General features: G+C 45.3%; 2 protein-coding genes across 5 annotated transcripts; one reads left to right on the top strand and one right to left on the bottom strand.

The window, feature by feature from the left end:
• Positions 1–30,848: 30,848 nt before the first annotated feature.
• Positions 30,849–34,560, top strand: PHC2 (polyhomeotic homolog 2; the record flags this gene model as incomplete). Its single annotated transcript, XM_088451456.1, has 2 exons — positions 30,849–31,161; positions 32,542–34,560. Coding segments are annotated over 2 exons (468 nt in total), but the record flags the coding sequence as incomplete, so codon positions are not given.
• A 17,919-nt stretch (positions 34,561–52,479) lies between these two features.
• On the bottom strand, positions 52,480–118,242 carry ZNF362 (zinc finger protein 362). 4 transcript variants are annotated; one of them, XM_088451480.1, is made up of 8 exons: positions 118,051–118,242; positions 82,338–82,401; positions 67,301–67,550; positions 64,334–64,679; positions 55,646–55,870; positions 54,147–54,225; positions 53,359–53,517; positions 52,480–53,240 (listed from the first exon to the last, which is right to left on the bottom strand). In XM_088451480.1, exons 2-8 carry the CDS (start codon positions 82,398–82,400, stop codon positions 53,124–53,126), a joined length of 1,239 nt encoding a protein of 412 aa, XP_088307606.1. In that variant the 5' UTR covers position 82,401; positions 118,051–118,242; the 3' UTR covers positions 52,480–53,123. The 4 variants fall into 4 exon arrangements, with proteins under 4 accessions (XP_088307606.1, XP_088307607.1, XP_088307608.1 ...); XM_088451481.1 differs by having other exon boundaries at positions 64,334–64,655; XM_088451482.1 differs by having other exon boundaries at positions 52,481–53,240; positions 67,373–67,550.
• Positions 118,243–144,179: the final 25,937 nt, after the last annotated feature.

Raw genomic sequence — 144,179 nt, 5'->3', positions numbered from 1 at the left:
AGTCTGTATATGGGAGACTGCTATGTGACACCTGTATATCTGTGTGCACCTGAGTCTGTATATGGGAGACTGCGCTGAGTAATGTGATATGTGACACCTGTATATCTTTGTGCTCCTGAGTCTGTATATGGAAGACTGCGCTGAGTATTGTGATATGTGACACCTGTATATCTGTGTGCTCCTGAGTCTGTATATAGGAGACTGCGCTGAGTAATGTGATGTGTGACACCTGTATATCTGTGTGCTCCTGAGTCTGTATATAGGAGACTGCGGTGAGTAATGTGATATGTTACACCTGTATAACTGTGTGCTCCTGAGTCTGTATATAGGAGACTGTGCTGAGTAATGTGATATGTGACACCTGTATATCTGTGTGCTCCTGAGTCTGTATATGGGAGACTGCGCTGAGTAATGTGATATGTGACACCTGTATATCTGTGTGCTCCTGAGTCTGTATATGGGAGACTGCTATGTGACACCTGTATATCTGTGTGCACCTGAGTCTGTATATGGGAGACTGCGCTGAGTAATGTGATATGTGACACCTGTATATCTGTGTGCTCCTGAGTCTGTATATGGGAGACTGCTATGTGACACCTGTATATCTGTGTACACCTGAGTCTGTATATGGGAGACTGCGCTGAGTAATGTGATATGTGACACCTGTATATCTGTGTGCACCTGAGTCTGTATATGGGAGACTGCGCTGAGTAATGTGATATGTGACACCTGTATATCTGTGTGCTCCTGAGTCTGTATATAGGAGACTGCGCTGAGTAATGTGATGTGTGACACCTGTATATCTGTGTGCTCCTGAGTCTGTATATGGGAGACTGTGCTGAGTAATGTGATATGTGACACTTGTATATCTGTGTGCACCTGAGTCTGTATATGGGAGACTGCGCTGAGTAATGTGATATGTGACACCTGTATATCTGTGTGCTCCTGAGTCTGTATATGGGAGACTGCTATGTGACACCTGTATATCTGTGTGCACCTGAGTCTGTATATGGGAGACTGCGCTGAGTAATGTGATATGTGACACCTGTATATCTGTGTGCTCCTGAGTCTGTATATGGGAGACTGCGCTGAGTAATGTGATATGTGACACCTGTATATCTGTGTGCTCCTGAGTCTGTATATGGGAGACTGCTATGTGACACCTGTATATCTGTGTGCACCTGAGTCTGTATATGGGAGACTGCGCTGAGTAATGTGATATGTGACACCTGTATATCTGTGTGCTCCTGAGTCTGTATATGGGAGACTGCTATGTGACACCTGTATATCTGTGTACACCTGAGTCTGTATATGGGAGACTGCGCTGAGTAATGTGATATGTGACACCTGTATATCTGTGTGCACCTGAGTCTGTATATGGGAGACTGCGCTGAGTAATGTGATATGTGACACCTGTATATCTGTGTGCTCCTGAGTCTGTATATAGGAGACTGCGCTGAGTAATGTGATGTGTGACACCTGTATATCTGTGTGCTCCTGAGTCTGTATATGGGAGACTGTGCTGAGTAATGTGATATGTGACACCTGTATATCTGTGTGCACCTGAGTCTGTATATGGGAGACTGCGCTGAGTAATGTGATATGTGACACCTGTATATCTGTGTGCTCCTGAGTCTGTATATGGGAGACTGCTATGTGACACCTGTATATCTGTGTGCACCTGAGTCTGTATATGGGAGACTGCGCTGAGTAATGTGATATGTGACACCTGTATATCTGTGTGCTCCTGAGTCTGTATATGGAAGACTGCGCTGAGTATTGTGATATGTGACACCTGTATATCTGTGTGCTCCTGAGTCTGTATATAGGGGACTGCGGTGAGTAATGTGATATGTTACACCTGTATAACTGTGTGCTCCTGAGTCTGTATATAGGAGACTGTGCTGAGTAATGTGATATGTGACACCTGTATATCTGTGTGCTCCTGAGTCTGTATATGGGAGACTGCGCTGAGTAATGTGATATGTGACACCTGTATATCTGTGTGCTCCTGAGTCTGTATATGGGAGACTGCTATGTGACACCTGTATTTCTGTGTGCACCTGAGTCTGTATATGGGAGACTGCGCTGAGTAATGTGATATGTGACACCTGTATATCTGTGTGCTCCTGAGTCTGTATATGGGAGACTGCTATGTGACACCTGTATATCTGTGTACACCTGAGTCTGTATATGGGAGACTGCGCTGAGTAATGTGATATGTGACACCTGTATATGGGAGACAGCGCTGAGTAATGTGATATGTGACACCTGTATATCTGTGTGCTCCTGAGTCTGTATATAGGAGACTGCGCTGAGTAATGTGATGTGTGACACCTGTATATCTGTGTGCTCCTGAGTCTGTATATGGAGACTGCGCTGAGTAATGTGATGTGTGACACCTGTATATCTGTGTGCTCCTGAGTCTGTATATGGGAGACTGTGCTGAGTAATGTGATATGTGACACCTGTATATCTGTGTGCTCCTGAGTATGTATATGGCAGACTGTGCTGAGTAATGTGATATGTGACACCTGTATATCTGTGCTCCTGAGTATGTATATGGGAGACTGCGCTGAGTAATGTGATATGTGACACCTGTATATCTGTGTGCTCCTGAGTCTGTATATGGGAGACTGCTATGTGACACCTGTATATCTGTGTGCACCTGAGTCTGTATATGGGAGACTGCGCTGAGTAATGTGATATGTGACACCTGTATATCTGTGTGCTCCTGAGTCTGTATATGGGAGACTGCTATGTGACACCTGTATATCTGTGTGCACCTGAGTCTGTATATGGGAGACTGCGCTGAGTAATGTGATATGTGACACCTGTATATCTGTGTGCTCCTGAGTCTGTATATGGGAGACTGCTATGTGACACCTGTATATCTGTGTGCACCTGAGTCTGTATATGGGAGACTGCGCTGAGTAATGTGATATGTGACACCTGTATTTCTTCTTCAGGGTCCATAGGGTATCCACAGGATACCTTGGGGTATAGGTGTGACGTCAGTCGCAGGGCACCAAAGAGTTAAGCTTTCAGCCTCCCAGGATGCACTAGGTCCCCCTCCTATACCCCGCCCCCGGGCCAAGGCACCCCAGTTTAGTTTGGTGCCCGGCCGGCGTCGGGTGCACCTGTCGGAGTGGGGGCTAGAAAAGCCCCTGAAGCTTTCTTCAGTGCAGCTGTGGCTGCACATCTGGATGTACAGCATGGACAGTCAGTCCTGACGTCCATGCTGTCTTCCCTACACCCCCGCCGGTACCAGAACGCCGGTACCGATCTGGGGATGCTGGTGAGCATCTGGGGTCACAGTTAGCGGTGACCCCAGATGTTCCGGACCATGGCCGGATCCAAGGGGGACAAAGGTAAGCAGCGGGGTCCCGCGGTGGGTCCCCGCTGGTCACATGGTCCTAAGTCCCCAGGCAGGGGGCTCCCTGGGGACTGGCTGCAGCGTGGAGCCAGGCGACCAACCTGCGCTTTCCACTACCCCCTGGGACAGCGGACCGCAGCAGAGCGGTAGCGCTGCGGCGTCCCAGGGGTTAAATGCATGCCAGGGGAGCGCGCCTTCCCTGTCTCACAGCCGGCGCCTCCCCCGCTGCACACAGCCCTCTCTGCATGCTGCCGACTGGTCCTGTGGCAGCGCTCCTCCCCCAGGCCAGCCTCCTCTCTGCTCCTCGGCGGCCATCTTCTCCAGAACGCATGGTGAACGCTGCTGGAAGCGCTGGACGGAAGCATCGTGGTCTGGGTCCCCCCGCATACCTCTCCTCCGCTGTGGCTCAGGTCTGTGTATGCAGCGCTGTGTCCTACCAGGCCCTGTGTCTGTGTAGTTGAGTGATCAGCGCTGTTAGTGCAGGAATTGTTATTTCTCTGCATTGTATGTGACTGTGCTAGCGCTGCCTGTAACTTTTCTTCTCTAAACTGTCAGCTTTATTACTGTCCCTGTTCTTTCTGCTAAAGCCCTTGCGGTGCGGTGCTGCAGGGTGGTCTCTCGCCTATTTAATACTTAATTGGTGAGAGAGGTCACATACGTGGTGCCATCATGTCTGAAAGTGATTTACCCCTCCGGCTACAGTGTACCACGTGCAAAGTACCGTTAGCGGAGGGGGAGGGTAGCGCGGAGGGCCTTTGCCGGCAGTGTTTGTCCATGGCGCGGCCTATTACGGTTACAGCACCGGTACAGGAGCCGCCCTGGGCTTGTTTCGCTCAGGCGTTAACAGCTTTAGTGGGCCAGTTAGCTCCGCAGCCCGCGTTTACTTCGATGGGTTTGTCCCAGCAGTCTGTGGTGTCGTCACCCATGCAGGGGTTCCCACGACAATTGGTGGTACCCCACAGTCTCCCTATTTCCCCGCTCCCGGGTTCTCAGGAGCCAGCGTGGGTTAACTCCCTGACGAGTTCTGTACAGCACTTGTCGGATGTGTTGCAAGGGGAGTCTGTGATGCGGCCTCATAAAAGGCCGGTGGCGTCTCTGTCCGCTCCTTATGAGGATGACGAAGGGACGTCTGATGATGGGGAGATTCTGGATCCTTACGATTAGGAACCTCTCCATACTAAGGACGCTGATGCTAAGTCCAAAGTATATATTCCTGGACTTATTCGGGCGGTCCGCACAGCCTTGGTGATTGAGGACGAAGTTCCCCCAGCGGCTAAATCTAAGTATGCCTTTTTCAAAGATGTGAAGGGCGATGCCACAGTCTTTCCTCTTTCGGGTCAGTTGGTGGACCATTTAGAGGAGGCGTGGAAACAACCTGGCAAAAGATACCAGCCGCAGAGACGCCTGGCGGTGGCTTATCCGTTCGCGGATAATTATTTTGCTTAGTGGGAATCCCCTCCACAGGTGGATTCTCACGTGACCCGTCTTGTCCGTAGTGCCACATTGCCGATACCATCCATGTCCTCCCTTAAGGATGCTACGGACCGCAAGGTAGAAATCTGCCTGAAGTCCGCTTATTCCCTTGCAGGGGGGGCAGCACGGCCGGCTATGGCCATTTGCTTGGTTGCCAGAGCGATGGAGCGCTGGGTGGATTCATTAGAGGCTTCTTTTGAATCCGACTGTCCGGCCGAACAGGCGGAGTTGATTGGCAATCTCCGTGATTCGGCCACCTACATCAACGAGGCGGCTCTAGACATTAGTACTCTGGTGTCTAGAATTTCTTCAGCAGCGGTAGCTGCTCGTCGCACCTTGTGGCTGCGATCCTGGAAGGCGGACGCAGATTCCAAGAAAGGTCTGGAAGCGTTGCCGTTTACCGGAGAAGTTCTCTTCGGTCCGGATCTGGATAAGATTGTGGCCACGCTGGCGGCAGCCAAATCTGCTTGTCTCCCGTCGGCCGCTGCTCCTTCTGGTTCTGGACCATCGTCCTTTCGGTCATCTAAGGCCCAGGGCAGGCCCAAACCACAGTCGTTTCCTCGACAGGCTGGCCCTAAGAAATCGGTCAAGCCCCGGAAGCAGGCATGGAGTACCAGACGTCCGGCCCCCAAGCCAGATGACAAGCCTGCGGCCTGACGGTCCGGGCCTCCCTTTGGGGGATCCCAGGGTGGGAGGCCGCCTGCTACAGTTCGCCCAGTGTTGGTCGACCACTACGACAGACACTTGGGTTCTGGAGGTGGTTTCCCACGGATACGCCCTCTCCTTCCGGCACAGACCCCCGGCTCGATTCTTCACCACGGGTCTACCATCAGACCGGAACAAGGCTACGGAGCTGCGGAAGGTATTGCACACTATGCTCCAGGCTGGAGTTATAGTGCCTGTTCCATTCTCCCAGAGGGGCCAGGGTTTCTATTCAAATCTATTTTTGGTACAGAAACCCAATGGGTCATATCGTCCGATTCTCAACCTCAAAGCACTCAACAAGTCTTTGCGGGTCCCGAAGTTTCGGATGGAGACCCTACGGTCCATCATTCTGGCGCTGGAACCTGGGGACTGCATGGTGTCATTGGACATACAGGACGCTTACCTGCATGTCCCTATTCTTTTGCGCCATCAACAGTTCCTCAGGTTTGCAATCCGCAGCGACCACTTCCAGTTTCGGGCGTTACCTTTTGGCCTGGCAACAGCACCACGTGTTTTCACCAAGGTGATGGCGGTCATGGCGGCTTCTCTGCGGCTGCAGGGAGTCCGCATGTTGTCGTATTTGGACGACCTGTTATTGGTGGCAGGATCTCCAGAGCTCCTGTTACGCCACTTGGACCTGACCATTGCACTGCTGCAACGGCACGGCTGGCTAATCAACTGGCAGAATTCCACTCTAATCCCGTCTCGGAGGATTCTGCATCTTGGAGCCTTATTGGACTCGGGACAGCAAAGGATCTTCGTGACGGAGGACAAGATCTCTGCTTTACAGTCAAGGTTGCGCAGTTGTCTGCACAGCCGCCGGGTGTCCTTACACTCGGCGATGAGGTTACTGGGCTCCATGGTGTCGGTGTTCGACATGGTGGAATACGCCCAGTTTCACTCCAGACCTCTGCAGCACCTGATCCTGTCCAAGTGGAACGGGCTGCCTCAGTCTCTGAAGTCCCAGACGATTGTGCTCACCCCGGAGGTTCGCCTGTCCCTTGCGTGGTGGTTACAGACGACCCACCTCAACAAGGGACGTCCGTTCTGGGTTCCAAATTGGGTCCTGTTGACAACGGACGCCAGTCTTCGGGGCTGGGGAGCAGTTTCGGGTCCACACTTGTTCCAGGGCAGGTGGACGCCGACAGAAGCGGAGCTTCCAATAAATATCTTGGAACTCCGTGCGGTCTTCAATGCTCTCCAGCAGGCACAGCGGTTTCTCCAGGGTCGCCCGGTGCAGGTCCAGTCGGACAACGCTACCACCGTGGCCTACATAAATAGGCAAGGAGGAACTCGCAGTCGGGCGGCTCTCGTAGAGGTCTCTCGGATCCTGGTTTGGGCGGAGCGCAATCTTCCGGCCATATCAGCGGTCTTCATCCCGGGAATGCTAAATTGGGAGGCGGACTTTCTAAGTCGCCAGGACGTTCATCCGGGGGAATGGTCCCTGCACCCGGACGTTTTTCAACTACTGGTGGACAGGTGGGGTCTTCCAGAAATCGACCTCATGGCGTCCCGGCACAACAACAAGTTGCCGGTGTACGGGTCTCGCACAAGAGACGAAGGGGCGTCTCTGGTGGATGCTCTGTCCGTCCGGTGGACGTTCCGGTTCGCATACCTGTTCCCTCCGGTCTCCCTTCTTCCACGGGTAATCCGGAAATTCAAACAGGAAGGAGGGACGCTCCTGTTGATAGCTCCCGCGTGGCCCAGACGGCACTGGTTCTCAGACCTTCAGGTCTGTCCGTGGACAGTCCTCTGCGGTTGCCGCTACGACCGGACCTTCTGTCTCAGGGTCCTTGCCTTCACCCGGACCTGACTCGGCTGTCTTTGACGGCGTGGCTGTTGAGACGGCCATGCTGAGGTCCCGGGGGTTTTCCAGCTCTGTGGTGCGTACCATGTTACGAGCTCGGAAACCGTCTTCCGCGAGGATATACCATCGCGTGTGGCATACGTTCTTCCAGTGGTGTCGACCGAGAGGTTATGCACCGCGGGAGTTTCGTCTGTCTCGGATTCTCGCCTTCCTGCAAGCGGGACTAGATCATGGGCTTCGCCTTGCTTCTTTGAAGGTACAGGTTTCGGCCCTATCTGTCTGGTTTCACCGTAGGATTGCTACAATCCCGGATGTGCGCACCTTTATGGAGGGTGTTCTCCGCATTCAGCCGCCCTTTGTTCCACCTGTGGCGCCTTGGGATTTGGCTGTGGTCCTGAGGGCTCTCCAAGGACCGCCGTTTGAACCACTGGGCTCAGTGGATCTTAAATGGCTAACAGCTAAGACTGTTTTCCTTCTGGCCATTGCTTCGGCCAGACGTGTTTCTGAGTTAGAGGCTCTTTCTTGTAGACCCCCTTTCTTGGTTTTTCATGGGAACAGGGCAGTGCTCCGCACTCGGCCCGAGTTTCTTCCCAAAGTTGTTTCCCAGTTTCATGTGAACGAGGAAATAGTTGTTCCGGCCTTTAACTCACCGGGTCTTTCCGTGGGTGAGGCCTCTTTGGATGTTGTGCGGGCCTTAAGGACTTATGTTGACCGCACTTCTTCGTTTAGGAAGTCGGACGCTTTGTTTGTCCTCTATGGCTTCCGTAAAAAGGGTTGGCCTGCTTCAAAGCAAACTTTGGCAGCCTGGATCCGTATGGCTATTTCTGAAGCTTATCTTCATGAAGGCCTACCGGTCCCTCCTTCTCTGAAGGCTCATTCCACTAGGTCTGTGGGTCCTTCGTGGGCAGCTCGACGTGGTGCCTCGGCAGTTCAGATCTGCAAGGCTGCTACGTGGTCTTCTGTCCATACCTTCGTGAGGTATTACAGGTTTGACACCTTCGCCTCTCAGGATGCTTCCTTTGGGCGGCGGATTCTCCTTTCTGCACAGGAGCGTCCCCACCCTTAAAGGATACTGCTTTGGGGCATCCGCAAGGTATCCTGTGGATACCCTATGGACCCTGAAGTAGAAAATATGAGATATGGTAAGAACTTACCCTTGTTATCTCTATTTCTACGAAGTCCATAGGGTTCCACAGGACTCCCGCCCTGTAGCACCTGTGCTGCAGATGGGCTTTGCTCTGGTCACCGGTTTTCCGTCTCCCTCTGGTGAGAATGTGATTCTTGTATGTGTCCAGATCTTTGTTCTCTCTCTTCCTTCTCCTCCTCCGGCCTATGGCTTGGTAACTAACTGAGGTGCCTTGGCCCGGGGGCGGGGTATAGGAGGGGGACCTAGTGCATCCTGGGAGGCTGAAAGCTTAACTCTTTGGTGCCCTGCGACTGACGTCACACCTATACCCCAAGGTATCCTGTGGAACCCTATGGACTTCGTAGAAATAGAGATAACAAGGGTAAGTTCTTACCATATCTCATATTATCTGTGTGCACCTGAGTCTGTATATGGGAGACTGCGCTGAGTAATGTGATATGTGACACCTGTATATCTGTGTGCTCCTGAGTCTGTATATAGGAGACTGCGCTGAGTAATGTGATGTGTGACACCTGTATATCTGTGTGCTCCTGAGTCTGAATATGGGAGACTGTGCTGAGTAATGTGATATGTGACACCTGTATATCTGTGTGCTCCTGAGTATGTATATGGGAGACTGTGCTGAGTAATGTGATATGTGACACCTGTATATCTGTGCTCCTGAGTCTGTATATGGGAGACTGCGCTGAGTAATGTGATATGTGACACCTGTATATCTGTGTGCTCCTGAGTCTGTATATGGGAGACTGCTATGTGACACCTGTATATCTGTGTGCTCCTGAGTCTGTATATGGGAGACTGCTATGTGACACCTGTATATCTGTGTGCACCTGAGTCTGTATATGGTAGACTGCGCTGAGTAATGTGATATGTGACACCTGTATAACTGTGTGCTCCTGAGTCTGTATATGGGAGACTGCTATGTGACACCTGTATATCTGTGTACACCTGAGTCTGTATATGGGAGACTGCGCTGAGTAATGTGATATGTGACACCTGTATATCTGTGTGCTCCTGAGTCTGTATATGGGAGACTACGCTGAGTAATGTGATATGTGACACCTGTATATCTGTGTGCTCCTGAGTCTGTATATGGGAGACTGTGCTGAGTAATGTGATATGTGACACCTGTATATCTGTGTGCACCTGAGTCTGTATATGGGAGACTGCGCTGAGTAATGTGATATGTGACACCTGTATATCTGTGTGCTCCTGAGTCTGTATATAGGAGACTGCGCTGAGTAATGTGATGTGTGACACCTGTATATCTGTGTGCTCCTGAGTCTGTATATGGGAGACTGTGCTGAGTAATGTGATATGTGACACCTGTATATCTGTGTGCTCCTGAGTCTGTATATGGGAGACTGCGCTGAGTAATGTGATATGTGAAACCTGTATATCTGTGCTCCTGAGTCTGTATATGGGAGACTGCGCTGAGTAATGTGATATGTGACACCTGTATATCTGTGTGCTCCTGAGTCTGTATATGGGAGACTGCTATGTGACACCTGTATATCTGTGTGCACCTGAGTCTGTATATGGGAGACTGCGCTGAGTAATGTGATATGTGACACCTGTATATCTGTGTGCTCCTGAGTCTGTATATGGGAGACTACGCTGAGTAATGTGATATGTGACACCTGTATATCTGTGTGCTCCTGAGTCTGTATATAGGAGACTGTGCTGAGTAATGTGATATGTGACACCTGTATATCTGTGTGCCTCTGAGTCTGTATATGGGAGACTGCGCTGAGTAATGTGATATGTGACACCTGTATATCTGTGTGCTCCTGAGTCTGTATATGGGAGACTGCGCTGAGTAATGTGATATGTGACACCTGTATATCTGTGTGCCTCTGAGTCTGTATATGGGAGACTGCGCTGAGTAATGTGATATGTGACACCTGTATATCTGTGTGCTCCTGAGTCTGTATATGGGAGACTGCGCTGAGCAATGTGATATGAGACACCTGTATATCTGTGTGCTCCTGAGTCTGTATATGGGAGACTGCGCTGAGTAATGTGATATGTGACACCTGTAGATCTGTGTGTGACTGAGTCTGTATATAGGAGACTGCGCTGAGTAATGTGATATGTGACACCTGTATATCTGTGTGCACTTGAGTCTGTATATGGGAGACTGCGCTGAGTAATGTGATATGTGACACCTGTATATCTGTGTGCTCCTGAGTCTGTATATAGGAGATTGTGCTGAGTAATGTGTTGTGTGACACCTGTATATCTGTGTGCTCCTGAGTCTGTATATGGGAGACTGCGCTGAGTAATGTGATAGGTGACACCTGTATATCTGTGTGCTCCTGAGTCTGTATATGGGAGACTGCGCTGAGTAATGTGATATGTGACACCTGTATATCTGTGTGCTCCTGAGTCTGTATATGGAGACTGTGCTGAGTAATGTGATGTGTGACACCTGTATATCTGTGTGCTCCTGAGTCTGTATATGGGAGACTGCACTGAGTAATGTGATATGTGACTCATGTATATCTGTGTGTTTCTGAGTCTGTATACGGGAGACTGTGCTGAGTAATGTGATATGTGACACCTGTATATCTGTGTGCTCCTGAGTCTGTATATGGGAGACTGCGCTGAGTAATGTGATATGTGACACCTGTATATCTGTGTGCTCCTGAGTCTGTATATGGGAGACTGCGCTGAGTAATGTGATAGGTGACACCTGTATATCTGTGTACTCCTGAGTCTGTATATGGGAGACTGCGCTGAGTAATGTGATAGGTGACACCTGTATATCTGTGTGCTCCTGAGTCTGTATATGGAGACTGTGCTGAGTAATGTGATGTGTGACACCTGTATATCTGTGTGCTCCTGAGTCTGTATATGGGAGACTGTGCTGAGTAATGTGATATGTGACACCTGTATATCTGTGTGCTCCTTAGTCTGTATATAGGAGACTGCGCTGAGTAATGTGATAGGTGACACCTGTATATCTGTGTGCTCCTGAGTCTGTATATGGGAGACTGTGCTGAGTAATGTGATATGTGACACCTGTATATCTGTGCTCCTGAGTCTGTATATGGGAGACTGCGCTGAGTAATGTGATATGTGACACCTGTATATATGTGCTCCTGAGTCTGTATATGGGAGACTGCGCTGAGTAATGTGATATGTGACACCTGTATATCTGTGTGCTGCTGAGTCTGTATATGGGAGACTGCTATGTGACACCTGTATATCTGTGTGCACCTGAGTCTGTATATGGGAGACTGCGCTGAGTAATGTGATATGTGACACCTGTATATCTGTGTGCTCCTGAGTCTGTATATGGGAGACTACGCTGAGTAATGTGATATGTGACACCAGTATATCTGTGTGCTCCTGAGTCTGTATATAGGAGACTGTGCTGAGTAATGTGATATGTGACACCTGTATATCTGTGTGCTCCTGAGTCTGTATATGGGAGACTGCGCTGAGTAATGTGATATGCGACACCTGTATATCTGTGTGCCTCTAAGTCTGTATATGGAGACTGTGCTGAGTAATGTGATGTGTGACACCTGTATATCTGTGTGCTCCTGAGTCTGTATATGGGAGACTGCACTGAGTAATGTGATATGTGACTCATGTATATCTGTGTGGTCCTGAGTCTGTATATGGGAGACTGTGCCGAGTAATGTGATATGTGACACCTGTATATCTGTGTGCTCCTGAGTCTGTATATGGGAGACTGTGCTGAGTAATGTGATATGTGACACCTGTATATCTGTGTGCTCCTGAGTCTGTATATGGGAGACTGTGCTGAGTAATGTGATATGTGACACCTGTATATCTGTGTGCTCCTGAGTCTGTATATGGGAGACTGCGCTGAGTAATGTGATGTGTGACACCTGTATATCTGTGTGCTCCTGAGTCTGTATATGGGAGACTGCGCTGAGTAATGTGATATGTGACACCTGTATATGTGTGTGCTCCTGAGTCTGTATATGGGAGACTGCGCTGAGTAATGTGATATGTGACACCTGTATATGTGTGTGCTCCTGAGTCTGTATATGGGAGACTGCGCTGAGTAATGTGATATGTGACACCTGTATGTCTGTGTGTTCCTGAGTCTGTATATAGGAGACTGCGCTGAGTAATGTGATATGTGACACCTGTATATCTGTGTGCTCCTGAGTCTGTATATGGGAGACTGCGCTGAGTAATGTGATATGTGACACCTGTATATCTGTGTGCTCCTGAGTCTGTATATGGGAGACTGCGCTGAGTAATGTGATATGTGACACCTGTATATCTGTGTGCTCCTGAGTCTGTATATAGGAGACTGCGCTGAGTAATGTGATATGTGACACCTGTATATCTGTGTGCTCCTGAGTCTGTATATGGGAGACTGCGCTGAGTAATGTGATATGTGACACCTGTAGATCTGTGTGTGACTGAGTCTGTATATAGGAGACTGCGCTGAGTAATGTGATATGTGACACCTGTATATCTGTGTGCACCTGAGTCTGTATATGGGAGACTGCGCTGAGTAATGTGATATGTGACACCTGTATATCTGTGTGCTCCTGAGTCTGTATATAGGAGATTGTGCTGAGTAATGTGATGTGTGACACCTGTATATCTGTGTGCTCCTGAGTCTGTATATGGGAGACTGCGCTGAGTAATGTGATAGGTGACACCTGTATATCTGTGTGCTCCTGAGTCTGTATATGGGAGACTGCGCTGAGTAATGTGATAGGTGACACCTGTGTATCTGTGTGCTCCTGAGTCTGTATATGGAGACTGCGCTGAGTAACGTGATGTGTGACACCTGTATATCTGTGTTCTCCTGAGTCTGTATATGGGAGACTGCACTGAGTAATGTGATATGTGACTCATGTATATCTGTGTGGTCCTGAGTCTGTATATGGGAGACTGCGCCGAGTAATGTGATATGTGACACCTGTATATCTGTGTGTTTCTGAGTCTGTATACGGGAGACTGTGCTGAGTAATGTGATATGTGACACCTGTATATCTGTGTGCTCCTGAGTCTGTATATGGGAGACTGCGCTGAGTAATGTGATATGTGACACCTGTATATCTGTGCTCCTGAGTCTGTATATGGGAGACTGCGCTGAGTAATGTGATATGTGACACCTGTATATCTGTGTGCTCCTGAGTCTGTATATGGGAGACTGTGCTGAGTAATGTGATATGTGACACCTGTATATCTGTGTGCTCCTGAGTCTGTATATGGAGACTGCGCTGAGTAATGTGATGTGACACCTGTATATCTGTGTGCTCCTGAGTCTGTATATGGGAGACTGCGCTGAGTAATGTGATATGTGACACCTGTATATCTGTGTGCTCCTGAGTCTGTATATGGGAGACTGCGCTGAGTAATGTGATATGTGACAGCTGTATATCTGTGTGCTCCTGAGTCTGTATATGGAGACTGCGCTGAGTAATGTGATATGTGACACCTGTATATCTGTGTGCTCCTGAGTCTGTATATGGGAGACAGCGCTGAGTAATGTGATATGTGACACCTGTATATCTTTGTGCTCCTGAGTCTGTATATGGGAGACTGCGCTGAGTAATGTGATATGTGACACCTGTATATCTGTGTGCTCCTGAGTCTGTATATGGGAGACTGTGCTGAGTAATGTGATATGTGACACCTGTATATCTGTGTGCTCCTGAGTCTGTATATAGGACACTGTGCTGAGTAATGTGATATGTGACCGCTGTATATACCGCTGTGTGCTCCTGAGTCTGTATATGAACCAATACGGAATCGGTGTGGAAAAAAGCCACGGGCGCTGCATGGTAGCACTTAGTATACAGATTCAGAGACTCTGGTGCACATGGTTATACAAGTGTCACATATCACATTAATTGGCGCGAGTCTCCTGCTGCGTCCTAGTCGCATCGCATTGCAAATAAGGCGCTTTTTCTGGATTTTTACCCACGTTTTTACCAGGGTCGGAGACCTGGTAATTTCGACCTGGGTTGACGCTTTCAGACAGAAAAAGGACCCTTGTCGATCAGCAAATTACCCGTTAGAAATGCTGAACCCGGTAATTTGCTCTTCTGTCTGAACGGGGGGGGTTCCGGCTGGGACCGGCAAAATGACCCGGCACGCAAATACTGGGTAAAAGCCGGATATTTGCAAAACTTGTCTGAAAGTGGTATCAGTGATATTTTCATAACCTATCCTAACCAGGAAAACTAGGTTATCATAAATATTCAGCAAAAAAGGTTAAGTATGGTTATTGCAAACTCCTTGAACACGTCCTTTGGAAGCGAAGTGAACTCTGTAAATAATTGAATTAAATATTGATTACTATTCTTGTTTTGTTTTGTTGCTATAAGAGCTGAGTATTCCCTGTGATAGAAAGTAGCATGTTAGTGCACTGATTAATGACTAGGCGCCAGGTGTTCCTTTGTTCCTCTCCCATCTGCACCATAAACCATATTATAGTCACCGTGTGATCATTCGCTATCTCCATAGTAACACCCCTTTCATATTGCACTCAGGCTTTTGTGCAGGAGTCCATCCCGGGGGCGAACCGGCTGAGACCCCTTTCAGACTGGCGGCTCAACCCGGCTTATTGTGTCATTTCCAAGCATGGCTCTTCCTGTGCTGTGATCGGGTTCCGAGTCGCACCGTTACCTGGGTTGAAATGCCGCCTCAGCTTATTTCAACTGGGCCCTTTCACACTGCACAGTAACACGGGTTATTGCTGGCAGTGTAATAGGGGTATAAGATAACACTGTATAACAATTTAATACTTTTAAATTGTTTCCTTTCTAAAAATAGTCATACATTACTAATAGTCATACATCACTAATAGTCCTACATCACTAATAGTCCTACATTACTAGTAGTCCTACATCACTAATAGCCCTACATTACTAATAGTCCTACATTACTAATAGTCATACATCCCTAATAGCCCTACATTACTAATAGTCCTACATTACTAATAGCCCTACATCACTAATAGTCCTACATTACTAATAGTCCTACATTACTAATAGCCCTACATTACTAATAGCCCTACATTACTAATAGTCATACATCACTAATAGTCATACATCCCTAATAGCCCTATATTACTAATAGTCCTACATCACTAATAGTCCTACATTACTAATAGTCCTACATCACTAATAGCCCTACATTACTAATAGTCATACATTACTAATAGTCATACATCACTAATAGTCATACATCCCTAATAGCCCTATATTACTAATAGTCCTACATCACTAATAGTCCTACATTACTAATAGTCCTACATCACTAATAGCCCTACATTACTAATAGTCATACATTACTAATAGTCATACATCACTAATAGTCATACATTACTAATAGCCCTACATTACTAATAGCCATACATTACTGATAGTCATACATTACTGATAGTCATACATTACTAATAGCCCTACATTACTAATAGCCATACATCACTAATAGTCCTACATCCCTAATAGCCATACATTACTAATAGTCATACATCACTAATAGTCCTACATTACTAATAGTCCTACATTACTAATAGTCCTACATTACTAATAGTCTTACATCACTAATAGTCATACATTACTAATAGTCCTACATTACTAATAGTCCTACATTACTAATAGTCTTACATCACTAATAGTCATACATTACTAATAGTCATACATTACTAATAGTCCTACATTACTAATAGTCATACATTACTAATAGCCCTACATTACTAATAGCCCTACATTACTAATAGTCATACATTACTAATAGCCCTACATTACTAATAGTCCTACATTACTAATAGTCACACATTACTAATAGTCATACATCACTAATAGTCATACATTACTAATAGTCCTACATTACTAATAGTCCTACATTACTAATAGTCTTACATCACTAATAGTCATACATCACTAATAGTCATACATCACTAATAGTCCTACATCACTAATAGTCATACATTACTAATAGTCCTACATTACTAATAGCCCTACATCACTAATAGTCCTACATTACTAATAGTCCTACATTACTAATAGCCCTACATTACTAATAGCCCTACATTACTAATAGTCATACATCACTAATAGTCATACATCCCTAATAGCCCTATCTTACTAATAGTCCTACATCACTAATAGTCCTACATTACTAATAGTCCTACATCACTAATAGCCCTACATTACTAATAGTCATACATTACTAATAGTCATACATCACTAATAGTCATACATCCCTAATAGCCCTATATTACTAATAGTCCTACATCACTAATAGTCCTACATTACTAATAGTCCTACATTACTAATAGTCCTACATCACTAATAGCCCTACATTACTAATAGTCATACATTACTAATAGTCATACATCACTAATAGTCATACATTACTAATAGCCCTACATTACTAATAGCCATACATTACTGATAGTCATACATTACTGATAGTCATACATTACTAATAGCCCTACATTACTAATAGCCATACATCACTAATAGTCCTACATCCCTAATAGCCATACATTACTAATAGTCATACATCACTAATAGTCATACATTACTAATAGTCCTACATTACTAATAGTCCTACATCACTAATAGTCATACATCACTAATAGTCCTACATCCCTAATAGCCATACATCACTAATAGTCATACATCACTAATAGTCCTACATTACTAATAGTCCTACATTACTAATAGTCCTACATCACTAATAGTCTTACATCACTAATAGTCATACATTACTAATAGTCCTACATTACTAATAGTCCTACATCACTAATAGTCTTACATCACTAATAGTCATACATTACTAATAGTCCTACATTACTAATAGTCCTACATTACTAATAGTCATACATTACTAATAGCCCTACATTACTAATAGCCCTACATTACTAATAGTCCTACATTACTAATAGTCCTACATTACTAATAGTCACACATTACTAATAGTCATACATCACTAATAGTCATACATTACTAATAGTCCTACATTACTAATAGTCCTACATCACTAATAGTCTTACATCACTAATAGTCATACATCACTAATAGTCCTACATCACTAATAGTCATACATCACTAATAGTCCTACATCACTAATAGTCCTACATTACTAATAGTCCTACATTACTAATAGTCCTACATCACTAATAGTCCTACATCCCTAATAGCCATACATCACTAATAGTCATACATCACTAATAGTCATACATTACTAATAGTCCTACATTACTAATAGTCCTACATCACTAATAGTCCTACATCACTAATAGTCCTACATCCCTAATAGCCATACATCACTAATAGTCATACATCACTAATAGTCATACATCACTAATAGTCCTACATTACTAATAGTCCTACATCACTAATAGTCTTACATCACTAATAGTCATACATTACTAATAGTCCTACATTACTAATAGTCCTACATTACTAATAGTCTTACATCACTAATAGTCATACATTACTAATAGTCCTACATTACTAATAGTCATACATTACTAATAGCCCTACATTACTAATAGCCCTACATTACTAATAGTCATACATTACTAATAGCCCTACATTACTAATAGTCCTACATTACTAATAGTCACACATTACTAATAGTCATACATCACTAATAGTCATACATTACTAATAGCCCTACATTACTAATAGTCATACATTACTAATAGTCCTACATCACTAATAGTCCTACATCACTAATAGTCCTACATTACTAATAGTCATACATCACTAATAGTCATACATCACTAATAGTCATACATCACTAATAGTCATACATCACTAATAGTCATACATTACTAATAGTCCTACATTACTAATAGTCTTACATCACTAATAGTCATACATCACTAATAGTCATACATCACTAATAGTCATACATCCCTAATAGCCCTACATTACTAATAGTCCTACATTACTAATAGTCCTACAATACTAATAGTCCTACATCCCTAATAGCCCTATATTACTAATAGTCCTACATCACTAATAGTCCTACATCACTAATAGTCATACATCACTAATAGTCATACATTACTAATAGTCATACATTACTAATAGTCATACATTACTAATAGTCCTACATCACTAATAGTCCTACATCACTAATAGTCCTACATCACTAATAGTCCTACATCACTAATAGTCATACATTACTAATAGTCATACATCACTAATAGTCATACATCACTAATAGTCATACATTACTAATAGTCCTACATCACTAATAGTCATACATCACTAATAGTCATACATCACTAATAGTCATACATCACTAATAGTCATACATCACTAATAGTCATACATCACTAATAGTCATACATCACTAATAGTCATACATCACTAATAGTCATACATCACTAATAGTCATACATCACTAATAGTCATACATCACTAATAGTCATACATCACTAATAGTCATACATCACTAATAGTCATACATTACTAATAGTCATACATTACTAATAGTCATACATCACTAATAGTCATACATCACTAATAGTCATACATCACTAATAGTCCTACATCACTAATAGTCATACATCACTAATAGTCATACATCACTAATAGTCATACATCACTAATAGTCATACATCACTAATAGTCATACATCACTAATAGTCATACATCACTAATAGTCATACATCACTAATAGTCATACATCACTAATAGTCATACATTACTAATAGTCATACATTACTAATAGCCATACATTACTAATAGTCATACATTACTAATAGTCCTACATTACTAATAGTCCTACATTACTAATAGTCCTACATTACTAATAGTCTTACATCACTAATAGTCATACATCACTAATAGTCATACATTACTAATAGTCTTACATCACTAATAGTCATACATCACTAATAGTCATACATTACTAATAGTCATACATTACTAATAGTCTTACATTACTAATAGTCCTACATTACTAATAGTCCTACATTACTAATAGTCCTACATTACTAATAGTCCTACATTACTAATAGTCCTACATTACTAATAGTCATACATTACTAATAGCCATACATTACTAATAGTCCTACATTACTAATAGTCCTACATTACTAATAGTCCTACATTACTAATAGTCCTACATTACTAATAGTCCTACATTACTAATAGTCCTACATTACTAATAGTCTTACATTACTAATAGTCATACATTACTAATAGTCATACATTACTAATAGTCATACATTACTAATAGCCATACATTACTAATAGTCCTACATTACTAATAGTCCTACATTACTAATAGTCCTACATTACTAATAGTCTTACATTACTAATAGTCTTACATTACTAATAGTCATACATCACTAATAGTCATACATTACTAATTTCAGGTCAAGAAAAACTAAAATGATTTCAGAATGTTTTTACTAGCTCTATTTTTTGAGCTACACTACTTGCACTATACTGTATGTACTTTAGTAATATTGTCATAGTGAAAAGCTTTTCTAAAATAATCTGATATTTTCTTGCTAGAAAATAAATAACAGTTGTTTTAATTCAATCACAAATAAGAACACAAAACGAAACAAACATACAGCATAGGAAACATACATACAGCATAGGAAACATACATACAGCATAGGAAACATACATACAGCATAGGAAACAAACATACAGCATAGGAAACAAACATACAGCATAGGAAACAAACATACAGCATAGGAAACATACATACAGCATAGGAAACATACATACAGCATAGGAAACAAACATACAGCATAGGAAACATACATACAGCATAGTAAGCATACATACAGCATAGGAAGCATACATACAGCATAGGAAACATACATACAGCATAGGAAACAAACATACAGCATAGGAAACAAACATACAGCATAGGAAACAAACATACAGCATAGGAAACAAACATACAGCACAGGAAACAAACATACAGCATAGGACACAAACATACAGCATAGGACACAAACATACAGCATAGGACACAAACATACAGCATAGGACACAAACATACAGCACAGGACACAAACATACAGCACAGGAAACAAACATACAGCACAGGAGACAAACATACAGCACAGGAAACAAACATACAGCACAGGAAACAAACATACAGCATAGGAAACATACATACAGCACAGGAAATAAACATACAGCATAGGAAACAAACATACAGCATAGGAAACAAACATACAGCATAGGAAACAAATATACAGCATAGGAAATAAACATACAGCATAGGAAACAAACATACAACATAGGAAAGTACTATGTAATATAGTGGCCTATACATGGGGGAGCTTTCTCTTTGCTTGTCGCCTGTACTCCACTTCTGGGGCATCTCTTGTCACTGTCACCTCCCCTGATATCTTTGTCCCATTGCTGAAATGTCTTGGTGGAATCGCTCCCTATGCTGTCACTCAGTGCACCACACTTATCTTGTGGGGGTAATCCTGTGAATCGCATATATTTGAATAGGGGAGGGGACAAATAACGGATTAATTTAATTGGGTCATTAGGCCCCGCCCCCTCTGCGCGGAACGCAGATTGCTAGTAAGATTCTCTCCATTCTGCCCACGTCACTAGGAATACCCCTACATCCTCATAAATGGGCTATATCTCGGAACTCAGAGCTAACTGAGAGATTTACATGTCATACTCATTCTTTGCATGCTGAAATCAATTAGAAGTAACTATTTTCACATCGGAAACATTTTCATTGTTGTGCAGTGTAAGGGGCCGACATGAAATGGTCGTAAATTACTATGAGGATAAGAGCAGAATAGAATAGCTTATTTTAGCCCTATGCAGTAAATGCCCCTAGTGTACAAGGATCATCATTGGCTTCTTACTCCTGAACGTACCCTCTTCTTCAAAATCTCAAAGAGCCACCACGCAGTGAGGGGCGATGCATTATTCCCTGGTTAGGTTCTGTTCCTGCTGGTAAAGTGAATATTCTTCCCCGTATTCTGTACTGGTCTCAGGCTGTTTCAGCCCTCAGTCGTCTTCCAGATGGCCTGAGACTTCTACTACTGATGTAACTCTCCTGGCCTCAATCCCAAATACTCCCAACTTCTCAGCTCCGTCCTGCCCTAGGGGGGATCCCTGTGTTTATGCTCTGTCAGGAAATTTTAATTAACCACAATAACTTTTTTGATCTGTGAAAATCCAAAAATCTCCATCTGGTTCCCCTAATGTGTAATCTCCCAAGGAGGAAAATGATTGCTGGACCTGTGCTAATCTGCCATTTTATTGATGGAGCAAACTGGAAACCCTTATGGTGCGTACACACGGTCAGATCTGTCAGATGAACGATTTTACCAGTGATTTGAACGATTTCAGACAGTATTAAATGAATGAAATCGTCAAACTCTGACTGCAAACACAGACTATGGCCCTCATTCAGAGCCGTACGCTCTGAGCAGAGCACACGCTCTGAATGAGGGCCGGGCTCCATTTTCATGGAGCGTCCTCCTGGACGCTCGTATAGCTGTGGGTCACCACCCACAGGCTATACGAGCGTGCATTGTGATTGTCGCGATGGTCGAGACCATCGCGACCATCGAATTTGCGAGCCGGAGCCTGCGGTTGAGGTTTTCAACCGCAAGCTCCGGAGTGATTTTGGCTCTATCAGAGCCAAAATCACTCCCACTGACATCACTAGTGATGTCAGTGGGCCGGCTTCTGACGGGAGGCGTTCCCGTGGGAACGCCCCCGTCAGGGAGGCACGCCCCCGGCACGCCCACCAAAGGGGGCGTGCTGTCAATCAACATTTACAGCACGCCCCCTTTGATCGGACACAACGAGCGAAGGACTTTCCTTCGCTCGTCGCGTCTGGCGCATGCGCACGACGGAGCTCCCTCCGTCGTGCGCATGCTCAGTCCACAACATCGACCCACTTGCGAGCGGACAGCCGCTCGCGAGTGGGTCTGAATCAGGCCCTATGTCGGATATCGTAATCTGACATGCGGGAACTCGCTCTGAATCAGGGCCCTCCTTCCTAAAAATGGAGCGGCCTCCTGGCCGCTCGTATAGCTGTGGGTGACCACCCACAGCTATAGTGAGCGGCCATGATGATGGTCGGGCGGTAGGGTCTCGCTGCCGCAAGCCCAGGAGTGATTTTGGCTCTATCAGAGCCAAAATCTCTCCCACTGACATCATTACTGATGTCAGTGGGGCCGGGCTCAGACGGTAGGCGTTCCCATGGGAACGCCTCCATCTGGCAGCCACGCCCCCGGCACGCCCACCAAAGGGGGCGTGCTGTCAGTCACCATCGACAGCACGCCCCCTTTGGTGCGAGACCCCGAGCGACGTATTCCTCGTCGCTCGCCGGGTCTCGCGCATGCGCACGATGGAGCTCCCTCCGTCGTGCACATGCGCATTCGGCAAACATCGACCCGCTTGCGAGCGTACTTTGCTCGCAAGCGGGTCTGAATGGCCCCCTGTGTTACAAAGAGCCCAAATCATTTGCCTCCTGTTAGGACTTGATAGGAGCTTCCGCAGCAGCTCACAGGTCCGGCGGGTCCCGGTTGTTGCTAAGTGTCTGGGACACCGCGTCACACCAGCCGCAATGGTTGATGGTCCTGACTGTTGCTAGGCAACCAGGACTCTCTGCGGCCGTACTGCCTGTTGGTCATGGCTCTGGGACGCTCTATCTGTACCTGCAGCTACTGAGCTTACTCAGCTGCGGTGTAATTATATGTAAGGGGCCTGTCTCTGTATGTGCAGCTACCCAGCCGCAGTGTAATTATATGTAAGGGACCTGTCTCTGTATGTACAGCTACCCAGCCGCAGTGTAATTATATGTAAGGGGCCTGTCTCTGTATGTGCAGCTACCCAGCTGCAGTGTAATTATATGTAAGGAACCTGTCTCTGTATGTACAGCTACCCAGCCGCAGTGTAATTATATGTAAGGGACCTGTCTCTGTATGTACAGCTACCCAGCTGCAGTGTAATTATATGTAAGGGGCCTGTCTCTGTATGTGCAGCTACCCAGCTGCAGTGTAATTATATGTAAGGGGCCTGTCTCTGTATGTGCAGCTACCCAGCTGCAGTGTAATTATATGTAAGGGGCCTGTCTCTGTATGTGCAGCTACCCAGCTGCAGTGTAATATATGTAAGGGGCCTGTCTCTGTATGTACAGCTACCCAGCCGCAGTGTAATTATATGTAAGGGGCCTGTCTCTGTATGTGCAGCTACCCAGCTGCAGTGTAATATATGTAAGGGGCCTGTCTCTGTATGTACAGCTACCCAGCTGCAGTGTAATTATATGTAAGGGGCCTGTCTCTGTATGTGCAGCTACCCAGCTGCAGTGTAATTATATGTAAGGGGCCTGTCTCTGTATGTGCAGCTACCCAGCTGCAATGTAATGATATGTAAGGGGCCTGTCTCTGTATGTACAGCTACTCAGCTGCAGTGTAATTATATGTAAGGGGCCTGTCTCTGTATGTACAGCTACCCAGCTGCAGTGTAATTATATGTAAGGGACCTGTCTCTGTATGTGCAGCTACCCAGCTGCAGTGTAATATATGTAAGGGGCCTGTCTCTGTATGTACAGCTACCCAGCTGCAGTGTAATTATATGTAAGGGGCCTGTCTCTGTATGTGCAGCTACCCAGCTGCAGTGTAATATATGTAAGGGGCCTGTCTCTGTATGTACAGCTACCCAGCTACAGTGTAATATATGTAAGGGGCCTGTCTCTGTATGTACAGCTACCCAGCCGCAGTGTAATTATATGAAAGGGACCTGTCTCTGTATGTGCAGCTACCCAGCCGCAGTGTAATTATATGTAAGGGACCTGTCTCTGTATGTACAGCTACCCAGATGCGGTGTAATTATATGTAAGGGGCCTGTCTCTGTATGTGCAGCTACCCAACTGCAGTGTAATTATATGTAAGGGGCCTGTCTCTGTATGTACAGCTACCCAGCTGCGGTGTAATTATATGTAAGGGGCCTGTCTCTGTATGTACAGCTACCCAGCTGCAGTGTAATTATATGTATGGGGCCTGTCTCTGTATGTACAGCTACCCAGCTGCAGTGTAATATATGTAAGGGGCCTGTCTCTGTATGTACAGCTACCAGCTGCAGTGTAATTCTATGTAAGGGGCCTGTCTCTGTATGTACAGCTACTCAGCTGCAGTGTAATTATATGTAAGAGGCCTGTCTCTGTATGTACAGCTACCCAGCTGCAGTGTAATTATATGTAAGGGGCCTGTCTCTGTATGTACAGCTACCCAGCTGCAGTGTAATTATATGTAAGGGGCCTGTCTCTGTATGTGCAGCTACCCAGCTGCAGTGTAATTATATGTAAGGGACCTGTCTCTGTATGTACAGCTACCCAGCTGCAGTGTAATTATATGTAAGGGGCCTGTCTCTGTATGTACAGCTACTCAGCTGCAGTGTAATTATATGTAAGGGGCCTGTCTCTGTATGTACAGCTACCCAGCTGCAGTGTAATTATATGTAAGGGGCCTGTCTCTGTATGTACAGCTACCCAGCTGCGGTGTAATATATGTAAGGGACATGTCTCTGTATGTGCAGCTACCCAGCTGCAGTGTAATTATATGTAAGGGACCTGTCTCTGTATGTACAGCTACCCAGCTGCAGTGTAATTATATGTAAGGGGCTTGTCTCTGTATGTGCAGCTACCCAGCTGCAGTGTAATTATATGTAAGGGGCCTGTCTCTGTATGTACAGCTACCCAGCTGCAGTGTAATTATATGTAAGGGGCCTGTCTCTGTATGTACAGCTACCCAGCTGCTGTGTAATTATATGTAAGGGGCCTGTCTCTGTATGTACAGCTACTCAGCTGCAGTGTAATTATATGTAAGGGGCCTGTCTCTGTATGTACAGCTACTCAGCTGCAGTGTAATTATTTGTAAGGGTCCTGTCTCTGTATGTGCAGCTACCCAGATGCAGTGTAATTATATGTAAGGGGCCTGTCTCTGTATGTACAGCTACCCAGCTGCAGTGTCATTATATGTAAGGGACCTGTCTCTGTATGTGCAGCTACCCAGCTGCGGTGTAATGAATTGCAAGGGTCCCTGTCCCTGTTCTGGGGTTTTGATTGTGCTTTAACTATTCAGGGAACCAATCAGGGCCTTGGTGCATTGCCTATAACTTCTAACCTGCTAGAAGTCACCTGCCGTGCTGCAGTATTCCTGCAGTTGTCGGCTAGTTCTTGGCAGCCATTCTTGTATTCGTACTTGTCTCTCCTTGTAGGAATCCCTGACACAGCAGCTCTCACCGGTGGTAAGGATAGAGCAGGGGAAGACACAGCAGCTCTCTCCGGTGGTAAGGATAGAGCAGGGGAAGGCACAGCAACTCTCACCGGTGATAAGGATAGTGCAGGGGAAGGCACAGCAGCTTTCACCGGTGGTAAGGATAGAGCAGGGGAAGGCACAGCAGCTCTCACCGGTGGTAAGGATAGAGCAGGGGAAGGCACAGTAACTTTCACCGGTGGTAAGGATAGTGCAGGGGAAGACACAGCAGATCTCACTGGTGGTAAGGATAGTGCAGGGTAATGCACAGCAGCTTTCAACGGTGGTAATGGATAGTGCAGGGGAAGGCACAGCAGCTCTTACCGGTGGTAAGGATAGTGCAGGGGAAGGCACAGCAGCTCTCACCGGTGGTAAGGATAGAGCAGGGGAAGGCACAGCAGCTCTCACCGGTGGTAAGGATAGAGCAGGGGAAGGCACAGCAGCTCTCTCCGGTGGTAAGGATAGAGCAGGGGAAGGCACAGCAGCTCTCACCGGTGGTAAGGATAGTGCAGGGGAAGGCACAGCAGCTCCCACCGTTGGTAAGGATAGAGCAGGGGAAGGCACAGCAGCTCTCACCGGTGGTAAGGATAGAGCAGGGGAAGGCACAGCAGCTCTCACCGGTGGTAAGGATAGAGCAGGGGAAGGCACAGCAGCTCTCACCGGTGGTAAGGATAGTGCAGGGGAAGGCACAGCAGCTCTCACCGGTGGTAAGGATAGAGCAGGGGAAGGCACAGCAGCTCTCACCGGTGGTAAGGATAGAGCAGGGGAAGGCACAGCAGCTCTCACCGGTGGTAAGGATAGAGCAGGGGAAGGCACAGCAGCTCTCACCGGTGGTAAGGATAGTGCAGGGGAAGGCACAGCAGCTCTCACCGGTGGTAAGGATAGAGCAGGGGAAGGCACAGCAGCTCTCACCGGTGGTAAGGATAGAGCAGGGGAAGGCACAGTAACTTTCACGGTGGTAAGGATAGTGCAGGGGAAGACACAGCAGCTCTCACCGGTGGTAAGGATAGTGCAGGGTAATGCACAGCAGCTTTCAATGGTGGTAAGGATAGTGCAGGGGAAGGCACAGCAGCTCTCACCGGTGGTAAGGATAGTGCAGGGGAAGGCACAGCAACTCTCACCGGTGGTAAGGATAGTGCAGGGGAAGGCACAGCAGCTCCCACCGTTGGTAAGAATAGAGCAGGGGAAGGCACAGCAGCTCTCACCGGTGGTAAGGATAGAGCAGGGGAAGGCACAGAAGCTCTCACCGGTGGTAAGGATAGAGCAGGGGAAGGCACAGCAACTCTCACCGGTGGTAAGGATAGTGCAGGGGAAGGCACAGCAGCTTTCACCGGTGGTAAGGATAGTTCAGGGGAAGGCACAGCAGCTCTCACCATTGGTAAGGATAGTGCAGGGGAAGGCACAGTAGCTCTCACCGGTGGTAAGGATAGGGCAGGGGAAGGCACAGCAGCTCTCACCGGTGGTAAGAATAGTGCAGGGGAAGGCACAGCAGCTCTCACCGGTGGTAAGGATAGTGCAGGGGGAAGGCACAGCAGCTCTCACCGGTGGTAAGGATAGTGCATTGGAAGGCACAGCAGCTGTCATTGGTGATAAGGATAGAGCAGGGGAAGGCACAGCAACTCTCACCGGTGGTAAGGATAGTGCAGGGGAAGGCACAGCAGCTTTCACCGGTGGTAAGGATAGAGCAGGGGAAGGCACAGCAGCTCTCACCGGTGGTAAGGATAGAGCAGGGGAAGGCACAGTAACTTTCACCGGTGGTAAGGATAGTGCAGGGGAAGACACAGCAGATCTCACTGGTGGTAAGGATAGTGCAGGGTAATGCACAGCAGCTTTCAACGGTGGTAAGGATAGTGCAGGGGAAGGCACAGCAGCTCTCACCGGTGGTAAGGATAGTGCAGGGGAAGGCACAGCAGCTCCCACCGTTGGTAAGGATAGAGCAGGGGAAGGCACAGCAGCTCTCACCGGTGGTAAGGATAGAGCAGGGGAAGGCACAGAAGCTCTCACCGGTGGTAAGGATAGAGCAGGGGAAGGCACAGCAACTCTCACCTGTGGTAAGGATAGTGCAGGGGAAGGCACAGCAGCTTTCACCAGTGGTAAGTATAGAGCAGGGGAAGGCACAGCAGCTCTCACCGGTGGTAAGGATAGAGCAGGGGAAGGCACAGTAACTTTCACCGGTGGTAAGGATAGTGCAGGGGAAGACACAGCAGATCTCACCGGTGGTAAGGATAGTGCAGGGGAAGGCACAGCAGCTCTCACCGGTGGTAAGGATAGAGCAGGGGAAGGCACAGCAGCTGTCACCGGTGGTAAGGATAGTGCAGGGGAAGGCACAGCAGCTCTCACCGGTGGTAAGGATAGTGCAGGGGAAGGCACAGCAGCTCTCACCGGTGGTAAGGATAGGGCAGGGGAAGGCACAGCAGCTCTCACCGGTGGTAAGAATATTGCAGGGGAAGGCACAGCAGCTCTCACCGGTGGTAAGGATAGTGCAGGGGAAGGCACAGCAGCTCTCACCGGTGGTAAGGATAGTGCATTGGAAGACACAGCAGCTGTCATTGGTGATAAGGATAGAGCAGGGGAAGGCACAGCAGCTCTCACCGGTGGTAAGAATAGTGCAGGGGAAGGCACAGCAGCTCTCACCGGTGGTAAGGATAGTGCAGGGGAAGGCACAGCAGCTCTCACCGGTGGTAAGGATAGAGCAGGGGAAGGCACAGCAGCTCTCACCGGTGGTAAGGATAGTGCAGGGGAAGGCACAGCAGCTCTCACCGGTGGTAAGGATAGTGCAGGGGAAGGCACAGCAGCTCTCACCGGTGGTAAGGATAGAGCAGGGGAAGGCACAGCAGCTCTCACCGGTGTTAGGGATAGTGCAGGGGAAGGCACAGCAGCTCTCACCGTTGGTAAGGATAGTGCAGGGGAAGGCACAGCAGCTGTCATTGGTGGTAAGGATAGTGCAGGGGAAGGCACAGCATCTCTCACCGGTGGTAAGGATAGAGCAGGGGAAGGCACAGCAACTCTCACCAGTGGTAAGGATAGAGCAGGGGAAGGCACATCAGCTCTCACCGGTGGTAAGGATAGTGCAGGGGAAGGCACAGCAGCTCTCACCGGTGGTAAGGATAGAGCAGGGGAAGGCACAGCAGCTCTCACCGGTGGTAAGGATAGAGCAGGGGAAGGCACAGCAGCTGTCATTGGTGATAAGGATAGAGCAGGGGAAGGCACAGCCGCTCTCAACGGTGGTAAGGATAGAGCAGGGGAAGACACAGATCTCACCGGTGGTAAGGATAGAGCAGGGGAAGGCACAGCAGCTCTCAGCGGTGGTAAGGATAGTGCAGGGAAGGCACAGCAGCTCTCACCGGTGGCAAGGATAGTGCAGGTGAAGGCACAGCAGCTCTCACCGGTGGTAAGGATAGAGCAGGGGAAGGCACTGCAGCTGTCATTGGTGATAAGGATAGAGCAGGGGAAGGCACAGCAGCTCTCACCGGTGATAGGGATATTGCAGGGGAAGGCACAGCAGCTCTCACCGGTGGTAAGGATAGTGCAGGGGAAGGCACAGCAACTCTCACCGGTGGTATGGATAGAGCAGGGGAAGGCACAGTAGCTCTCACCGGTGGTAAGGATAGAGCAGGGGAAGGCACAGCAGCTCTCACCTGTGGTAAGGATAGGGAAGGCACAGCAGCTCTCACCGGTGGTAAGGATAGAGCAGGGGAAGGCACAGCAGCTCTCACCGGTGGTAAGGATAGTGCAGGGGAAGGCACAGCAGCTCTCACCGGTGGTAAGGATAGTGCAGGGGAAGGCACAGCAGCTCTCACCGGTGGTAAGGATAGAGCAGGGGAAGGCACTGCAGCTGTCATTGGTGATAAGGATAGAGCAGGGGAAGGCACAGCAGCTCTCACCGGTGATACCGATAGTGCAGGGGAAGGCACAGCAGCTCTCACCGGTGGTAAGGATAGTGCAGGGGAAGGCACAGCAGCTCTCACCGGTGGTAAGGATAGAGCAGGGGAAGGCACTGCAGCTGTCATTGGTGATAAGGATAGAGCAGGGGAAGGCACAGCAGCTCTCACCGGTGGTAAGGATAGTGCAGGGGAAGGCACAGCAGCTCTCACCGGTGGTAAGGATAGAGCAGGGGAAGGCACTGCAGCTGTCATTGGTGATAAGGATAGTGCAGGAGAAGACACAGCAGATATCACCGGTGGTAAGAATAGAGCAGGGGAAGGCACAGCAGCTCTTACCGGTGGTAAGGATAGTGCAGGGGAAGGCACAGCAGCTCTCACCGGTGGTAAGGATAGTGCAGGGGAAGGCACAGCAGCTCTCACCGGTGGTAAGGATAGTGCAGGGGATGGCACAGCAGCTCTCACCGGTGGTAAGGATAGTGCAGGGAAAGGCACAGCAGCTCTCATCGGTGGTAAGGATACTGCAGGAAAATGAGGGGAGGGTCCTGCCTGCGAGCTTACAATTTAAGGGGGGTTAACCAGTTGGGGGATGACTGGGTAGGAGACAAGGTGGGGAGAGGGAGGAAGTGACAGGAGTTAGGAGGCGTATATACATCATAGTTTTTTTTTATTCATTCCTTTTTATATATATATATGTGTTAAATTGTTGAACATTTTGGATTAATTTCTTCCCCTGGTTGTACAGTTTGAACAAATCGTCATTTCATTAAAAAGTAAAGTAAATAAATGTGCTAACTAGGAGGGGATTGGATGATTCAGTCACATATAACAAGTTGCTTTTTGGGAAGTTTGTTTAAACCGATCATTTATTGGAACCAAATACATATTAATTTCAATGTCTGTGCGCTCCTGTCAGCACTGTAAGGCGCGCCATGCGCAACGCTTACCGCTTACAAACACTTAAGATCACTTTCCATCTGTCTACCGATCCGTTTACGAAGATGAGCTCATTCTGCGAACCTCAGGGGCAATAATGTTACATTTGGAAACCTTGTAAGTTGCTGGGTGAATATCCTACTAATAAAAGTCACTGGTAAATTCCCCTCGCTGCTTCCGATCGTGTAGAACGTAACAGGTTCTGATGTCATTCGGGATAATTGGGGTTTGGCTCCTGAAATGATCCTTCATGGTAAGGCTACTAAACCATCTATAACCCCTCTCTCTCTCCGCAGATACCTGTATCGCTCCCTCCCCCGAGCCCGGTGCCGATATCCGCCTCTACCAATCTAAAACATAGCAACAGCCAGGAGGACTCAAGCCGCTGCTCAGACAATTCCAGCTTTGAGGAGCCGCTGTCTCCCGTCTCCGTCAGCTCTTCCCTCTCCCGCCAGCGTCACGGTGACCGGAACACGGAGCTTCCAGATCTGCAGGGCGGAGACTTGTTAGCCAACGACCAAACCTTCTTACCCAGCGACCCTACCAAGTGGAATGTAGAAGAGGTCTACCAGTTCATCCGGTCCTTGCCAGGTGCGTAATGTCGCTCAGTACGCAAATTCCAAAGATCAGCTCCTCTCCTAGGGAAGTGTAAAGCCGGGTACACACTACACAATATGTCATCCGATTTCGGCGAATCGGAACATCATATTGGGCATATCGTCTAGTGTGTACCTATTATGTCGCTGACGTTGCACACTTGCTGATGGCGGATACCGCCGATGTCTTACACCCTAGACATCGTTTGGTGTGTACCCGGCTTAAGTTGTTTCACTGAACAATCTGCCCTGTCCATTGTACGGCAGTTATTATATACAATGAGGGAGGGACACGGAGGGAGGGAGGGACACACAGTCAAAGATAGCCACACACTGTGTCACACACCCCGATACAATCTCTCACACACACACTCACTCACAGATAGCCATAGACAGACAGTCTAAAGCTGCATACACACGTAACGATATCGCTCATGGAGGATATCGTAAAGTGTTTCCCCTGCACTGTCGGGCTCTGTGTCGTTAACAATATCGTTCAGTGACTGCACCCTCCCTCATCCCCGTACTTGCAGAACCTGACCATATCGTCAGATTGCCCTGCAAGTACGGGCAATGAAAGACATCGTTATCGATGTCATGCATACACACTGGACGATATTGAACGCGATGAACGATAACTATATCATTCATATCGTCCAACTTATCGTCTAGTGTGTATGCGGCTTTAGACACAGTCAGTCACTCACTCACACACACACACACACACACACACATATCTGACACACACATACACACTCACTAGTTAGAAAATTCAGAAGGGAACAGAAAACTTTTACTTTGCAGACCCAGCGTCTAACACTGGGGGGCGCCCTATAGCTGAGGAAGTGTGAATGATGACTATCAGTAACCAAGGTCTGTCCAAGAAGAGGCCTTGTCATTATTCAATTACAATGTATCTGGGTCAGGACCAATTACATTTAGAAAATAGTGCAGTATAAATTATACACAATTTAATGATCAGATTAGCGCACGACGACCCAACGCCATTTGCGAGTGATCATGCAGTGCTAGCATCCAGTAACCAAGCTGTGATACCCAAAGACTACACAATTATAAATGCGCCTTAATGTGGAGGTTTTGTACTTAAACTGCTCTTCTAATAATAATAAATTATTGTTTTAACCACACAACTATTTCTGTTTTAGGTGAAAGCGCTTGCGCAGCTCATGTAATACTTACCGCAGGCTCCGTGTACTGTGACGCTTTGCTCCTATATGCCTGCGCGTCAGGGAAATTCCTGACATGTGCTGCTACTGCAAATCCACTCTGCAGCCTTGTTTTGTCTGTATCCCTGTCCTTTTTGCATTAAACTACTGTCCGCTCTGCCCTAATACCTTCTTCTCTGACTGTCCAGGTTGCCAGGAGATCTCAGAGGAGTTCCGAGCACAAGAAATCGATGGCCAGGCCCTGCTTCTTCTCAAAGAAGACCATCTTATGAGCACCATGAACATTAAATTGGGGCCAGCTCTCAAGATCTATGCCCAGATCAGTATGCTAAAGGACTCTTAAGTAATATAGGACAGACTGACTCTCCAGCCTCGCTCCTCCACCTCTTGGTCTCTGGTCTGGCTCCTCCATCTCTTGCTGTTCAGCCTTGCTCCTCCACGTCATGGGCTCCAGCCTTGTTCCTCCACCTTATGGCTCCAGCCTTGTTCCTACGCCTCATGGGCTCCAGCCTTGTTCCTCCGCCTCATGGGCTCCAGCCTTGTTCCTCCACCTCATGGGCTCCAGTCTTGTTCCTCCACCTCTTGTTCGCTCAGTGAGAATGGAAAAGCTCTTGCAGGAGGCAGCAGCCAGGGGGTTCATGATTCCTAGGAATCCATGGTTTGGCTTATAGAACCTGCCCCCATGCAGACAATATGGGGTAATTTGTGGACTGGCATCTGAACCATGTTATTTATAGGAATCTACTTTACTTTATATTTTTTACAACCAAATTCTCTATTTTGAAAGGGATGTCCTGGTTTTGAGCAGAAATTATTTTGTATGTGATGGGTTTTATGTTTATCTCATGTAGATAGTGGCTTAGTCCTACAATCCCAGGCTCCAGCAGATGCCGGCTTTATTGCAGCAACTTAGCGGAGCGCGTTGTGTCCTCCTTCCTGTGTAGTGGTCAGGGCCTGTGGATTCCTGGCTATGGCAGTTTAGAATGACCTCTCACTTAATGCTACATGTATGGGAGGAAGATGAACCGTGCAATATGAGTATGAACCTGAAGGTATTACTTGGATATCTTCCCTGCTTGTTGCTTGCTCACCTGTCTAAGATGAAAACATTGTCTTTGGTGATAGACACCTCCTGTCCCTGCTTGTGGAAATTGAAGACTTTCCAAACGGTCATTGACAGTTGACCAGATCTTCACCATGAAGACTGTGCACAAGTTGTATCTGGTGACTCCAGCCCAGTGTTCTCCAGGCCTCTAAGATGCAGGTCTCTCCCACAATGTTGTCTCCCAATGTTGGGTCCTTATTCTGGGGAGGCATTAGTACTGTATGGACTGAAATGTGTTCTGCTTAGGGTAGTGCTGAAACCCATTCTTCTGGATTAGGTGCTAGCAAGTTATTATTCCAGGCTCTGGGCTGAAGTCACCGGCAGCAGGTGAAGGAATTCAGTTTCTACCACTACACCCTCATATGTAAGATGTCGGATTTAGTCCCGGGTTCCTCTGCAGTTCTCATGTGCATGCAGTGCTGGTCAGTCATTGCTGTCTGAGACGTAACTGGGGCACATCAGCTGCCTATCACACCACCTATATGAAATTCTCCTATTTCCATAGGGAAGCCTGACCACTAGTGTCTCCAACTATGCCCGATGGTTGTCAGGTAATGGGCCATCAAGTGTTTCATTGGTTCACTAAACAATGGGATCAATTCCAAACAGGGTTTAAATGACACTTGTTTATAATGAAAGTCTGTGAGCATCTGTCCGAAACTGCTATGTCCAGCGCTGGACGAGCTATAGAGAGCTAGCGGTACAGTAACTAGACACTGGAGTTCCAGCTATCTCTCCCTCTCCCCTGATTTTAGCATCTTCTTGATTAGTTCCTTAGGATTAAGTAGGGATTTCTACCAACTGCAAATGTTTGTGCCAGCCAAATTGAAGCCTTTGTCTACAAGCACTGTGAAGGAGAAGAGGCCTGTAGCCCCAATTTCTCCCTACATCCTGGGAGGGGTCCTGGGACTATTTCCCTGTGATAGTTACTGTGCAATACACCTCTGTAACCTCGCCCCCTACGGTGTCCACTTTTCCAAGAATCTTTCCTATACTTTTAAGCCCTGGGGTCTGGTTATCAGGTGCTATATTGGTGCTAGGTTATGAAACCTTTTGCAAGTGTTATCTTTATTTTATAAATAAAGTTGCAGTTGAATAAACACTATTTGTTGTGACTATGTCGGGTTTGGGAAATTCGTGCGAAATGTAGAGACACTAAAGGAGCATATGGAAAGGTAAGAGGTGACCAGGAGAGCCAAGGGGAAGACAAGTGGCCAGGAAAAGATCCTGAAGATAGCAGAGAGGTAACTGAGGATGGGTGGGTACAGCCCTATTGCAGAGGATCAGGTCAGGGAGGTGGGTTAAGAAGTTTTACACCAACAGCTCCAGTTATTTTGGGGGGCGGGGGAGCTTGAGAGAGTGGGAGGTCTGAGAAATGGTTTCTTCAAGGTAGTAGAGAGGAGCACATGCTTGAAGATGGAAGGAAAAGTGCCAGCGGTGAAGAACATGTTGGCGATGTGGCCAAGTGTTGGAGGACAGTGGGTGGAACAAGGGAGATGTGTCAAGACTATAGATTGATGGTTAAGTAAAAAGTGCAAAGACCTCATCCTCTATAACGGGAGCGAGAGGACTGTCCAAAACATCACTCAGCTCCTGATATACTCTGTACTGCTGGGGACCCTGCTCCTTCCACTATATAACTCTGTCTGTGGCTTCCTGCTGCCTCCATTCCCATCCTCACATCATGTCACTGCCCCTGTCATATGCAGCCCTGTCCTCACTAACACATCACTCATCTCCTGATATACTCTGTGCTGCTGGGGACCCTGCTCCTCCCACTATATAACTTTGTATGTGGCTTCCTGCTGCCTCCATCCCCCTCCATATCATTGTTGTTGTCCAGGACAGTCTTGTCTCTCTTCCTTGACCTTTTCAATCAGCTTGTGACCCGACATTTGTTGCAAGCTGTCCCCAATGAGCAAGTCCGATGCTGGTGTTGTAGCCATGAGTGTTGTAGCTCTTGAGCGACCTCCCCATCTGCCTTGTTGTTATGGCACCTGTACCACTACTTTTAGAACTTTGTACTGTATCTCCAGGACCAATATGCTTCGTATAGAAATATGGGTGATTCCTCTCTCCTGACGTAAATCTGAGGGGCGAAGGCTACAAGTAGCTTAAACATTGTGGCGGCAAGACCTGTAGGGTGGAGAAGAGGTCTCAAATTGTGACAAATCTCTGCTCAAAAAGTTATGATGCAGTCTCTACGTATAATGTTTGAGCTCAGTCTAGAACCAGTGGTCTCTTCCTGAAGGAGACTACATCTGAATAAAGCGGATGGGATGGAGCCCCTTACTACCAGTCACCCGGCCGACATGCAATGGCCATAAAGTTGGACCAATTGTGGAGGGCTTGGGGAACAAGGTGGGAAGTCCGTATTGTCCGCAAGTGTGAAGATACTGTTTAAGTGTCTTCCAGTGGAGGAGAGTGGGTGCAAAGCCTACATATCGTCAACATCAGCTAGTGTGTACGCGCTATGTCGGCCCATGCGCGCTCACGCAGGGTCATTCATCGCATCGACAGATCTGCCGTACATGCAGCTTAATCTGTCAAATGTGATGAACGACCCCATGCAGGTGGATGCAGCTGGTGAACATCCTATCATGTGCCCATAGCTCCTCTCCAGGCCAGCAATCACGGCAGGGGAGAGAGCCAGGTTAGAAACTCGAGCGAGGTACATGTCTATGGGCCCGATTCAGTTTCATACTGAGCAGCGGGGAGAGGAATACTTAGGTAACAGTGCTTAGAATAAAATAAATTATAGTGTTGGATTTGTGGTGGGTTGACCTTCTATATAATGCTGCAGATGTAAGAACAGTGTACGGGATAGGCTCCCACATGCAGATGCACGGATTATTATGCCCAGCGTGGGGTGGGTACAAGTCCAGATACTACTGATGGTGGCTATGGACAGAACAGTGGGCGGGATAGGCTCCCACATGCAGACGCACAGATTATTATGCCCAGCGTGGGGTGGGTACAAGTCCAGATACTACTGATGGTGGCTACGGACAGAACAGTGGCCGGGATAGGCTTCCACATGCAGACGCACAGATTATTATGCCCAGCGTGGGGTGGGTACAAGTCCAGATACTACTGATGGTGGCTACGGACAGAACAGTGGGCGGGATAGGCTCCCACATGCAGATGCACAGATTATTATGCCCAGCGTGGGGTGGGTACAAGTCCAGATACTACTGATGGTGGCTATGGACAGAACAGTGGCCGGGATAGGCTTCCACATGCAGACGCACGGATTATTATGCCCAGCGTGGGGTGGGTACAAGTCCAGATACTACTGATGGTGGCTACGGACAGAACAGTGGGCGGGATAGGCTCCCACATGCAGATGCACAGATTATTATGCCCAGCGTGGGGTGGGTACAAGTCCAGATACTACTGATGGTGGCTATGGACAGAACAGTGGCCGGGATAGGCTTCCACATGCAGACGCACGGATTATTATGCCCAGCGTGGGGTGGGTACAAGTCCAGATACTACTGATGGTGGCTACGGACAGAACAGTGGGCGGGATAGGCTCCCACATGCAGATGCACAGATTATTATGCCCAGCGTGGGGTGGGTACAAGTCCAGATACTACTGATGGTGGCTATGGACAGAACAGTGGCCGGGATAGGCTTCCACATGCAGACGCACGGGTATTTAGTATACACAGGCGGATTCTCATATTGGTGGAAGGAAGCTGCTGCAGCCTAATGTAAGAGCCGCCGCGGATGCGTCTGGCTGAGAATCAAACCCCTAATATGGAGTAAATATATCTAGTTAATGTTGTGCAAAGTATGTTTATATACTTCCATCTGTAACAACATGTTATATGTATGTAACGGCTGTCACTGCTGTGAGGAACAGGGCATATAGCCCCCTACGCTGTCAGAACTTCTAGAGTTGTAGATACCTAATTTGTAACCGAATTGAACGTGTACTTTTGAAAGAGTCTATGTGACCCTCAGAAAGTCTATTAGCTGCAAAGGGTCCCGTAAGGCAGGGGTCCCAAACTTTCTTGAATCACAGAGCCCCAGACTATCAGCTTTTTTTTTTTTAATCTCACTCTTAGGCCAAAAGTTTCTTATTGAGAAATGAAGAAAATAAATATTATAAATTGTGCTGACCGGTCATCCTTAGGGTCAGTTACTGTATGTGGTGGTGGGCAGGGTTTGCTTGTTTGCCCACATATTTTATCATTGAGAGCCACCAGCACTGGTTTTTCCCATCACACTGACAATCAAAACTTTGATTTGGTCCTGGACCACTAGCCTGGGGCACCCACACAGATGTATTGCCGCAGTGCCCAGTCTGGGTACTAATGCTGTGAGGGAAGATTATTGTATCACACAGACACCGCTTATAACATGATCATAAAGCCTTAAGGTGCGTACACACTTGCCGATATTTTGGACGACTGAACGATAAGTCGTTTACTATATCGTCCAGGTTGTACGCAAAACGATGAACAATAACAACCAATGATGCGCACTCCCGCAGGTCGTTGGTCTTTGTCGCTCATCGCCCGAACATGCAGGCCAATCTAACGATATTGTCAGGTTGTTGCATGTTCGGGAATGAGGGAGGGAGCCCGATAGCGTTCAGTGTTTGTGCACAATGTCGCTCATGAAGCAAATCGTCTAGTGGGTATGCCCCTTTAGATTATGCATGTGCTCTAGGGGTCAGCAGTGCCTTTGGGCTTTATTCAGAGGTGGTCGCAGTTTCAATTCTCTCTTAACTGGCCAATGTTTTGTATACTGCAGATGCGTCTGCGCCACACTGGTCATGTGCCACGATGGTCTTGCAATGGCGGGCAGTCACAGTGTGAATTTAAGTAGTTAGGGCGATTTACACTATGGATACCTACAATTGGAGTTCATTGGACTGTGGGCCTGATTCAGACGCGCTCGCAAGCTGGTCAATGGTTCCCCACTGGCTCCGGCATGCGCGAGACCCAGCCAGCGACAGGCGTTCGGTCGATACGGGTCTCGCACCAAAGTGGGGCAGCTGTCGATTGTGATTGACAGCTTGGCCGTTTTGGAGGCGGGTTGGGGGGGGGGGGGCTGGCCAAATGGAGGCGTTCCCAAAGGGTCTCGTTTACCACAAGGGTCTAGTCGCAAGCCATGATGGTTGCGATGGTCATGACCATCGTGACCATCACCTGGCCGCTCGCTAAAGCAGTTTAGTGAGCGGCCAGGAGGCCGTCTTTAAGAAAAAAACAGGGGCGCCCTGATTCAGAGCGAACGCTCTCAAAGAGCGTCCGGCTCCGAATCAGGCCCTATGTTAGAAACCAGTGCACTTTAACTAAATGTATCTAAAGAACTGGCTTCAGGCGCTCATAATTATCAATACCGGCCACACGGGGCAGCATTACACTATCGTGACGTCTCGGGGTACTGCTCTACCCAGAAGTGACAGACATCACATACAGGAGAGCACAACCAACAGCGCGTGTAACTAGGCACACACTCTGGGCCTGATTCAGACCCACTCGTGAGCGCTCGCAAGCAGGTCGATATGGCCGGCATGCGCGAGACCCGGATAGCGACGGGCAAGCCGTCGCTCCGGGTCTCGTACCAAAGGGGACGTGCTGTCGATGTTGAGTGACAGCACGCCCCCTTTGATGGGCGGGCCGGGGGCGTGGCATCACAACTGATGTCAGTGGGAGTGCTTTCGGCTCTGGTAGAGCCGAAAGCACTCTAGGGCTTGCGGCAACGAGACCCTACAACAAGGGTCTCGTCGCAAGCCCGATAGTTGCGATGTTCTTGACCATCGCGACCATCTTCCTGGCCGCTCGCTATAGCTGCGGGTGGTCACAGCTATGCGAGCGGCCAGGAGGCCGCTCTAAAAAACCAGAGGGCCGGCCCTGATTCAGAGCGTCCGGTTCTGATTTTTTATTCTCGCACCTCCAGAGCAAGTGAGATTTTTTTTTTTTAAATTGTTAATTTTAGGAATAATCAGCAGTACTTGCTCTGGAACCCCGGCAGCACCCCTCTGAGCACTAATTAAGCAACTGGAAGTTTCTAATTAGCTTAATTAGTCCTTAATTACTTACCTTCTGCAGCGCGGTCTTCTGCAGCAGGGTGAGTGCTGGTAACGGTGTGTACCCCCCCCATAATGGGCACTGGGAGAACTACATCTCCCAGCAGCCCTTGCTCCTCCCAGCAGCCCCCTCTCCATCGAGAAGATGGAGGGGAGACCCCCGGGCAGGTAAGTGTAGAATTTATTGGGGGTTTTTTTTCACGTGGTGCTGGATTTTCAGCTCTGAAAACCCAGCGGCCACTTTTTTTTTTTTAGGGGATACCATGGGTATCGGGAGCGCGCATACCCGCAGTAATCCACAATTGGGCACAAGGTTTTTTCCTCACAAAACCTTGCGCACAATTGAATATGCCCCATAGACTGAGTATTATTACTCCTCCACAGGAGCACGGTGACTCCAGTAAATTGTAAGGATAATAAATACACATTTCTTACTCATTACATCACCTTACTGATGGCAGCAGTGCCATAGTGTCTAACACGTAGTTGAGCACAGACACATTATAACTACTTCATGGATATTATAAGAGTGTTGGATCATCTCTTGGTGTCCGCAGCTAGCAGGCACATATACAGGAGTAAGGGCAGGTTCCCTCCCAGGTTATCACTGCAGAGAGTAGGGGGTAACATGTGCAGTCTCTGTCCGGGTCCCCTCATCACTGTCCCAGGGTCTACTGGTGCGGGTCCATTTTCCCAGAGGTTTTGCGTGCATGAGCAGATGCCCAGGAATATGGCCGCAGAGGCATTTCCCCAGTGATTCGTGCAGCCCTGCCACGGAGAGGACAGTATTCAAGAACATGAAGACAGGGTATGCGGTGTGGGACTCTCCCTCCAACTCTTTGTAGATACGCCACTACTGCTATATTCTGTGCCAGAGGTGCGTCACATCTGTAATGCCGCAATATCCCAAAGCACCTTCCGCCAAGGGATTGTCCTCATCAGAACATTTACTGGAGCTAATAATCATCCTCATCCTGATTCAAGTCGCTGTATCTGCTGGTATCCAGTGACCAACTGGTAAGCGCCAAATGCTTAAACTGCTCTCCAGCTGTACTGCGGCTGAGCCCAGTGTCTCCAAGCCCTCTGCCTGCTACCAATCGCATTACTGGTCCACTGGAAGTGGCCGCAGTGTGACTGCACAAACTGAGTAGTACGTGGTTCCAGGAGCTGATGGAGTCTGGGTGAGGTGGTTAAAGGTGCCGATGTAGAAGCTTGTTGGGACAAGTGGATCCAGCTGCAGGAGCCTGGTGGCAGAAACAAGTTACCCACCCATGACGCAGTGGGAGGAGTCAGTACCAGGTGGAAACAGACGGTGAGAGTTTATATGAAGGAGTGGAGAAGTAAGCCCACTCTGGTAACCTCTTCACAAGTCACGGAGTCTAGGGTCCAGCTGAAGTTCCCCTCCAGTAGGGTGATACCTTGTTGGATGTCAGCAAGTGTCACAGAAAAACCTGGTTAGGAAAGGCTATTGGGTCTCCATAGGAGCAGAAACAGTGATTACGGTAAACAGTTGGTTAAAATGTTTTGCCAGTAACCATGAGGCCTCTTTCCTACTCATCAACCCACAACCTCAATTCAGAGACGGACAGGTAATGAGTAAGGAGTATTGTAACCCCCATTGCTTTATGGTAGGGAATGTTGTTGAGAAAAACATGGGTAGTAAAAACTGAACACATTTTTAGGCATAGCCCAGGGAAGGAAAAGAAGAGCAGCGCTTTGGGATTAATGGATTGGATCTGGAGCCTCATGGGTATGACACACGGCTTTCCAGAGTTTGAATTAGTCTGAGAGGTGGAAGAGGAGCCAGTGAAAGGATTGGCAGAGAGGTGAGGCAGACAGCGCCATGGGAGGGGCAAATGAGACGGGAGGTAGCACTGAGGATAGACTGAAGTGGGGGAAGGTGGGCATTAGGGGAGCATGAGCTGGATACCTTATGCTACTGGTGATATAGCTGGTATAATATACTGGTCATTTGGCTTGTACTACCTATATAGGGCCTGATTCAGAGCCGCTCGTAAGCGGCCGCTCGTTCGTTCCGAGCGATGTTTGCACAACTGCGCATGTGTACGGATCGTAATACGCATGCACGAACCAGTCAGTGCGGCCGAAAATCGTTTGTTCGCTAAATAGCGAATGCCTGCTATTTTGAGTGACAGGAGGAGGCGTATGTGGGTGGTAACAGGGGAAGGTGCTTGAAAACGGGGAGTGGAGATCAGAACGCAGGCGTGCTTAAAGGTCAAAACGGGCGTTTTATGGGTGTGCATAATTAATAAAGCAGCGTCATTGACCACGTCACTTGGTTATTTTCACTCTGAACTGCTCGCAAAATAGCGGTTGAAAAAACCAACCACAAGAATAGCGAGCAGTTCATACGCTGGTCGATGTAGTCGATTAATCTAATAAATAGCGGACATGACGTAGGATGCGAGCGGCCAGAGGGGCGTAGATTTCAAAAAAACGACCGCATGTTTGGTTCGCTCGTGCAGACCTAGAGGCGTGAACAGACCGCAAAGAGCGAACGGTTCATTTGAATAGCCACCCCTTTTTTCTGAACGAACGAGCGCAAATAGCGTCCGGCTCTGAATGAGATCCATAGTCTATAGCTGTGTGCAGGAGATGTAGTTTGGAAGCAGACGATCTAAATGCCGACCGCCGGCTTCCAGTCTTTCTAATCACGGCGTGGTACCAATGACAGGTGTTAAAAACTAGACGCCTGTCATTAAACAGGCACCGGAAGACCGACGCCCGGCATACTGAACGAAGGTGAGCCAGTCGCGGGCAGCCGCTGGGGGGTGTTGGGGGGGGGGGGTTAGGTTTAGGGCTCCCAGGGGGACCTAGGGTTAGGCACCCCCGCGGGAGGGTTAGGTTTAGGCTAGGGGAAGGGGGGGGGTTAGGTTTAGGCACTTAGTGGGGAGGTTAGAGTTAGGCACCCTAAGGGAGGATTGGGGGGGGGTAAATTAGGTTAGTGAATACTTACCTTAGGGACAATCAGGATTTTCACCCTTGCCGGGCTGCCGCTGTCGGGATTTGAACCGCCGGCCCTGTGTAGTAATACCTACTACACCCGTGTTCAGTCTAAGCGTGACCGTCTCTTTTAATATTCTGGGAAATATTTACATTGGTACCACCACAATTTTTGGTGTCAGCTCACACGTTACATTTGAAAAATTGCTGGCTCTTTACATTCATTTCTAGTTTCAGATTGTATTTTCAAATGTTAAAGTCCAACTCGCCATTTTCCACGGTCACAGCGCGAGCTTCGTCCTTAGCGGAAAGAAGAAAAGCTTTTCATTTCAGGAGAAAATAGACTTTACGGGAAAAGACGACGGATAACTGTGATCGCCGCACTCGACACCCCAACCGAGACGCAACAGGACAATACAAAAAACTGAACAGGGTCTGTTTGATTTTTTTATACAAATGTTGCATTTACAAGTTTATTTTCACAACAGATACAAATAGCAACTTTTCATTTTTATTTTTTTTTTACCATTTTCCTTGTTTTTTGTACATAATGCAGACTGATTTCTCAGCTGTGGTTTAGTTCAGCTGTCTTGGTGGAGACATGTTACTGAATGAGATAGCTAGGCTCTACATACATGTGGCTTGTATTTCATATAGAAAAAGAAAAGGTGTTAATAATAAGTATATTAGCATATTTACACATTATTAACATGCCGAGGGGTCAGGTCAGTCCTTGCATAACCCTTACACAACACATTAGAAGCGGGGAGAAGGGCAGCCAGATTCAGCCTAACAACGAAAGGAAACTAAATGATAATAAAAACACACAACTGTTAAAATAACAATATAGTTAAGGCTTAAAACGTGTATAAAAATAACAGATACAGTTCGAGGAACGTGTACAGGAGTCATTTGAGGAGCGTATACAGCAGGATACCGCCGCGCAGTACATAAGATCTGTACAGAGTGAGCTGTGCCCATGAAATGCCAACAGGATTGCTGTGTAAAGCCCCACTCTGGGAGGGGGTAACCAACTCGAGCCTTCACAATAGGAAGGCGGTGAGATGTATATGGATTACCAGTAAAGCACAGAGCTTATGGAACAGGCAGGGGACCTTCTAGAGACACAGCAGAACTTTTCCTCCCAGCTGCATCAATCTCTGGACAGTACAAAAGGGATAAGTACATTAGGCATACCATACTGTGACCACCCCGGGTAAACTGGTGACGGGGGCCTCAGAAGGAGGAGAGGTAACTGGTTTTCACTTTTGGTACACTACATTTTACTGCAAGCTTCATAAAACCCAATACAAACAAAATCATCTGCTCCTGATTAAACAAAATCATCTGCTCCTGATGAAACAACCTGTAGATGAGGGTGACAATCTTTCCATGTGATTACAGAGATGAAACAACCTGTAGATGAGGGTGACAATCCTTCCATGTGATTACATACACTATAAGATTAAAAGTATGTTTACTAAGGTGAGAGTTTACAGAATTGGAGATGTTGCCCATAGCAACCAATCAGATTCTAGCTATTATCTAGAAGGTGCTAGTTACATGTTAAGTAGAATCTGATTGGTTGCTATGGGCAATATCTCCACTTCTAAAAACTCTCACTTTAGTAAATTTACCCCCTAGGTGTAGTGAGAATCAGCCAATGGGAGGTAAGGGTCTCCCCACAGGCATGACAACTGTGGATGTCCAATAACAGGCATGTGAGGGGCAGCAGTAACCGTAAAGGTGGGTACACACTAGGCGATTTTCTTGGCGATTTTGATGCATCGGAACGACAAATCAATGCACGTGTACAAACTATAATGATGCGCGTTCCCCCTTGGTCGCATCCTCAGATCTTCCCTACATGCAGGAAGATCTGGCAATCTCAATAACGACCTTATATCTGATCAACAACCTAACGATAAAGGTCGTTATAGAGTACACAGTGTGTATGCACGATTTAGTCTGTCCGCCAGCTCCAGGGAAAATCGTTGACGACATCACTCAGGATGAATAATGACACAAGCTTATACTGGCGTGTAATGGAATTGGCCCCTAAGATTATAGATTAACTCCTATAAACAAACCTGTTTGGTAGCTTATGTCAATTAACCAGAAAACTGTACTGTAGCAACAACCATATGTAACACAAATAGTTGAGGGGTATTAGAGCTAAACCAATGTACTGTGATTATTATATGATGTGAGATGTCGGGGGAATTGCTGGGATTTGGAAAATTCCATATTTTCTGTGACTTTTGCTGTAGGATTTAAAGCAGCGATGTGGGGAAATCGTCATAAATTGAGGCAAATCGTGGCTCGTTCCAAACCTATAAAGCGTTCTGAAGGAGGAGAGGTCCTGCTTACTGAGCGCAGAACACAAGGCTTTCCTGTGCTAGTGTCAGTTATACAGGAGGCTGATGGAGACCTTTCCACCGACATATCCTAATATATACATTTCTGGTCAATTAAAAGCACTCAGTATTGGTCAGAGGCCAGAAATAATTAGAGGAGATGTTAATGAGTAACAGAAGGCAGCATTTATGTGCTAGATGAGATGCAGGTTGAAGGCAGCATTTATGTGCTAGATGGGCTGCAGGTTGAAGGCAGCATTATGTGCTAGATGAGATGCAGGTTGAAGGCAGCATTATGTGCTAGATGAGATGCAGGTTGAAGGCAGCATTATGTGCTAGATGAGATGCATGTTGAAGGCAGCATTATGTGCTAGATGGGATGCAGGTTGAAGGCAGCATTATGTGCTAGATGAGATGCATGTTGAAGGCAGCATTATGTGCTAGATGAGATGCATGTTGAAGGCAGCATTATGTGCTAGATGGGATGCAGGTTGAAGGCAGCATTATGTGCTAGATGAGATGCAGGGTGAAGGCAGCATTTACGTGCTAGATGAGATGCAGGTTGAAGGCAGCATTTACGTGCTAGATGAGATGCAGGTTGAAGGCAGCATTATGTGCTAGATGAGATGCAGGTTGAAGGCAGCATTATGTGCTAGATGAGATGCAGGTTGAAGGCAGCATTTATGTGCTAGATGAGATGCAGGTTGAAGGCAGCATTATGTGCTAGATGGGATGCAGGTTGAAGGCAGCATTATGTGCTAGATGGGATGCAGGTTGAAGGCAGCATTTATGTGCTAGATGGGATGCATGTTGAAGGCAGCATTTACGTGCTAGATGAGATGCAGGTTGAAGGCAGCATTATGTGCTAGATGAGATGCAGGTTGAAGGCAGCATTTATGTGCTAGATGGGATGCAGGTTGAAGGCAGCATTTATGTGCTAGATGGGATGCAGGTTGAAGGCAGCATTATGTGCTAGATGAGATGCATGTTGAAGGCAGCATTATGTGCTAGATGAGATGCATGTTGAAGGCAGCATTATGTGCTAGATGAGATGCAGGTTGAAGGCAGCATTATGTGCTAGATGAGATGCATGTTGAAGGCAGCATTTATGTGCTAGATGAGATGCAGGTTGAAGGCAGCATTATGTGCTAGATGAGATGCAGGTTGAAGGCAGCATTATGTGCTAGATGAGATGCAGGTTGAAGGCAGCATTATGTGCTAGATGAGATGCAGGTTGGCTTGGTTCCATGTTACAAGGTAAAACAAAATGCAGATCATAAAGGTAAATTATTCTACGACAGCTGCTCAGACGGGATAACAATTACTAAAGAACCCGCCGTGTCGCTATCTCCATATTACACAACGACATGATTACATGTAACGGGAGATGATATTATTTCCCCAATGGTATCCTACAGCAAAGCAGACAAGGGGGGGTTCTATTAAATGTGATGTTGGCTAGTGTCGGGAACGAGTGCCCAGAGCTATTCAACTCTCTGCATCGCGCCCGGCACTTAAGTCGGGAGATGCAGTTACCGCACCTACTGCCAGGGGTTTGCGGCAGAAGGGTGCGAGCAGAAATCCTCTAGTCGCGGGATTACAGCGTGGCCAATCGAATAGCCCCAGGCACTCATTCCCGGCGCTATTCAAGATCGCATTCAATTGAATTCCCCCCAATGTCTGCAATGTAATACAAACCCATCTTCCCACAGTAAGACATTGTTAGGTCTTTCAAACATATCTGGAATCTATATGTTAGAAGCTGCACATCTACCGTTCTCACCAGAAGTGACATTTTAGTACAATAATGACCTGTACGTACACATGGAGAGCCAGCAGTGATGACGGGGAACATTAATGCCCTGTAACCTGTATACACAGAGCCAGCAGTGATGACGGGCAACATTAATGCCCTGTAACCTGTATACACAGAGCCAGCAGTGATGACGGGGAACATTAATGCCCTGTAATCTGTATACACAGAGCCAGCAGTGATGACGGGGAACATTAATGCCCTGTAAACTGTATACACAGAGCCAGCAGTGATGACGGGGAACATTAATGCCCTGTAATCTGTATACACAGAGCCAGCAGTGATGACGGGGAACATTAATGCCCTGTAAACTGTATACACAGAGCCAGCAGTGATGACGGGGAACATTAATACCCTGTAACCTGTATACACAGAGCCAGCAGTGATGACGGGGAACATTAATGCCCTGTAACCTGTATACACAGAGCCTGCAGTGATGACGGGGAACATTAATACCCTGCAACCTGTATACACAGAGCCAGCAGTGACGACGGGGAACATTAATACCCTGTATCCTGTATACACAGAGACAATGGTGCTGTTGTGGGACATTAATGCCCTGTAACCTGTATACACACACAGGTTACAGGGCAGTGACCTAGCGGAACATTAATGCCCTGTAACCTGTATACACATAGTGATAGCAGTGACATTGCAGGATATTAATGCCCTGTAACCTGTATACACATAGTGATAGCAATGACATTGCAGGATATTAATAACCTGTATACACATAGTGATAGCAGTGACATTGCAGGATATTAATGCCCTGTAACCTGTATACACATAGTGATAGCAATGACATTGCAGGATATTAATAACCTGTATACACATAGTGATAGCAGTGACATTGCAGGATATTAATGCCCTGTAACCTGTATACACATAGTGATAGCAATGACATTGCAGGATATTAATAACCTGTATACACATAGTGATAGCAGTGACATTGCAGGATATTAATGCCCTGTAACCTGTATACACATAGTGATAGCAATGACATTGCAGGATATTAATAACCTGTATACACATAGTGATAGCAGTGACATTGCAGGATATTAATGCCCTGTAACCTGTATACACATAGTGATAGCAATGACATTGCAGGATATTAATAACCTGTATACACATAGTGATAGCAATGACATTGCAGGATATTAATAACCTGTATACACATAGTGATAGCAGTGACATTGCAGGATATTAATGCCCTGTAATCTGTATACACAGTGATAGTAGTGACATTGCAGGATATTAATAACCTGTAATCTGTATACACAGTGATAGTAGTGACATTGCAGGATATTAATGCCCTGTAGCCTGTATACACATAGTGATAGCAGTGACATTGCAGGATATTAATGCCCTGTAACCTGTATACACAGTGGTAGCAGTGACATTGCAGGATATTAATGCCCTGTAACCTGTATACATAGTGATAGCAGTGACATTGCAGGATATTAATGCCCTGTAACCTGTATACACAGTGATAGCAGTGACATTGCAGGATATTAATAACCTGTATACACATAGTGATAGCAGTGACATTGCAGGATATTAATAACCTGTATACACATAGTGATAGCAGTGACATTGCAGGATAGTATTGCCCCGTAACCTGTATACATAGTGATAGCAGTGACATTGCAGGATATTAATGCCCTGTAACCTGTATACACAGTGATAGCAGTGACATTGCAGGATATTAATGCCCTGTAACCTGTATACATAGTGATAGCAGTGACATTGCAGGATATTAATGCCCTGTAACCTGTATACACAGTGATAGCAGTGACATTGCAGGATATTAATAACCTGTATACACATAGTGATAGCAGTGACGTTGCAGGATATTAATAACCTGTATACACATAGTGATAGCAGTGACATTGCAGGATATTAATAACCTGTATACACATAGTGATAGCAGTGACATTGCAGGATATTAATGCCCTGTAACCTGTATACACAGTGATAGCAGTGACATTGCAGGATATTAATGCCCTGTAACCTGTATACACATAGTGATAGCAGTGACATTGCAGGATATTATTGCCCCGTAACCTGTATACACAGTGATAGTAGTGACATTGCAGGCTATTAATGCCCTGTAACCTGTATACAAGTGATAGCAGTGACATTGCAGGATATTAATAACCTGTATACACATAGTGATAGCAGTGACATTGCAGGATATTAATAACCTGTGTACACATAGTGATAGCAGTGACATTGCAGAATATTAATGCCCTGTAACCTGTATACACATAGTGATAGCAGTGACATTGCAGAATATTAATGCCCTGTAACCTGTATACACATACTGATAGCAGTGACATTGCAGAATATTAATGCCCTGTATACACATAGTGATAGCAGTGACATTGCAGGATATTAATGCCCTGTAACCTGTATACACATAGTGATAGCAGTGACATTGTAGGATATTAATGCCCTGTAACCTGTATACACATAGTGATAGCAGTGACATTGCAGGATATTAATGCCCTGTAACCTGTATACACAGTGATAGTAGTGACATTGCAGGATATTAATGCCCTGTAACCTGTATACACAGTGATAGCAGTGACATTGCAGGATATTACTGCCCTGTAACCTGTATACACAGTGATAGCAGTGACATTGCAGAATATTAATGCCCTGTAATCTGTATACACAGTGATAGCAGTGACATTGCAGGATATTAATAACCTGTATACACATAGTGATAGCAGTGACATTGCAGGATATTAATAACCTGTATACACATAGTGATAGCAGTGACATTGCAGGATATTATTGCCCTGTAACCTGTATACACATAGTGATAGTGACATTGCAGGATATTAATGCCCTGTAACCTGTATACACAGTGATAGCAGTGACATTGCAGGATATTAATGCCCTGTAACCTGTATACACATAGTGATAGCAGTGACATTGCAGGATATTATTGCCCCGTAACCTGTATACACAGTGATAGTAGTGACATTGCAGGATATTAATGCCCTGTAACCTGTATACAAGTGATAGCAGTGACATTGCAGGATATTAATAACCTGTGTACACATAGTGATAGCCGTGACATTGCAGGATATTAATGCCCTGTAACTTGTATACATAGTGATAGCAGTGACATTGCAGGATATTAATGCCCTGTAACCTGTATACACATAGTGATAGCAGTGACATTGCAGGATATTAATGCCCTGTAACCTGTATACATAGTGATAGCAGTGACATTGCAGGATATTAATGCCCTGCAATCTGTATACACAGTGGTAGCAGTGACATTGCAGGATATTAATGCCCCGTAACCTGTATACACATAGTGATAGTACTGACATTGCAGGATATTACTGCCCTGTAACCTGTATACAGTGATAGTAGTGACATTGCAGGATATTAATGCCCTGTAACCTGTATACACATAGTGATAGCAGTGACATTGCAGGATATTAATGCCCTGTAACCTGTATACACAGTGATAGTAGTGACATTGCAGGATATTAATGCCCTGTAACCTGTATACATAGTGATAGTAGTGACATTGCAGGATATTAATGCCCTGTAACCTGTATACACAGTGATAGTAGTGACATTGCAGGATATTAATGCCCTGTAACCTGTATACACATAGTGATAGCAGTGACATTGCAGGATATTAATGCCCTGTAACCTGTATACACACACACAGCCAGGATCTCCATTGGCTTAATACCACTTTATAGAGATGCGTTTTTCGTTATTCACCCACATAAGTTATTAAACTTTAATATTTAGCGCCATGATCTTAATCTACCTGTGCATATAACATATCGCAATATTAGTTAGTAACAAGAAAATCAGATGTAAGGATTGTCAGCTCTATGGGGTAATATCGTAAGCGTACAGAAAATGTTACATACATTAGCTAATCATACCGTATAAGCTTGTGTGATAAGAATTATGGGTAAAGTGGGGAATCGCTGAGCGGGGAGGGGGGGGGTCACGTTGCCCAGGATATGACAGTACTGCGTTTATGAGAAGACGCCACCAGCACAGGTAAGGGAATAAATCAGACGTACACCGTGTTATATAAATGTGCATCAGACTGCGAGGACATTGCTATTTGTGCTCTGCACCAGCCGCTGTATCCTCACACCTGCAGGTAGTAACTACCCCATGTAATGTAAGCTCTGCACCTTCCCTCCTCACTCTCCTGTAAATGAATGAAGTGGGTCGCCTCATGTACAGAGCTGCCCTGTAACGTGCGCAGGGCGGCCCTTAGGGGTAACATCACAGCCATCTCATAGCATCGCCCTTACCCCGCGCTCCGTAAATGACAGAACTCCTCGGGAGCATGACAGACGTCTGCAGGAATGACTGAGCTACAGATACACAAGACTCCCCAAACACCGGCCTCTACCTGGGACAGACATAGTAAGATTTCCTGAACAGTCCTGAGTTATGGTGGGAGGGTAGGGGGGGGGGGGGTACATAGTACTGGCCGGCAGAGTAGTGTTATTGCTACATCACTGGACCTACCTGATACAGGACCTATGACTTTATCAGTGGATAATCTCTCACACCAACATAGATAGGGGTAGGCACTAGGGGGAGGATTAGGGTACGGCTGCGGCGGACAGGGGGGCGTGTTTGGGGGTTGGGCTGTGGGAAAGGGGGGTTAGGATACTTGCCTAATTTCGTCAGGATTCTGACTGTCGGCATGCTGCAGTCGGTATTCTAACTCCGACATCCCAACCGCCAGAGTGCTGTAACGAACCCAGCGCGGCAACAACTCGCCATCGGCAGTGGCCAAGATCATACGACTGCTGGGGGATGTTTCATACCGACTGTTTATTCCCCTATCATTTACAGATACATAGTAGTTGGGAGTTTTAAAACAAGAACTATCATCATTTTATGTTGTTTAGTTTCACTTTAGGCAAGTCCGTACACTACACGGCGGCGGGCATGACGTGTGACCAGAGATGGACAAAATAATGTGAAATTCAGGAGCCGGTCACCCCCTATAGTGAGGTGACTTACTAAGTGCATTGGCTCCTGAGCTCCAGGCATTTATCCACCCCGGATTGTGACAGTCATTGAGCAGGAGCCCCCTGAAAGCTATAATGACCAGCATACAGGGATGATGCTCCCCAGGAGCGGTCAGTGGATGAGATGGCGTGGTTCCGAAGTGCAGAGAATGGTTAGATGGGGTGAGACATGATGTTCTATCTGCAGAACCACAGATGGACACGCACACATACACGCACACACACGCACATACACGTACGTCTCTCAGCTGCACAACAGGAACATAGGGGGGGGATCCTGCCAAACAAACAATCAGCACCTTAATATGTATGGTCAGGACTGATGGGAGAGAAACACCAGAAAAGCGGAATGGGAAAAGCACTGGACCCTACATCCCCCGCCATACGTTACTCCAAAGATTGGGGTCATTACTATCTTCATCCCATAGAAACCATAACCATGGGAGGTACTAGCATCTATCAGTCACCTGCCATCACTGACCCGCTTTCTCCATGCATGTGGCCAGTCCGATAATGTAGGGAAACAGGTCGGACTCCTCAGCCGCCCTCTCCCCGGCCTACCTGGACTCATACACTATGTTATATATAAATCTATATAAAACCTCAGCTGAGAGCAAGAACATTTGGTCAATTCCCCGGCACGGTCACCAGTAATGTGGCGTAACATTATCCGGGGCGCCGGTGACTTTGCGTCAGATGGTTATGAGCGAGCAATGGGTACTCACTGATCAGTCCATTCCTGGAGCAGGGCAGTCAGAATGCTAAGACGGTGCCTTGTAGGGGCCCTGAATTAGGGGGATACCCTAACAGAAGACCGCAGCTCATTATCGCGTTCTGCTCATTACCTTACATTTCCCCGATTAGCAGCACCAAATTCTTGGCCAATAAATAGGATTTTTTTTTTTTTTTTTATTGTTTTCTTATATGTAAAAAAAATGGAGGATAAAAAAGGTTAAAGAAACATAAAGAGATATAAAATGTGAGAGATTAAAAGTGCTCAGCCGGGGACTCCGCATGTCACCAAAATATTTGGGGCCAATGAATGTACACGTAGGTCTCACACCTAGGGCGGACACTCAAGACTTCCAAAATTCAGCCAATCCATGATCCACTCCTTCAGCCAGCCAATCAGAAGTTGTTCTGACCCCAGGGTAACGTCCGCTTGTACGAAGCCAGATAAAAGGTTTGTAATCCCAAGGGCAACCAATGAAAAGCATAAATCCAGAGGTAAAATCCATTTGTATCCATAGGTCGGCGAAACGCGTTGTGTCCACGAGCAGCCGCCACCAGAGCGGACAACAGGGTATCCGAGTGTTAACGCAATCGGAGACAGAAGTTGGCGATCTGATTCCTGGACTTATTTCCCAGCCAGATAACCGTGGGCCGAGGACAGCACCTCCGTCTGCCCTAAGTTTTTGGTCCCTCTCTCCGGGGCTGCTCTCGCTCTCTCTATATGAGGGAAATTCTAACGGGAATGCCAGGAGACTCGGTCCTCTGAGGAGAATGATGGTTGACGAGGTGTTCCACCACAGTATGCTTTGACATATGCTTCATCAAATAGGTTTCCTGCAAGTAGAGAAAAGCCATGGATCGAATCCTACCCCAATTACAAACAGATCTTTCGGAGTAACACACAGTGCCCCCGACCCCCAATGCCATAGAACAAAAGACATGCGCTACTCACGGATGTGTACGCTCTCCCGCACATACTGCAGCAGTACGCCTTGGCGTGCTTGATGGCGTGGGCCGAGAGGTGGATCTGAAGTGAGGCAGAGTCTGTGTACGCTCGGTAGCAGTTGGGACACTTGTACGGTTTGTCTTTGTTGTGCTGGCGCTGGTGAGACTGTGCAGAGTAAGAGAAAGTCTAAACATCACACCAAAGGTATCACACACACACACCCCCCCCCCCACCAATGCTATGTCCAGCCGGGGCGGGAGCCAGTAACACGTACACAATGCTGCCTGCACAAAGCCCAGCGTAACAGCTCTGTCTGAATGAGGGGGAAGACCCCAGCAAGCAGACGATTACGTCCCAGAGAAGATGGTGCAGAGACATTACAGCAGTATTAGCCCATTGTCTGATGTAACTCGGGGAACAGTCGCCAAATTACTTTTGTTTTTTTTTACTCCAACCCTATTTGCGGCTCTGGATAAAGGTCCAGAACGTATCAGAAGATAACTAAGTGAACATGGCAGCACATAGAGATTATTTATAACGTTTCCCCGGCACAAGAAGAGGTTTGCCGATAGGCGACTGCTGGGTACGGAACGCGCCACAACGCCGAAGCAATCCACCAGCTTTATCTCTATTATCGCGGAGTACAGGTCTGCTCCTGTGTTAGTAAATGAGACCCGCTTGCTGTTCCTTCATTTCCCCCTGAGTAAAGCGGTGATAGGGCACTATGCGCGTGACATGAGCTACCGGGGGTACTATAAGTTCAGTACAGACACAGTGAGGGGGGGGTCACTGACCTGCAGGTTGGAGAGCTGAGTGAAAGCCTTTTCACAGGCGGGCTGCGGACATTTGTAGGGCCGGTCTCCAGTGTGAATCCTACGACACAAGTTCACAATCAGACACATCACTATAATAAAGAGAGTAAGCACACAGCACAAGGGCCGCCCCCAGGTAAGGCCAGTATGGGGGACACCACGCACAGTCTACTAGTAGCAATGCTTTATGGGAAGGTGGACCCAGGGCCTGGGGGCGGTAATGTGTTATGCTGGCAATTCTAGCCCTCTAACTATATAATCGCTATATGATTTACCGCCGGATGAAATTCCGGCGGTTAGAATCCCGATAGCGGCTGCCCGACATGGGTGAAAACCCCGATCGTCCTAAGGTAAGTATAGACTAACCTAATTCCCTCCCCTAACCCTCCTTAGGGGTGCCTAACCCTAACCTTCCCCCCAGTGCCTAACCCTAATCCCCCCTCTAAGTGCCTAACCCTAACCTTCCCCCCAGTGCCTAACCCTAATTCCCCCGCTAAGTGCCTAACCCTAACCTTCCCCCCAGTGCCTAACCCTAATCCCCCCTCTAAGTGCCTAAACCTAACCTCCCCCATCCCTGCTGCCTAAACCTAAGTCCACCGGGGGGGGGGGGGGTGCCTAACCCTAAATCCCCCCAAGGGGTGCCTAACCCTAATCCCCCCTCTAAGTGCCTAACCCTAACCTTCCCCCCAGTGCCTAACCCTAATCCCCCCTCTAAGTGCCTAACCCTAACCTTCCCCCCAGTGCCTAACCCTAATCCCCCCTCTAAGTGCCTGACCCTAACCACCCCCCTGTGCCTAGGGGGGGGGGGGGGTGCCTAGCCCTAAATCCCCCCCAGGGGTGCCTAAACCTAACCCTCCCTTCCCCTAGCCTAACCTTAACGTCCCGGGGGGGTGCCTAACCCTAAGCCCCCCCCCCCCCCGGGAGCCCTAAACCTAACCCTCCTCCCCTCCGCAGCTGTCCGCGCCCGGCATCCCTTCAATCTGGATTTAGACGCCTGTCTAACCCTCGCCAGGATAGACCAGTTGGGAAGCCGGCTGTCGAGATTAGGTCCGCCGGCTTCCTGACTGCATACCTTACAGAGGGACAGACTACACGAGATCAGGGGGTTTATTTACGCAGTGTCGGTGTTTTTACTAGCAAGACCCGGGAGCAAGACACAGCTAGTAAAAGCATTGCCCTTTTAAAAAAATAAAAATAAAGTAAACGCACTTCGTAAAAAAAAACCCTTGGTCTATAAAAAAATAGGGACTTTAACAGGAACGGGGGCTCAATGAGATGAAGGGGTAGAATTACAAATTGGGCGGTTTGCGGCCCCGGCTTTGCCAGACAGTTTTAAAAATGGCCAACAGGGATTATGGCTAAACCAGGCTCGCTCAGAACGGATCCCTGTTGCTGCTTTTAAAACTATTGGCTAAAGCCGATCGCTGGCCGTTAGGAAGAGCGCCCCCCCCTATAAAGCGGCCGGTGGATGAGGCGCTTACCTGGTGTGCTGCTGGAGATGAGAGAGCTGGCGGAAGGATTTCTCGCAGTACGAGCAGTGATAGGGCTTGACGCCGAGGTGGATGCGCAGGTGCTGTGCTAGGTATGAAGCATTGGCAAACGATTTAGAACAATGCGGGCACTTGTGGGGTTTGGCCTCTGTGTGGGACTTGGAGTGAATCTGCATCTCTGACTTGGTAAAGAAAGTCAAAGGGCAAACTTTACACCTATATACGGCAAGGGGGACGATAGAAGAAAAGGGTTTTAGAACAACAGCAGAAGGGATACATGCTAGGTCTACAGTCACTATGTCGACACTGCAACGCCGGCACCAGTATCTCCACGCCTTTGAGATGCTATTTAAAGCATTTGAATTGTGCGCGCATCAATACTTTAAACATGCTGCCTTAGCGTCATGTTTAAAGTTGAAATGCCTACACGGTAATGTCAGAATACTGGAGTCGGCATTTTGGTGCCTATGCAGTCACTGCCGACATAGTGACTGTTGACAGCATAACTACACCCCCAGCAGAGCTTGCCCTGTGCTCTACAGCGTCTGCATGGCATGCTATATTACATTCGCCTAAACAGTGGTCCCTTTGTATTAGGCTAGTGAGGTTAGGGCTGAGCTGTCCATGTACTGGCAGGAGCATGCTCAGTGTGCTCCTGAGAGACATCCTGTGACATCATCAAGCCGCCAACTTCCAGCTCATTGGCTCTGACTGATCACATGAGCCCAGGGTCATAGAAATGCCTGCCCACACTAACATCCTATCTGTACGAGGCGTTAGCCAATTACAACACAGGACGGGAGGGTTGCAGTTTTTCTATGTGGCAATAACTTTACATTGTAAATCACAAAGTTGTACGTCAGGTATATCATTCCTCCAGCAGGCAATGGCTGGGTTAATGTAATAACTTGTTATAATATACTGGCTCTATGTCTTATCATATAGACTATCTTGCATTGGTCTCTAGTTCTGTAATGACTGTCACCGAAAGTAACTTACAAAAGTGGAAACAGGATTTTTACAACAGGATTTTGGTACTTACCGATAAATCCCTTTCCCCGATTCCATAGGGGATACTGGAGGCTAATGACACTGGGGTATAGAAACAGCTAAGTGGGAGCTGGCACTTTAAATTTTAAGAAGTGTGACTAGCCCCTCCCCCCTCTATACCCCCCTACAAGCCCAGTCTTAGAAAACTGTGCCCGAGGGGAGCTGAGAAAAACAAACGGAAGAGGAGGAGGCGAAGCAAGCACACAGAACATATGAAAAGGATGAAATAACAGTAACACAACCAGAGACATCAAACAGTCCTCTAACAGTCATAACATAACATGACCACAACCCTGGCAGGAAAGAGCAGCGCCGGGTGGGCGTCCAGTGTCCCCTATGGAATTGGAGAAAGGGATTTATCGGTAAGTACCAAAATCCTGTTTTCTCCTTCATCCACTAGGGGACACTGGAGGCTTCAAGCCAGTGGGGACGTCCCAGAGCTCCCATCACGGACGGGAAAGTGCTAAGAACCCTGCAAAACAGGCCGGCCATATTGCGCAGCAGAGGCCGCAAACGTGTCAAATCTATCAAAAAGAAAAAAGGTATGCCGACCACACCAAGCAGCCGCCCGGCAAAGTAACTCCATGGAAACCCTGCAAGCAGCCGTCCACGAGGAACCCACTGAGCGAGAGGAATGCGCTGTAATAAAAGGCGGAGGCTCCCTAGATGATGCCATATCCACCGGTCAGAAGGTCCAGACAAATCCAGCTCGGGTCTGCGACTGTTTGGAGGCTGGCTAGCCAGGACGAACAGCATCATACAAAACAAATAAGAGTGTCTGTTCTACGTATGGCTGCCGTCCTCTCCACAGAGATGCGAAGAGCCCTAATAAAATCCAAAAGATCTTGACGAAGGTGAATCCTGTGGAAGAACCGGTACCACAATAGGTTGGTTGATGTAGAAAGCCGAAAACCACCTTTGGAATAAAAATATTTTTGTACAGTTCCGCTCTATCCTCATGAAATAGCAAGTATGGAGGACGACAGGATAGAGCTCCCAGTTCCTACACTCTCCTGGCTTAGGCCAGTGGGAGAACAACTGTTACCTTCCACGAAAGGTATTAGAACTCCACGGACTCCAAAGGTTCGAACAGAGAAGACTGTAAGAAGGAAAGGACAAGATCCAAATCTCATGGAGGCCGAGGAGGAACAAAGGGTGGTAGTAACCCTATCACACCTTGTAGAAAAATCTGCACCTCCGGTATCAAGACCAGCTTCTTCTGGAAGAAAACCGTCAGAGCGGAAATTTGAACTTTCAGAGAACCCAAACGCAAAGAAAGTTGGCTAAGTTTAATTTTGTAGGAGAAGACCCTCTCCTGTCACACCATGAAACATAAGCCTTCCAAATACAATGGTAATGTTTCGAAGTAACTTCCTGTTGGGCTCGAAGTATAGTAGGGATTACCCTGGATGGGATCCCTTTACGTTTTAAGATGGTCCTTTCAACAGCCACGCCTACAACGTAGCCGCTTTAAGTCTGGATAGACTAAAGGACCCTGTAATAAGAGATCTTCTCTCAGAGAAAGGGTCCAAGGATCGTCAATCAGCAGATGTTGAAGGCTGAAATACCAAGCTCTGCGAGGCCAATCCGTAGCCACCAATAAAACCATGGACTTCTCCCTCTTGATGCGTTGTAGAATCCGAGTGAGAAGAGGAAACAGAAGGAATAGATAAGACAAATTGGAACTTCCACGGCGTTGACAGTGCGTTCACTGCCGCTGCCACTGGGTCTCTCGTCCAAGATCAGTAGAGAGGCAGTTGATGATTTTGTCTGGATGCCATGAGATCGACCTGTGGAAGATCCCACCATTGAACCAGCTGTTGAAAAACCTGAGGATGTAGTGGCCATTCCCTCGGATGCACGTCCTGCCGGCTGAGGTAGTTCTGCTTCCCAATTTGCTACACCTGGAATGAAGATTGCCATTGCGAACTATTCCACCCAGGTTAGAATTAGGCTTACTTCTTTTAAAGCCGCCTGACATCTGGCCTCGGTTAATATACGCCACTGTTGTGGCGTTGTTCCAATATGTGTATCGGCAGACTCACTTCCTGCGATATCCAGCGGCCTTGGAAGTGATGTTCCTGAATCACAGCTTCACATCCTCTCGGACTCGCGTCTGTGGAGAAGAGAGTCCCATCCCACACTCCGAATCTCTTTCCCTCCAGTAGGTGAATAGAGTTCAACCCCCAGGGAAGTAGTGTCCGAGTTCTAGGACTTAACCTTACCCTTTGGTGAAGAAAAAGATGGGATCCTGTCCACAGAGAGGAGGTCTAGCTAAAAAAAAGTCCTGGAGTGAAATCGTCCATAAGGAAAGGCCTCTAATGCCTTGACCATCTTCCCCAGGAGTCGAATGCAAACATGCACTGATACCAGACAATGTCGAAGGACCGTCCTCAACATCCCCTGAATGGAAGTTGCTTTTTTTCCTGATGAAGGAATACTCTTTGACATAAGGTGTCCATAAGCATACCCAGAACTGTAGCCTCTGCAACAGTTGCAGATGAGACTTGGGGAAAAACAGTGACGAATGAGACGGCTGTGAGTCACTGTGATGTTCTGCAGTAATTTTTCCTGGAATGGGCCTTCAGCAGAAGATCGTCCAGGTAAGATAATAGTGCTCCCCTGTTTCCGAAGAAGAGTCCTCATCACAACCATGACCTTTGTGAATAACCAGGAGACTGATGATAAGCCGAAGGGTGAGGCCTGACTTTGGAAATGAGAATTCCAAAATATGAATCTCAGAAACGCCTGGTGAGGCGGCCAGATAGGGATGTGAAGTAAGTCCCCCTTGATATCCCGAGATATCGTGAAATCGCCATCCTCTAGTCCCACAATCCCCGACTGAAGGGACTATTTTGAATTTGAAAATCCTTAGGGATAGATTAGAGATTCTTCAAGTTCAGAGTAGGTCTGACCGAGCCGACAGGCTTCGGAATCACGAAGAGACTGGAGTAAACAAAAACTTTGTCCGATCTGATGTCTGGGAACCTGGACCACCACTCTCATGGATAAAAGCTAGTGTATAGTTTGTTGTAAAACGATACTCCTGCCGTTGGAAACTGGCAAACCTGTGATTAAAAAACCAAGGTAGGAGGAGGAGACTAAAAAGTCAAGCTTGTATCCCCAAGTGATGAGATCCAGGACCCAAGCGTCCGTACAAGATTCCGTCCATACTACTCTGAAGTCCTGAAGACTCGCTCCCACTCTGGGGAACCCCAGATGAGAGTAAAGCCCATAATGCACTAGGCTTAGGAGTGGACTCAGGACCTCATGTTGAGTAGATGTTGTTGCGACTCTGCCCCGACCTCCGGAACCAAGGGAAGTTGATGGTCCCGTGAACAACCCAGAGCACTAAAGGACCAAAACGAGGGTCCCGAGTAAGAACTTCTAGGGGGAGGAGCCGCAGACGGAATATAAGAGGATTTACCCCCAAGTAGCTTGAGAAATCCATTTAGCTAGAACCACTGCAAGTAATACACTATCCGCGAATGGAAGTGTTTTCACAGCTTTCTTCAATTCGGCATCCGCCCTCATTACAATGACAGGACGCAGTGTTACACCTGCAGCTGTACAAATGGACTTGAGAGTATACTGCAAACTCCTGTCCGATGTCTTTAAAAGACATGGCCGCAGGAACCAGTAGCATCGACTTCTCAAAGAGCCGCGAAACCGATGGATCTACTGTAGTGGAATTCTCACAAGATTTACTGCTATATGCGAGAAAAAGATAATAACCGCCGGGACATCTGAAATTTGTTTATCCGGATGTTCCCAAGCCGACATCAGAACATAATCCAGCTTTACTGAAACTGGAAATGCAATAGCTTGTCTTTTATTTCTTTAGAAATAAATATTGTGGAGCAGGACTAGTGTCCTCCTCCTGTATCCGTAATACCTGGCGGATTGCAGAAAATGAAGCCTCTATCCCATCTGACACGGTTTAGTGGAACGGAAAAGAGCCATGAGTCTTTAGATGGGATCGGTATGATTTACCGCCGGGAAATCTGAAATCCTGACGCCTCAAGACCGGTACCAGTGAATAACCCGACTGCGCTAAAGATAAGTACTAACTAACCTAACCCACACCCCCCACCCCAACCCTCCTAAAGGGGTACCTAACCTCCCTCCCTTGTGCCTAACCCTAACCCTCCCGAGGGGTACCTAACCCTAACCTCCCCCTGGGGGTGCCTAACCCTAAGTCCCCCGCGGGAGCCCCCAACCTAAACAACCCCCCCCTTGCGCGCGGCTGTCCGTGCCCGGCTTACCTTCGATCGGGATGCTGGGCGTCGAGCTCCCGGCTTAGGTAAAATGAGAGGCATCGAGATTCTGTCATTAGACCCTTGCCGGGATTAGACGGCCGGGATGCCGATAGTCGACATTTAGACCAGCGGCATCCCGACTGCATACCCTTGAGATCCCAAGGATTTAGCTAATGGACCTCCCCCATGCTTCTAAAGCCCCTGCCCTGGAAGCCCCTCTATCTTTCCGAGAAGCCTCCAGCTCAGCAGAGAGAAGCCATTGCGTAAGCCACAGCGTTCTACGTGCCAAAATCACCTCCTAGAGGAGATAATGCAAACGTCAAATGGACGCTTCTCCAAGTTAAGACGCAGCTTCACCTGTTATGCTAACAGAATAAGCCCCTTAACGGCAGCTTATTTCTTATCCCGTCAGCCAATTGTCCGAAGCTCATTTGCTTTGTTAGTGTATCCTGCACCATATAACATCGGCCAGTGGTGGGATCTGAACCCTGCACCACTGCTTTATAAAATGATCGCCTTAACCGCAAGGCCATAAGGGCTTTCTCTCCAAGACGGCGAATCTGACATCCCTGAATATTATTGTTCAGGATGCAATTGTCACAGGGAGAACACACAAACTCCACACAGCCAGAACCGCATTGGGCACCGAACCCTCAGCGCTCAGTCGCAGCAATGCCAACCACCACCCCATCTGCGTTACACCATAGGGAGTTAGACGACTGCCCCGGCGTAAACTAATCTGCACAATATTTGCAGGTAAATAATTGTAGAGATGCCGTAGAGCCTCATGTTACATACAGACCCCCCCCACACACACACACAACAGTAAAGTGTAGTGTAAAAGGGCAAAAGAAGAAACTGGGATACAGAGAGGCAGGAGAGAGCCACATTTGCCCTAATAGAGCTCCTAGCAGTGCTAGAAAACACATAGGCATAGAAGGTAGTAATCGCAGATACTTACATATTCTCCTGACCAGCCTACACCCCACTGTGTACTTACAGTGCAGGTTAGGCTACCAGTCTCTCTGCAGCAGCTTTTATCTCATACAGCAGGCAGTGACCCTCTGTGTAACGGCCGCTAGCGCACTTCCAGAGTAGCGCTGGGAGGAAGGAGCAGGACTCCGGAGCTAAGCTCCGCCCCCCTCCCCGCTATGTCGCTTAATCTGAACTCTATGGCCCTCATTCAGAGCCGTACGCTCTGAGCAGAGCGCACGCTCTGAATGAGGGCCGCCCTCCATGAAAATGGAGCGTCCTCCTGGACGCTCGTATAGCTGTGGGTCACCACCCACAGGCTATACGAGCGTGCAGTTTGATGGCCGCGATGGTCTTGACCATCGAAACTGCGAGCCGGAGCCTGCGGTTGAGGTTTTCAACCGCAAGCTCCGGAGTGATTTTGGCTCTATCAGAGCCAAAATCACTCCCACTGACATCACTAGTGATGTCAGTGGGCCGGCTTCTGACGGGAGGCGTTCCCGTGGGAACGCCCCCGTCAGGGAGGCACGCCTACCAAAGGGGGCGTGCTGTCAATCAACATCGACAGCACGCCCCCTTTGATCAGACACAACGAGCGAAGGACTTTCCTTCGCTCGTCGCGTCTGGCGCATGCGCACGACGGAGCTCCCTCCGTCGTGCGCATGCTCAGTGCAGAACATCGACCCACTTGCGAGCGGACAGCCGCTCGCGAGTGGGTCTGAATCAGGGCCTATGTGCGTTATGTGTACATAGATCTGTGTGACTGACATGCTGAGCCACAGCTATACACTTGTACTGTCTACCGTTTGGCTGCTCCACTAGTGAGAGCAGCCTGCAGCTAACTATAACACCCTTTAAGTAATAACCCGGCTACCCTGCTAGTGGGGGAGCCAGGGAATACTCACAGAGCTGCTCATGCTGCCGGTGACGATATCACTGATGGAGGACAAGCCGCGGCATGTGTAGACAGTTATCTAAGCAGTCGGGGACCCCGACTGATGGAGGACAAGCAGCGGCATGTGGAACCCCCTATGTGTAGACAGTTATCTAAGCAGTCGGGGACCCCAGGCGAAGTGCGTGCACCTGCGAGCGGGTCCCCCCGGCAGCTCCATCGTTGCAGACAGGTATTGCAGCTGCTGCCTGTCTGTCCTCAATGTATCTTCTTACTCCAGCGCAGCAGCGCCCTTACTAATAACATAAACCCTGAGGAGAAGTGTAGCTACACATCCAGCTCCCCTTGGGCACAAACCAAGACTGGGTTTGTAGGGGGGTATAGAGGGGGAGGAGCTAGTCACACTTCTTAAAATTTAAAGTGCAAGCTCCCACTTAGCACAGTCTATACCCCACTGTCTTTAGCCTCCAGTGTCCCCTGGTGGATGAAGGAGAAATTAGATCCTGTCCTCTGCAGCCGGTGGGGGGGACCACACACTGCATCATGTACTCTATATCATGGGGATATAGAGTCTGTATTAGTACTTTGTTACTTCCTATCATACAGGGAACTCTGGCCCTGATTCAGAGCCGGACGCTCTTTCAGAGCGCTCGCTCTGAATCAGGGCGTCTTTTTTTTTTTTTATTGTAGCCGGCCCCCTGGCCGCTCGCTAAGCTATGGGAGACCACCCACAGCTTTTGCGAGCGGCCAGGTGATGGTCGCAACCATCAGGCTTGCGACGAGACTCTTATGGTAGGGTCTTGTTCCCGCAAGCCCCAGTGAGCTTCCAAGTGATGTCAGTAGGGCCGCCCTCAAACGGCAGGCGTTCCTTCGGGAACACCTCCGTTTGGCCAGCCACCCCCCCCCCCCTCCCCGCCTACAAAACGGGGCGAGCTGTCGATCAACATCGACAGCTGCCCCGTTTTGTTGTGAGCCCCGGAGCGAGTGATTTATCTCTCTCTCCGGGGCTCGCGTGCGCACTGCCCGGCCATCGACCCGCTTGTGAGCGGGTCTGAATCAGGCCCTCTGATACTGGACAGAATGGGACAGCAACAAAAGCTATGAGACAAAACGTCGCCTCGTCCGAAGAATACTGGTAGGCATTATCAGGAGTGTAATATGCTCTCTACAGGGCACAGATTAAATCGGAAAGCTGGCTTCTACCAATGTAACAGCAACACTGCAATGTACCATAGTGACACATAATATAATATAGACTGTCCCGATGTCCCCTCACGCACACCATTAATGTAACACATAAACTGAGCATAATTTCAGGAGAGAAGATATAAGGTTCATTTCACATAAAGGGCTTTTTTTTTATTTTAAAATGCTAAACATGGATTTGCCTTTGAACTAATTTCCGCTTTAAATCTAGTTGATATCTCGCCAGAATCTCACCGGCTCCCGCAAATTGCGTCCTATTACAGAATCGGTAAGGAACATTGTATTATATTATTGTCATACCGATAGGTTTTGCCCTCTTTTCCGATATCTCCGGAGGCCAGGATGGGGTACGGCACGACAAGCACGGGGGGTCCAGGCGGGTTCTCAGCTTTGATTTTCTTGCGGCCCCTTTCAGGTTTGGTGGGGCCCAGCAGACTGTGCCCCTGGATGGTCTTTATGGAATCCAGCGTTGCGGGGCTGGTGATTCCTGAGATGAGGGTGGGGGAGGTGGCGATGAGCCGGGTCTGGCTGTTGGCGGTGGGGGTGGAGGGCGTACCGCTGCTGGTACCGGTACTGGATTCTGAGGTGCTGATGTTCGTGCGGGAGGATGACAGGCCCAGCCCTGCAAAGTAAGAAGAGAACCCAGCTAAGTCATGAAGGGGAAAGAAAAAAAGAGAAGGTTAGATCATCAAAGTGGAACATTATCAGTATCATCAATCATAGGTCGCTAACGTCTCCATAATAATTACACACGTCCCTCTATCACATGTACAGAAAGACATTACATCCAGGTCTCTGGGCCCACTGGGGGGACACGCAGTGATTTGGCAACAAGGGTCCAATCAGCAATTTTGTTTACAGGATTAAAGTCTGAACCCCACTTCTATATTCCCTCTCTGTAAGGAACTGTTATTATTCTAACCAAGTATCACAAGGGAGAGGGGAGGGGGAGGCGGGGACGGCAAGGGTTAGTGCCGCGGGAGTGAGGACGACAGCACGAAAGAGGAGAGGGAGAGAGGGAGAGTAGGGGTGAGAGAGGGGGGTGATGGGGTGACCAGAAGAACGAAAGAAAGAAAGAGAAAAGAAAGAAAGAAAGAGAAAAGAAAGAAAGAAAGAGAAAAGAAAGAAAGAAAGAAAGAGAAAAGAAAGAAAGAAAGAGAAAAGAAAGAAAGAAAGAAAGAGAAAAGAAAGAAAGAAAGAGAAAAGAAAGAAAGGAAAGAAAGAAAGAAAGAGAAAAGAAAGAAAGAAAGAGAAAAGAAAAAAAGAAAGAAAGAAAGAGAAAAGAAAGAAAGAAAGAAAGAAAGAAAGAGAAAGAAAGAAAGAAAAAAGAAAGAAAAGAAAGAAAGAAAGAGAAAAGAAAGAAAGAGAAAAGAAAGAAAGAGAGAGAAAGAGAAAGAAAGAAAGAAAAAAGAAAGAAAGCGGAAAAAGAAAGAAAAAAGAAAGAAAGCGGAAAGAAAGAAAGAAAGAAAGACAGCGAGAGAGAGAGAGAGAGAGAGAGAGAGAGGGGGATGGGGGGGAAGAGGGAGAGAGAGGAGGGTGACAAGAAAAACGAAAGGGAAAGGGGGAGAAAGCGAGAGAGAGAGAGCGAGAGAGAGAGAGAGAGACAGAGCCAGCGAGAGGCTGCTCCTGAGGTCGGTGTGTCTCTGACCCCGACAGTAGATAAAACAGTATAAGACAGAACAATGAAACCAACACTTCCATAAGCAGCATGTAGAAAAATCCCCATACTCCTGTGGGCACAGGGCCTGATTCTGACCCGTACGCTAGGCTGCGATCGCACATAACCTGCCGATGTTTGCAATCTGCGCATGTGTATAAGACGCAGTGCGCGTGCGCGAACCAGTCCATGCGAGCGCCCCTTGTACACAGACGCCTCGCTAGATTGAGTGACAGGACGAGCAGATTGTGGGTGGTGACAGGGGTTGGTTGATGGAAACGGGGGTGTGGTGGTGCGAACGCAGGCGTGTCTGAGCGTCTTAACGCAGTTTCAGAGGCGTGCATAATTAAAGACGCAGCGTCATAGTACACGTCACATGGCTGAATTACACACTGCAGCACTCGCAGTAGGGTATGGTCAGACACAAGTGCTGCGTATGGGTCCGATGTTACCGATTGTTGTATACACTTCCTGGAGATGACGTATGTTACTAAGGGAAAGTGGGCGTCTTGTGTCAGGCTGGTGGGCGTTTAAATACACACCGCAATCGCACGCCAAGACATAGTGGGCGTGCTAATGCCTTGCCGTGCGATCGCGGGATTTGCATACATTGACAGCTGACGGCTGCGTGCGAACGCATCTAGCGAGCGGGTCTGAATGAGGCCCTCAGCACAAAGGGAATTCCCTATAGGGAGGAGATATAGAAGGGGAGGATTTTCAGACTTCGATCATATCTTGTCAAGACCCTTTAAGACCCATCGTCAGTGCCCCCCATAGGGTATGAGAGCAATAATCATTTCAGGCAACAACACAAAACACGGACATTTCTAAGATGTCCTCAATATTACATAGATAATGCAAAACATATCACAGGATAATCTCTATTTATACGGGTCTACTGAGACATACGCTGTATTAGCATCATGAGAGTATTGTCCTCCCCAGGTCTGCACTGTCTGCTGCCGCTTTCGCTATTAGTACGTGTGACCATGTTTTCCAGATTGCTCTGTACTTGGAGAATATGAAATGGCTCATGTCATTGATGTCACTGGTTCTGGGTGACCTCATAGGCTACATAAATGGCTGTTTTCAATGTGATATGGGTACATTAATCGTTTTCGTCCCTCCATGCAACATGTCCCCATATAAAACAGGTAGAGGTAATCCTCTGTCACTGAAAGTCATGTGCTGGATGAGGACATCACAGACCCTCCCATACATTATCCGTACGGGCCGCAGTGTAGCCGGCTCCCAGCTTCAGATAACAGGGACAAGTATGTGTACTGAATACGTGACATTCATAAAAAGCACAGGCAAGGCATAAAATAATCATTATTAAGGGCCCGTGAATACGTCCTTGATCTGGCTTTTCTACACCTGCTGCAAACGTATAACTGTGCTTGTGCATTATTTCTATACATTTCTCTATCCCCTCGGAGCCTGGATCCTCCTAAGCATGGGCCTACAGGAAGAGGTGTGTACAGCCGGCAGGTAGTGCTAAGTGCAGGGAACACCGAGAACTCAGGGATGGGAGACCAGTTCTCTCACCAGGCCTCACACAGCACTAATCTAGAATAATGACACTGTCCTCCTAGCGAGCAGTGAATTACCAGTGACTGAGCTGCTGGCAGGCCGGGCATGTAATGCCACATCTGGCTGGGGAACAGCTTGTGGGTGCAGACCTTGGACTTGCTGTAGCTTCTGTAGGGACATGACGGACTGGCTGGTCTCCGCAGGCGAATGCGAGGGGATGAGCAGGTGCTGCTGCGAGGGGACGGAAGTAGGAGGCAGGTGAGGAGGTCGGATCTTCTCAGCCATCAGCTGCTCCTTGATCTTATTGATTAGCACCAGGTTATCCAACTAAGAAGAGAGGAGACGGGTTAGTGCGATTCAGGTGCACACAGTCACAATACACACAATAGTGACAAACAAGGACAGGCCTGTCTGCCTGACACACATGGCGAGTCTATCACTATCCGTCCTATGTCCTAGTGATGGGAAGCAGCCTTGTTAGGTACCGAGTCTTACAGATGTACTTAGTATAACTGGCAATAACATGCTCTCCGTGTGGACATTGCCAAGTTCGCGAAGCCGATTGTTAGAGGTAACTACCAATATTTATCTACTCCCCCTAACTTGGCCATAAAATGATACCTCACATGCCGTGTGCACAGCGGATACGCCCAGAATAGCAGCAACGCTTTACCTTGATTGGCCTTGTAAATACATAGCAGACACTGAAGCTGCTGTCAGGGCAGTTTTCATACTGAGAGACAAACATAATCAGAGATATGGCAGCAATCAGTACTAAATCACCTCCTGAGTAACCAGAGTGGATTTCGGTGAAGGGCACCATACTAACATATTTCAGCTGCAGATCCTTTTTTTTTTTTTTACCAAGTTCATTCTTACTCTTCCATTTGAAATTAAAACTATAAATAAAAAAAAAAAAAAGAAACGTCCAAACTCCATTCACAGTAACCTAAACCCCATTACTGCGTGGCTGATAGCGGACGTACAGCAACTTACTACGTAGAGGACACGTGTCCCTTATATAACACTTTAACATAATCCATTCTCTCAGGACTTACACCAGTGGTAACAATATACAATTACACATGGGGCTCTGTGCACTTTAAATGGGGGGGGGGACTATATTGTAACATGCACTGTGACTATTATTAATGCTGTGTTCAAATTGAATGGTATAATTTCTAATATGTGTGGATGATTTCACTCAATTATACATATAAGTGATGTATTTTTCTTTTTCTTTCTGTATATTGATCTCGGTTCTAGTATAGATTGATATAAACTTTAGCTGGGCTGAGGTATGTTTTTTCTGTTCAAAGAAGATACTATGGGGGGGGGTATTCATTATGGGAGCGAAAAGTCCGTGCTAGACTTTTCGCTCCACATCGCAGGTTTTCTGGGGATATAGTACCGGGCGCGTGCCCGCTTTATCCCCGTATTCAATTAGAAATCAATGAAAACGGGAGCCGGCGGAAAGGTAAATATCGCCAAAAAAAAACGTGAATCTTCAGGAAAATATCCCAGGGACCCCCCTAAAGGTGTCTAGACATGGGGGATCACTATGGTTACCCCCAATTTTACCTGTTGAAGGAAGTCGGGGTTTCTAATAGCCGCGGCAGGTGCATATTTGCGGCTATGAAGAAGGGGTGAAGAAAAAAAAAAACTATTCCTATCAAATATGGGGTACATGAAAATAGGGGTAATCATATTTTTGTCCCTAAAATGATTAATTAAAAGTCTGCAAAAATGCACCTGCCGCTACTCCCGCAATAAAGAAAACACCTGCTGCATACTTGGGGACCCCTCTAAATTTAATTTGGCTATTTTAGAAGTGTGTTCCCTAATTATTATTTTTTTATCCCAAAATTAAAGTTCATTTTTTGGAGTGTCCCGATTTTTTTTTTTTGACACAGTTTATTTTAAAATGACATTCCCAGGGGTGAGGGTTATTTTTTCTAAGCCTGCACCCCTAAACCCCAATTCTGCACAATTTTTCGCCACCTATTTCAGCGGTGAGAAGTTATCCCTGGATTTTTTTTTAAAAGACTTTTCGAACCTGCGAAAAGTCATTGAAATTGAATACGGGGATAATTGAAATAGGCGAAAATTACGTCATTTCGCTCCAAATTGAATATGGCCCTATATGTTGAAATCATTGTATAAGTGGAAATTTATACCGCTTATTGATGTGATGTATATTCTTTTTCTCCAAAAAATCAATACAAAATATTATAAAATGAAAAAAAAATAATGTTTTATATATTGTGGTTATGATCCCAATCACTGTGCATGGGGATGCAAAACAACTGCCCAATTTAAATGTATTGAAAAACATATTAACACACACAACAGACCGAGCATCAGAGAAACAGGACATCTAAAGGCGCCGACACTGAGATTATGTCGGCCACATGGGATCTTTCGAATTAACCGCAAAGGACACTAGACAAAGCGAGTGAGGAAAACGTTACAAGCTTACTAAGTGCGCGCTCACTGTGCCGCCATGAACGCCCAGACCTGTACAGTATGGTAACACATGTAAATCAGATCTGTCCATGTGTTTGCTACTTACTATCCTAAACACAAAGGCTATAAATAGTATTCACCCCTCTGGCGTTTTTCCCATCACAAAGTCTTATGTCACGGAATAAAACTTAATTTAAGGAATTATTGTCAGGAAGCAGAACAAAGAAACGTTAAAGAAATGTTTGTCTGAATCACTAACAAATACAAATACAAACAGACAGTAATATTAAATATAAAGGTAACCGCCTCACACATGCGTTCTCTGATACTTGCCGGAAGCTGGGAGCCTATTCCCGTACCTAAACACTGCAACGCCTGCCCGACCCTCACCGTAATATTGCTCCTGCTCCATCATATTATATGGGGACTGTTCAATTCATACCATAGATCCTTCATGGGAATAAGGACCAGGTCACTCCAGGACTTTCTTTGCATATAAGCCTCCTCCTAGCCCTAGGTCTCTGGCAGGCCGAGTATGATTTCCCGAAGGGGTCAGTACATCTGACAGACCCTTTATGTGTTATCCCATTGCCTTATTAGAGTAGGGATGTGTTACTGGGATGATGTGCGGTGTCAGGCCATTGCCTTATTACAGTAGGGATGTGTTACTGGGATGATGAGCAGTGTTAGGCCATTGCCTTATTACAGTAGGGATGTGTTACTGGGATGATGAGCAGTGTTAGGACATTGCCTTATTACAGTAGGGATGGGTTACTGGGATGATGAGCAGTGTTAGGCCATTGCCTTATTACAGTACAGATGTGTTACTGGGATGATGTGCAGTGTTAGGACATTGCCTTATTACAGTAGGGATGTGTTACTGGGATGATGAGCAGTGTTAGGCCATTGCCTTATTACAGTAGGGATGTGTTACTGGGATGATGTGCAGTGTTAGGCCATTGCCTTATTACAGTAGGGATGTGTTACTGGGATGATGTGCGGTGTTAGGCCATTGCCTTATTACAGTAGGGATGTGTTACTGGGATGATGTGCAGTGTTAGGCCATTGCCTTATTACAGTAGGGATGTGTTACTGAGATGATGAGCAGTGTTAGGCCATTGCCTTATTACAGTAGGGATGTGTTACTGGGATGATGTGCAGTGTTAGGCCATTGCCTTATTACAGTAGGGATGTGTTACTGGGATGATGTGCAGTGTTAGGCCATTGCCTTATTACAGTAGGGATGTGTTACTGGGATGATGAGCAGTGTTAGGCCATTGCCTTATTACAGTAGGGATGTGTTACTGGGATGATGTGCAGTGTTAGGCCATTGCCTTATTACAGTAGGGATGTGTTACTGGGATGATGTGCAGTGTTAGGCCATTGCCTTATTACAGTAGGGATGTGATAATGGGATGATGTGCAGTGTCAGGCCATTGCCTTATTACAGTAGGGATGTGTTACTGGGATGATGTGCAGTGTTAGGCCATTGCCTTATTACAGTAGGGATGTGTTACTGGGATGATGAGCAGTGTTAGGCCATTGCCTTATTACAGTAGGGATGGGTTACTGGGATGATGAGCAGTGTTAGGCCATTGCCTTATTACAGTACAGATGTGTTACTGGGATGATGTGCAGTGTTAGGACATTGCCTTATTACAGTAGGGATGTGTTACTGGGATGATGTACAGTGTTAGGCCATTGCCTTATTACAGTAGGGATGTGTTACTGGGATGATGAGCAGTGTTAGGCCATTGCCTTATTACAGTAGGGATGTGTTACTGGGATGATGTGCAGTGTTAGGCCATTGCCTTATTACAGTAGGGATGTGTTACTGGGATGATGTGCAGTGTTAGGCCATTGCCTTATTACAGTAGGGATGTGTTACTGAGATGATGAGCAGTGTTAGGCCATTGCCTTATTACAGTAGGGATGTGTTACTGGGATGATGTGCAGTGTTAGGCCATTGCCTTATTACAGTAGGGATGTGTTACTGGGATGATGTGCAGTGTTAGGCCATTGCCTTATTACAGTAGGGATGTGTTACTGGGATGATGTGCAGTGTTAGGCCATTGCCTTATTACAGTAGGGATGTGTTACTGGGATGATGTGCAGTGTTAGGCCATTGCCTTATTACAGTAGGGATGTGATAATGGGATGATGTGCAGTGTTAGGCCATTGCCTTATTACAGTAGGGATGTGTTACTGGGATGATGAGCAGTGTTAGGCCATTGCCTTATTACAGTACAGATGTGTTACTGGGATGATGTGCAGTGTTAGGCCATTGCCTTATTACAGTAGGGATCGTGTGCTCGGGATGATGAGCAGTGTTAGGCCATTGCCTTATTACAGTAGGGATGTGTTACTGGGATGATGAGCAGTGTTATATTACAGTAGGGATGTGTTACTGGGATGATGTGCAGTGTTAGGACATTGCCTTATTACTGTAGGGATGTGTTACTGGGATGATGTACAGTGTTAGGCCATTGCCTTATTACAGTGGGGATGTGTTACTGCGATGATGAGCAGTGTTAGGCCATTGCCTTATTACAGTAGGGATGTGTTACTGGGATGATGTGCAGTGTCAGGCCATTGCCTTATTACAGTAGGGACGTGTTACTGGGATGATGAGCAGTGTTAGGCCATTGCCTTATTACAGTAGGGATGTGTAACTGGGATGATGTGCAGTGTTAGGCCATTGCCTTATTACAGTAGGGATGTGTTACTGGGATGATGAGCAGTGTCAGGCCATTGCCTTATTAAAGTAGGGATGTGTTACTGGGATGATGTGCAGTGTTAGGCCATTGCCTTATTACAGTAGGGATCGTGTGCTCGGGATGATGTGCAGTGTTAGGCCATTGCCTTATTACAGTAGGGAAGTGTTACTGGGATGATGTGCAGTGTTAGGACATTGCCTTATTACAGTAGGGATGTGTTACTGAGATGATGTACAGTGTTAGGCCATTGCCTTATTACAGTAGGGATGTGTTACTGGGATGATGAGCAGTGTTAGGCCATTGCCTTATTACAGTAGGGATGTGTTACTGGGATGATGAGCAGTGTCAGGCCATTGCCTTATTAAAGTAGGGATGTGTTACTGGGATGATGTGCAGTGTTAGGCCATTGCCTTATTACAGTAGGGATCGTGTGCTCGGGATGATGTGCAGTGTTAGGCCATTGCCTTATTACAGTAGGGAAGTGTTACTGGGATGATGTGCAGTGTTAGGACATTGCCTTATTACAGTAGGGATGTGTTACTGAGATGATGTGCAGTGTTAGGCCATTGCCTTATTACAGTAGGGATGTGTTACTGGGATGATGAGCAGTGTTAGGCCATTGCCTTATTACAGTAGGGATCGTGTGCTCGGGATGATGTGCAGTGTTAGGCCATTGCCTTATTACAGTAGGGAAGTGTTACTGGGATGATGTGCAGTGTTAGGACATTGCCTTATTACAGTAGGGATGTGTTACTGGGATGATGTGCAGTGTTAGGCCATTGCCTTATTACAGTAGGGATGTGTTACTGGGATGATGAGCAGTGTTAGGCCATTGCCTTATTACAGTAGGGATGTGTTACTGGGATGATGTGCAGTGTTAGGCCATTGCCTTATTACAGTAGGGATGTGTTACAGGGATGATGAGCAGTGTCAGGCCATTGCCTTATTACAGTAGGGATGTGTTACTGGGATGATGAGCAGTGTCAGGCCATTGCCTTATTACAGTAGGGAAGTGTTACTGGGATGATGAGCAGTGTTAGGCCATTGCCTTATTACAGTAGGGATGTGTTACTGGGATGATGTGCAGTGTTAGGCCATTGCCTTATTACAGTAGGGATGTGTTACTGGGATGTTGTGCAGTGTTAGGCCATTGCCTTATTACAGTAGGGATGTGTTACTGGGATGATGTGCAGTGTTAGGCCTTTGCCTTATTACAGTAGGGATGTGTTACTGGGATGATGAGCAGTGTTAGGCCATTGCCTTATTACAGTAGGGATGTTACTGGGATGATGAGCAGTGTTAGGCCATTGCCTTATTACAGTAGGGATGTGTTACTGGGATGATGAGCAGTGTTAGGCCATTGCCTTATTACAGTAGGGATGTGTTACTGGGATTATGTGCAGTGTTAGGCCATTGCCTTATTACAGTAGGGATGTGTTACTGGGATGATGTGCAGTGTTAGGCCATTGCCTTATTACAGTAGGGATGTGTTACAGGGATGATGAGCAGTGTTAGGCCATTGCCTTATTACAGTAGGGATGGGTTACTGGGATGATGAGCAGTGTTAGGCCATTGCCTTATTACAGTAGGGATGTGTTACTGGGATGATGAGCAGTGTTAGGCCATTGCCTTATTACAGTAGGGATGTGTTACTGGGATGATGTGCAGTGTTAGGCCATTGCCTTATTACAGTAGGGAAGTGTTACAGGGATGATGAGCAGTGTCAGGCCATTGCCTTATTACAGTAGGGAAGTGTTACAGGGATGATGAGCAGTGTCAGGCCATTGCCTTATTACAGTAGGGAAGTGTTACTGGGATGATGTGCAGTGTTAGGCCATTGCCTTATTACAGTAGGGATGTGTTACTGGGATGATGTGCAGTGTTAGGCCATTGCCTTATTACAGTAGGGAAGTGTTACTGGGATGATGAGCAGTGTTAGGCCATTGCCTTATTACAGTAGGGATGTGTTACTGGGATGATGTGCAGTGTTAGGCCATTGCCTTATTACAGTAGGGATGTGTTACTGGGATGTTGTGCAGTGTTAGGCCATTGCCTTATTACAGTAGGGATGTGTTACTGGGATGATGTGCAGTGTTAGGCCTTTGCCTTATTACAGTAGGGATGTGTTACTGGGATGATGAGCAGTGTTAGGCCATTGCCTTATTACAGTAGGGATGTTACTGGGATGATGAGCAGTGTTAGGCCATTGCCTTATTACAGTAGGGATGTGTTACTGGGATGATGAGCAGTGTTAGGCCATTGCCTTATTACAGTAGGGATGTGTTACTGGGATGATGTGCAGTGTTAGGCCATTGCCTTATTACAGTAGGGATGTGTTACTGGGATGATGTGCAGTGTTAGGCCATTGCCTTATTACAGTAGGGATGTGTTACTGGGATGATGTGCAGTGTTAGGCCATTGCCTTATTACAGTAGGGATGTGTTACTGGGATGATGAGCAGTGTTAGGCCATTGCCTTATTACAGTAGGGATGTGTTACTGGGATGATGAGCAGTGTTAGGCCATTGCCTTATTACAGTAGGGATGTGTTACTGGGATGATCAGCAGTGTTAGGCCATTGCCTTATTACAGTAGGGATGTGTTACTGGGATGATGTGCAGTGTTAGGCCTTTGCCTTATTACAGTAGGGATGTGTTACTGGGATGATGAGCAGTGTTAGGCCATTGCCTTATTACAGTAGGGATGTTACTGGGATGATGAGCAGTGTTAGGCCATTGCCTTATTACAGTAGGGATGTGTTACTGGGATGATGAGCAGTGTTAGGCCATTGCCTTATTACAGTAGGGATGTGTTACTGGGATGATGTGCAGTGTTAGGCCATTGCCTTATTACAGTAGGGATGTGTTACTGGGATGATGTGCAGTGTTAGGCCATTGCCTTATTACAGTAGGGATGTGTTACTGGGATGATGTGCAGTGTTAGGCCATTGCCTTATTACAGTAGGGATGTGTTACTGGGATGATGAGCAGTGTTAGGCCATTGCCTTATTACAGTAGGGATGTGTTACTGGGATGATGAGCAGTGTTAGGCCATTGCCTTATTACAGTAGGGATGTGTTACTGGGATGATCAGCAGTGTTAGGCCATTGCCTTATTACAGTAGGGATGTGTTACTGGGATGATGTGCAGTGTCAGGCCATTGCCTTATTACAGTAGGGATGTGTTACTGGGATGATGTGCAGTGTTAGGCCATTGCCTTATTACAGTAGGGATGTGTTACTGGCCATTGCCTTATTACAGTAGGGATGTGTTACTGGGATGATGTGCGGTGTTAGGCCATTGCCTTATTACAGTAGGGATGTGTTACTGGGACGATGTGCAGTGTTAGGCCATTGCCTTATTACAGTAGGGATGTGTTACTGGAATGATGAGCAGTGTTAAGCCATTGCCTTATTACAGTAGGGATGTGTTACTGGGATGATGTGCAGTGTTAGGCCATTGCCTTATTACAGTAGGGATGTGTTACTGGGATGATGTACAGTGTTAGGCCATTGCCTTATTACAGTAGGGATGTGTTACTGGGATGATGTGCAGTGTTAGGCCATTGCCTTATTACAGTAGGGATGTGTTACAGGGATGATGTGCAGTGTTAGGCCATTGCCTTATTACAGTAGGGATGTGTTACTGGGATGATGTGCAGTGTTAGGCCATTGCCTTATTACAGTAGGGATGTGTTACTGGGATGATGTGCAATGTCAGGCCATTGCCTTATTACAGTAGGGATGTGTTACTGGGATGATGTGCAGTGTTAGGCCATTGCCTTATTACAGTAGGGATGTGTTACTGGGATGATGAGCAGTGTTATATTACAGTAGGGATGTGTTACTGGGATGATGTGCAGTGTTAGGCCATTGCCTTATTACAGTAGGGATGTTACTGGGATGATGAGCAGTGTTAGGCCATTGCCTTATTACAGTAGGGATGTGTTACTGGGATGATGAGCAGTGTTAGGCCATTGCCTTATTACAGTAGGGATGTGTTACTGGGATGATGTGCAGTGTTAGGCCATTGCCTTATTACAGTAGGGATGTGTTACTGGGATGATGTGCAGTGTTAGGCCATTGCCTTATTACAGTAGGGATGTGTTACTGGGATGATGAGCAGTGTTAGGCCATTGCCTTATTACAGTAGGGATGTGTTACTGGGATGATGAGCAGTGTTAGGCCATTGCCTTATTACAGTAGGGATGTGTTACTGGGATGATGAGCAGTGTTAGGCCATTGCCTTATTACAGTAGGGATGTGTTACTGGGATGATCAGCAGTGTTAGGCCATTGCCTTATTACAGTAGGGATGTGTTACTGGGATGATGTGCAGTGTCAGGCCATTGCCTTATTACAGTAGGGATGTGTTACTGGGATGATGTGCAGTGTTAGGCCATTGCCTTATTACAGTAGGGATGTGTTACTGGCCATTGCCTTATTACAGTAGGGATGTGTTACTGGGATGATGTGCGGTGTTAGGCCATTGCCTTATTACAGTAGGGATGTGTTACTGGGACGATGTGCAGTGTTAGGCCATTGCCTTATTACAGTAGGGATGTGTTACTGGAATGATGAGCAGTGTTAAGCCATTGCCTTATTACAGTAGGGATGTGTTACTGGGATGATGTGCAGTGTTAGGCCATTGCCTTATTACAGTAGGGATGTGTTACTGGGATGATGTACAGTGTTAGGCCATTGCCTTATTACAGTAGGGATGTGTTACTGGGATGATGTGCAGTGTTAGGCCATTGCCTTATTACAGTAGGGATGTGTTACAGGGATGATGTACAGTGTTAGGCCATTGCCTTATTACAGTAGGGATGTGTTACTGGGATGATGTGCAGTGTTAGGCCATTGCCTTATTACAGTAGGGATGTGTTACTGGGATGATGTGCAGTGTTAGGCCATTGCCTTATTATAGTAGGGATGTGTTACTGGGATGATGTGCAGTGTTAGGCCATTGCCTTATTACAGTAGGGATGTGTTACTGGGATGATGAGTAGTGTTAGGCCAGTGCCTTATTACAGTAGGGATGTGTTACTGGGATGATGTGCAGTGTTAGGCCATTGCCTTATTACAGTAGGGATGTGTTACTGGGATGATGAGCAGTGTCAGGCCATTGCCTTATTACAGTAGGGATGTGTTACTGGGATGATGTGCAGTGTTAGGCCATTGCCTTATTACAGTAGGGATGTGTTACTGGGATGATGTGCAATGTCAGGCCATTGCCTTATTACAGTAGGGATGTGTTACTGGGATGATGTGCAGTGTTAGGCCATTGCCTTATTACAGTAGGGATGTGTTACTGGGATGATGAGCAGTGTTATATTACAGTAGGGATGTGTTACTGGGATGATGTGCAGCGTTAGGCATTGCCTTATTACAGTAGAGATGTGTTACTGGGATGATGTGCAGTGTTAGGCCATTGCCTTATTACAGTAGGGATCGTGTGCTCGGGATGATGTGCAGTGTTAGGCCATTGCCTTATTACAGTAGGGATGTGTTACTGGGATGATGAGCAGTGTTATATTACAGTAGGGATGTGTTACTGGGATGATGTGCGGTGTTAGGCCATTGCCTTATTACAGTAGGGATGTGTTACTGGGATGATGTGCAGTGTCAGGCCATTGCCTTATTACAGTAGGGATGTGTTACTGGGATGATGTGCAGTGTCAGGCCATTGCCTTATTACAGTAGGGATGTGTTACTGGGATGATGAGCAGTGTTAGGCCATTGCCTTATTACAGTAGGGATGTGTTACTGGGATGATGAGCAGTGTTAGGCTATTGCCTTATTACAGTAGGGATGTGTTACTGGGATGATGTGCAGTGTTAGGCCATTCCCTTATTACAGTAGGGATGTGTTACTGGGATGATGTGCAGTGTTAGGCCATTGCCTTATTACAGTAGGGATGTGTTACTGGGATGATGTGCAGTGTTAGGCCATTGCCTTATTACAGTAGGGATGTGTTACTGGGATGATGTGCAGTGTTATCCCATAACCTTATTACAGTAGGAATGTGTTACTGGGATGATGTGCAGTGTTAGGCCATTGCCTTATTACAGTAGGGATGTGTTACTGGGATGATGTGCAGTGTCAGGCCATTGCCTTATTACAGTAGGGATGTGTTACTGGGATGATGTGCAGTGTCAGGCCATTGCCTTATTACAGTAGGGATGTGTTACTGGGATGATGTGCAGTGTTAGGCCGTTGCCTTATTATAGTAGGGATGTGTTACTGGGATGATGTGCAGTGTCAAGCCGTTGCCTTATTATAGTAGGGATGTGTTACTGGGATGATGAGCAGTGTTAGGCCATTGCCTTATTACAGTAGGGATCGTGTGCTCGGGATGATGTGCAGTGTTAGGCCATTGCCTTATTACGGTAGGGATGTGTTACTGGGATGATGTGCAGTGTTAGGCCATTGCCTTATTACAGTAGGGGTGAGTTACTGGGATGATGAGCAGTGTTAGGCCATTGCCTTATTACAGTAGGGATGTGTTACTGGGATGATGTGCAGTGTTAGGCCATTGCCTTATTACAGTAGGGATGTGTTACTGGGATGATGTGCAGTGTTAGGCCAATGCCTTATTAGAGTAGGGATGTGTTACTGGGATGATGTGCAGTGTCAGGCCATTGCCTTATTACAGTAGGGATGTGTTACTGGGATGATGAGCAGTGTTAGGCCATTGCCTTATTACAGTAGGGATGTGTTGGTGGGATGATGTGCAGTGTTAGGCCATTGCCTTATTACAGTAGGGATGTGTTACTGGGATGATGTGCAGTGTCAGGCCATTGCCTTATTACAGTAGGGATGTGTTACTGGGATGATGAGCAGTGTTAGGCCATTGCCTTATTACAGTAGGGATGTGTTACTGGGATGATGTGCGGTGTTAGGCCATTGCCTTATTACAGTAGGGATGTGTTAGTGGGATGATGTGCAGTGTTAGGCCATTGCCTTATTACAGTAGGGATGTGTTACTGGGATGATGAGCAGTGTCAGGCCATTGCCATATTACAGTAGGAATGTGTTACTGGGATGATGAGCAGTTTTAGGCCATTGCCTTATTACAGTAGGGATGTGTTACTGGGATGATGTGCAGTGTTAGGCCATTGCCTTATTACAGTAGGGATGTGTTACTGGGATGATGAGCAGTGTTAGGCCATTGCCTTATTACAGTAGGGATGTGTTACTGGGATTATGTGCAGTGTTAGGCCATTGCCTTATTACAGTAGGGATGTGTTACTGGGATGATGTGCAGTGTTAGGCCATTGCCTTATTACAGTACGGATGTGTTACTGGGATGATGTGCAGTGTCAGGCCATTGCCTTACAGTAGGGATCGTGTTCTCGGGATGATGTGCAGTGTTAGCCATTGCCTTACAGTAGGGATCATGTTCTCGGGATGATGTGCAGTGTTAGCCCATTGCCTTACAGTAGGGATCGTGTGCTCGTGATGATGTGTAGTGTTAGCCCATTGCCTTACAGTAGGGATCGTGTACTCGGGATGATGTGCAGTGTCAGGCCTGTAGCAAACACTCTGCTAAGCCCTGGAGTCACACAGTTGACATTTGGTCCCATCGGACCAGGAACTCTATATGAAGGAGCCCGCACGCTCCAGCAATGGTTTTCCTTTTATATCCATCCTTAAGGCAAAGATTGTGACCGGCTATTGTTGCCCTACGGACACTCCCTCTCACCTCTGTCATGAAAGACTGTAACTCTGGGCCTGATTCAGACCCGGTCGCAAGCGCTGAGCGCTTGCAACTGGGTCTATGGTGGCCCAGAGCGACATGCACACGACGGAGCCGGCTCCGTCGTGCGCATGCGCGAGCCCAGGATAGCGGCGGGAAAACCGTCGCTCCGGGTCTCGTACCAAAGGGGGCGTGCTATCGATGTTGAGTGACAGCACGCCCCCTTTGGTGGGCGGGCCGGGGGGGGTGGCTGCCCAAACGGAGGCATTCCCATGTGAACGCCTACCGTTTGGGGCCGGCCCCACTGACATCACAAGTGATGTCATTTGATGTCATTGGAGAGATTCCGGCTCTGTTAGAGCCGAAATCTCTCTTGGGCTTGCGTCAACGAGACCCTACCACACGGGTCTTGTCGCAATCCCGATGGTCGCGATGGTCTTGACCATCGCGACCATCTTCCTGGCCGCTCGCTATAGCTGTGGGTGGTCACCCACAGCTATGCGAGTGGCCAGGAGGCAGTTCTAATCACAAAAAAAAAAGACCGGCCCTGATTCAGAGCGAGCGCTCTGTCAGAGCGTCCGGCTCTGAATCAGGGCCTCTGTGTTGCCATCGGCCTATACAAGGCCTCTTATTAACCAGTGCTCATCCCACATAGATGTGGCGTATTCATTTCTTTATGGCAGACTGGACAGTGCTCTTTGGGATATTATGACTGGTGCTTTTCTATAAGCTTTACTCAGAATTGCTTTGACTTCTTTGAGCTTCATGATGAAGCTTTGGCAAATACATTTCTACAGGGAAGGGGGGGTGGGGGGGGGGGGGGAGAGGTTTTTTTTTCCAGTTGCAACCATATAAATCTCCCCAACAGAGCAACAGTAAGTTATAAAAGATCATCCTGGAGCAATGAAATCAACTCATGCTTTATGTTTTAAATAAACAGAAAACCTGCTGTTAGTCCATTTTACATTACAGCAAATTATTTGTTGATCTGTTGTAAGAATTCCAAGTATAGCAGGGTTCCATGATAGAGGGAAGTAACATGTGCATTAATTGTAGGCCAGAGATAATCAGTCTCCCCAATCGCTCTCCTCGCTCCTCCAGCTCACAGAACCAATCTTAGGAGCCAGGATTAGGGGAACGGATGTGATATATGGGGTATGGCAGGCACATCTGCAGTTGTGTGTTACAATGTACAATACTGACCCCGAGGTCACTGTGCTGCCATCTAAAACACCTAACAGCTTCACAAGTTCCCCTACGGACCAAGGCCTGTGCTAACAAGTATCTATCTGTTCCCGCAGCGTCCCGTACCACCCGATAGAGCATGTGACCTATGGAGCTAGAGAATTGGGAGACCCTATGTGTGACACCACCAATCCCCTCACGTTCCCTGTGTCCCCTTTTCCATTGGCCGCTGCATGCCAGTCAGCCGTGCAGATGGTCAGCTCTGCAGACAATGACGGTGCTTTATGACGCCACCAATGTACCACAAATGATGCCGCTAACTGGCTGAACAAGCAGCTTCCTCGGTCTGTGCACTCGTTTATTAAACGTGCTACAGATACTTTTCTAAATGTTAATAAATGAATTTTACATATGTGCAAAATGCATTTATAAAAAAGTTGCATTAAAAAATAAATAAATAAAATTTTCGTCAATTTTACTTCCAATAAACTTCTTAAAAAATGACCACGATCCATTTTCTCACTTCATATACAGTATACGGAGATTCAGACACAAATCTCGCCATCCATTAGGGCTATTTGTGATGTGTCCCGAGTAGCCACGTGTATTACAGATTTCTAGCCAATAAAAACGTTTTTTTTTATTGTAAACGTTCTCATTTCACCAATGCTGTCCCTGCACACAATTAGGTCTCTCTATCACCATGTCCGCGTTGTGTATCTGTAATGACCAGAAACATCTCCCGTGCAATCATTACGTTTTGTGTCTATTTTACCGGATCTACATTCTCTCTAACGCTCCTCTCCTGACTGCTACACGGGCAGAGTGCCCCACTTAGGTACGTTATCCAAAGGACCTTAGATGTAGGGTAACAATAAGCTATAAGCTCTGTCCCGGGCAGGGTCCTCCCTCTCCTCTCTGTATTTACCCTATGATTTATGGTCGCTGTCTGGCGACTCTGAGCCCTGCGTCATCATACAAATCACAGACAATAATCAGACACTGTATCAATCACCAGAGCAGGGGGTAAAGGTCATTTTATCACGCTCACCTGGCTGGGCATCGCTGGAGGTGGAGGCCAAAAATAAGGATTGTTAAAGCGGGGTTCGGCCATCCTGCAAGAAGGAAAAAGAGAGTTACGCTGCTGGCTGGAGGATGCAGAAGTAATTCAGTCACTAATACACACACACCCAGATACCAGGCGGCATTATACACTATGATATGCAATAGAAAGATACAAGGTGCAACCACACGGCCGCCGCTGCAGAAAGATGCAGAGACACAGGGATTAATATACAGGTCAGAGGACGAGACGCAGATTACACTCTTATAGGCAGACACTGTGCGAGGGGTGTGTATAACTGTGTATTACTGCCAACATAACCAGCAACAGCTCTAATTACAAGTAAAACAGATGATAAATGTGATCAAGTATTCATAAAGCACCAACATTTTATACAGCGCTATGCAATTAGCAAGTGAAAGGAGACAGAGGGCCTGATTCAGAGGCGCACGCTATTTTCGTGCGCTCGCACTGAATCAGGGCGTACTTTATTTTTTTTTTTAAATTCCGGCCTCCAGGCCGCTCGCAGAACTGTGGGTGACCATCCGCAGCTTGTGCGAGCGGCCTGGCGATGGTCGCGATTATGGCGACCATCGGCATTGCGAGGAGCCCTTGTGGTAGGGTCTCAGCACTCGCAATGCCAAGTGGACTTCCTGCTCTAATAGAGCCGCAAGTCCACTACTGACATCACGAGTGATGTCAGTTTGGCCGCCCACAAACGGCAGGCGCTCCTTCAGGAACGCCTGTTTGTACAGCCATCCTCCCTACCCGCCTACAAAACGGGGTGAGCTGTCGATCAACATCGATGGCCGCCCCGTTTTGCTGCGAGCTCCGGAGCGAGTGAAGGTCTCATTCACTCTGGGGCTCACGCACGCCACGCGTGCACACTGGGCCACCATCGAACCACTTGCGAGCGATATGCGCTCGTGAGCGGGTCTGAATCAGGCCCAGAGTCCTTACAATGTACCGGGGATAACGGAGACACTAGCAGATGGAGGCGAGGAAAAGGCCAGGACTGGAGGACTAAGCCTGAGGGTCACTGGGAGTTGGAGGGGGGAGATAACTATTAAGGAGTGATCCAATTGCCGGGCGGGAATTTAGATCTCGGGCTAAGTGCTATTCAATGAACTCCCGTGAAAGTCATACGAGAATGCATGGGATTAGCCTCGTTAAGCAGCTTCTTCCGTACTAAGTGCCGGGCATGATGCAGTTACGGCGCGCCCTGCACTTGCGATCAGCCCCGGACCTCTACTTAACCAAAAACTTCTGCTCACACCTCAAGCTGGGTACACACTGAACAGATATATCTGCAGATGATGGTTGTTCATATCATCTGTCTCTGGTCCGCTGGCCGTGCAGCGTGTCCCGCCCACCTTCCCGCGGCTTCTGCTGCATGTGTACCGACGGTCAACAAACCACCCATACACACTGCCCGAAGGACAGATATATCTGCCACCGGCTGTGCAGCAGATCCCCGCTATAGGTCTGTGAACGACGTTGTTCACAGACATATCGCTTGTACACATGGGCCGACAAGGCAACCGATATATTGGCCGAACACTTGATCGGCCAATATATCTGTCAGTGTGTTCCCAGCATTAGGAGGGCACGAGCCGTAATCCATGATAAGTGCAGCCTTGGGGCTGGTCGCGGTAATTTATTGATTCGCTAAATTCGACTGGAACAATAAGAATCGCCTTTAGAGGCATACTTAGGCCCTCATTCAATGTTGATCAACAGCTCGCACCGTTTTGTAGGCGGGGAGGGGGGTGGCTGGACAAACGGAGGATTCATGAAGGAACGCCTGCCGTTTGAGGGCGGCCCTACTGACATCACCAGTGATGTCAGTAGTGAGCTTCCGGCTCTATTAGAGCAGGAAGCTCACTGGGGCTTGCGGCAGATGAGACCCTACCACAAGGGTCTCGTCGCAAGCCCGATGGTCGCGACCATCACCTGGCCGCTCGCAAAAGCTGTCGGTGGTCATCCTCAGCTTAGCGAGCGGCCAGGAGGCCGGCTAAAAAAAACCCAAAAAACGGCTGCCCTCATTCAGAGCGAGCGCTCACTTTTTGCAAGCGGCTCTGAATGAGGTCCTTAGTGTGGTGCACAGCAGTCTGACCTCTTTTTATATGATAAATATAAATAGGACTTCAGCGCGCCAGAAACACTGCTGTTGCTAAAGAGTCAAAAATATTGCAGACACTTTTACTATAGAAAAAAAAAATATAGGTGGAAAAATAATGACAGACTTTACTCTTTTCAGCACTGAGATATACAGTCTTTCTAATACAAATCTTACCTACATCAACATCAACATACTGCATAACTCTCACTGTGATATGTATACCCGTGAAGGAAGAAATATATTATATATATATATATATATATATATATATATATATATACACACACACACACACACACACACACACACACATATATATATATATATATATATATATATATTTATAAGATACTTGGTGAATTCTTGAGATTCAAAAGTAAGCAGCAGAGTCCCAAAACTCCAAACTGGAGTCATTAATGGGGATTCAATCATCTCACTTCCAGGAATGAATGTTGTAGCTTTTCTTATATAGATGAGGCCCCTCTTCCCATCAGTCTGCTCCAGTACCCATCATATTTTTAACATAAATACAACCCCCCATGAATATAGATTGCGTCCAGACTTTCTGCCGTCATAAGACGAAGGGAAGGTATTTTATATATATATTTTTTTCTTCCTGTACATTTTACAGTGAAAGTTATTGGGTATGAGGGATGGAGAGGACGGTGAGGGTGGTGGGTGTAATCTGAGGGACAGTAAGAACGTCCATACCAGAATCATGGGCACCAGAGGCCCAGTAACAGACAGACTGGAAGCCAGAGTAATACCAGTATTATCCGTGTACAGGTGAATATCAGGAGGGGGTAAGACACTGTAAGGGACGGTGGAGAGAGGGAGAGGCCATAAGGAGAGAGCAGCAAGGTGCAGACAGGGGAATCAGCCACAGAGAGCGCTCAATGCAAATTCACATCTGTGTGGAACAAAACAAACTTCTTTGCATCATCTAAATGAAGAGTAATGATCACTACGTAAGCTGGATGGAAAATCCCATAGAAAATGAGATTCCCCCCCGCTTTACACGCCTATGAAAACCTTTGGTGAAGAGCGTCCCTCTGTACTGTACTGTACCCAGCACAGAACCTTACATACATCATGTTCTTCTATGTTCTGTAACAGCTTTCCCTGTGCATGGGCACAGTGCCGCTCATGTGGTGCCAGCTAACGAAGTGGTCTGTGCTGCACACTTCTGCATATGGGTACCCCATGCTGTCCAGACCGCCCCCCAGGTGTATATACCCCAGGTTGTGCAGGACCACCCCCCAGATGTATATACCCCAGGTTGTGCAGGACCACCCCCCAGATGTATATACCCCAGGTTGTGCAGGACCACCCCCCAGATGTATGTACCCCAGGTTGTACAGGACCACCCCCCAGATGTATGTACCCCAGGTTGTACAGGACCACCCCCCAGATGTATATACCCCAGGTTGTGCAGGACCCCCCCCAGATGTATATACCAGAGGTTGTGCAGGACACCCCCCAGATGTATATACCCCAGGTTGTGCAGGACCACCCCAGATGTATATACCCCAGGTTGTGCAGGACCACCCCCCAGATGTATATACCCCAGGTTGTACAGGACCACCCCCCAGATGTATATACCCCAGGTTGTGCAGGACCCCCCCCAGATGTATATACCAGAGGTTGTGCAGGACCCCCCCAGATGTATATACCCCAGGTTGTGCAGGACCACCCCCCAGATGTATATACCCCAGGTTGTGCAGGACCACCCCCCAGATGTATATACCCCAGGTTGTGCAGGACCACCCCCCAGATGTATATACCCCAGGTTGTGCAGGACCACCCCCCAGATGTATATACCCCAGGTTGTGCAGGACCACCCCCCAGATGTATATACCCCAGGTTGTACAGGACCACCCCCCAGATGTATATACCCCAGGTTGTGCAGGACCCCCCCAGATGTATATACCCCAGGTTGTACAGGACCACCCCCAGATGTATATACCCCAGGTTGTACAGGACCACCCCCCAGATGTATATACCCCAGGTTGTACAGGACCACCCCCCAGATGTATATACCCCAGGTTGTGCACGACCACCCCCCAGATGTATATACCCCAGGTTGTGCAGGACCCCCCCCCAGATGTATATACCCCAGGTTGTACAGGATCACCCTCCCAGATGTATATACCCCAGGTTGTGCAGGACCCCCCCCAGATGTATATACCCCAGGTTGTGCAGGACCAGCCCAAGATGTATATACCCCACATTTTCAGGACCCCCCCACAGATATATATAATGGAACGATCTGCGTCCAATGCTGCATCTCTGTAAGCATATACTTGGATTTGCAATGACGCAGCATCGGTTGCAGACCAATCCATTATCACAGTCCTGAGAGACCCTATAGTCACACGGAATGGGCGCGGGAACTGAGACGCCGAAGTCACTTTCACGCCTGCGTTCTCTGCCGCCACTCCCGTTACCTCCCTGACTGTCAATCATACCACGAGTAAAAAGTCGCTGCGGGTGGCGGCACGAATGTACCTTGATGCATGCGCAGTTTACCGGTAATCGCGCAACTGCGTATATATCAGCATCGCGTAGATCTCTGAACCAGGCCCACTGAGCGCTCTCTGCCAAGGTGCAACATGGAAACCATGCCCCACAGAAAGTATAAGACGAGACTCATAGACAGACGGACGTGTTCCTGCAGACAGAGGGATAAACTCCACTCTCCAGCCCTTTGCCTCACTGCCAGGATCATGCTCCGCAATATACAGAGCAGCCCTGTGCTCACCCTCGCTGCTCCCAACCCCTCCTATCAGCCAGCACTAACTGCTGCCCCTCCACAAACCAGTCAGGGGCACAGTGCCACCAAAGAGCCTAAAGCCGGGTACACGCTGTAACAATGAGTGCCGCCAATCTGAGAAACGCTCTGATCAGACAGCGATTATCGGCTTGCTGCGCACCCGTACACACTGTAACGATGAGTTCCGCCAATCTGATAAACGCTCTGATCAGACAGCGATTAGCGGCTCACTGCGCACCCGTACACACTGTAGCACTTTATTATTATTATTACCAGTTATTTATATAGCGCTTTATTATTATTACCAGTTATTTATATAGCGCTTTATTATTATTACCAGTTATTTATATAGCGCTTTATTATTATTTATTACCAGTTATTTATATAGCGCTTTATTATTATTATTACCAGTTATTTATATAGCGCTTTATTATTATTTATTACCAGTTATTTATATAGCGCTTTATTATTATTACCAGTTATTTATATAGCACTTTATTATTATTTATTACCAGTTATTTATATAGCACTTTATTTTTATTATTACCAGTTATTTATATAGCGCTTTATTATTATTTATTACCAGTTATTTATATAGCGCTTTATTATTATTACCAGTTATTTATATAGCGCTTTATTATTATTTATTACCAGTTATTTATATAGCGCTTTATTATTATTTATTACCAGTTATTTATATAGCACTTTATTATTATTATTACCAGTTATTTATATAGCGCTTATTATTATTTATTACCAGTTATTTATATAGCGCTTTATTATTATTTATTACCAGTTATTTATATAGCGCTTTATTATTATTTACCAGTTATTTATATAGCGCTTTATTATTATTTATTACCAGTTATTTATATAGCACTTTATTATTATTATTACCAGTTATTTATATAGCGCTTTATTATTATTATTACCATTTATATAGCGCTTTATTATTATTACCAGTTATTTATATAGCGCTTTATTATTACCAGTTATTTATATAGCGCTTTATTATTATTTATTACCAGTTATTTATATAGCACTTTATTATTATTACCAGTTATTTATATAGCGCTTTATTATTACCAGTTATTTATATAGCGCTTTATTATTATTTATTACCAGTTATTTTTATAGCGCTTTATTATTATTACCAGTTATTTATATAGCGCTTTATTATTATTTATTACCAGTTATTTATATAGCGCTTTATTATTATTACCAGTTATTTATATAGCGCTTTATTATTATTTATTACCAGTTATTTATATAGCGCTTTATTATTATTTATTACCAGTTATTTATATAGCGCTTTATTATTATTTATTACCAGTTATTTATATAGCGCACACATATTCCGCAGCGCTTTTAAAGAGAATATTTGTCCATTCACATCTGTCCCTGCCCCAGTGGAGCTTACAATCTATATTCCCTATCACACACACACACATACAGTAGGGTTAATTTTTGTTTGGAGCCAATTAACCTAACACTATATTTTTGGAGTGTGGGAGGAAACCAGAGTTCCCAGAGGAAACCCACGCAAGCCTGGGGAGAATATACAAACTCCACACATTTAGTTAGTGCCATGGTGGTAATGCTATAACCATTACACCAACCGTTTTGCTCATGTATAGGCATATATCAGCCAATACACCGAGCTGTACACATCTCTGCAGACAGAGCGCTCCAATCTGTAGTGCTGTGAGGCAGCAATGCTCACCATTACACACACCGTGCTGCCCATGCATATATCAGCCAATACACCGAGCTGTACACATCTCTGCAGACAGAGCACACCAATCTGTAGTGCTGTGAGACAGCAATACTAACCATTACACACACCATGCTGCCCATGCATATATCAGCCAATACACCGAGCTGTACACATCTCTGCAGACAGACCGCTCCAATCTGTAGTGCTGTGAGGCAGCAATGCTAACCATTACACACACCGTGCTGCCCATGCATATATCAGCCAATACACCGAGCTGTACACATCTTTGGTGCAAGATCGGTAGACCGGCACCAGTGAAGATCCCGACTGCGCTAAAGGTAAGTACTAACCTAACCCCTCCCCCTAACCCTCCTTTAGGGGTGCCTAACCCTAACCTCCCTCCCTAGTGCATAACCCTAACCCCCCCCTTCCCCGCTGCCTAAACCTAACCTCCCCCCGGGGAGTGCCTAACCCTAACCTCCCCCTTCCCCTAGCCTAACCCTAACCTAACCTAACCCTCCCCCCCCCCCCCGCGCGGCTGTCCGCGCCCGGCTTACCTTCGATCAGGATGCCGGGCATCGGGCTCCCGGCGTAGGTAAAATTACAGGTGTCAGGATTTCGACGCCTGTCATTAGACCCTTGTCATTAGACCGTCGGCATCCTGACTGCATAGCCTCTGGTGCACAAGATACGTTTGCAAACGGGCTCCCAGGGGGGACTTAGGGTCAGGCTAGGGGAAGGGGGGGTTTGGCACCCCCAGGGGGGAGGTTAGGGACCCGACCGGGAGGGTTAGGTTTAGGCAGCGGGGAAGGGGGGGTTAGGTTTAGGCACTTAGAGGGGGGTTATGGTTAGGCACTAGGAAGGGAGGTTAAGGTTAGGCACCCCCCGGGGGGAGGTTAGGGTTAGGCTAGGGGAAGGGGGAGGTTAGGGTTAGGCACCCCCGGGGGGAGGTTAGGGATAGGTTTAAGCAGCGGGTAAGGGGGTGGTTAGGTTTAGGCACTTAGAGGGGGGTTATGGTTAGGCACTCCTGAAGGAGGGTTAGGGGGAGGGGTTAAGTTAGTTAGTACTTACCTTTAGCGCAGTTGGGATCGGTCTTCCGGTGTCGGGATTTGAACCACCGGACATGCGTCCGGCAGTAAATCATACCGATCCCAATATATTCACCTCTGCATTAACTATCATTAACTTCAAGTCTCATTAACTCCGCCTCTTTCATTAACTTCAATTCATTAACTCCACCTCTTACATCAACTTCATTTCATTAACTCCGCCTCTTACATCAACTTCAATTCACTAACTCCGCCTCTTTTAGTAACTTCATTTCATTAATCCGCCTCTTACATCAACTTCAATGGGGGTTTTTTCCCCACTTGAAATACTGCGATGTTTAATCCTATTTATGACTCAGGAGTGTCAGAGGACATCGGTTTGTTACAATTGCATATCACTTTTGTGTCTTGGAAGCGGTTTATTACATTACTCAGTGTACAACACCCGTCCTAGCGTCAGTATAGCCTGTCCGTTATGTATAAGCTGGCGCTAAATTCAAGGCCTGTGCACCCCTCCATGCTGGCGAGACCCCTACAAATGCTCCCTCTTCAACCCTTTATCGCACTTCTGTAATCCTGCTTCATAAAGACGCGATGCACATTTTGTACAGAGCCCCTCTGGAGATTGTTAGTTCTTTACTAAGAATGTCCCCCCCCCCCTCCGCCCCAGCTGCTCCCCTCTGCCTGAGCAAACGTTGCCATCTTACACCTCGGTGGAAAGCGAGGCGCGCGGCGGGAAGAAAGACGAAATGCACTGCGTAACGGACCTCCATTGGCCAGATTGGGATTTACCCGCTCATTTACCTCTTCCCACAACACCAAACTGACTTCTGGCAGCTCAGAAAACAAGTATTAGGAGTTTTATTCATCTATTGGTCTCTCTAGGTGTCTAAAATCACAGCATTACACCAAAGTGCAGGCCACAGCCCGTGTCTCCCCAGCAAGCATCCAATCAAGGCCCACAACTGTGCAGGACGGCCGCAGAGCAAGCCCCTGGCCTGGCAGTGAAGGCGTTAATCCAGAGAGGAGGCTTTCTGAGGAATGCTATGAAAGGCTGTGTTTATTTTTAGTCAGAAGAACATCTCAGCAGGTTCCAGGGTCAGTTCCTGCTCAGCTCCAGGCCTCACACAGAAAGAGGGCACGATTCTATAGAGCAAGAGGTTCTCAGCTTTAACCCGTGGGATACTGGACAGCTCCAGTTCTTACTTATAAAATGGGCTTTCTCCGTTTTACGTGAGCCGTGCAGCTTGTCGGGAAGACGTGCGCAAACTCCTTGGCGCGTGTTATACTATACGCCATATTCCCTTTGTACAATGGTAGGCGACGTGTCTAAACACGGCCGAGGAAAAGGTTTACACAGGAACCAGACCGAAGGAAAAACATTGTTCAGAATGAGGAGATCTCTTCACCAATAGCTCAAAGAATCTCCTAGATACAGGTCTAAGTACTTCTTATTGCTGTCAACAGCTTCAGGGTATGCTCCAGCAGGGTTATAACCCCCCCAACTGCTTAAGCCAATCACAGCCATGGAGCGAGCACAATGCGTCCGATACATGTACTAGGTTGGCCATTGCTTCGGCTTCTACGGTGATCAATGCAACCCCATAATCCTCAGCATTCTCTGAGACAACCTATAGTTGCCAGCTGTCCCACCGTTTCCAGGGAGAATCCCTCCTTTTGAACATCTGACCTTGCACATTTCTGTAACAGTACAATGCTTCTATTATGCACCTCAAATGCATTTTTCCTTATGCAGAATTTAAACAAAAAGGCCTTAGTAAGTCCCCTAAACAGGTCAGTATAGGAACTGTAGTGCAACAAAGTCCATTAGCAGCGCCCAAGGCTTAAATACAAATCGTTCCGCAGCAAAATCGTTCTGGACGTTACTGCAAGATGTTGGCAACCATGTAACTTTTCAGGAACGTTTCAGACCTGGCATCGGCGTGAGCAGTCAGCAGGCGATCTGCCACGGGACGCAAGCGTGTGTCGCACTAACAGGGAACTGCGTTCCAAGATCAGAACGTAAGCGTTGCCTCATCCCTTTCACAAATCACCCAAATGTGCAACACATTGGGCAGTATTCAATTGTTTTCGCGGCCCGGATCTCTCGTCTAAAGTGACGGGAGATCGCGGGCCGCTATTCAATTGTTCCAGCTTTTCGCGCTGATCGCGCCCAAAGTGGTAGGGTTTAGCCGTGTAAATCGGCTAACCCCGACCAAAGTGCTGGGCACGACCGCGGAAAGTGCCGTTTGGGGCGCCCGAACAGGTCACTTTTCGACGATTTCCTCTAGGGCTGTGAGCTGAAATGGAGCGCTGGCAGCTGATCTCGCCCGACAGGCGCAACAATTGAATAGCTCCGTCAGGCGCGATGGGGGCTGGAAACAATTGAATTCCACTCATAAAAAAGGGAATTCAATTGAATGCGATGTTGAATAGCGCTATACGATTGTCCTCAAGGCGCCCGGCACTTAATTTGGGAGGTGCACTTGACAGTACATATTGCCAGGGGTTTAGTCACGGTAAACAGAATTTTCTGACTTCAGTGGCGGGGAGCGATGCGGTTAGCAGTAAGCCCGCAACCTGCATCGTGGCACTAGTTTAGTCGGAATTCTGTCGGCACATCAGGAGGGTGCAGGAATCCTATAGTCACGGGTTTACAGCACGACCAACTGAATAGCGCCGGGCACTCAGCACCTCATTCAGAGGCGGTCATTAGATGCAAGCGGTCGCACAGAATCAGGGCGGCCGCTTGCATCCTGAACGCCCGCCTCCTTGTCGTTCGGTAAGCTGTTACCACCCACAGCTTAACGACCAACCAGGTTGATGGTCGCGATGGTGATCACCATCGCGACCATCGGGGCTTACGACCAGACCCTAGGGTAGGGTCTGGGCACTCGTAAGCCCCAGGGAGCTTTCTGCTCTGATGGAGCAGGAAGCTCCCCACTGACATCACTGATGAGGTCAGTGCAGCCGCCCACAAAACAGTAGGCATTCGTAAAGGAACGCCTCCGTTTTGGAAACCACCTCCCGGCCCACCTACCACACGAGGGCAGCTGTCGATCAACATCGACAGCCGCCCCTTTGGTAACGAGCTCCGGAGCGAAAGAGTGTCTCTGTCGCTCCGGGGCTTACGCACGCGCAGTGCGGCCGCTGCGCGTGCGCACCGGCGCTCGCGACCGACTCTGAATGAGGTCCTCATACCTGGCATTATACATCATTGCATTCAATTGAATTCTCCTATACACTCAGCACACAAACACAACAGCTCCCTCATACAAACACAAAGCAGGACACTGCCGACAAAAAGCACTGTGTATTATAGCAACACAATGTTGGGTACGGGATCCCGGTGATCAGAATCCCTACAGTGTTAGGATACCGACACCTGTTGGTCAGTATCCTAACCCTCCCCGCTGCCTAAATCTAAACCAACCCCCAAGCAAGCCAAAACCTAACCCTCCCCTCCAGTGCCTAACACACCCCCTAACCCCACTACTTACCTGCCAGTGGCAGGATTCTGGCAGGTGTCGGGATATCAGCGCTGGCATTCTAATCGCCAGCAAACCGACTGTCGCTATTATGACCACATCCCAACATGCAGATGTGCCCTCAAATATCTAGCCTCAATACGCCACGCAGCGTGACTTCCCTGGCGTGAGTGAGCTGCCCGGTCCCGTACTGCTCTGTTAGCGTCGGGTGTCTTTTTGTCAAACTCCGAAAATGCATCTAAGTTGCAATGCGATACGACTAAGACGCACCAGGAGACTGCGCTGAGTAATATGATATGTGACACCTGTATATCTGTGTGCTCCTGAGTCTGTATATAGGAGACTGCGCTGAGTAATGTGATATGTGACACCTGTATATCTGTGTGTTCCTGAGTCTGTATATGGGAGACTGCGCTGAGTAATGTGATATGTGACACCTGTATATCTGTGTGCTCCTGAGTCTGTATATGGGAGACTGCGCTGAGTAATGTGCAGTGCGACACCTGTATATCTGTGTGCTCCTGAGTCTGTATATGGGAGACTGCGCTGAGTAATGTGATGTGCGACACCTGTATATCTGTGTGCTCCTGAGTCTGTACATGGGAGACTGCGCTGAGTAATGTGATGTGCGACACCTGTCTATCTGTGTGCTCCTGAGTCTGTACATGGGAGACTGCGCTGAGTAATGTGATGTGCGACACCTGTATATCTGTGTGCTCCTGAGTCTGTACATGGGAGACTGCGCTGAGTAATGTGATGTGCGACACCTGTATATCTGTGTGCTCCTGAGTCTGTACATGGGAGACTGCGCCGAGTAATGTGATGTGCGACACCTGTATATCTGTGTGCTCCTGAGTCTGTACATGGGAGACTGCGCCGAGTAATGTGATGTGCGACACCTGTATATCTGTGTGCTCCTGAGTCTGTACATGGGAGACTGCGCCGAGTAATGTGATGTGCGACACCTGTATATCTGTGTGCTCCTGAGTCTGTACATGGGCGACTGCGCCGAGAAATGTGATGTGCGACACCTGTATATCTGTGTGCTCCTGAGTCTGTACATGGGCGACTGCGCCGAGAAATGTGATGTGCGACACCTGTATGTCTGTGTGCTCCTAAGTCTGTACATGGGAGACTGCGCCGAGTAATGTGATGTGCGACACCTGTATGTCTGTGTGCTCCTGAGTCTGTACATGGGAGACTGCGCCGAGTAATGTGATGTGCGACACCTGTATGTCTGTGTGCTCCTGAGTCTGTACATGGGAGACTGCGCCGAGTAATGTGATGTGCGACACCTGTATGTCTGTGTGCTCCTGAGTCTGTACATGGGAGACTGCGCCGAGTAATGTGATGTGCGACACCTGTATGTCTGTGTGCTCCTGAGTCTGTACATGGGAGACTGCGCCGAGTAATGTGATGTGCGACACCTATATCTGTGTGCTCCTGAGTCTGTACATGGGAGACTGCGCTGAGTAATGTGATGTGCGACACCTGTATATCTGTGTGCTCCTGAGTCTGTACATGGGAGACTGCGCTGAGTAATGTGATGTGCGACACCTGTATATCTATGTGCTCCTGAGTCTGTACATGGGAGATTGCGCTGAGTAATGTGATGTGCGACACCTGTATATCTGTATGCTCCTGAGTCTGTATATGGGAGACTGTGCTGATTAATGTGATATGTGACACCTGTATATCTGTGTGCTCCTGAGTCTGTATATGGGAGACTGCGCTGAGTAATGTGATATGTGACACCTGTATATCTGTGTGCTCCTGAGTCTGTATATAGGAGACTGGGCAGAGTAATGTGATATGTGACACCTGTATATCTGTGTGCTCCTGAGTCTGTTTATGGGAGACTGCGCTGAGTAATGTGATATGTGACACCTGTATATCTGTGTGCTCCTGAGTCTGTCTATGGGAGACTCTGCTGAGTAATATGATATGTGACACCTGTATATCTGTGTTCCTCAGTCTGTAAATGGGAGACTGCGCTGAGTAATGTGATATGTGACACCTGTATATCTGTGTGTTCCTGAGTCTGTATATGGGAGACTGCGCTGAGTAATGTGATATGTGACACCTGTATATCTGTGTGCTCCTGAGTCTGTATATGGGAGACTGCGCTGAGTAATGTGCAGTGCGACACCTGTATATCTGTGTGCTCCTGAGTCTGTATATGGGAGACTGCGCTGAGTAATGTGATGTGCGACACCTGTATATCTGTGTGCTCCTGAGTCTGTACATGGGAGACTGCGCTGAGTAATGTGATGTGCGACACCTGTCTATCTGTGTGCTCCTGAGTCTGTACATGGGAGACTGCGCTGAGTAATGTGATGTGCGACACCTGTATATCTGTGTGCTCCTGAGTCTGTACATGGGAGACTGCGCTGAGTAATGTGATGTGCGACACCTGTATATCTGTGTGCTCCTGAGTCTGTACATGGGAGACTGCGCCGAGTAATGTGATGTGCGACACCTGTATATCTGTGTGCTCCTGAGTCTGTACATGGGAGACTGCGCCGAGTAATGTGATGTGCGACACCTGTATATCTGTGTGCTCCTGAGTCTGTACATGGGCGACTGCGCCGAGAAATGTGATGTGCGACACCTGTATATCTGTGTGCTCCTGAGTCTGTACATGGGCGGCTGCGCCGAGAAATGTGATGTGCGACACCTGTATGTCTGTGTGCTCCTAAGTCTGTACATGGGAGACTGCGCCGAGTAATGTGATGTGCGACACCTGTATGTCTGTGTGCTCCTGAGTCTGTACATGGGAGACTGCGCCGAGTAATGTGATGTGCGACACCTGTATGTCTGTGTGCTCCTGAGTCTGTACATGGGAGACTGCGCCGAGTAATGTGATGTGCGACACCTGTATATCTGTGTGCTCCTGAGTCTGTACATGGGAGATTGCGCCGAGTAATGTGATGTGCGACACCTGTATATCTGTGTGCTCCTGAGTCTGTACATGGGAGACTGCACTGAGTAATGTGATGTGCGACACCTGTATATCTGTGTGCTCCTGAGTCTGTACATGGGAGACTGCGCTGAGTAATGTGATGTGCGACACCTGTATATCTGTGTGCTCCTGAGTCTGTACATGGGAGACTGCGCTGAGTAATGTGATGTGCGACACCTGTATATCTGTGTGCTCCTGAGTCTGTACATGGGAGACTGCGCTGAGTAATGTGATGTGCGACACCTGTATATCTATGTGCTCCTGAGTCTGTACATGGGAGATTGCGCTGAGTAATGTGATGTGCGACACCTGTATATCTGTATGCTCCTGAGTCTGTATATGGGAGACTGTGCTGAGTAATGTGATATGTGACACCTGTATATCTGTGTGCTCCTGAGTCTGTATATGGGAGACTGCGCTGAGTAATGTGATATGTGACACCTGTATATCTGTGTGCTCCTGAGTCTGTCTATGGGAGACTCTGCTGAGTAATATGATATGTGACACCTGTATATCTGTGTTCCTCAGTCTGTAAATGGGAGACTGCGCTGAGTAATGTGATATGTGACACCTGTATATCTGTGTGCTCCTGAGTCTGTATATGGAGACTGTGCTGAGTAATGTGACATGTGACACCTGTATATCTGTGTGCTCCTGAGTCTGTATATGGGAGACTGCGCTGAGTAATGTGATGTGTGACACCTGTATATCTGTGTGCTCCTGAGTCTGTATATGGGAGACTGCGCTGAGTAATGTGATATGTGACACCTGTATATCTGTGTGCTCTTGAGTCTGTATATGGGAGACTGCGCTGAGTAATGTGATATGTGACACCTGTATATCTGTGTGCTCCTGATCTGTATATGGGAGACTGCGCTGAGTAATGTGATATGTGACACCTGTATATATGTGTGCTCCTGAGTCTGTATATGGGAGACTGCTATGTGACACCTGTATATCTGTGTGCTCCTGAGTCTGTGGGAGACTGTGCAGAGTAATGTGAAATGTTACACCTGTATATCTGTGTGCTCCTGTATCTGTATATAGTAGACTGCGCTGAGTAATGTTATATGTGACACCTGTATATCTGTGTGCTCCTGTATCTGTATATAGGAGACTGCGCTGAGTAATGTGATATGTGACACCTGTATATCTGTGTGCTCCTGAGTCTGTATATGGGAGACTGCGCTGAGTAATGTGATATGTGACACCTGTATATCTGTGTGCTCCTGAGTCTGTATATGGGAGACTGCGCTGAGTAACGTGATATGTGACACCTGTATATCTGTGTGCTCCTGAGTCTGTATATGGGAGACTGCGCTGAGTAACGTGATATGTGACACCTGTATATCTGTGTGCTCCTGAGGCTGTATATGGGAGACTGCGCTGAGTAATGTGATATGTGATATGTGACACCTGTATATCTGTGTGCTCCTGAGTCTGTATATGGGAGACTGCGCTGAGTAATGTGATATGTGACACCTGTATATCTGTGTGCTCCTGAGTCTGTATATGGGAGACAGTGCTGAGTAATGTGATATGTGACACCTGTATACCTGTGAGCTCCTGAGTCTGTATATGGGAGACAGCGCTGAGCAATGTGATATGTGACACCTGTATATCTGTGTGCTCCTGAGTCTGTATATGGGAGACTGCGCTGAGTAATGTGATATGTGACACCTGTATATCTGTGTGCTCCTGAGTCTGTATATGGGAGACTGCGCTGAGTAATGTGATATGTGACACCTGTATATCTGTGTGCTCCTGAGTCTGTATATGGGAGACTGCGCTGAGTAATGTGATATGTGACACCTGTATATCTGTGTGCTCCTGAGTCTGTATATGGGAGACTGCGCTGAGTAATGTGATATGTGACACCTGTATATCTGTGTGCTCCTGAGTCTGTATATGGGAGACTGCGCTGAGTAATGTGATATGTGACACCTGTATATCTGTGTGCTCCTGAGTCTGTATATGGGAGACTGCGCTGAGTAATGTGATATGTGACACCTGTATATCTGTGTGCTCCTGAGTCTGTATATGGGAGACTGCGCTGAGTAATGTGATATGTGACACCTGTATATCTGTGTGCTCCTGAGTCTGTATATGGGAGACTGCGCTGAGTAATGTGATATGTGACACCTGTATATCTGTGTGCTCCTGAGTCTGTATATGGGAGATTGTGCTGAGTAATGTGATATGTGACACCTGTATATCTGTGTGCTCCTGAGTCTGTATATGGGAGACAGCGCTGAGTAATGTGATATGTGACACCTGTATATCTGTGTGCTCCTGAGTCTGTATATGGGAGACAGCGCTGAGTAATGTGCTATGTGACACCTGTATATCTGTGTGCTCCTGAATCTGTATATGGGACACTGCGCTGAGTAATGTGATATGTGACACCTGTATATCTGTGTGCTCCTGAGTCTGTATATGGGAGACTGTGCTGAGTAATGTGATATGTGACACCTGTATATCTGTGTGCTCCTGAGTCTGTATATGGGAGACTGTGCTGAGTAATGTGATATGTGACACCTGTATATCTGTGCTCCTGAGTCTGTATATGGGACACTGTGCTGAGTAATGTGATATGTGACACTTGTATATCTGTGTGCTCCTGAGTCTGTATATGGGAGACTGTGCTGAGTAATGTGATATGTGACACCTGTATATCTGTGCTCCTGAGTCTGTATATGGGACACTGTGCTGAGTAATGTGATATGTGACACTTGTATATCTGTGTGCTCCTGAGTCTGTATATGGGAGACTGCGCTGAGTAATGTGATATGTGACACCTGTATATCTGTGTGCTCCTGAGTCTGTATATGGGAGACAGCGCTGATTAATGTGATATGTGACACCTGTATATCTGTGTGCTCCTGAGTCTGTATATGGGACACTGTGCTGAGTAATGTGATATGTGACACTTGTATATCTGTGTGCTCCTGAGTCTGTATATGGGAGACTGCGCTGAGTAATGTGATATGTGACACCTGTATATCTGTGTGCTCCTGAGTCTGTATATGGGAGACAGCGCTGATTAATGTGATATGTGACACCTGTATATCTGTGCTCCTGAGTCTGTATATGGGAGACTGCGCTGAGTAATGTGATATGTGACACCAGTATATCTGTGTGCTCCTGAGTCTGTATATGGGAGACTGTGCTGAGTAATGTGATATATGACACCAGTATATCTGTGTGCTCCTGAGTCTGTATATGGGAGACTGTGCTGAGTAATGTGATATGTGACACTTGTATATCTGTGTGCTCCTGAGTCTGTATATGGGAGACTGCGCTGAGTAATGTGATATGTGACACCTGTATATCTGTGTGCTCCTGAGTCTGTATATGGGAGACAGCGCTGATTAATGTGATATGTGACACCTGTATATCTGTGTGCTCCTGAGTCTGTATATGGGACACTGTGCTGAGTAATGTGATATGTGACACTTGTATATCTGTGTGCTCCTGAGTCTGTATATGGGAGACATCGCTGATTAATGTGATATGTGACACCTGTATATCTGTGTGCTCCTGAGTCTGTATATGGGAGACAGCGCTGAGTAATGTGATATGTGACACCTGTATATCTGTGTGCTCCTGAGTCTGTATATGGGAGACATCGCTGATTAATGTGATATGTGACACCTGTATATCTGTGTGCTCCTGAGTCTGTATATGGGAGACAGCGCTGAGTAATGTGATATGTGACACCTGTATATCTGTGTGCTCCTGAGTCTGTATATGGGAGACAGCGCTGAGTAATGTGATATGTGACACCTGTATATCTGTGTGCTCCTGAATCTGTATATGGGACACTGCGCTGAGTAATGTGATATGTGACACCTGTATATCTGTGTGCTCCTGAGTCTGTATATGGGAGACTGTGCTGAGTAATGTGATATGTGACACCTGTATATCTGTGTGCTCCTGAGTCTGTATATGGGAGACTGTGCTGAGTAATGTGATATGTGACACTTGTATATCTGTGTGCTCCTGAGTCTGTATATGGGAGACAGCGCTGATTAATGTGATATGTGACACCTGTATATCTGTGTGCTCCTGAGTCTGTATATGGGACACTGTGCTGAGTAATGTGATATGTGACACTTGTATATCTGTGTGCTCCTGAGTCTGTATATGGGAGACATCGCTGATTAATGTGATATGTGACACCTGTATATCTGTGTGCTCCTGAGTCTGTATATGGGAGACAGCGCTGAGTAATGTGATATGTGACACCTGTATATCTGTGTGCTCCTGAGTCTGTATATGGGAGACATCGCTGATTAATGTGATATGTGACACCTGTATATCTGTGTGCTCCTGAGTCTGTATATGGGAGACAGCGCTGAGTAATGTGATATGTGACACCTGTATATCTGTGTGCTCCTGAGTCTGTATATGGGAGACAGCGCTGAGTAATGTGATATGTGACACCTGTATATCTGTGTGCTCCTGAATCTGTATATGGGACACTGCGCTGAGTAATGTGATATGTGACACCTGTATATCTGTGTGCTCCTGAGTCTGTATATGGGAGACTGTGCTGAGTAATGTGATATGTGACACCTGTATATCTGTGTGCTCCTGAGTCTGTATATGGGAGACTGTGCTGAGTAATGTGATATGTGACACTTGTATATCTGTGTGCTCCTGAGTCTGTATATGGGAGACTGCGCTGAGTAATGTGATATGTGACACCTGTATATCTGTGTGCTCCTGAGTCTGTATATGGGAGACTGCTGAGTAATGTGATATGTGACACCTGTATATCTGTGTGCTCCTGAGTCTGTATATGGGACACTGTGCTGAGTAATGTGATATGTGACACTTGTATATCTGTGTGCTCCTGAGTCTGTATATGGGAGACTGTGCTGAGTAATGTGATATGTGACACCTGTATATCTGTGCTCCTGAGTCTGTATATGGGACACTGTGCTGAGTAATGTGATATGTGACACTTGTATATCTGTGTGCTCCTGAGTCTGTATATGGGAGACTGCGCTGAGTAATGTGATATGTGACACCTGTATATCTGTGTGCTCCTGAGTCTGTATATGGGAGACAGCGCTGATTAATGTGATATGTGACACCTGTATATCTGTGTGCTCCTGAGTCTGTATATGGGAGACTGCGCTGAGTAATGTGATATGTGACACCTGTATATCTGTGTGCTCCTGAGTCTGTATATGGGAGACAGCGCTGATTAATGTGATATGTGACACCTGTATATCTGTGCTCCTGAGTCTGTATATGGGAGACTGCGCTGAGTAATGTGATATGTGACACCAGTATATCTGTGTGCTCCTGAGTCTGTATATGGGAGACTGTGCTGAGTAATGTGATATGTGACACCAGTATATCTGTGTGCTCCTGAGTCTGTATATGGGAGACTGTGCTGAGTAATGTGATATGTGACACTTGTATATCTGTGTGCTCCTGAGTCTGTATATGGGAGACTGCGCTGAGTAATGTGATATGTGACACCTGTATATCTGTGTGCTCCTGAGTCTGTATATGGGAGACAGCGCTGATTAATGTGATATGTGACACCTGTATATCTGTGTGCTCCTGAGTCTGTATATGGGACACTGTGCTGAGTAATGTGATATGTGACACTTGTATATCTGTGTGCTCCTGAGTCTGTATATGGGAGACTGCGCTGAGTAATGTGATATGTGACACCTGTATATCTGTGTGCTCCTGAGTCTGTATATGGGAGACTGCTGAGTAATGTGATATGTGACACCTGTATATCTGTGTGCTCCTGAGTCTGTATATGGGACACTGTGCTGAGTAATGTGATATGTGACACTTGTATATCTGTGTGCTCCTGAGTCTGTATATGGGAGACTGTGCTGAGTAATGTGATATGTGACACCTGTATATCTGTGCTCCTGAGTCTGTATATGGGACACTGTGCTGAGTAATGTGATATGTGACACTTGTATATCTGTGTGCTCCTGAGTCTGTATATGGGAGACTGCGCTGAGTAATGTGATATGTGACACCTGTATATCTGTGTGCTCCTGAGTCTGTATATGGGAGACAGCGCTGATTAATGTGATATGTGACACCTGTATATCTGTGTGCTCCTGAGTCTGTATATGGGAGACTGCGCTGAGTAATGTGATATGTGACACCTGTATATCTGTGTGCTCCTGAGTCTGTATATGGGAGACAGCGCTGATTAATGTGATATGTGACACCTGTATATCTGTGCTCCTGAGTCTGTATATGGGAGACTGCGCTGAGTAATGTGATATGTGACACCAGTATATCTGTGTGCTCCTGAGTCTGTATATGGGAGACTGTGCTGAGTAATGTGATATGTGACACTTGTATATCTGTGTGCTCCTGAGTCTGTATATGGGAGACTGCGCTGAGTAATGTGATATGTGACACCTGTATATCTGTGTGCTCCTGAGTCTGTATATGGGAGACTGCGCTGAGTAATGTGATATGTGACACCTGTATATCTGTGTGCTCCTGAGTCTGTATATGGGAGACTGCGCTGAGTAATGTGATATGTGACACCTGTATATCTGTGTGCTCCTGAGTCTGTATATGGGAGATTGTGCTGAGTAATGTGATATGTGACACCTGTATATCTGTGTGCTCCTGAGTCTGTATATGGGAGACAGCGCTGAGTAATGTGATATGTGACACCTGTATATCTGTGTGCTCCTGAGTCTGTATATGGGAGACAGCGCTGAGTAATGTGCTATGTGACACCTGTATATCTGTGTGCTCCTGAATCTGTATATGGGACACTGCGCTGAGTAATGTGATATGTGACACCTGTATATCTGTGTGCTCCTGAGTCTGTATATGGGAGACTGTGCTGAGTAATGTGATATGTGACACCTGTATATCTGTGTGCTCCTGAGTCTGTATATGGGAGACTGTGCTGAGTAATGTGATATGTGACACCTGTATATCTGTGCTCCTGAGTCTGTATATGGGACACTGTGCTGAGTAATGTGATATGTGACACTTGTATATCTGTGTGCTCCTGAGTCTGTATATGGGAGACTGTGCTGAGTAATGTGATATGTGACACCTGTATATCTGTGCTCCTGAGTCTGTATATGGGACACTGTGCTGAGTAATGTGATATGTGACACTTGTATATCTGTGTGCTCCTGAGTCTGTATATGGGAGACTGCGCTGAGTAATGTGATATGTGACACCTGTATATCTGTGTGCTCCTGAGTCTGTATATGGGAGACAGCGCTGATTAATGTGATATGTGACACCTGTATATCTGTGTGCTCCTGAGTCTGTATATGGGACACTGTGCTGAGTAATGTGATATGTGACACTTGTATATCTGTGTGCTCCTGAGTCTGTATATGGGAGACTGCGCTGAGTAATGTGATATGTGACACCTGTATATCTGTGTGCTCCTGAGTCTGTATATGGGAGACAGCGCTGATTAATGTGATATGTGACACCTGTATATCTGTGCTCCTGAGTCTGTATATGGGAGACTGCGCTGAGTAATGTGATATGTGACACCAGTATATCTGTGTGCTCCTGAGTCTGTATATGGGAGACTGTGCTGAGTAATGTGATATGTGACACCAGTATATCTGTGTGCTCCTGAGTCTGTATATGGGAGACTGTGCTGAGTAATGTGATATGTGACACTTGTATATCTGTGTGCTCCTGAGTCTGTATATGGGAGACTGCGCTGAGTAATGTGATATGTGACACCTGTATATCTGTGTGCTCCTGAGTCTGTATATGGGAGACAGCGCTGATTAATGTGATATGTGACACCTGTATATCTGTGTGCTCCTGAGTCTGTATATGGGACACTGTGCTGAGTAATGTGATATGTGACACTTGTATATCTGTGTGCTCCTGAGTCTGTATATGGGAGACATCGCTGATTAATGTGATATGTGACACCTGTATATCTGTGTGCTCCTGAGTCTGTATATGGGAGACAGCGCTGAGTAATGTGATATGTGACACCTGTATATCTGTGTGCTCCTGAGTCTGTATATGGGAGACATCGCTGATTAATGTGATATGTGACACCTGTATATCTGTGTGCTCCTGAGTCTGTATATGGGAGACAGCGCTGAGTAATGTGATATGTGACACCTGTATATCTGTGTGCTCCTGAGTCTGTATATGGGAGACAGCGCTGAGTAATGTGATATGTGACACCTGTATATCTGTGTGCTCCTGAATCTGTATATGGGACACTGCGCTGAGTAATGTGATATGTGACACCTGTATATCTGTGTGCTCCTGAGTCTGTATATGGGAGACTGTGCTGAGTAATGTGATATGTGACACCTGTATATCTGTGTGCTCCTGAGTCTGTATATGGGAGACTGTGCTGAGTAATGTGATATGTGACACTTGTATATCTGTGTGCTCCTGAGTCTGTATATGGGAGACAGCGCTGATTAATGTGATATGTGACACCTGTATATCTGTGTGCTCCTGAGTCTGTATATGGGACACTGTGCTGAGTAATGTGATATGTGACACTTGTATATCTGTGTGCTCCTGAGTCTGTATATGGGAGACATCGCTGATTAATGTGATATGTGACACCTGTATATCTGTGTGCTCCTGAGTCTGTATATGGGAGACAGCGCTGAGTAATGTGATATGTGACACCTGTATATCTGTGTGCTCCTGAGTCTGTATATGGGAGACATCGCTGATTAATGTGATATGTGACACCTGTATATCTGTGTGCTCCTGAGTCTGTATATGGGAGACAGCGCTGAGTAATGTGATATGTGACACCTGTATATCTGTGTGCTCCTGAGTCTGTATATGGGAGACAGCGCTGAGTAATGTGATATGTGACACCTGTATATCTGTGTGCTCCTGAATCTGTATATGGGACACTGCGCTGAGTAATGTGATATGTGACACCTGTATATCTGTGTGCTCCTGAGTCTGTATATGGGAGACTGTGCTGAGTAATGTGATATGTGACACCTGTATATCTGTGTGCTCCTGAGTCTGTATATGGGAGACTGTGCTGAGTAATGTGATATGTGACACTTGTATATCTGTGTGCTCCTGAGTCTGTATATGGGAGACTGCGCTGAGTAATGTGATATGTGACACCTGTATATCTGTGTGCTCCTGAGTCTGTATATGGGAGACTGCTGAGTAATGTGATATGTGACACCTGTATATCTGTGTGCTCCTGAGTCTGTATATGGGACACTGTGCTGAGTAATGTGATATGTGACACTTGTATATCTGTGTGCTCCTGAGTCTGTATATGGGAGACTGTGCTGAGTAATGTGATATGTGACACCTGTATATCTGTGCTCCTGAGTCTGTATATGGGACACTGTGCTGAGTAATGTGATATGTGACACTTGTATATCTGTGTGCTCCTGAGTCTGTATATGGGAGACTGCGCTGAGTAATGTGATATGTGACACCTGTATATCTGTGTGCTCCTGAGTCTGTATATGGGAGACAGCGCTGATTAATGTGATATGTGACACCTGTATATCTGTGTGCTCCTGAGTCTGTATATGGGAGACTGCGCTGAGTAATGTGATATGTGACACCTGTATATCTGTGTGCTCCTGAGTCTGTATATGGGAGACAGCGCTGATTAATGTGATATGTGACACCTGTATATCTGTGCTCCTGAGTCTGTATATGGGAGACTGCGCTGAGTAATGTGATATGTGACACCAGTATATCTGTGTGCTCCTGAGTCTGTATATGGGAGACTGTGCTGAGTAATGTGATATGTGACACCAGTATATCTGTGTGCTCCTGAGTCTGTATATGGGAGACTGTGCTGAGTAATGTGATATGTGACACTTGTATATCTGTGTGCTCCTGAGTCTGTATATGGGAGACTGCGCTGAGTAATGTGATATGTGACACCTGTATATCTGTGTGCTCCTGAGTCTGTATATGGGAGACAGCGCTGATTAATGTGATATGTGACACCTGTATATCTGTGTGCTCCTGAGTCTGTATATGGGACACTGTGCTGAGTAATGTGATATGTGACACTTGTATATCTGTGTGCTCCTGAGTCTGTATATGGGAGACTGCGCTGAGTAATGTGATATGTGACACCTGTATATCTGTGTGCTCCTGAGTCTGTATATGGGAGACTGCTGAGTAATGTGATATGTGACACCTGTATATCTGTGTGCTCCTGAGTCTGTATATGGGACACTGTGCTGAGTAATGTGATATGTGACACTTGTATATCTGTGTGCTCCTGAGTCTGTATATGGGAGACTGTGCTGAGTAATGTGATATGTGACACCTGTATATCTGTGCTCCTGAGTCTGTATATGGGACACTGTGCTGAGTAATGTGATATGTGACACTTGTATATCTGTGTGCTCCTGAGTCTGTATATGGGAGACTGCGCTGAGTAATGTGATATGTGACACCTGTATATCTGTGTGCTCCTGAGTCTGTATATGGGAGACAGCGCTGATTAATGTGATATGTGACACCTGTATATCTGTGTGCTCCTGAGTCTGTATATGGGAGACTGCGCTGAGTAATGTGATATGTGACACCTGTATATCTGTGTGCTCCTGAGTCTGTATATGGGAGACAGCGCTGATTAATGTGATATGTGACACCTGTATATCTGTGCTCCTGAGTCTGTATATGGGAGACTGCGCTGAGTAATGTGATATGTGACACCAGTATATCTGTGTGCTCCTGAGTCTGTATATGGGAGACTGTGCTGAGTAATGTGATATGTGACACCAGTATATCTGTGTGCTCCTGAGTCTGTATATGGGAGACTGTGCTGAGTAATGTGATATGTGACACTTGTATATCTGTGTGCTCCTGAGTCTGTATATGGGAGACTGCGCTGAGTAATGTGATATGTGACACCTGTATATCTGTGTGCTCCTGAGTCTGTATATGGGAGACAGCGCTGATTAATGTGATATGTGACACCTGTATATCTGTGTGCTCCTGAGTCTGTATATGGGACACTGTGCTGAGTAATGTGATATGTGACACCTGTATATCTGTGTGCTCCTGAGTCTGTATATGGGAGACTGCGCTGAGTAATGTGATATGTGACACCTGTATATCTGTGCTCCTGAGTCTGTATATGGGAGACTGCGCTGAGTAATGTGATATGTGACACCAGTATATCTGTGTGCTCCTGAGTCTGTATATGGGAGACTGTGCTGAGTAATGTGATATGTGACACCAGTATATCTGTGTGCTCCTGAGTCTGTATATGGGAGACTGTGCTGAGTAATGTGATATGTGACACTTGTATATCTGTGTGCTCCTGAGTCTGTATATGGGAGACTGCGCTGAGTAATGTGATATGTGACACCAGTATATCTGTGTGCTCCTGAGTCTGTATATGGGAGACTGTGCTGAGTAATGTGATATGTGACACTTGTATATCTGTGTGCTCCTGAGTCTGTATATGGGAGACTGCGCTGAGTAATGTGATATGTGACACCTGTATATCTGTGCTCCTGAGTCTGTATATGGGAGACTGCGCTGAGTAATGTGATATGTGACACCAGTATATCTGTGTGCTCCTGAGTCTGTATATAGGAGACTGCGCTGAGTAATGTGATATGTGACACCAGTATATCTGTGTGCTCCTGAGTCTGTATATGGGAGACAGCGCTGAGTAATGTGATATGTGACACCTGTATATCTGTGTGCTCCTGAGTCTGTATATGGGAGACAGCGCTGATTAATGTGATATGTGACACCTGTATATCTGTGCTCCTGAGTCTGTATATGGGAGACTGCGCTGAGTAATGTGATATGTGACACTTGTATATCTGTGTGCTCCTGAGTCTGTATATGGGAGACTGCGCTGAGTAATGTGATAGGTGACACCTGTATATCTGTGTGCTCCTGAGTCTGTATATGGGAGACTGCGCTGAGTAATGTGATATGTGACACCAGTATATCTGTGTGCTCCTGAGTCTGTATATGGGAGACTGTGCTGAGTAATGTGATATGTGACACCAGTATATCTGTGTGCTCCTGAGTCTGTATATGGGAGACTGTGCTGAGTAATGTGATATGTGACACTTGTATATCTGTGTGCTCCTGAGTCTGTATATGGGAGACTGCGCTGAGTAATGTGATATGTGACACCAGTATATCTGTGTGCTCCTGAGTCTGTATATGGGAGACTGTGCTGAGTAATGTGATATGTGACACTTGTATATCTGTGTGCTCCTGAGTCTGTATATGGGAGACTGCGCTGAGTAATGTGATATGTGACACCTGTATATCTGTGCTCCTGAGTCTGTATATGGGAGACTGCGCTGAGTAATGTGATATGTGACACCAGTATATCTGTGTGCTCCTGAGTCTGTATATAGGAGACTGCGCTGAGTAATGTGATATGTGACACCAGTATATCTGTGTGCTCCTGAGTCTGTATATGGGAGACAGCGCTGAGTAATGTGATATGTGACACCTGTATATCTGTGTGCTCCTGAGTCTGTATATGGGAGACAGCGCTGATTAATGTGATATGTGACACCTGTATATCTGTGCTCCTGAGTCTGTATATGGGAGACTGCGCTGAGTAATGTGATATGTGACACTTGTATATCTGTGTGCTCCTGAGTCTGTATATGGGAGACTGCGCTGAGTAATGTGATAGGTGACACTTGTATATCTGTGTGCTCCTGAGTCTGTATATGAACCACAACGGAACTGGGAATGAAAAAGCTGCAGATCACATTAATCAGCACAGTCTGCCGGTACGTCCTAGTCACATCTCATTGAAATTTAGACCCATTTTGCGGCAAAGACGATGCCCGGCGCGCCAAGAGGGGCTTTTTAGTGCGACTGCAGCTAAGATGTATAAGGGCACATCTGAAGTCACATCATACAAACACAAAATAGGACACTGTCGACAAACAGCATGCAACACAATTCACAAATCACCCAAATATGCAACAAATCATCCATATCCAGCACACTAACGCAAAACGATGATGTTCTTACATGCCAATATGTCACCACTGTGTACAGGATGAATGTCTACATCATGATGTCAATAGATCATACCACGATTACGTGAGACTGTACCCATCTGAGCTTTTTTACTGAGCCAACACTTTCATTGATAATACTTAACCACATTGGGCTCAATTTAATTCAACGTGAATTGAATAGCGCCAGGAGCATTTCTGCTCGCACTCCTGGGGTGCGCGCAGAAATGCGACAAAGTTGCTGGCGCAATGCCGTTTTCTGCCCTTAGCGCGGCGGAAACAGCATCGCGCCAGGCACTTAAGTTGGAGAATGCCGGTTGTCACCACTTAATACCATGTTTATGGCGTGAGAACGGGCATTCCACGTCATAACAGCGCGCTACACTAAATAGCTCAGGGAGCTCAATTGAGCCCAATGAGTGGATAAAACATACAATCAGTACCCATTGTGGAGTATTAGCGGATCATTGTAGTAATACGATATACTAAAGCCATATGCTTCTATGGAGTGGTCCATTGAGATCTATAGGAAGATATTCAGCAGTAGAGACAATTTCAGGTTGATCGATTCAACTCAGATCGGCAGAATGCTGACAGCAAGTGTTTATATACTTCCAACCCATCAACCAGTCAGATCTTTAAAATATGCCTACGGGCCAATCAATATGTGAGAAATAATGAGGAGTCCATGCATACTACAATAAAGGCAAATTGCCATCATAAATAGGATATCACTGCATTGCATAGGAGGGGTTACCAGATTTGGGGGGGGGGGGGGGGGGCAGTGATGTTCTTCCACTGGAGCACTGGGAATCTCCATCACACAGCTGCTGGGATCCCATCTGGAGAGCTGAAGGAGAGGAGGGAACGGATGACTAGCACAGGTGACTCTTCTGTCTGGACATAATCTGCGGCCACTAATGTGGGAGTCGGTGGCCACTGGAGTCAGCCACGGTTTCCTCCTCTCCTTTGCTTTCCAGTGCAAGTGAGTACTGATAACAGTGAACAGAAAAAACAATGGGAGCAGTGGGGGGGGGGGGGGGGGTGGACGATTCCCACAGGTGTAAAGCTTCTTAGTGTGTGTATGTTGGGAGGGGGGGGAGGGGTTTGGAGTTGGAAAATGCCTATAAATGCATATACAGGGAAATGGCTATAAACCTCTGCATACAATGCCGCCATGTTTAGCTTGATGCACATCTTGGTGTGACTAATCCCCGGGTCAGCTCTCTCAATGACGCGCAGTCACCCTTACTCCTACTCTAACATACAGTATGTGTGCAGTACTAGAATAGGGAATCCGTATCATATACCGGCAGACTGGATTCCGGCGGTCAGTAGTCCGGCAGCGGGATCCCGATGGTGAAGATCCCGACAGGGGGCGGTAAGTAACCTATCCCTCCCCCTCTCCCTTCCCCGGTTAGTGCCTACACCTAACCCCCCTTCCCGCACCCTAACCCTCCCCGGGTGGTGCCTAACCCTAGCTTTCCATCTATGGTGCATAGCTCTAACCCCCCCACCCCGCAGCCTAACCCACCCCGGCAAGTTCCTAAACCTAACCCCCCTCCCCATCCCCGGCCTAACCCGCATACTTACCTTCGGGATGCCGATGTTGGAATATTGATCCTTTCGGGATGCCGGTACCGGCATTCTGATGGGCGTTGGGATTCCAGCGTCGGTATCCTGACGTCCGGCCTCTGATCCCCTAGAATAACATTCCCCTATCAGTGCTCAGGATGTAGCAATCAGCTGAACTATGCTCACATTGCATACATGTTATTCTATATATTACCCTAATAGATGTAAATGATTGTGACAGTATGCGATCTCCCCAATGTCGGTAACTCCTGGGACATGTCTGACATTCAGCAAATGCCAGAAACATAACTGTGATTGACGTAACTGGACAATATGGACAAGAAAATCAATAACAGCAGAGCACCACGTGCCTCCCCCAGGTCTGTCTCATAGAGTCTCGCTCTGGCTGGGAACACCTTAGTCATGTCTGGAACTGCTGACTCTATGGTAAATGTGGGAAAGGGTACTGTTAGTAGATTATTATCCCATATACGTGTCCCTACATTCATTCAACTACAGTCTTCCTGCACATCCTAAATGGATCTGAAACACAAGACATACTGTATACAGATTACAGACAGAAATGAACTAACTACTCTGCTTTCCTCACTAATCTGAATAAAAACATCAATTTTACAATTACACAGTGCTCACTTTATGTCACCGTCCCTTTCAAAACAATAATGCAATTACTTAATTATATGATAATAATAAATAAGATCTTCCTATATGTATAAACTCCTGTGTGTAGATATAATAGGGCGCCCTCCCACCGTCACTATAATCCGCAGCAAGACTGTGACCATCTCTGCAGACAAGTAAATCAAATGCAACACTTAATGTACTGAGCTCAAACCCTCCTAACCCTCCAGCAGAGGAGGACACCGTGTAACTGCACCATAGGCACGGGAACTCCTGACCACTGCATTAGGTCTCATGCCCACTGGCATCAATAACGTGCACTTTACCAGAATTAGATGCTGTGACCGATACCACTTCCCATTTCTGGACTACATCCTGTTCTATACATATGTTTATAAGAGGTGAATGCAAGTTTGGAAGCCAACACTAAGCTGAAAGCACTATATACAATGCTGGCAACAAACTCATGCCAAGCGCCTATACAACACCAATGTGTACCTAGGCTTACAGACACTGAGCAGAGGTAAGGATAATGCTAAATTCTCTTACATTCCCACTACACCCACTGGCTGCCCTCTCCTGCCTCCCCACTACTCCCACTGGCTGCCCGCTCCTACCTCCCCACTACTCCCACTGGCTGCCCGCTCCTACCTCCCCACTACTCCCACTGGCTGCCCGCTCCTACCTCCCCACTACTCCCACTGGCTGCCCTCTCCTACCTCCCCACTACTCCCACTGGCTGCCCTCTCCCACCTCCCCACTACTCCCACTGGCTGCCCGCTCCCACCTCCCCACTACTCCCACTGGCTGCCCGCTCCCACCTCCCCACTACTCCCACTGGCTGCCCGCTCCCACCTCCCCACTACTCCCACTGGCTGCCCTCTCCCACCTCCCCACTACTCCCACTGGCTGCCCTCTCCCACCTCCCCACTACTCCCACTGGCTGCCCGCTCCTACCTCCCCACTACTCCCACTGGCTGCCCGCTCCTACCTCCCCACTACTCCCACTGGCTGCCCTCTCCCACCTCCCCACTACTCCCACTGGCTGCCCTCTCCCACCTCCCCACTACTCCCACTGGCTGCCCTCTCCCACCTCCCCACTACTCCCACTGGCTGCCCGCTCCCACCTCCCCACTACTCCCACTGGCTGCCCGCTCCCACCTCCCCACTACTCCCACTGGCTGCCCGCTCCCACCTCCCCACTACTCCCACTGGCTGCCCGCTCCCACCTCCCCACTACTCCCACTGGCTGCCCGCTCCCACCTCCCCACTACTCCCACTGGCTGCCCGCTCCTACCTCCCCACTACTCCCACTGGCTGCCCTCTCCTACCTCCCCACTACTCCCACTGGCTGCCCTCTCCTACCTCCCCACTACTCCCACTGGCTGCCCTTTCCTACCTCCCCCTACACCCACTGGCTGCCCTTTCCTACCTCCCCCTACACCCACTGGCTGCCCTCTCCCACCTCCCCACTACTCCCACTGGCTGCCCTCTCCCGCCTCCCCCTACACCCACTGGCTGCACTCTCCTACCTCCCCACTACTCCCACTGGCTGCCCTCTCCCACCTCCCCACTACTCCCACTGGCTGCCCTCTCCTACCTCCCCACTACACCCACTGGCTGCCCTCTCCTACCTCCCCACTACTCCCACTGGCTGCCCTTTCCTACCTCCCCCTACACCCACTGGCTGCACTCTCCTACCTCCCCACTACACCCACTGGCTGCACTCTCCTACCTCCCCACTACTCCCACTGGCTGCCCTTTCCTACCTCCCCCTACACCCACTGGCTGCACTCTCCTACCTCCCCACTACTCCCACTGGCTGCCCTCTCCCACCTCCCCACTACTCCCACTGGCTGCCCGCTCCTACCTCCCCACTACTCCCACTGGCTGCCCTCTCCCACCTCCCCACTACTCCCACTGGCTGCCCGCTCCTACCTCCCAACTACACCCACTGGCTGCCGTCTGATTAACTCCTTTTGCTTTGTGCTATTCTAGATGGTTTTTGCACTCACTCGCTTTCCATAAACTTGAAGCCCAGGAATAGCAGACTGTAATTTCCAGACAGCTCTCAAGTCACCCCCACCTAGCTGATCACCCCACTGTGTGTGGTTTCGGAAACAACAACATTACTGAAATCACTAAAGCAAGTTGGAATATACTATAAAGCATCTAACCCTCAATATAATACACAAGTGATGAGAATATGGACCTCATTCAGAGTCGGTCGTTGCGGCCGCACGGTCGTAAGGGAAAAGGGGCCGGATATGCAAATGATGCACTCGCAAGTTGTGTCCTTAAGATCGGATTGTTAGCTGGCCGTCCAAGGGGAGGATGCGGCCGTAAGACAAAAAATACGCCCCCTTCTCGTACGCATTACACGTCATCTCCGGCCATATAAGGATTAATCGAGACCATCGGAACTGGTCGTAGAGTTTAAGGTTGACCATACCCTCTCTTAAGCACTACGATCAGGTCAGTGTACAAACCACCCATGTCACGTGTGCCATGACACTACTTTGTTAATTATGCACTCCCATAAAACGTCGTTCGCATAATTAGGCACGTCTGCGTTCGGATCTCCACTCCCCCGTTTTCAAGCACCTTCCCCTGTTACCACCCACAAACGCCTCCATCTGTCACTCAAACTACCGACCTGGCTGTGTTCAAGGAGAGAGAAATTTCTGATCGTAGCAGCTAGTTTGCGCACGCGCATTGCAAACTTTACGCATGCGCAGTTTAGCGAACATCGGTGGTGTACCACCGTAACGACTGACTCTGAATGAGGTCCTATATGTATACACTCAAGTAGGGATGTGCAGGCTCGGATAGGTTCAAGTTTGCACGCAGAGTTCGGATTTTTCCCTCAAAAAAAACGGAACTCAGAAAGAGGCAAAACGTCATCTTGCACGGACAAACATCATCATTCTTGGACTTTGTCCAGGAATGATGATGTTTGTCCATGCAAGATGACGTTTTGCCTCTTTCTGAGTTCCGTTTTTTGGAGGGAAAAATCCGAACTCGGCGTGCAAACTCGAACCTATCTGAGCCTGCACATCCCTACACTCAAGTAAATACGTTGTGCAACAATGTCAAAACCTATAATATCTGCGTTCAGATGTCATTACTTCAGTGTACAGTAAATTATTACGGGTCACCTGGGATTTTTAGGATTTGCATCAGAGATTAATATGGTCACAGAGAGACTTCTAATATCCATGAACTTTACATGAGATAGTACATTATCCCATAGATACAGCACAAGAAAGACAATGGTGTCATAATATGTTGTTACTAATACACAGCAGCTTAGGACAGACAGGCCCAGCAAACAGTAGGAAAACATTCGGGCCCAATAAAACCTAACAGAAAACACATCAGATTGTAACAATATCTCTGCTACCAACCATTATCCTGCAACCACCAAAATCTGCTCTGTCATTGCACATGTGCACAGGACGGGATGGATATGATATACCGACATGTGGAATGCAGACTGACAACACAGTGACAGCGGCATCCAGATGCTGAAGACCCCAACAGGGGAACGGTAAGTAGTGTACCACTCCCTTATCCACCCCCTAACCCTCTTTTCCTGCACCCTAATACTAACCACTTCCCACCCCGCACTGTATCCATCCCAGTAAGTGCCTAAACCTAACCCCCCCCCCCTCCTGATGGTGCCTAAACCTAACCTACCCCGTCTGGAGCCTAACCCTAACCTCCCCCCTCCCGCAGCCTAACCCTAACTCCCCCCGGGGTACCTACACCTATAACCCTCCCCCAACGTCTAACACCTACCCTGCCCCGCTATACTTACGATCGGGATGCCGGCTGTCGGGATTCCGGCGTCGGCATCTCCAGCCATGTCGGGATTCCGTCATCGGTCTTCTCATGCTGATCGGAATTCCGGCAGTTGGCATCCCGGTCGTCGGTAAATTAACCGCATCCCCACAGGACAGTCAGACCATTACTCTTAATAATACCCCTTTCAGACAGAAACACCGGCTTTAACCCCAGCTCGGACCCTGGAACTGAACACGGTTTGAAGCCGGTATTTCAGTACTTACCCTCTTTCACAACTGGGTGATGGACCCGGGTTACTCCCAGGTCGTCACCCTTCACACCAGGTCCCGGGTCTTCAGTCTAACATTGGACGCATAGAGATTATGTCATCTCCAAGTGCTACTGTGGCCGCCAATCAAGTTCTTCCAGACATAAGCCGTGGCACTGACACAGGTTGCAAGTCCCGGGAATAACCCATAGGGCTGTGTACAAAAACCAACGACTATGGGGTGTAATGGGGTATTGATGTGGGGCCATTGCTGACGTTTTCATGCAATGGCACCTGGCCCTGATTCCCCTTAACTGAATATCCTATGTGTGTAGATTTGTTATGTGCGTATCACTATCGTTGTGCAGTACTACATCTAATTTTGAGACTTTCAGTGCATCTTATGTTTAACAATGTTGATGAAAACTGAAAACATCCTTATCTCATGAGAGCATTGAAAACTCATCTAAAAACCTAGAACATGCACAAACGCATTTCAATCGCCTCTGTGTACGCAAGAAGCTCTCGCAGACCTCCATTCAAAGCATTATTGCAGAACTGCGTCAGGTAGTAAATAGAACACATTTGCTGCTATAGAACAGGGAAAGCTTTTCTATCACAAAGAACTAAATCTATCGTTTTAATCTGATGACCAATTCTTTTTAGATAAACCAAATACAACAGGGGTGTAATCAACAAAAACTAAATTTTAAAGTTCCATCGGGCCTATGTACATCTGCTTTGTCGGCGGCTGATCTGTTACAGCTACAAGGCATCCAGAAGTTGTATCCAGCAGCATCAGTGTGAGAATATACCCAGAGATATGGGCCACAAGTAGCTCCATCTCAAACAGAGGATGAGGCCCTTCACCCCAACGACGACAAACTACAGTAAGAGGTGAATTTGTTTTTATAGCAACAGCAATTTTTCTATTGCGAGGGCCACAATAACGTACAACACTACGACACGTGTGACAAGAAGAGGCCTGCAAACATAAATCGGTCTCCCAGACTCTGCAGGTTTACAGTTATAGGGAAACAATACATGTACATAATTAGGAATGTTTGCAAAGACAAGATAAAGTGATGGTCTGCGATGCGCAGGGCCGAGGGGGGCGAAATGCAAAAAGTCACCACTGGCGCCGGAGGGTATCTGGAAGTTACAGAGGGGACTGTACTGTAATACAGATATACTACTCAAGATTTGACATCTTTTATTTCAGCAGTCACCACCATGTCCTGAAATGCTAAGAATTACAACCACTCGGCATGCAGGACCCCTTGCAGCCCAGTCCCACATGCATCTTAGCATGCACCACCCCTCTGCAACCCAAAATGTCAGCATGCAGCCCCCATTGCGCCCCATTAGCCCTGCATTTCTGCATGCAGCCTCCCCTGAACCCCAGCATGCAGCCCCCACTGCACCCCAGAATTTCAGTGTGCAGCCCCCCTCCCACTGCACCCATCTCCCCTGCACCCAAGCATGAAGGCTCCCTCTGCACCCCAAAATATCAACGCGCAGTCCTCCTTCCATATTCAGCATGAAGCCTCCATCTTCCCCTGGACCTCAGCATGCAGCCCCCCAGACAGAGAGTATTAAAGTTTCCAGAACAGGCTGCCCCCTCCTGGATATGCCCCTGGCCAATCCACCCCCCAGTCAAACCCCAAGTCAGTCCCTCCTCCTGAATGTGCCCCAGTCAGTCCTCCCCAGGAGCTGCCCCCCTCAGTAAAGCCCAAAGCCAGGCCCCCTCCTGAAGGTGCCCCTCTGCCAGTCCCCCCCTCAGTGAAGCCCCAGTCCAGTCCCCCCTCCTGAAGGTGTCCCTTGCCAGTCCCCCCCCCCCCCCCCAAAAGCTGCCCCTCACAGTGAAGCCCCAGGCCAGTACCCCCCTCCTGGAGGTGCCCCCTCTGCCAGCCCCCCCAGGAGCTGCCCCCTCCGCCTCTCCCACATTCTCAGACAGTTTTATTAAAATTTTCAGACAAAAGAAAAACAAAAATGGCAGCTGTGCCTGGGAGCCGACTCTGAGAGCAGGGCAGAGACGCCATATTCTGCAGATCTCCAGCAAGCCCGAAAGTGGGGGCGAGGCCGGGGTACCGAGGCCCCTCAGCACCCCCACATCCACCACACAATTGGGGGGGCAGCATTGATACCCAGATCCGCGGCTCCCCCGCCCCTGGTAAAGCGGCCCCGACATGGAGGCTGACAGAGAAAGGGAAGCCATCTTCCCGTCCCCCTCCCCGGTGTGCACAGCTCGCTGCCTGCACCCATCCCCCCCTCTCCCGGTACCGGGCAGACCGGATATACCGCCAGCTGCGCGGGAAGAGGCCGGGGATACAGACCTGATGTGAGACCGGACATAGACAGACACCTGGGCCGGCGGCCTGGCGGGGGCACCGGGCGCTGGGTGGGTTCCGGGTCGCCGCTGATCACTTCTGGGTATTACAGCAGATGCTCTGTGCCCACAATTCACCCAACTCGCCTCATTTACACGGAGATTTCCTCGGAGCCCCCCTTCTCTCCAGCAGCTCACCAGCAGCCCTCCCCCCCGTCCCCAAATATCCTCCCCCTGCTCCCCCTCCCAGCCTCCCGCCTGATTATTATTTCATTTTACCTCAGAATCCGCTCCTTCCCCTCAGACTAATCATATATATGTATACTGTATATACCATCACCTATATAATGTCCCTATCACATCCTTCTGTCTGATTACTATCCCATATTACATCAGTCATCTCCTTCCCCTCACACTGATCATATATATGTATACTGTATATACCATCACCTATATAATGTCCCTATCACATCCTTCTATCTGATTACTATCCAATATTACATCAGTCATCTCCTTCCCCTCACACTGATCATATATATGTATACTGTATATACCATCACCTATATAATGTCCCTATCACAGCCTTCTGTCTGATTACTATCCCATATTACATCAGTCATCTCCTTCCCCTCACACTGATCATATATATGTATACTGTATATACCATCACCTATATAATGTCCCTATCACATCCTTCTATCTGATTACTATCCAATATTACATCAGTCATCTCCTTCCCCTCACACTGATCATATATATGTATACTGTATATACCATCACCTATATAATGTCCCTATCACACCCTTCTGTCTGATTACTATCCAATATTACATCAGTCATCTCTTTCCCCTCACACTGATCATATATATGTATACTGTATATACCATCACCTATATAATGTCCCTATCACATCCTTCTGTCTGATTACTATCCCCTATTACATCAGTCATCTCCTTCCCCTCACACTGATCATATATATGTATACTGTATATACCATCACCTATATAATGTCCCTATCACATCCTTCTATCTGATTACTATCCCATATTACATCAGTCATCTCCTTCCCCTCACACTGATCATATATATGTATACTGTATATACCATCACCTATATAATGTCCCTATCACATCCTTCTGTCTGATTACTATCCCATATTACATCAGTCATCTCCTTCCCCTCACACTGATCATATATATGTATACTGTATTCCATCACCTATATAATGTCCCTATCACATCCTTCTATCTGATTACTATCCAATATTACCAGTCATCTCCTTCCCCTCACACTGATCATATATATGTATACTGTATATACCATCACCTATATAATGTCCCTATCACAGCCTTCTATCTGATTACTATCCAATATTACCAGTCATCTCCTTCCCCTCACACTGATCATATATATGTATACTGTATATACCATCACCTATATAATGTCCCTATCACACCCTTCTGTCTGATTACTATCCCATATTACATCAGTCATCTCCTTCCCCTCACACTGATCATATATATGTATACTGTATATACCATCACCTATATAATGTCCCTATCACATCCTTCTGTCTGATTACTATCCAATATTACATCAGTCATCTCCTTCCCCTCACACTGATCATATATATGTATACTGTATATACCATCACCTATATAATGTCCCTATCACATCCTTCTGTCTGATTACTATCCAATATTACATCAGTCATCTCCTTCCCCTCACACTGATCATATATATGTATACTGTATATACCATCACCTATATAATGTCCCTATCACATCCTTCTGTCTGATTACTATCCCATATTACATCAGTCATCTCCTTCCCCTCACACTGATCATATATATGTATACTGTATATACCATCACCTATATAATGTCCCTATCACATCCTTCTGTCTGATTACTATCCAATATTACATCAGTCATCTCCTTCCCCTCACACTGATCATATATATGTATACTGTATATAATCATCTATATAATGTCCCTATCACATCCTTCTGTCTGATTACTATCACATATTACATCAGTCATCTCCTTCCCCTCACACTGATCATATATATGTATACTGTATATACCATCACCTATATAATGTCCCTATCACACCCTTCTGTCTGATTACTATCCCATATTACATCAGTCATCTCCTTCCCCTCAGACTGATCATATATATGTATACTGTATATACCATCACCTATATAATGTCCCTATCACATCCTTCTGTCTGATTACTATCCAATATTACATCAGTCATCTCCTTCCCCTCACACTGATCATATATATGTATACTGTATATACCATCATCTATATAATGTCCCTATCACATCCTTCTGTCTGATTACTATCCAATATTACATCAGTCATCTCCTTCCCCTCACACTGATCATATATATGTATACTGTATATAATCATCTATATAATGTCCCTATCACATCCTTCTGTCTGATTACTATCCCATATTACATCAGTCATCTCCTTCCCCTCACACTGATCATATATATGTATACTGTATATACCATCACCTATATAATGTCCCTATCACACCCTTCTGTCTGATTACTATCCCATATTACATCAGTCATCTCCTTCCCCTCAGACTGATCATATATATGTATACTGTATATACCATCACCTATATAATGTCCCTATCACAGCCTTCTGTCTGATTACTATCCTATATTACATCAGTCATCTCCTTCCCCTCACACTGATCATATATATGTATACTGTATATACCATCACCTATATAATGTCCCTATCACAGCCTTCTGTCTGATTACTATCCCATATTACATCAGTCATCTCCTTCCCCTCACACTGATCATATATATGTATACTGTATATACCATCATCTATATAATGTCCCTATCACATCCTTCTGTCTGATTACTATCCCATATTACATCAGTCATCTCCTTCCCCTCACACTGATCATATATATGTATACTGTATATAATCATCTATATAATGTCCCTATCACATCCTTCTGTCTGATTACTATCCCATATTACATCAGTCATCTCCATCCCCTCACACTAATCATATATATGTATACTGTATATACCATCACCTATATAATGTCCCTATCACAGCCTTCTGTCTGATTACTATCCTATATTACATCAGTCATCTCCTTCCCCTCAGACTGATCATATATATGTATACTGTATATACCATCACCTATATAATGTCCCTATCACAGCCTTCTGTCTGATTACTATCCAATATTACATCAGTCATCTCCTTCCCCTCGCACTGATCATATATATGTATACTGTATATACCATCACCTATATAATGTCCCTATCACACCCTTCTGTCTGATTACTATCCCATATTACATCAGTCATCTCCTTCCCCTCACACTGATCATATATATGTATACTGTATATACCATCACCTATATAATGTCCCTATCACACCCTTCTGTCTGATTACTATCCCATATTACATCAGTCATCTCCTTCCCCTCACACTGATCATATATATGTATACTGTATATACCATCACCTATATAATGTCCCTATCACAGCCTTCTGTCTGATTACTATCCCATATTACATCAGTCATCTCCTTCCCCTCACACTGATCATATATATGTATACTGTATATACCATCACCTATATAATGTCCCTATCACACCCTTCTGTCTGATTACTATCCCATATTACATCAGTCATCTCCTTCCCCTCAGACTGATCATATATATGTATACTGTATATACCATCACCTATATAATGTCCCTATCACACTCTTCTGTCTGATTACTATCCTATATTACATCAGTCATCTCCTTCCCCTCACACTGATCATATATATGTATACTGTATATACCATCACCTATATAATGTCCCTATCACATCCTTCTGTCTGATTACTATCCCATATTACATCAGTCATCTCCTTCCCCTCACACTGATCATATATATGTATACTGTATATACCATCACCTATATAATGTCCCTATCACATCCTTCTATCTGATTACTATCCCATATTACATCAGTCATCTCCTTCCCCTCACACTGATCATATATATGTATACTGTATATACCATCACCTATATAATGTCCCTATCACAGCCTTCTGTCTGATTACTATCCAATATTACCAGTCATCTCCTTCCCCTCACACTGATCATATATATGTATACTGTATATACCATCACCTATATAATGTCCCTATCACATCCTTCTGTCTGATTACTATCCAATATTACCTGTCATCTCCTTCCCCTCACACTGATCATATATATGTATACTGTATATATCATCACCTATATAATGTCCCTATCACAGCCTTCTGTCTGATTACTATCCAATATTACATCAGTCATCTCCTTCCCCTCACACTGATCATATATATGTATACTGTATATACCATCACCTATATAATGTCCCTATCACACCCTTCTGTCTGATTACTATCCCATATTACATCAGTCATCTCCTTCCCCTCACACTGATCATATATATGTATACTGTATATACCATCAACTATATAATGTCCCTATCACAGCCTTCTGTCTGATTACTATCCTATATTACATCAGTCATCTCCTTCCCCTCACACTGATCATATATATGTATACTGTATATACCATCACCTATATAATGTCCCTATCACATCCTTCTGTCTGATTACTATCCCATATTACATCAGTCATCTCCTTCCCCTCACACTGATCATATATATGTATACTGTATATACCATCACCTATATAATGTCCCTATCACACCCTTCTGTCTGATTACTATCCCATATTACATCAGTCATCTTTCACCTCACACTGATCATATATATGTATACTGTATATACCATCACCTATATAATGTCCCTATCACATCCTTCTGTCTGATTACTATCCAATATTACCAGTCATCTCCTTCCCCTCACACTGATCATATATATGTATACTGTATATACCATCACCTATATAATGTCCCTATCACACCCTTCTGTCTGATTACTATCCCATATTACATCAGTCATCTCCTTCCCCTCAGACTGATCATATATATGTATACTGTATATACCATCACCTATATAATGTCCCTATCACACCCTTCTGTCTGATTACTATCCCATATTACATCAGTCATCTCCTTCCCCTCACACTGATCATATATATGTATACTGTATATACCATCACCTATATAATGTCCCTATCACAGCCTTCTATCTGATTACTATCCAATATTACCAGTCATCTCCTTCCCCTCACACTGATCATATATATGTATACTGTATATACCATCACCTATATAATGTCCCTATCACAGCCTTCTGTCTGATTACTATCCAATATTACCAGTCATCTCCTTCCCCTCAGACTGATCATATATATGTATACTGTATATACCATCACCTATATAATGTCCCTATCACACCCTTCTGTCTGATTACTATCCCATATTACATCAGTCATCTCCTTCCCCTCACACTGATCATATATATGTATACTGTATATACCATCACCTATATAATGTCCCTATCACATCCTTCTGTCTGATTACTATCCCATATTACATCAGTCATCTCCTTCCCCTCACACTGATCATATATATGTATACTGTATATACCATCACCTATATAATGTCCCTATCACATCCTTCTGTCTGATTACTATCCCATATTACATCAGTCATCTCCTTCCCCTCACACTGATCATATATATGTATACTGTATATACCATCACCTATATAATGTCCCTATCACATCCTTCTGTCTGATTACTATCCAATATTACATCAGTCATCTCCTTCCCCTCACACTGATCATATATATGTATACTGTATATACCATCACCTATATAATGTCCCTATCACATCCTTCTGTCTGATTACTATCCAATATTACATCAGTCATCTCCTTCCCCTCACACTGATCATATATATGTATACTGTATATACCATCACCTATATAATGTCCCTATCACATCCTTCTGTCTGATTACTATCCCATATTACATCAGTCATCTCCTTCCCCTCACACTGATCATATATATGTATACTGTATATACCATCACCTATATAATGTCCCTATCACATCCTTCTGTCTGATTACTATCCAATATTACATCAGTCATCTCCTTCCCCTCACACTGATCATATATATGTATACTGTATATAATCATCTATATAATGTCCCTATCACATCCTTCTGTCTGATTACTATCACATATTACATCAGTCATCTCCTTCCCCTCACACTGATCATATATATGTATACTGTATATACCATCACCTATATAATGTCCCTATCACACCCTTCTGTCTGATTACTATCCCATATTACATCAGTCATCTCCTTCCCCTCAGACTGATCATATATATGTATACTGTATATACCATCACCTATATAATGTCCCTATCACATCCTTCTGTCTGATTACTATCCAATATTACATCAGTCATCTCCTTCCCCTCACACTGATCATATATATGTATACTGTATATACCATCATCTATATAATGTCCCTATCACATCCTTCTGTCTGATTACTATCCAATATTACATCAGTCATCTCCTTCCCCTCACACTGATCATATATATGTATACTGTATATAATCATCTATATAATGTCCCTATCACATCCTTCTGTCTGATTACTATCCCATATTACATCAGTCATCTCCTTCCCCTCACACTGATCATATATATGTATACTGTATATACCATCACCTATATAATGTCCCTATCACACCCTTCTGTCTGATTACTATCCCATATTACATCAGTCATCTCCTTCCCCTCAGACTGATCATATATATGTATACTGTATATACCATCACCTATATAATGTCCCTATCACAGCCTTCTGTCTGATTACTATCCTATATTACATCAGTCATCTCCTTCCCCTCACACTGATCATATATATGTATACTGTATATACCATCACCTATATAATGTCCCTATCACAGCCTTCTGTCTGATTACTATCCCATATTACATCAGTCATCTCCTTCCCCTCACACTGATCATATATATGTATACTGTATATACCATCATCTATATAATGTCCCTATCACATCCTTCTGTCTGATTACTATCCCATATTACATCAGTCATCTCCTTCCCCTCACACTGATCATATATATGTATACTGTATATAATCATCTATATAATGTCCCTATCACATCCTTCTGTCTGATTACTATCCCATATTACATCAGTCATCTCCATCCCCTCACACTAATCATATATATGTATACTGTATATACCATCACCTATATAATGTCCCTATCACAGCCTTCTGTCTGATTACTATCCTATATTACATCAGTCATCTCCTTCCCCTCAGACTGATCATATATATGTATACTGTATATACCATCACCTATATAATGTCCCTATCACAGCCTTCTGTCTGATTACTATCCAATATTACATCAGTCATCTCCTTCCCCTCGCACTGATCATATATATGTATACTGTATATACCATCACCTATATAATGTCCCTATCACACCCTTCTGTCTGATTACTATCCCATATTACATCAGTCATCTCCTTCCCCTCACACTGATCATATATATGTATACTGTATATACCATCACCTATATAATGTCCCTATCACACCCTTCTGTCTGATTACTATCCCATATTACATCAGTCATCTCCTTCCCCTCACACTGATCATATATATGTATACTGTATATACCATCACCTATATAATGTCCCTATCACAGCCTTCTGTCTGATTACTATCCCATATTACATCAGTCATCTCCTTCCCCTCACACTGATCATATATATGTATACTGTATATACCATCACCTATATAATGTCCCTATCACACCCTTCTGTCTGATTACTATCCCATATTACATCAGTCATCTCCTTCCCCTCAGACTGATCATATATATGTATACTGTATATACCATCACCTATATAATGTCCCTATCACACTCTTCTGTCTGATTACTATCCTATATTACATCAGTCATCTCCTTCCCCTCACACTGATCATATATATGTATACTGTATATACCATCACCTATATAATGTCCCTATCACATCCTTCTGTCTGATTACTATCCCATATTACATCAGTCATCTCCTTCCCCTCACACTGATCATATATATGTATACTGTATATACCATCACCTATATAATGTCCCTATCACATCCTTCTATCTGATTACTATCCCATATTACATCAGTCATCTCCTTCCCCTCACACTGATCATATATATGTATACTGTATATACCATCACCTATATAATGTCCCTATCACAGCCTTCTGTCTGATTACTATCCAATATTACCAGTCATCTCCTTCCCCTCACACTGATCATATATATGTATACTGTATATACCATCACCTATATAATGTCCCTATCACATCCTTCTGTCTGATTACTATCCAATATTACCTGTCATCTCCTTCCCCTCACACTGATCATATATATGTATACTGTATATATCATCACCTATATAATGTCCCTATCACAGCCTTCTGTCTGATTACTATCCAATATTACATCAGTCATCTCCTTCCCCTCACACTGATCATATATATGTATACTGTATATACCATCACCTATATAATGTCCCTATCACACCCTTCTGTCTGATTACTATCCCATATTACATCAGTCATCTCCTTCCCCTCACACTGATCATATATATGTATACTGTATATACCATCAACTATATAATGTCCCTATCACAGCCTTCTGTCTGATTACTATCCTATATTACATCAGTCATCTCCTTCCCCTCACACTGATCATATATATGTATACTGTATATACCATCACCTATATAATGTCCCTATCACATCCTTCTGTCTGATTACTATCCCATATTACATCAGTCATCTCCTTCCCCTCACACTGATCATATATATGTATACTGTATATACCATCACCTATATAATGTCCCTATCACACCCTTCTGTCTGATTACTATCCCATATTACATCAGTCATCTTTCACCTCACACTGATCATATATATGTATACTGTATATACCATCACCTATATAATGTCCCTATCACATCCTTCTGTCTGATTACTATCCAATATTACCAGTCATCTCCTTCCCCTCACACTGATCATATATATGTATACTGTATATACCATCACCTATATAATGTCCCTATCACACCCTTCTGTCTGATTACTATCCCATATTACATCAGTCATCTCCTTCCCCTCAGACTGATCATATATATGTATACTGTATATACCATCACCTATATAATGTCCCTATCACACCCTTCTGTCTGATTACTATCCCATATTACATCAGTCATCTCCTTCCCCTCACACTGATCATATATATGTATACTGTATATACCATCACCTATATAATGTCCCTATCACAGCCTTCTATCTGATTACTATCCAATATTACCAGTCATCTCCTTCCCCTCACACTGATCATATATATGTATACTGTATATACCATCACCTATATAATGTCCCTATCACAGCCTTCTGTCTGATTACTATCCAATATTACCAGTCATCTCCTTCCCCTCAGACTGATCATATATATGTATACTGTATATACCATCACCTATATAATGTCCCTATCACACCCTTCTGTCTGATTACTATCCCATATTACATCAGTCATCTCCTTCCCCTCACACTGATCATATATATGTATACTGTATATACCATCACCTATATAATGTCCCTATCACATCCTTCTGTCTGATTACTATCCCATATTACATCAGTCATCTCCTTCCCCTCACACTGATCATATATATGTATACTGTATATACCATCACCTATATAATGTCCCTATCACATCCTTCTGTCTGATTACTATCCCATATTACATCAGTCATCTCCTTCCCCTCACACTGATCATATATATGTATACTGTATATACCATCACCTATATAATGTCCCTATCACACCCTTCTGTCTGATTATATTACATCAGTCATCTCCTTCCCCTCACACTGATCACATATATGTATACTGTATATACCATCACCTATATAATGTCCCTATCACAGCCTTCTGTCTGATTACTATCCCATATTACATCAGTCATCTTTCACCTCACACTGATCATATATATGTATACTGTATATACCATCACCTATATAATGTCCCTATCACATCCTTCTATCTGATTACTATCCAATATTACATCAGTCATCTCCTTCCCCTCACACTGATCATATATATGTATACTGTATATACCATCACCTATATAATGTCCCTATCACATCCTTCTGTCTGATTACTATCCCATATTACATCAGTCATCTCCTTCCCCTCACACTGATCATATATATGTATACTGTATATACCATCACCTATATAATGTCCCTATCACAGCCTTCTATCTGATTACTATCCAATATTACCAGTCATCTCCTTCCCCTCACACTGATCATATATATGTATACTGTATATACCATCACCTATATAATGTCCCTATCACAGCCTTCTATCTGATTACTATCCAATATTACCAGTCATCTCCTTCCCCTCACACTGATCATATATATGTATACTGTATATACCATCACCTATATAATGTCCCTATCACACCCTTCTGTCTGATTACTATCCCATATTACATCAGTCATCTCCTTCCCCTCACACTGATCATATATATGTATACTGTATATACCATCACCTATATAATGTCCCTATCACAGCCTTCTGTCTGATTACTATCCCATATTACATCAGTCATCTCCTTCCCCTCACACTGATCATATATATGTATACTGTATATACCATCACCTATATAATGTCCCTATCACAGCCTTCTGTCTGATTACTATCCCATTTTACATCAGTCATCTCCTTCCCCTCACACTGATCATATATATGTATACTGTATATACCATCACCTATATAATGTCCCTATCACATCCTTCTGTCTGATTACTATCCCCTATTACTTCAGTCATCTCCTTCCCCTCACACTGATCATATATATGTATACTGTATATACCATCACCTATATAATGTCCCTATCACAGCCTTCTATCTGATTACTATCCCATATTACATCAGTCATCTCCTTCCCCTCACACTGATCATATATATGTATACTGTATATACCATCACCTATGTAATGTCCCTATCACATCCTTCTGTCTGATTACTATCCCATATTACATCAGTCATCTTCCCCTCACACTGATCATATATATGTATACTGTATATACCATCACCTATATAATGTCCCTATCACATCCTTCTGTCTGATTACTATCCCATATTACATCAGTCATCTCCTTCCCCTCACACTGATCATATATATGTATACTGTATATACCATCACCTATATAATGTCCCTATCACATCCTTCTGTCTGATTACTATCCCATATTACTTCAGTCATCTCCTTCCCCTCACACTGATCATATATATGTATACTGTATATACCATCACCTATATAATGTCCCTATCACATCCTTCTGTCTGATTACTATCCCATATTACATCAGTCATCTTCCCCTCACACTGATCATATATATGTATACTGTATATACCATCACCTATATAATGTCCCTATCACAGCCTTCTGTCTGATTATATTAAATCAGTCATCTCCTTCCCCTCACACTGATCATATATATGTATACTGTATATACCATCACCTATATAATGTCCCTATCACAGCCTTCTATCTGATTACTATCCCATATTACATCAGTCATCTCCTTCCCCTCACACTGATCATATATATGTATACTGTATATACCATCACCTATATAATGTCCCTATCACAGCCTTCTGTCTGATTACTATCCTATATTACATCAGTCATCTCCTTCCCCTCACACTGATCATATATATGTATACTGTATATACCATCACCTATATAATGTCCCTATCACACCCTTCTGTCTGATTATATTACATCAGTCATCTCCTTCCCCTCACACTGATCATATATATGTATACTGTATATAATCATCTATATAATGTCCCTATCACATCCTTCTGTCTGATTACTATCCCATATTACATCAGTCATCTCCTTCCCCTCACACTGATCATATATATGTATACTGTATATACCATCACCTATATAATGTCCCTATCACACCCTTCTGTCTGATTACTATCCCATATTACATCAGTCATCTCCTTCCCCTCAGACTGATCATATATATGTATACTGTATATACCATCACCTATATAATGTCCCTATCACATCCTTCTGTCTGATTACTATCCAATATTACATCAGTCATCTCCTTCCCCTCACACTGATCATATATATGTATACTGTATATACCATCACCTATATAATGTCCCTATCACATCCTTCTGTCTGATTACTATCCAATATTACATCAGTCATCTCCTTCCCCTCACACTGATCATATATATGTATACTGTATATAATCATCTATATAATGTCCCTATCACATCCTTCTGTCTGATTACTATCCCATATTACATCAGTCATCTCCTTCCCCTCACACTGATCATATATATGTATACTGTATATACCATCACCTATATAATGTCCCTATCACACCCTTCTGTCTGATTACTATCCCATATTACATCAGTCATCTCCTTCCCCTCAGACTGATCATATATATGTATACTGTATATACCATCACCTATATAATGTCCCTATCACAGCCTTCTGTCTGATTACTATCCTATATTACATCAGTCATCTCCTTCCCCTCACACTGATCATATATATGTATACTGTATATACCATCACCTATATAATGTCCCTATCACAGCCTTCTGTCTGATTACTATCCCATATTACATCAGTCATCTCCTTCCCCTCACACTGATCATATATATGTATACTGTATATAATCATCTATATAATGTCCCTATCACATCCTTCTGTCTGATTACTATCCCATATTACATCAGTCATCTCCTTCCCCTCACACTAATCATATATATGTATACTGTATATACCATCACCTATATAATGTCCCTATCACAGCCTTCTGTCTGATTACTATCCTATATTACATCAGTCATCTCCTTCCCCTCAGACTGATCATATATATGTATACTGTATATACCATCACCTATATAATGTCCCTATCACAGCCTTCTGTCTGATTACTATCCAATATTACATCAGTCATCTCCTTCCCCTCGCACTGATCATATATATGTATACTGTATATACCATCACCTATATAATGTCCCTATCACACCCTTCTGTCTGATTACTATCCCATATTACATCAGTCATCTCCTTCCCCTCACACTGATCATATATATGTATACTGTATATACCATCACCTATATAATGTCCCTATCACACCCTTCTGTCTGATTACTATCCCATATTACATCAGTCATCTCCTTCCCCTCACACTGATCATATATATGTATACTGTATATACCATCACCTATATAATGTCCCTATCACAGCCTTCTGTCTGATTACTATCCCATATTACATCAGTCATCTCCTTCCCCTCACACTGATCATATATATGTATACTGTATATACCATCACCTATATAATGTCCCTATCACACCCTTCTGTCTGATTACTATCCCATATTACATCAGTCATCTCCTTCCCCTCAGACTGATCATATATATGTATACTGTATATACCATCACCTATATAATGTCCCTATCACACTCTTCTGTCTGATTACTATCCTATATTACATCAGTCATCTCCTTCCCCTCACACTGATCATATATATGTATACTGTATATACCATCACCTATATAATGTCCCTATCACATCCTTCTATCTGATTACTATCCCATATTACATCAGTCATCTCCTTCCCCTCACACTGATCATATATATGTATACTGTATATACCATCACCTATATAATGTCCCTATCACAGCCTTCTGTCTGATTACTATCCAATATTACCAGTCATCTCCTTCCCCTCACACTGATCATATATATGTATACTGTATATACCATCACCTATATAATGTCCCTATCACATCCTTCTGTCTGATTACTATCCAATATTACCAGTCATCTCCTTCCCCTCACACTGATCATATATATGTATACTGTATATATCATCACCTATATAATGTCCCTATTACAGCCTTCTGTCTGATTACTATCCAATATTACATCAGTCATCTCCTTCCCCTCACACTGATCATATATATGTATACTGTATATACCATCACCTATATAATGTCCCTATCACACCCTTCTGTCTGATTACTATCCCATATTACATCAGTCATCTCCTTCCCCTCACACTGATCATATATATGTATACTGTATATACCATCAACTATATAATGTCCCTATCACAGCCTTCTGTCTGATTACTATCCTATATTACATCAGTCATCTCCTTCCCCTCACACTGATCATATATATGTATACTGTATATACCATCACCTATATAATGTCCCTATCACATCCTTCTGTCTGATTACTATCCCATATTACATCAGTCATCTCCTTCCCCTCACACTGATCATATATATGTATACTGTATATACCATCACCTATATAATGTCCCTATCACACCCTTCTGTCTGATTACTATCCCATATTACATCAGTCATCTTTCACCTCACACTGATCATATATATGTATACTGTATATACCATCACCTATATAATGTCCCTATCACATCCTTCTGTCTGATTACTATCCAATATTACCAGTCATCTCCTTCCCCTCACACTGATCATATATATGTATACTGTATATACCATCACCTATATAATGTCCCTATCACACCCTTCTGTCTGATTACTATCCCATATTACATCAGTCATCTCCTTCCCCTCAGACTGATCATATATATGTATACTGTATATACCATCACCTATATAATGTCCCTATCACACCCTTCTGTCTGATTACTATCCCATATTACATCAGTCATCTCCTTCCCCTCACACTGATCATATATATGTATACTGTATATACCATCACCTATATAATGTCCCTATCACAGCCTTCTATCTGATTACTATCCAATATTACCAGTCATCTCCTTCCCCTCACACTGATCATATATATGTATACTGTATATACCATCACCTATATAATGTCCCTATCACACCCTTCTGTCTGATTACTATCCAATATTACCAGTCATCTCCTTCCCCTCAGACTGATCATATATATGTATACTGTATATACCATCACCTATATAATGTCCCTATCACACCCTTCTGTCTGATTACTATCCCATATTACATCAGTCATCTCCTTCCCCTCACACTGATCATATATATGTATACTGTATATACCATCACCTATATAATGTCCCTATCACATCCTTCTGTCTGATTACTATCCCATATTACATCAGTCATCTCCTTCCCCTCACACTGATCATATATATGTATACTGTATATACCATCACCTATATAATGTCCCTATCACACCCTTCTGTCTGATTATATTACATCAGTCATCTCCTTCCCCTCACACTGATCACATATATGTATACTGTATATACCATCACCTATATAATGTCCCTATCACAGCCTTCTGTCTGATTACTATCCCATATTACATCAGTCATCTTTCACCTCACACTGATCATATATATGTATACTGTATATACCATCACCTATATAATGTCCCTATCACATCCTTCTATCTGATTACTATCCAATATTACATCAGTCATCTCCTTCCCCTCACACTGATCATATATATGTATACTGTATATACCATCACCTATATAATGTCCCTATCACATCCTTCTGTCTGATTACTATCCCATATTACATCAGTCATCTCCTTCCCCTCACACTGATCATATATATGTATACTGTATATACCATCACCTATATAATGTCCCTATCACAGCCTTCTATCTGATTACTATCCAATATTACCAGTCATCTCCTTCCCCTCACACTGATCATATATATGTATACTGTATATACCATCACCTATATAATGTCCCTATCACAGCCTTCTATCTGATTACTATCCAATATTACCAGTCATCTCCTTCCCCTCACACTGATCATATATATGTATACTGTATATACCATCACCTATATAATGTCCCTATCACACCCTTCTGTCTGATTACTATCCCATATTACATCAGTCATCTCCTTCCCCTCACACTGATCATATATATGTATACTGTATATACCATCACCTATATAATGTCCCTATCACAGCCTTCTGTCTGATTACTATCCCATATTACATCAGTCATCTCCTTCCCCTCACACTGATCATATATATGTATACTGTATATACCATCACCTATATAATGTCCCTATCACAGCCTTCTGTCTGATTACTATCCAATATTACATCAGTCATCTCCTTCCCCTCACACTGATCATATATATGTATACTGTATATACCATCACCTATTTAATGTCCCTATCACACCCTTCTGTCTGATTATATTACATCAGTCATCTCCTTCCCCTCACACTGATCACATATATGTATACTGTATATACCATCACCTATATAATGTCCCTATCACAGCCTTCTGTCTGATTACTATCCCATATTACATCAGTCATCTTTCACCTCACACTGATCATATATATGTATACTGTATATACCATCACCTATATAATGTCCCTATCACATCCTTCTATCTGATTACTATCCAATATTACATCAGTCATCTCCTTCCCCTCACACTGATCATATATATGTATACTGTATATACCATCACCTATATAATGTCCCTATCACATCCTTCTGTCTGATTACTATCCCATATTACTTCAGTCATCTCCTTCCCCTCACACTGATCATATATATGTATACTGTATATACCATCACCTATATAATGTCCCTATCACATCCTTCTGTCTGATTACTATCCCATATTACATCAGTCATCTCCTTCCCCTCACACTGATCATATATATGTATACTGTATATACCATCACCTATATAATGTCCCTATCACATCCTTCTGTCTGATTACTATCCCCTATTACTTCAGTCATCTCCTTCCCCTCACACTGATCATATATATGTATACTGTATATACCATCACCTATATAATGTCCCTATCACAGCCTTCTATCTGATTACTATCCCATATTACATCAGTCATCTCCTTCCCCTCACACTGATCATATATATGTATACTGTATATACCATCACCTATGTAATGTCCCTATCACATCCTTCTGTCTGATTACTATCCCATATTACATCAGTCATCTTCCCCTCACACTGATCATATATATGTATACTGTATATACCATCACCTATATAATGTCCCTATCACATCCTTCTGTCTGATTACTATCCCATATTACTTCAGTCATCTCCTTCCCCTCACACTGATCATATATATGTATACTGTATATACCATCACCTATATAATGTCCCTATCACATCCTTCTGTCTGATTACTATCCCATATTACATCAGTCATCTTCCCCTCACACTGATCATATATATGTATACTGTATTCCATCACCTATATAATGTCCCTATCACAGCCTTCTGTCTGATTATATTAAATCAGTCATCTCCTTCCCCTCACACTGATCATATATATGTATACTGTATATACCATCACCTATATAATGTCCCTATCACAGCCTTCTATCTGATTACTATCCCATATTACATCAGTCATCTCCTTCCCCTCACACTGATCATATATATGTATACTGTATATACCATCACCTATATAATGTCCCTATCACAGCCTTCTGTCTGATTACTATCCCATATTACATCAGTCATCTCCTTCCCCTCACACTGATCATATATATGTATACTGTATATACCATCACCTATATAATGTCCCTATCACAGCCTTCTGTCTGATTACTATCCTATATTACATCAGTCATCTCCTTCCCCTCACACTGATCATATATATGTATACTGTATATACCATCACCTATATAATGTCCCTATCACACCCTTCTGTCTGATTATATTACATCAGTCATCTCCTTCCCCTCACACTGATCACATATATGTATACTGTATATACCATCACCTATATAATGTCCCTATCACAGCCTTCTGTCTGATTACTATCCCATATTACATCAGTCATCTCCTTCCCCTCACACTGATCATATATATGTATACTGTATATACCATCACCTATATAATGTCCCTATCACATCCTTCTATCTGATTACTATCCAATATTACATCAGTCATCTCTTTCCCCTCACACTGATCATATATATGTATACTGTATATACCATCACCTATATAATGTCCCTATCACATCCTTCTGTCTGATTATATTACATCAGTCATCTCCTTCCCCTCACACTGATCATATATATGTATACTGTATATACCATCACCTATATAATGTCCCTATCACACCCTTCTGTCTGATTATATTACATCAGTCATCTCCTTCCCCTCAGACTGATCATATATATGTATACTGTATATACCATCACCTATATAATGTCCCTATCACAGCCTTCTGTCTAATTACTATCCCATATTACATCAGTCATCTTCCCCTCACACTGATCATATATATGTATACTGTATATACCATCACCTATATAATGTCCCTATCACAGCTTTCTATCTGATTACTATCCCATATTACATCAGTCATCTCCTTCCCCTCACACTGATCATATATATGTATACTGTATATACCATCACCTATATAATGTCCCTATCACAGCCTTCTGTCTGATTACTATCCCATATTACATCAGTCATCTCCTTCCCCTCACACTGATCATATATATGTATACTGTATATACCATCACCTATATAATGTCCCTATCACACCCTTCTGTCTGATTACTATCCCATATTACATCAGTCATCTCCTTCCCCTCAGACTGATCATATATATGTATACTGTATATACCATCACCTATATAATGTCCCTATCACTGCCTTCTGTCTGATACTATCCCATATTACATCAGTCATCTCCTTCCCCTCACACTGATCATATATATGTATACTGTATATACCATCACCTATATAATGTCCCTATCACTGCCTTCTGTCTGATACTATCCCATATTACATCAGTCATCTCCTTCCCCTCACACTGATCATATATATGTATACTGTATATACCATCACCTATATAATGTCCCTATCACATCCTTCTGTCTGATTACTATCCCATATTACATCAGTCATCTCCTTCCCCTCACACTGATCATATATATGTATACTGTATATACCATCACCTATATAATGTCCCTATCACAGCCTTCTATCTGATTACTATCCAATATTACATCAGTCATCTCCTTCCCCTCACACTGATCATATATATGTATACTGTATTCCATCACCTATATAATGTCCCTATCACATCCTTCTGTCTGATTACTATCCAATATTACATCAGTCATCTCCTTCCCCTCACACTGATCATATATATGTATACTGTATATACCATCACCTATATAATGTCCCTATCACATCCTTCTGTCTGATTACTATCCAATATTACATCAGTCATCTCCTTCCCCTCACACTGATCATATATATGTATACTGTATATACCATCATCTATATAATGTCCCTATCACAGCCTTCTATCTGATTACTATCCCATATTACATCAGTCATCTCCTTCCCCTCACACTGATCATATATATGTATACTGTATATACCATCACCTATATAATGTCCCTATCACACCCTTCTGTCTGATTACTATCCCATATTACATCAGTCATCTCCTTCCCCTCACACTGATCATATATATGTATACTGTATATACCATCACCTATATAATGTCCCTATCACAGCCTTCTGTCTGATTACTATCCCATATTACATCAGTCATCTCCTTCCCCTCACACTGATCATATATATGTATACTGTATATACCATCATCTATATAATGTCCCTATCACATCCTTCTGTCTGATTACTATCCCATATTACATCAGTCATCTCCTTCCCCTCACACTGATCATATATATGTATACTGTATATACCATCACCTATATAATGTCCCTATCACAGCCTTCTGTCTGATTACTATCCCATATTACATCAGTCATCTCCTTCCCCTCACACTGATCATATATATGTATACTGTATATACCATCACCTATATAATGTCCCTATCACATCCTTCTGTCTGATTACTATCCCATATTACATCAGTCATCTCCTTCCCCTCACACTGATCATATATATGTATACTGTATATACCATCACCTATATAATGTCCCTATCACATCCTTCTGTCTGATTATATTACATCAGTCATCTCCTTCCCCTCACACTGATCATATATATGTATACTGTATATACCATCACCTATATAATGTCCCTATCACATCCTTCTGTCTGATTACTATCCCATATTACATCAGTCATCTTTCACCTCACACTGATCATATATATGTATACTGTATATACCATCACCTATATAATGTCCCTATCACATCCTTCTATCTGATTACTATCCAATATTACATCAGTCATCTCCTTCCCCTCACACTGATCATATATATGTATACTGTATATACCATCACCTATATAATGTCCCTATCACATCCTGTCTGATTACTATCCCATATTACATCAGTCATCTCCTTCCCCTCACACTGATCATATATATGTATACTGTATTCCATCACCTATATAATGTCCCTATCACACCCTTCTGTCTGATTATATTAAATCAGTCATCTCCTTCCCCTCACACTGATCATATATATGTATACTGTATATACCATCACCTATATAATGTCCCTATCACAGCCTTCTATCTGATTACTATCCAATATTACCAGTCATCTCCTTCCCCTCACACTGATCATATATATGTATACTGTATATACCATCACCTATATAATGTCCCTATCACACCCTTCTGTCTGATTATATTACATCAGTCATCTCCTTCCCCTCAGACTGATCATATATATGTATACTGTATATACCATCACCTATATAATGTCCCTATCACAGCCTTCTGTCTGATTACTATCCCATATTACATCAGTCATCTTCCCCTCACACTGATCATATATATGTATACTGTATATACCATCACCTATATAATGTCCCTATCACAGCCTTCTGTCTGATTACTATCCCATATTACATCAGTCATCTCCTTCCCCTCACACTGATCATATATATGTATACTGTATATACCATCATCTATATAATGTCCCTATCACAGCCTTCTGTCTGATTACTATCCCATATTACATCAGTCATCTCCTTCCCCTCACACTGATCATATATATGTATACTGTATATACCATCACCTATATAATGTCCCTATCACAGCCTTCTGTCTGATTACTATCCCCTATTACATCAGTCATCTCCTTCCCCTCACACTGATCATATATATGTATACTGTATATACCATCACCTATATAATGTCCCTATCACACCCTTCTGTCTGATACTATCCCATATTACATCAGTCATCTCCTTCCCCTCACACTGATCATATATATGTATACTGTATATACCATCACCTATATAATGTCCCTATCACACCCTTCTGTCTGATACTATCCCATATTACATCAGTCATCTCCTTCCCCTCACACTGATCATATATATGTATACTGTATATACCATCACCTATATAATGTCCCTATCACATCCTTCTGTCTGATTACTATCCCATATTACATCAGTCATCTCCTTCCCCTCACACTGATCATATATATGTATACTGTATATACCATCATCTATATAATGTCCCTATCACATCCTTCTGTCTGATTATATTAAATCAGTCATCTCCTTCCCCTCACACTGATCATATATATGTATACTGTATTCCATCACCTATATAATGTCCCTATCACAGCCTTCTGTCTGATTATATTAAATCAGTCATCTCCTTCCCCTCACACTGATCATATATATGTATACTGTATATACCATCACCTATATAATGTCCCTATCACATCCTTCTGTCTGATTACTATCCAATATTACATCAGTCATCTCCTTCCCCTCACACTGATCATATATATGTATACTGTATATACCATCATCTATATAATGTCCCTATCACAGCCTTCTATCTGATTACTATCCAATATTACCAGTCATCTCCTTCCCCTCACACTGATCATATATATGTATACTGTATATACCATCACCTATATAATGTCCCTATCACAGCCTTCTGTCTGATTACTATCCCATATTACATCAGTCATCTCCTTCCCCTCACACTGATCATATATATGTATACTGTATATACCATCACCTATATAATGTCCCTATCACATCCTTCTGTCTGATTACTATCCCATATTACATCAGTCATCTCCTTCCCCTCACACTGATCATATATATGTATACTGTATATACCATCATCTATATAATGTCCCTATCACATCCTTCTGTCTGATTACTATCCCATATTACATCAGTCATCTCCTTCCCCTCACACTGATCATATATATGTATACTGTATATACCATCACCTATATAATGTCCCTATCACAGCCTTCTGTCTGATTACTATCCCATATTACATCAGTCATCTCCTTCCCCTCACACTGATCATATATATGTATACTGTATATACCATCATCTATATAATGTCCCTATCACATCCTTCTGTCTGATTACTATCCCATATTACATCAGTCATCTCCTTCCCCTCACACTGATCATATATATGTATACTGTATATACCATCACCTATATAATGTCCCTATCACATCCTTCTGTCTGATTACTATCCCATATTACATCAGTCATCTCCTTCCCCTCACACTGATCATATATATGTATACTGTATATACCATCACCTATATAATGTCCCTATCACATCCTTCTGTCTGATTATATTACATCAGTCATCTCCTTCCCCTCACACTGATCATATATATGTATACTGTATATACCATCACCTATATAATGTCCCTATCACACCCTTCTGTCTGATTATATTACATCAGTCATCTCCTTCCCCTCACACTGATCACATATATGTATACTGTATATACCATCACCTATATAATGTCCCTATCACAGCCTTCTGTCTGATTACTATCCCATATTACATCAGTCATCTTTCACCTCACACTGATCATATATATGTATACTGTATATACCATCACCTATATAATGTCCCTATCACAGCCTTCTGTCTGATTACTATCCCATATTACATCAGTCATCTCCTTCCCCTCACACTGATCATATATATGTATACTGTATATACCATCACCTATATAATGTCCCTATCACATCCTTCTATCTGATTACTATCCAATATTACATCAGTCATCTCCTTCCCCTCACACTGATCATATATATGTATACTGTATATACCATCACCTATATAATGTCCCTATCACATCCTTCTGTCTGATTACTATCCCATATTACATCAGTCATCTCCTTCCCCTCACACTGATCATATATATGTATACTGTATTCCATCACCTATATAATGTCCCTATCACACCCTTCTGTCTGATTATATTAAATCAGTCATCTCCTTCCCCTCACACTGATCATATATATGTATACTGTATATACCATCACCTATATAATGTCCCTATCACAGCCTTCTATCTGATTACTATCCAATATTACCAGTCATCTCCTTCCCCTCACACTGATCATATATATGTATACTGTATATACCATCACCTATATAATGTCCCTATCACACCCTTCTGTCTGATTACTATCCCATATTACATCAGTCATCTCCTTCCCCTCACACTGATCATATATATGTATACTGTATATACCATCACCTATATAATGTCCCTATCACAGCCTTCTGTCTGATTACTATCCCATATTACATCAGTCATCTCCTTCCCCTCACACTGATCATATATATGTATACTGTATATACCATCACCTATATAATGTCCCTATCACAGCCTTCTGTCTGATTACTATCCAATATTACATCAGTCATCTCCTTCCCCTCAGACTGATCATATATATGTATACTGTATATACCATCACCTATATAATGTCCCTATCACACCCTTCTGTCTGATTACTATCCAATATTACATCAGTCATCTCCTTCCCCTCACACTGATCATATATATGTATACTGTATATACCATCACCTATATAATGTCCCTATCACACCCTTCTGTCTGATTATATTACATCAGTCATCTCCTTCCCCTCACACTGATCACATATATGTATACTGTATATACCATCACCTATATAATGTCCCTATCACAGCCTTCTGTCTGATTACTATCCCATATTACATCAGTCATCTTTCACCTCACACTGATCATATATATATGTATACTGTATATACCATCACCTATATAATGTCCCTATCACATCCTTCTGTCTGATTACTATCCCATATTACATCAGTCATCTCCTTCCCCTCACACTGATCATATATATGTATACTGTATATACCATCACCTATATAATGTCCCTATCACATCCTTCTGTCTGATTACTATCCCATATTACTTCAGTCATCTCCTTCCCCTCACACTGATCATATATATGTATACTGTATATACCATCACCTATATAATGTCCCTATCACATCCTTCTGTCTGATTACTATCCCATATTACATCAGTCATCTCCTTCCCCTCACACTGATCATATATATGTATACTGTATATACCATCACCTATATAATGTCCCTATCACATCCTTCTGTCTGATTACTATCCCCTATTACTTCAGTCATCTCCTTCCCCTCACACTGATCATATATATGTATACTGTATATACCATCACCTATATAATGTCCCTATCACAGCCTTCTATCTGATTACTATCCCATATTACATCAGTCATCTCCTTCCCCTCACACTGATCATATATATGTATACTGTATATACCATCACCTATGTAATGTCCCTATCACATCCTTCTGTCTGATTACTATCCCATATTACATCAGTCATCTTCCCCTCACACTGATCATATATATGTATACTGTATATACCATCACCTATATAATGTCCCTATCACATCCTTCTGTCTGATTACTATCCCATATTACATCAGTCATCTCCTTCCCCTCACACTGATCATATATATGTATACTGTATATACCATCACCTATATAATGTCCCTATCACACCCTTCTGTCTGATTACTATCCCATATTACATCAGTCATCTTCCCCTCACACTGATCATATATATGTATACTGTATATACCATCACCTATATAATGTCCCTATCACACCCTTCTGTCTGATTACTATCCCATATTACATCAGTCATCTCCTTCCCCTCACACTGATCATATATATGTATACTGTATATACCATCACCTATATAATGTCCCTATCACATCCTTCTGTCTGATTACTATTCCATATTACATCAGTCATCTCCTTCCCCTCACACTGATCATATATATGTATACTGTATATACCATCACCTATATAATGTCCCTATCACATCCTTCTGTCTGATTACTATCCAATATTACATCAGTCATCTCCTTCCCCTCACACTGATCATATATATGTATACTGTATATACCATCACCTATATAATGTCCCTATCACAGCCTTCTGTCTGATTACTATCCCATATTACATCAGTCATCTTCCCCTCACACTGATCATATATATGTATACTGTATTCCATCACCTATATAATGTCCCTATCACAGCCTTCTGTCTGATTATATTAAATCAGTCATCTCCTTCCCCTCACACTGATCATATATATGTATACTGTATATACCATCACCTATATAATGTCCCTATCACAGCCTTCTATCTGATTACTATCCCATATTACATCAGTCATCTCCTTCCCCTCACACTGATCATATATATGTATACTGTATATAATCACCTATATAATGTCCCTATCACAGCCTTCTGTCTGATTACTATCCCATATTACATCAGTCATCTCCTTCCCCTCACACTGATCATATATATGTATACTGTATATACCATCACCTATATAATGTCCCTATCACAGCCTTCTGTCTGATTACTATCCCATATTACATCAGTCATCTCCTTCCCCTCACACTGATCATATATATGTATACTGTATATACCATCACCTATATAATGTCCCTATCACATCCTTCTATCTGATTACTATCCAATATTACATCAGTCATCTCTTTCCCCTCACACTGATCATATATATGTATACTGTATATACCATCACCTATATAATGTCCCTATCACATCCTTCTGTCTGATTACTATCCCATATTACATCAGTCATCTCCTTCCCCTCACACTGATCATATATATGTATACTGTATATACCATCACCTATATAATG

The sequence above is a fragment of the Taudactylus pleione genome, unplaced genomic scaffold (genome assembly GCF_031769625.1).
Source record: "Taudactylus pleione unplaced genomic scaffold, aTauple2 ptg000549l, whole genome shotgun sequence".
Taxonomy (NCBI): Eukaryota; Metazoa; Chordata; class Amphibia; order Anura; family Myobatrachidae; genus Taudactylus; species Taudactylus pleione.
The sequence above is the reverse complement of the archived record's forward strand: the minus strand, read 5'-3'. Positions and strand labels throughout refer to the sequence as shown.

What these genes read in the sequence shown, in the direction of transcription:
- ZNF362 (XM_088451480.1), bottom strand. Translation starts at nt 82,400, where the DNA reads ATGGCCGAACCCCGCTTTAACAATCCTTATTTTTGGCCTCCACCTCCA. An exon ending in CTCCAGCGATGCCCAGCCAG is followed by an intron (nt 67,551 to 82,337) that starts GTGAGCGTGATA and finishes CTCTCTTCTTAG; the next exon opens with TTGGATAACCTGGTGCTAAT. An exon ending in CTCAGCTCTCCAACCTGCAG is followed by an intron (nt 53,518 to 54,146) that starts GTCAGTGACCCC and finishes TACTCTGCACAG; the next exon opens with TCTCACCAGCGCCAGCACAA.